Source organism: Hibiscus syriacus, unplaced genomic scaffold (genome assembly GCF_006381635.1).
Source record: "Hibiscus syriacus cultivar Baekdansim isolate YM2019G1 unplaced genomic scaffold, ASM638163v2 tig00111834_pilon, whole genome shotgun sequence".
NCBI classification, from domain to species: domain Eukaryota; kingdom Viridiplantae; phylum Streptophyta; class Magnoliopsida; order Malvales; family Malvaceae; genus Hibiscus; species Hibiscus syriacus.
The window spans coordinates 902,235-1,025,537 of NW_024063192.1; the positions used below are offsets into that span (position 1 = coordinate 902,235).

General features: G+C 35.4%; 17 protein-coding genes, 2 long non-coding RNA genes and 6 pseudogenes across 24 annotated transcripts; 13 read left to right on the forward strand and 12 right to left on the reverse strand.

Annotated features, from left to right (window-relative positions):
* Positions 1 to 4,818: 4,818 nt before the first annotated feature.
* LOC120171556 (UPF0496 protein At4g34320-like) lies at positions 4,819 to 13,310 on the forward strand. Its single transcript, XM_039179239.1, has 2 exons — positions 4,819 to 5,047; positions 12,283 to 13,310. Exons 1-2 carry the CDS (start codon positions 4,819 to 4,821, stop codon positions 13,269 to 13,271), a joined length of 1,218 nt encoding a protein of 405 aa, XP_039035170.1. The 3' UTR covers positions 13,272 to 13,310.
* Positions 13,311 to 20,436: 7,126 nt separating this feature from the next.
* Positions 20,437 to 22,396, forward strand: LOC120171478 (cytochrome c biogenesis protein CCS1, chloroplastic-like). Of its 2 annotated transcripts, XR_005520876.1 has the most exons (5): positions 20,437 to 20,495; positions 20,585 to 20,857; positions 21,314 to 21,579; positions 21,794 to 22,095; positions 22,221 to 22,396. XR_005520876.1 is itself a non-coding variant. In XM_039179185.1 (4 exons), exons 1-4 carry the CDS (start codon positions 20,478 to 20,480, stop codon positions 21,993 to 21,995), a joined length of 759 nt encoding a protein of 252 aa, XP_039035116.1. In that variant the 5' UTR covers positions 20,437 to 20,477; the 3' UTR covers positions 21,996 to 22,097. The 2 variants fall into 2 exon arrangements, 1 of the variants encoding a protein (XP_039035116.1); XM_039179185.1 differs by lacking the exon at positions 22,221 to 22,396 and having other exon boundaries at positions 21,794 to 22,097.
* Positions 22,397 to 25,163: 2,767 nt separating this feature from the next.
* On the forward strand, positions 25,164 to 25,687 carry LOC120171638. The gene is made up of 3 exons (XR_005520887.1): positions 25,164 to 25,266; positions 25,360 to 25,441; positions 25,569 to 25,687. It is a non-coding gene; the product is annotated as an uncharacterized LOC120171638 (long non-coding RNA).
* A 36-nt stretch (positions 25,688 to 25,723) lies between these two features.
* LOC120171637 lies at positions 25,724 to 26,349 on the forward strand. Its single transcript, XR_005520886.1, has 2 exons — positions 25,724 to 25,799; positions 26,196 to 26,349. It is a non-coding gene; the product is annotated as an uncharacterized LOC120171637 (long non-coding RNA).
* Positions 26,350 to 27,242: 893 nt separating this feature from the next.
* On the forward strand, positions 27,243 to 31,223 carry LOC120171634. The gene is made up of 5 exons (XM_039179315.1): positions 27,243 to 27,446; positions 28,124 to 28,428; positions 28,888 to 30,271; positions 30,350 to 30,909; positions 30,997 to 31,223. The coding sequence occupies exons 1-5, from the start codon at positions 27,260 to 27,262 to the stop codon at positions 31,069 to 31,071; spliced, it is 2,511 nt and encodes an 836-aa protein (XP_039035246.1). The 5' UTR covers positions 27,243 to 27,259; the 3' UTR covers positions 31,072 to 31,223.
* A 190-nt stretch (positions 31,224 to 31,413) lies between these two features.
* On the reverse strand, positions 31,414 to 34,840 carry LOC120171635 (inositol-tetrakisphosphate 1-kinase 2-like). 2 transcript variants are annotated; one of them, XM_039179316.1, is made up of 10 exons: positions 34,402 to 34,840; positions 33,898 to 33,979; positions 33,701 to 33,733; positions 32,943 to 33,063; positions 32,768 to 32,860; positions 32,414 to 32,533; positions 32,141 to 32,317; positions 32,007 to 32,062; positions 31,836 to 31,920; positions 31,414 to 31,735 (listed from the first exon to the last, which is right to left on the reverse strand). In XM_039179316.1, exons 1-10 carry the CDS (start codon positions 34,530 to 34,532, stop codon positions 31,647 to 31,649), a joined length of 987 nt encoding a protein of 328 aa, XP_039035247.1. In that variant the 5' UTR covers positions 34,533 to 34,840; the 3' UTR covers positions 31,414 to 31,646. The 2 variants fall into 2 exon arrangements, with proteins under 2 accessions (XP_039035247.1, XP_039035248.1); XM_039179317.1 differs by lacking the exon at positions 33,701 to 33,733 and having other exon boundaries at positions 31,416 to 31,735; positions 34,402 to 34,834.
* An 8,880-nt stretch (positions 34,841 to 43,720) lies between these two features.
* On the forward strand, positions 43,721 to 45,752 carry LOC120171630. The gene is made up of 4 exons (XM_039179311.1): positions 43,721 to 44,026; positions 44,289 to 44,512; positions 45,347 to 45,454; positions 45,607 to 45,752. The coding sequence occupies exons 1-4, from the start codon at positions 43,840 to 43,842 to the stop codon at positions 45,727 to 45,729; spliced, it is 642 nt and encodes a 213-aa protein (XP_039035242.1). The 5' UTR covers positions 43,721 to 43,839; the 3' UTR covers positions 45,730 to 45,752.
* Positions 45,753 to 46,173: 421 nt separating this feature from the next.
* On the reverse strand, positions 46,174 to 50,573 carry LOC120171557 (tubulin alpha-4 chain-like). Its single transcript, XM_039179240.1, has 4 exons — positions 50,566 to 50,573; positions 47,179 to 47,252; positions 46,729 to 47,099; positions 46,174 to 46,641 (listed from the first exon to the last, which is right to left on the reverse strand). The coding sequence occupies exons 1-4, from the start codon at positions 50,571 to 50,573 to the stop codon at positions 46,327 to 46,329; spliced, it is 768 nt and encodes a 255-aa protein (XP_039035171.1). The 3' UTR covers positions 46,174 to 46,326.
* LOC120171410 (uncharacterized protein At4g06744-like) lies at positions 50,501 to 51,969 on the reverse strand. The gene has a single exon (XM_039179114.1). It carries the CDS (start codon positions 51,964 to 51,966, stop codon positions 50,620 to 50,622), a length of 1,347 nt encoding a protein of 448 aa, XP_039035045.1. The 5' UTR covers positions 51,967 to 51,969; the 3' UTR covers positions 50,501 to 50,619.
* Positions 51,970 to 56,040: 4,071 nt separating this feature from the next.
* LOC120171487 (uncharacterized protein At4g06744-like) lies at positions 56,041 to 57,886 on the reverse strand. The gene has a single exon (XM_039179197.1). The coding sequence runs from the start codon at positions 57,856 to 57,858 to the stop codon at positions 56,206 to 56,208; it is 1,653 nt and encodes a 550-aa protein (XP_039035128.1). The 5' UTR covers positions 57,859 to 57,886; the 3' UTR covers positions 56,041 to 56,205.
* Positions 57,887 to 60,365: 2,479 nt separating this feature from the next.
* LOC120171657 lies at positions 60,366 to 62,574 on the forward strand (annotated as a pseudogene).
* A 1,030-nt stretch (positions 62,575 to 63,604) lies between these two features.
* Positions 63,605 to 68,044, forward strand: LOC120171656 (phosphatidylinositol 3,4,5-trisphosphate 3-phosphatase and protein-tyrosine-phosphatase PTEN2A-like). Its single transcript, XM_039179339.1, has 13 exons — positions 63,605 to 63,669; positions 63,973 to 64,466; positions 64,588 to 64,689; positions 64,772 to 64,828; positions 65,395 to 65,460; positions 65,983 to 66,159; positions 66,269 to 66,355; positions 66,452 to 66,516; positions 66,590 to 66,666; positions 66,786 to 66,832; positions 66,950 to 67,080; positions 67,176 to 67,245; positions 67,380 to 68,044. The coding sequence occupies exons 2-13, from the start codon at positions 64,074 to 64,076 to the stop codon at positions 67,887 to 67,889; spliced, it is 1,782 nt and encodes a 593-aa protein (XP_039035270.1). The 5' UTR covers positions 63,605 to 63,669; positions 63,973 to 64,073; the 3' UTR covers positions 67,890 to 68,044.
* A 441-nt stretch (positions 68,045 to 68,485) lies between these two features.
* Positions 68,486 to 69,368, reverse strand: LOC120171658 (stress enhanced protein 1, chloroplastic-like). The gene is made up of 4 exons (XM_039179341.1): positions 69,258 to 69,368; positions 69,082 to 69,183; positions 68,786 to 68,964; positions 68,486 to 68,705 (listed from the first exon to the last, which is right to left on the reverse strand). Exons 1-4 carry the CDS (start codon positions 69,301 to 69,303, stop codon positions 68,601 to 68,603), a joined length of 432 nt encoding a protein of 143 aa, XP_039035272.1. The 5' UTR covers positions 69,304 to 69,368; the 3' UTR covers positions 68,486 to 68,600.
* A 1,349-nt stretch (positions 69,369 to 70,717) lies between these two features.
* On the forward strand, positions 70,718 to 73,024 carry LOC120171558 (annotated as a pseudogene).
* Positions 73,025 to 73,470: 446 nt separating this feature from the next.
* On the forward strand, positions 73,471 to 75,740 carry LOC120171515 (annotated as a pseudogene).
* A 350-nt stretch (positions 75,741 to 76,090) lies between these two features.
* On the reverse strand, positions 76,091 to 77,469 carry LOC120171559 (reticulon-like protein B10). Its single transcript, XM_039179241.1, has 6 exons — positions 77,448 to 77,469; positions 77,073 to 77,232; positions 76,731 to 76,865; positions 76,569 to 76,665; positions 76,324 to 76,492; positions 76,091 to 76,191 (listed from the first exon to the last, which is right to left on the reverse strand). The coding sequence occupies exons 1-5, from the start codon at positions 77,467 to 77,469 to the stop codon at positions 76,325 to 76,327; spliced, it is 582 nt and encodes a 193-aa protein (XP_039035172.1). The 3' UTR covers positions 76,091 to 76,191; position 76,324.
* Positions 77,470 to 79,343: 1,874 nt separating this feature from the next.
* Positions 79,344 to 80,227, forward strand: LOC120171516 (transcription factor MYB73-like). The gene has a single exon (XM_039179218.1). The coding sequence runs from the start codon at positions 79,382 to 79,384 to the stop codon at positions 80,102 to 80,104; it is 723 nt and encodes a 240-aa protein (XP_039035149.1). The 5' UTR covers positions 79,344 to 79,381; the 3' UTR covers positions 80,105 to 80,227.
* Positions 80,228 to 82,754: 2,527 nt separating this feature from the next.
* Positions 82,755 to 84,362, reverse strand: LOC120171514 (annotated as a pseudogene).
* Positions 84,363 to 91,923: 7,561 nt separating this feature from the next.
* LOC120171520 lies at positions 91,924 to 94,403 on the forward strand. 4 transcript variants are annotated; one of them, XR_005520879.1, is made up of 4 exons: positions 91,924 to 92,138; positions 92,663 to 92,823; positions 93,102 to 93,172; positions 94,300 to 94,403. XR_005520879.1 is itself a non-coding variant. In XM_039179222.1 (4 exons), the coding sequence occupies exons 1-3, from the start codon at positions 91,984 to 91,986 to the stop codon at positions 93,122 to 93,124; spliced, it is 297 nt and encodes a 98-aa protein (XP_039035153.1). In that variant the 5' UTR covers positions 91,925 to 91,983; the 3' UTR covers positions 93,125 to 93,172; positions 94,300 to 94,403. The 4 variants fall into 4 exon arrangements, 3 of the variants coding, with proteins under 3 accessions (XP_039035153.1, XP_039035152.1, XP_039035154.1); XM_039179222.1 differs by having other exon boundaries at positions 91,925 to 92,138; positions 92,663 to 92,781; XM_039179221.1 differs by lacking the exon at positions 93,102 to 93,172 and having other exon boundaries at positions 91,925 to 92,138.
* A 3,384-nt stretch (positions 94,404 to 97,787) lies between these two features.
* LOC120171517 (thioredoxin domain-containing protein 9 homolog) lies at positions 97,788 to 99,266 on the reverse strand. The gene is made up of 4 exons (XM_039179219.1): positions 99,180 to 99,266; positions 98,817 to 99,092; positions 98,334 to 98,492; positions 97,788 to 98,229 (listed from the first exon to the last, which is right to left on the reverse strand). The coding sequence occupies exons 1-4, from the start codon at positions 99,198 to 99,200 to the stop codon at positions 98,056 to 98,058; spliced, it is 630 nt and encodes a 209-aa protein (XP_039035150.1). The 5' UTR covers positions 99,201 to 99,266; the 3' UTR covers positions 97,788 to 98,055.
* A 956-nt stretch (positions 99,267 to 100,222) lies between these two features.
* Positions 100,223 to 100,950, reverse strand: LOC120171522 (annotated as a pseudogene).
* A 1,302-nt stretch (positions 100,951 to 102,252) lies between these two features.
* LOC120171513 lies at positions 102,253 to 110,285 on the reverse strand. Its single transcript, XM_039179216.1, has 10 exons — positions 110,175 to 110,285; positions 109,805 to 109,871; positions 108,297 to 108,550; positions 106,045 to 106,633; positions 104,905 to 105,564; positions 104,267 to 104,707; positions 103,394 to 103,588; positions 103,162 to 103,218; positions 102,610 to 102,672; positions 102,253 to 102,524 (listed from the first exon to the last, which is right to left on the reverse strand). The coding sequence occupies exons 1-10, from the start codon at positions 110,204 to 110,206 to the stop codon at positions 102,441 to 102,443; spliced, it is 2,442 nt and encodes an 813-aa protein (XP_039035147.1). The 5' UTR covers positions 110,207 to 110,285; the 3' UTR covers positions 102,253 to 102,440.
* A 6,116-nt stretch (positions 110,286 to 116,401) lies between these two features.
* LOC120171519 (NAD-dependent deacetylase sir2A-like) lies at positions 116,402 to 118,174 on the reverse strand. The gene is made up of 4 exons (XM_039179220.1): positions 118,100 to 118,174; positions 117,791 to 117,932; positions 116,816 to 116,941; positions 116,402 to 116,717 (listed from the first exon to the last, which is right to left on the reverse strand). The coding sequence occupies exons 2-4, from the start codon at positions 117,898 to 117,900 to the stop codon at positions 116,534 to 116,536; spliced, it is 420 nt and encodes a 139-aa protein (XP_039035151.1). The 5' UTR covers positions 117,901 to 117,932; positions 118,100 to 118,174; the 3' UTR covers positions 116,402 to 116,533.
* Positions 118,175 to 119,055: 881 nt separating this feature from the next.
* LOC120171523 (40S ribosomal protein S29-like) lies at positions 119,056 to 119,701 on the forward strand. Its single transcript, XM_039179224.1, has 3 exons — positions 119,056 to 119,172; positions 119,320 to 119,419; positions 119,515 to 119,701. Exons 1-3 carry the CDS (start codon positions 119,111 to 119,113, stop codon positions 119,521 to 119,523), a joined length of 171 nt encoding a protein of 56 aa, XP_039035155.1. The 5' UTR covers positions 119,056 to 119,110; the 3' UTR covers positions 119,524 to 119,701.
* A 2,005-nt stretch (positions 119,702 to 121,706) lies between these two features.
* On the reverse strand, positions 121,707 to 122,410 carry LOC120171518 (annotated as a pseudogene).
* Positions 122,411 to 123,303: the final 893 nt, after the last annotated feature.

Sequence of the window (123,303 nt, forward strand, 5' to 3'; positions counted from 1 at the left end):
CTCTTTATCATTCTCTTTCTAGGATCCTGCATCATCAGCTTCTTCTTCCCTCTAGGAGTTCAAATCTTCTTATTTCTTCCAGGATCTTGAACTTACCTTCTTTGGGTCTGGTTGTTCAACAATTATACCACTTCGGAGGGTGATGGCGCTAACATTCTCTATTGGATTCGGTTCAGTTTGTGATGGTAGCCTCCTTTGTGACTCTAATCTCCCCACGGCTTGAGTTAATTTGCTTATCTATTTGTCCATCTCAGTTCGAGTCTAGAATTTTTCCTGGGATAGTGCTAACCTCTCGACAATCGATTCTAATGATGACTTCTACGGTTGTTGCGGTGGTGGAGGTCTCGCTTGATAGCCTTGATTCGGTCTCGGGTTCTGGGCATAACTGAAGTTTGGATGATCCCTCCATCCTGGTTTGTATGTATTTTCGTAAGGATTATAAGCTATTTGGGGAGATCACGGGAAATTCCCGACTGCGTTGACTTGAGCTGCTGCGTCATCTTGAATCAGTGAACAACCGTCTGTTTGATAATCAGGTAATGTACATATTCCACATAATCGGTTTTGTCATGTCTTTCTTGCAACAAGAGAGTTTACGACTTCAGTTAACTTGTCAATTTTATTTTCTAAATAAGATGAACTTATCTCATGAACCCTTCGAGAAGGTTCATTGTTTGTGCGAAATTGTTGGGAATTTGTGGCCATCGTAGATATTAAGTCCCTAGCTTCTGTAGGAGTCATATTCACCAAGGCTCCACCGCTGGCTGCATCGATCATCTTCATTTCCAGTGGAGATAGTCCTTCGTAAAAGTATTAAAGGAGTGTTTGTTCGGTTAACCAATGTTGCGGGCAACTAGAACATAACTTCTTAAACCGCTCCCAGTAGTCGTAAAGTGACTCTCCATCAAGCTGTTTGATTCTGAGTATTCTTCTTCGTAGTTCACTTACTTTTGCCGCAGAGAGAAACCTGTCAAGAAAAAGACGAGTCATTTGAGCTCATGTAATAATAGAATTAGGAGGACTATAAAATAACCATTCCTTAGCCGAACCAGCTAAGGAAAAAGGAAAAGCTCTAAGTTTGATTTGGTCATCGGTTACTCCCTGTGGTGTCATGCTGGAGCATACCATGTGAAATTCCTTGAGATGTTTGTGTGGATCCTCGTTTGGCAATCCACGGAATGTAGGGAGGAGATGAATAAGGTCGGTTTTCAACTGGTATGGAGTTTCGCCTTGGGGAAAATCAATGCACATAGGTCCTTGTTCAGTGGGTGCCGCGGCTAACTCCCGAATAGTAGGTTCGGCCATCGGAATTGTATTAACTGAATTTGATTCTTCTTCTGGATTCGTTTGTTGTCTCATTCTTTCCGGAAGTGTCTGTGCGTGGAGTCTCCTAGCTTTAGCTTCAATCTCCGGGTTGTACTCCACTAATGTGCCCGGATTAGTCTTGGTCATAAATCAGAAACAAACAAAAATTAGTAACTTTGGCGAAGTCCCCGGCAAAGGCGCCAATTTGACAACTGTCGTTTCGATGTCAAAATATTTTCCTTCTTCTCGGATAATAAATAAAGGAAAATTCGTAGCGTTAGAAGTAGGTCGAATCCACAGGGACTTGGAAAATTCTTAATTTATGTTTGATTGGTCTATGTCAGACGTGAAAGATAGTAAAATGGGGGGGGTTTGGTAGAATGAGATTTAAGTAGTAATAAAAATGATTAAATAAATAAAATCAATTAAAGTAAAAAAATAAGAGAATAAAGGTTGTAAATAAATACGGTAAAAATAACCTCAAGCCTTGCTTTGACTCAATTTCCTTTAGATCATCGAATAAGATTTTCTCTTCGGGATTCACGTCGGTTACTTTTTCTACGAAGGCTATCTCCGTGACTCTATCTTGTATACCGAATACCCAAGACAATCTTTGATTCCGGCTTCGGGAATTGATTCTATCAACATCTATTGTCGTAGACCAATTATTGTTTAAGTTCGTAGCGACCGACTCGGATTGTTGCTTCTATAACCGTCAATTCCGATCTCAAATCCCTCTTGGCAAAGATATATCGCCAAGTGTGTTCCCAGGAAGTCGAATTGCTTTCTATAAGTCAAATCTTCCTCCCACACATTTAATCGCAACAACCTCTTGACCAAAGCCAATCTTTGATTTTAAAAACTGTTTTGATTTTGAAAAAGAATAAGCACAGAGATTGAGAGAGATTTCCGAAGATATTAGGGACCTGTTTCAATTCTCCCGTCGGAATTGAGTCATCGCGACAGCTCTCGGCTTATGAAAAGTTTAGCTAAGCATGACAAAAGTCATACTTAGCATATTAAAAACAAGTTTGAAAATAAAGAAAAATAAAAGAACTTGAAAAGGAAAAAGACAAAACTTTTATAAAAACTAGAGAGAAAAGAAGAATGTATTCTGAATAATGAGTTTAGGCTTATCCCAAGTGGGTATTTATAGCCTCTCAAAGTCTAAAGGATAAACAAAGAAAATAATTAAATAATACAAAAGATAATTTTTTTTAAAATTTAAATTCAAACTTAAACTAGTCTCCTAATGCCATTCTACTCGTTAATCTTCCAGAAGGCGTGCAGATGAAGTCTTCTAGAAACCGCCGCTGACTGGACCTTCTAGAAACTGTCATGTCAAATCGCGTAGTGCCCATGTCTCCAGCCGTGACCAAATAATAAAAAAATGCAGAATTCGCCCGTTTTATCACTAATTCTGGAAAGTAAGGACCTGCACGAAAATATACATAACACAACTAAATCAGCAACAATAACTCCACAAAATCGAAGAAATAACGAACAAAGATTAACGATTCTGAACACTCATTAATATGACATGGCATGCTCAGCTGATATAGTTTAAAAAATCATTAGGTATATTTCCTCGTTCGAAAATCTCCACACTTCATCTACTTTATCTAGAAGAATAATTATAACAAATTCACTCTTATTTTCATGTTCCGATTGAACCTTTTTCATTTTTGTTATTCTCAATAGAGGTTTTATTAAACATATGTGATATGTGGATCATTTGGCACCACTAAACAAAAATATTTATATTATATATATATATATATATATATTTGGCTTTTTTATATGCAATACATATATTATTTAAAAAATCCATAAATCAAAGAATATTAATCATTTAAACATATTAAATCTCATATATACTTATACAATGTATTAAAAATATTGTTACCTAAACTAAAATCAATAAATCATATATATTTAGTGTTAAAAGGTAAATATTTTTTAGGGTAAACTACACATTTAGTATTTAAATTATCAATTTTGGTCCATTTTTGTACCTAAACTTTTATTTTTTTCAAAATCATACATAACATTTTGTTTTAGTTTCATTTTAATACCTTGACGTTAAAAACTTAATGAATTTAGTATCTAAACTATCATTTTTGGCTCGTTTTAGTACCTAAACTTTTATTTTTCCCAAAAATTTAGCATTAAGTTTTAAACGAGGGTACTAAAATGAAATAAAAATCAAACTTTAGATATAATTTTGAAAAAAAATAAAAAATTTAGATATTAAAATAGACTGAAACTGATAGTTTAGGTATTAAATTCGTAATTTACCCTAATTGTTGTTGATGACATTTATCCATCATCAACCCGTCACCAACAATAAAGAAAATCATACTCGTCCAACCGTCGATTCGGACAAACTTAGACAACACACCTTTAACTTCCACTACGAATGAATTGTCAATTGCAATTTCCATGGAGAAGAAAATTGTGGTTCATATGTTAGAAAACTTGGTTTTTTTTATAAGAATGATTTTAGATATATCATATTTATATATAGAATACACGTGGTGTTATAATGCATGTCCCAAAAGATGTGGAGACTCTTATAACTTTTAATAACTGAAGAGTTCAATAAAATAACACTCTATAGTTAAAGGATTATTTTATAATTTTTAATAGCCGATGAACTTAATAAAATATTACCCTATAATCGGAATGATTTATGCACTTAACCCTTAAGTTAAAATTTACTAATAGATTAATTTAGGTCTCTTGGTAAAGAAGGAAGTGAAGCGACAAATAAAAGTAAGTAGTGGTAATTTGACCCCAAAAATCAAAGGTTTAACCACCTTCTGTTAACAAAATTCTGAGAAATGTCACCTTCAAGCTTGGAGCACAAGATTCAGTCAGTCGGCACTCGCAAGATTTCTCCGATATTAGGGACATAAATAACGGTCCGTTATCGAATTAGAATTCATTATATAATGATATTATATGATCATGATACCTATAATTAATATAATAACATTTGTTATTTCACTATCGTGATAAACACAACATAAATAAAAACACGAATCATAGTTTAAATCCAACAAACCACGCCATAGATTGACTTTTAACCATGCCAAAGCTCTCTTATTTTCTTCGGGAACTATACCTTTTGCGCGTTAAAAACTGTAAAGAGAAAACATTGCTTCTAGCGATTTCCATGTCCCCAGTTTTCGTTTTTCTCATGCGTGCAAGCTATTCTCTCAGTTGCCTCTTAACGGTTTAAGAATCGTCATTCATCAATCCATTCACCATATAATCCCATCACCCATTGCTTTCTTCTTCTCCAACACAAATCTTCTTTGTTTTCTGTTTAGGGTTTCTAGGGTTTTCTCCTTTTCTGGTTTTTTTTTTCGCTGAAAAAACGTTGAAAATTCTGTTCGAAAATCCTTTTCTTCTTCTTCTGGGTTTGTCTAGTTTGGATAAGTAGAGACCTAGTTCCGATCTAGAAGTTAAAGCAGCGTTTTTTTTTGTCATAAAAGACCCGACAAAGCTATGGGAAACCATACGAGCAAGAAAACAATTGAAACAATATCGTCATCGGCTACCAATGTTAGCAGTAGCTTGCATGGCACGACCGAATTAACTTCCTATGAAGCTACTTGCAGATTATACACGGAGCTGCGAACGTTAGACACGAACGTCCGAGCTCGAACGGATCATGTCATCGACGTACTCGCGGGCGTCGAGATCCGAGCACTTTCGTTCGATTCACTTCTAGAGGGTAAATTATGCATTTACTACTTGAATTATCAATTTTGATCATATTTATTATTCAAAGTTTTAATTTTTTAAAATCATATACAACATTTAGTTTTTGTTTCATTTTAGCATCTCGCCGTTAAAAACTTAACGACAATGCATTTTTATAGGTAAATTACATCATTCATCACTCAACTATCTTCGCACTTCTATTTTGGTATTAAAGTTTAAAATTTTCAATTTAACTACTCAACTTTCAAATTGCTATAATTTTAATCACTCTAATTTATTTTTTCAATAATTTATGTGACATGATATTTTTTTATTATTTTATTAATATAAAATTAAAAATTAAAATAAATTTTAAAGTTAGAGTGATTAAATTAGGAGTAATTAGAAAGTTAAGTAATTAAATTTAAAAAACTAAACTTTAGAAACCAAAATAAGAGTGAGAATATAGTTGAGTGATGAATGATGCAATTTACCCATAAAGAATGTGGCACGCATGCAAATCACACGTTAAGTTTTTAACGGCGGGTACTAAAATGAAAAAAAAATTTAACGTTAGGTATGATTTTGAAAAAAAATAAAAGTTTAGGTACTAAAACAAACAAAAACTGATAGTTTAGGTACTTCATATATAGTTTATCGTTTTATATTTGTTTTTTCTATTTGTTCGACCCTTGTTTCCGACCCGAAATTAAGTTCCAAGATAACAATGGACATGATAGGAGACTAGGAGTAGTCCTTTGCCACCACTATTTTGGAGTGTCTCCAGCTTTATAGGGCACCGACCCTAAGCTTTGGGGAGGGGGGGGGGGACCCCATATGTGCATGTGCAATTTCAGGTTTGGCTCAATAGGGTGGATACTTTTCCAAAACCTTACCTTTCTCACCATTCAATATTCGCTTTGTACTTCTACCATAGATTAAAGAATGATAAAGCATTTTTAGTCTCTATAGATTCGATGAACCAATAAAATGATTAGTACGTAATAGTTGAAAAAGTTAGGTAAATTACATGTTTAGTACTTAAATTATCAGTTTTGATCCGTTTTAGTACCTGAACTTTTAGGTTTTTTTTAAAACCGTACCTAAAGTTTAGTTTTTATTTCATTTTAGCACGCCGCTATTAAAAACTTTAGCTTTTGTTTCATTTTAATACCCCATTAAAAATTTAACGTTAATTTTTGAAAAGATTGAAAGTTAAGCTACTAAAACGGACCAAAACCGATAATTTTGATATTGAATGCGTAGTTTATCCAAGAAGTGATTAACTTGAATTTAAAATCAACAAGTCTAACGAGACGAGACATTAGAATTCTTAAACAAGGTTTAGAATTTGACTCTTGACGTTATGAACATAACAAAATGAATTGAAAAATTCATCCTTATAATAAATTTATATAATACACGATCCAGATTCAATAGTTTGAATACCGATAGTTATACCCAAACAAAATATGGATTTAGTTAAATAATGTGATGTTAATTTGAAATATGACATGGCATGCTCAGCTGATATAGTTTAAAAAATCATTAGGTATATTTCCTCGTTCGAAAATCTCCACATTTCATCTACTTTATCTAGAAGTATAATTATAACAAATTCACTCCTATTTTCATGTTCCGATTGAACCTTTTTCATTTTTGTTATTCTCAATAGAGTTTTTATTAAACATATGTGATATGTGGATCATTTGGCACCACTAAACAAAAATATTTATATTATATATATATATATATATTTGGCTTTTTTTATATGCAATACATATATTATTTAAAAAATTCATAAATCAAAGAATATTAATCATTTAACATATTAAATCTCATATCTTCTTATAAAATGTATTAAAAATATTGTTACCTAAACTAAAATCAATAAATCATATATATTTAGTGTTAAAAAATAAATATTTTTAGGGTAAACTACACATTTAGTATTTAAATTATCAATTTTGGTCCATTTCTGTACCTAAACTTTTCTTTTTTTTTCAAAATCATACATAACGTTTAGTTTTAGTTTTAGTCAGTCGGCACTCTCAAGATTTCTCCGATATTAGGGACATAAATAACGGTCCGTTATCGAATTAGAATTCATTATATAATGATATTATATGATCATGATACCTATAATTAATATAATAACATTTGTTATTTCACTATCGTGATAAACACAACATAAATAAAAACACGAATCATAGTTTAAATCCAACAAACCACGTCATAGATTGACTTTTAACCATGCCAAAGCTCTCTTATTTTCTTCGGGAACTATACCTTTTGCGCGTGAAAAATTGTAAAGAGAAAACATTGCTTCTAGCGATTTCCATGTCCCCAGTTTTCGTTTTTCTCATGCGTGCAAGCTATTCTCTCAGTTGCCTATAAATGGTTTAAGATTCTTCATTCATCAATCCATTCACCATATATTCCCATCACTCATTGCTTTCTTCTTCTCCAACACAAATCTTCTTTGTTTTCTGTTTAGGGTTTCTAGGGTTTCTGGTTTTTTTTTCTGGGTTTGTCTAGTTTGGTTAAGTAGAGACCTAGTTCCGATCTAGAAGCTAAAGCAGTGTTTATTTTGTCATAAAAGACCCGACAAAGCTATGGGAAATCATACGAGCAAGAAGACAATTGAAACATCTTCATCGGCTATCAATGTTAGCAGTAGCTTGCATGGCACGACCGAATTAACTTCCTATGAAGCTACTGGCAGATTAGACACGGAGCCACGTGTTGACGAAAACGGGTAAAGAAAACGAAAGAACACGAGAATTTTACGAGGTTCGGCAATGTGCTTACGTCCTCGGTGCCTAGGCGGCGCTAGAATTTTATTCAATGATATTTAGGTCTAGGTTACATCTCTATTTATAATAGAAAACCCTGATACATAATTACAAAATTAACCCTGTACCGTACCGCGGGGGCGCAGCCCCCGCACCCCCAACCCACATAATTCGTAACCCCACAACGAGACTTTTTATGAGCCATACATAACAAATCTCCACCTTGGCGAATATCATGCCCCTTGGAAACTTTAATGTGGGTTGGGTTACCTTGCTTCTTTAACAACTCGAAACATTCAACAAGTCCAAGCAATGCTTGAACTTGTCTGTCGTAACTGGCTTGGTGAACATATCAGCGGCATTCTCATCAGTATGTACTTTCTGAAACAAAACCTCTCCAGATGCAACCAACTCTCTGATCTTGTGGAACCTTACATCAATATGTTTAGTTCTAGCACGATACACCTGATTCTTAGCCAAGTGAATAGCACTTTGATTATCACAAAGCAACTGAACTCCACCTTGTTGAACACCCAACTCCTTCACTAAACCAGTAAGCCATAAAGCTTCTTTTGCAGCTTCAGCCGCTGCCATGTATTCAGCTTCAGTTGTAGATAGTGCCACGACAGATTGAACAGTAGACTTCCAGCAAATAGGCCCTCCACCAAGAGTAAACACATACCCTGTCGTAGATCTTCTATTATCCAAGTCACCTGCATAATCTGAATCCACATATCCTACAACCAAAGGATTATCCCGCTGACTCCCAAAAACAATTCCATGTCCCACAGTACCCTTTAAGTACCGAAAGATCCACTTGACTGCATCCCAATGTTGCTTACCAGGTTTAGACATGTACTTACAAACTTGACTAACAACATGAGCTAAATCAGGACGAGTACATACCATCGCATACATCAAGCAGCCAACAGCATTAGAATACAGAACCTTTGCCATATTTTCAGCTTCCTTATCTGTCTTAGGGCACTGTTCTGATGAGAGCTTAAAGTGATTCGCCAATGGAGTGCTAACTGGTTTCGCGCTGCTCATCGCAAACCTTTCTAGCATTTTCTCAACATAACCCCGTTGAGATAGCCGCAGTTTCCTTGAGTCTCTGTCCCTGTAAATTTCCATTCCAAGAATTTTCTTTGCAGCACCTAAATCTTTCATATCAAATTCCTGACTCAATAAAGTTTTCAAACCGATAACATCATCTATGTTCTTCGCAGCAATCAACATATCATCAACATACAGTAATAGAAAAATAAAAGAACCATCATCAAGGCTCTTAACATAGACACAACAATCATACTCACATCGGTTGTAGCCAATCTTGATCATATAGGAGTCAAACCGTTTATACCACTGTCTCGGAGACTGTTTTAACCCGTACAAAGATTTATTCAATCTGCAAACTAAATGCTCGTTTCCAGGTTGAGTGAAACCTTCAAGTTGCCGCATGTAGATCTGCTCCTCTAAATCACCATGCAAAAAAGCAGTTTTAACATCCATCTGCTCTAAATGCAAATCCCAACTAGCCACCAATGCAAGTACTGCTCGGATTGAAGTGTGCCTGACCACAGGAGAAAAGATTTCATCATAATCAACTCCTTTCTGCTGTGAAAAACCCTTCGCTACCAAACGAGCCTTGAACTTCTCCCCCTTTTTCTGTTACTGCTGGTTTCTTCTTATACACCCATTTGCAACCAATCGGCTTCTTACCCTCAGGAAGGGGAACTAACTCCCATGTGCGATTGTGATTCAAAGACTCCATCTCCTCAACCATGGCTGCCATCCACTTGTCGTTTTCCTGACTAGTAACGGCATCATGAAAAGTAACTGGATCATCACTGCTAACAGTAAGTGCAAAAGATACCAAGTCTTCAAAACCCAATCTGTTCGGAGGCTTTATATTCGTCCGTCTCACCCTGTCTCTGGCGAGACTATAATCCTGCAAATCATCCGTAGTGGAACCACCAGAAGTCGGTTGAGAAGTTTCTGGTTTCTCAACTGGAAACTGCTCGAAATCTACCACTGTCGTGTCTTGCTTCTGCTGCAACATAGACTGTTCATCAAAAACGACATCTCTACTAATCACAACTTTCTTCGCAACTGGATCCCAGAACTTGAATCCTTTGACACCTTTCTTGTAACCCAGAAAAATGCACTCCTTCGATTTTGCATCAAGTTTGGATCTCTCATCAGCAGGTACATGCACATAAGCAGGACAACCAAAAATCCGTAAGTTATCAAAACTAACATCATGACCAGTCCATACCTCTTCTGCAACTTTCCCAGCCAGCGATGCCCTTGGCGATCTGTTGATAAGGTAACACGCCATGTTAACAGCCTCAGCCCAGAAGTGTTTGGGAAGCCCCGCATTCAACCGCAAACATCTGGCTATTTCATTCAACGACCTGTTCATTCGTTCCGCAACACCATTCTGTTGTGGTGTCTTGCGCACTGTAAAATGCCTCTGAATCCCATGCTCCTTACAGAATTGTAGGAACTGTGAATCTGTGTACTCCATACCATTGTCAGACCGCAAACACTTGATTTTTCGTCCTGTTTGGTTTTCTACCTCAGCTTTCCACAGCTTGAACTTCTCAAAAACTTCAGATTTCTGTTTCAAAAAATACACCCAAACTTTCCGTGAAAAATCATCAATAAAAGTAACATAGTACCTAGATCCACCCAAAGACGATGTCGTGGAAGGCCCCCATACATCAGAATGCACATAATCAAGAATCCCTTGAGTTGTGTGCTTCGCAGTCTTGAAACGGACTTTAGTCTGTTTACCAAGAACACAATACTTGCAAAAATCGAGCTTACAGCTTTTGACACCATGCAACAAGTTTCTCTTGTGTAATTCTGCCATACCACGTTCACTAAGATGAGCAAGACGCATATGCCACAATTTTGTCGTATCATCACAGGACTCAACAGAGTGAACTCCACCTGCAACGGTACTCCCTAACAATCTGTAGATATTCCCTGCAGTCATCTTGCCTTTCATCACAGTCAATGCTCCTTTAACAATCCGAATGGTTTCCCTATCCTCGTCAGCCTTAGGGATAAAACCATTCTTGTGCAAAGTGCCCAAGGAAATCAAATTCTTCTTCAAGTCTGGGATATGTCGAACACCACTCAACGTCCGAACGGAGCCATCGTGCATCTTAATTCTGACATCACCAATACCAACAATATTGCAACATCGATCATCACCCAAATAAACCGAACCAGAATTAACCGGCCTGTATGTCGAAAACCATTCCCTATTTGGCGTGATGTGATAAGAACATCCAGAATCAAGAATCCAAGCATCCGTCAATTGTGTCGTTGAAATAGAAAGCATATCACCCTCACTGCAATCAGAAGTATCATCCTCGAACACGTTCACAGACTTGGATGAGCCATCACGCTTCTCATCCGTCTGCTTTTTCAACTTCGGACAGTCTCGCTTCATATGTCCCGCCTCCTTGCACTTGTAACAGTGAATCGTCTTCTTATCCCTGGATTTGGATCTGGAATTCCGCTTCCCGGACCCTGCCTTCTCTGGCTTCCGTCCACGATCTCGATTACCCTTGACATATAAGCTATCGGCTTGAGAGCTTTCCCCTGCATTCTGCTTCCGCTGGTTGTGAGCCAACAAGGCTGCAGTAATCTCCTCAACGTTGATAGTCTCTTTCCCATATGTAAGAGTAGTCACCATGTGTTCGTAAGAGGAAGGCAACGAACACAACAGAATCATCGCTCTGTCTTCATCCTCAATTTTCACATCAAGCCGAGCCAGATCAGAAACGATTTGATTGAAGACATTCACGTGTTGCGCCAAATCGTGATCGTCCTGCATCTTCAGCCCATACAGCCGCTGCTTCAGATACAGTTTTGTCGTTAAGGATTTGGACATAAACTGACTTTCCAACTTCCTCCAAATTTCGTCTGGAGACGATAGATGCATGACGTGATACATGACCTCGTCCGCCAAGCATAATCGTATGGTTCCTGCCGCTCGCTGCTGCAATTCTTCCCAATCTTCCTCATCCATCGACGCCGGCTTTGTAGGTCGCAAAGCCTTCAAGATCCCTTGCTGCGCCAATAGATCCTTCACCCTCGTTTGCCATAATCCGAAGTTACCCTGACCATCGAATTTCGCGACTTCGAATTTTGCTCCTGACCTCTGATACCAATTGTTGACGAAAACGGGTAAAGAAAACGAAAGAACACGAGAATTTTACGAGGTTCGGCAATGTGCTTACGTCCTCGGTGCCTAGGCGGCGCTAGAATTTTATTCAATGATATTTAGGTCTAGGTTACATCTCTATTTATAATAGAAAACCCTGGTACATAATTACAAAATTAACCCTGTACCGTACCGCGGGGGCTACGCCCCCGCACCCCCAACCCACATAATTCGTAACCCCACAACGAGACTTTTTATGAGCCATACATAACACCACGAACGTCCGAGCTCGAACGGATCATGTCATCGACGTACTCGCAGTCAGCGACGAGATCCGATCACTTTCGTTCGATTCGCATCTAGAGGTGACCGAATGCCTTTTGGAAATGAACCAAGAGGTCATCCGAGTTATCTTGGAATGCAAGAAAGACATATGGAAGAGCCTCGGATTGTTCGAGCTTGTCGAGGAATACTTTGAGAACAGCTTGAAGACACTCGATTTTTGTTCGTCGTTGGAGAAGTGTTTAAAACGCGCTCGCGATAGCCGGTTGCTTATCCTCGTCGCATTGCAACAATTCTACGAGGAAAACGAAACTGGCTGTCGTGACGATGAAGTTAAGTACGCTAGGACATTGGAAGAGTTAAAGAATTTCAAGGCGACCGGTGATCCGTTCACCGAGGAATTCTTTCGAGTATTTCAATCCGTTTATGGACAACAAATAACAATGTTTGAGAAATTACAGCTTCGGAAGAACAAGCTCAATAAGAAGCTTAAGTACATTCATGCATGGAGGAAGGTATCTAGTTTGATATTTGTCGCCACATTCGCCGTGGTTTTGATCTGTTCGATCGTGGCTGCAGCCATTGCTGCTCCACCGGTTGCAGCTATTATGGCAGCTGCAACCTCGATCCCGTTAGGTTCGATGGGGAAATGGATCGATTCCCTATGGAAAAACTACGAAAATGCTTTGAAAGGACAAAGAGATGTGATTAGCTCGATGCAAGTAGGAACTTATGTGGCCATTAAAGACTTGGATAACATTAGGGTTCTCGTCGATCGGCTCGAGATCGAGATCGAATCTATGTTGAAAATCGCGGATTTCGCGATACAAGAAGAAACTGTTAAAATCGGGGTGGACGAAATCAAGAAGAAACTGGAGAATTTTATGAAGAACGTGGAGGATTTGGGGCAACAAGCTGATATTTGTAGCCGAGACATTAGGAGAGCGAGGACTGTGGTACTTCAAAGGATCATAAAACGTCCCAACAACTCATAAAATTTCACTCAACCCTTCATTTCGATGCCGATAAGGTTGTCAAAAAATGACGAACGCCAACGATGACGATAATGAAAACGATTTTACTGATTGATTTCCAACGTTTCTGGTCTCATACGTGTTTGTTTTAGGTTAATGTTTTCTTTAAGACAACAATTTTATTTTGGTCATATATGATGTTTTCTTATTTATTTAGGAATTGTTCTTTTCTTCCATATAATTATTATAGCTTCACACTTTTATTATTGGTTTTGCTACACAATCGGGAATATGTTTCCGATAATTTGTCTAATAGAGTACACATAGATAATATACAAATTATCGGGTAAATACCATTAAAAAATTATCGTTTTAATAAGTATTTTTATTTAAAATAATCATTCTATCACTTTTGATTGTTAAATTTATTTTCTTTTGATAGTTTAAAGACTAAATTTAGCTCTTCATTAGGGCTAAATTAAAAAAAGAATAAATATTGAGGTTTTAATATGTTATTGTACATATTTCAATAGAGTAAAACACAAATGGTCATCGACTATAGTATGTTGCTTTGTTGAGTTTTTCGACTATTAACAATTACAAAATAGTCCACCAACTATGGGGCGGTGCTTTGTTGAATCCTCGATTGTTAAAAATTATAAAATCGTCACTAAATTATTCATATTTCAAATTTTTCATTTTCCGTTAAAAATGTATGATTGTCTGAGCTGAACGTTAACCTGCTGATTGGGATATGATAAAATCTGATCCCAGAATTTCAAGCGACTATACAACTCAAATGGTTATGGGATCAAATTTTATCATATCCAAATCAACAGGTTAAGATCTAGTTTATACAACCATACATTTTTAACGAAAAATGACGAGTTTAAAAAATATAAATAATCAAGTGACCATTTTATATCTTTTAATAATCGAGGGATTCAACAAAGCAACGTCCTATAGTGTTGAATTATTTTGTAGCTTTTGATAGTCGGAGAACTAAAGAAATAAACATCCTATAGTTGGGTGACTAGTTTTGTACTTTACCCAAAATTATAAAACATACCGCTTAGGATAAGCAAGCAGCGACGATCGTTATTACACGACCAAAAGGAAAAAACATATTTTAACTAACACATCCTATAAAAAAACAGACACTATCGTTCCCAAAAGTTCTTCAATGGAAACTCTGTTAAACCCATCAAAAACCCCAATACTCTTTGTACCCAAAACCCATCTCTTTAAACCTTATCTTCTCTATTCTACCTTTAATCCTCGACCCAATGTTTCCTTCAACAGGAGACCACTCACAGTCACCATAATTTGCAAAGTGAAAACCACTCCAGGTGGGAAGAACAACAATGCATCCAAGAAGATTATGTTGTCGGATTCTCCTCCGGAACTGAGCAATGAAGAAGACAAAACGAAGCCCAAGACTGGTGGCAAAGCTTGGAGGGTTATTACAAAGTTGCCCAAAAGAGTTTTGGCTGTTTTGTCGAACTTGTTAGATTTGTCTAGAAATTAAGTTGATAAGTTGGAAATTTCATCTTGGTTGGTGGCCAAACTTTGAACATATGAATTTCATATTTGGTGGATAACTTGTACACATTGAAAAATTCTTTGGTAGGTGGCCAAACTTTAAACATATTGTTCTTAAAACTCAACTATAAATAGGCCTAAGTATTTCCATTAGAAATCATCCCAAAAACAAGTTCTCTCTTCCTCTTGTATTCTTTATTCTCCCACTTTGGGAATTCTAAAGAATTCCATTTGTTGTAATATTGGCGATATAGTGAAGTTATCATCCGATGTGGTGCCCGAGGAGTAGACGACATTCTCATCGAAACTCGTAAATTTGGTGTGTTTTTTCCTTTATTGTTTTTATTCGGTTCTTTTCCATTGTGTTTCAATATTCAATAGTTTGACAGGTTTATTCGCTGTGGAACCTTTGGTGGTTTTAATCTTGACATTTTACGTCAATTTTAAAACTACGTTCGTGTGGGAAATAACCCGTTTTCCCCAACAATTGGTATCAGAGCTTCGGTTGAGGTTATCCTGGTGGTTCCGTTGCTGAAAAGATACAGTTCATGATATTTAATATTATTCGTTAGAATTAAAATGCCAAAATACGAATCAGTTGAGACATCAAGCTCTTCATCTGGACCGGTGAGGAGGGTGATGTCAAATGCAAATTTTTCGGTGGAGTTGTTTCGATGGATCCGGTCATTTTGGCATGTGGCAAGGCGAGGTGTTAGATGCTTTATTCCAACAAGGTCTAGACATCGCCATTGAGGAAGAAAAACCTGAATATATGGAGGAGAAAGAATGGGGAACAATCAATCGTTTGGCGTGCAGCACGATTTGATCTTGTCTTTCCAGGGAGCAGAAGTATGGCTACAAGAACGAGACTTCTGCAAGTAAGATGTGGAAAGCTTTGGAGGAAAAATTCCTGAAGAAAAGCTCTCAGAATCGTCTCCACATGAAGAAAATATTGTTCAGATTTGATTATCAACCAGGCACCAGTATGAATGAACACATCACTGCGTTCAATGAGCTAGTGGAAGACTTATTGGGCATGGATGAAACCTTCAAAGATGAAGATTTGGCTTTGATGTTTTTGTCATCTCTTCCAGATGAATTTGAGCACCTTAAGACAACGTTACGTCATGGTAAGGATAATGTTACCCTTAAAGATGTAACTGTTGCTTTGTATAGTTATGAACTCAGGAAGAAAACCAAGAAGGAGAGCAAGTACGAAGCAGCGGAGGCCATGGTGGCAAGAGTTCACTCGAAAAATCAAAAGCCAAAGTGGAGATGGAGATCAAAGTCGAAGTCGAGACTGGGAAAAGATGAATGTGCCTTTTGTCATGAGAAAGGCCATTGGAAGAAAGATTGTCCGAAGCTGAAGAAGAAAGGAAAATATGCTCCAGATACATGTGTTGCAGAGCATGATGCACATGACTCTGACATATCATTGGTTGCTTCATCAACAACATTCTATTCCGATGAGTGGATATTAGATTCGGGTTGCATCTATTATATGTCCCCTAATCGGGAGTGGTTCTCCGATTTAGTGGAACTAAATGCAGGAGTTGTTTAAATGGGCAATGACAATGCTTGTAAAACTGTTGGGATATGTTCAATTCGATTGAAGAATCAAGATGGATCAACCAGGGTTCTGACGGATGTCCGATACGTGCCCAGTTTGAAGAAAAATCTCATCTCGTTGGGAGCCTTGGAATCCAAAGGCAGTAGTCACTATGAGAGATGGAGTTTTAAAAGTCACATATGGCACACTTGTGATTATGAAGGGCATCAGGAAAAATAATTTGTATTACTACCAAGGTAGTACAATTATTGGAGCAGTTGCAGCAGCTTCCGGAGGTGATGATTTGGACGCAACCCAGTTGTGGCATATGCGGTTGGGACACGCTGGAGAGAAATCCTTGCAAATTCTGGCAAAAAAATGATTGTTGAAAGGTGCAAAGGCTTGCAAATTGAACTTTTGCGAGCATTGTGTTTTGGGAAAGCAGAAGAAAGTGAAGTTTGGCACCACTATACATAATATAAAAGGTATTGTAGATTATATTCACTCAGATGTATGGGGTCCTTCAAAGACATCGTCTTTGGGAGGAAACCATTATTTTGTAACTTTTGTAGATGACTTTTCTAGAAGAGTTTGGGTGTATCCGATGAAGTCTAAAGATGAAGTGCTTCAAATTTTCTTGAAATGGAAAAATATGATCGAGAACTAGACTGGTAGCAAGATCAAACGTCTTAGGACGGACAATGGAGGGGAATATAAAAGTGACCCATTCTTTGACGTTTGCCATAAGTATAGTATTGCTCGACACTTCACTGTTAGGCATACACCACAACAGAATGGTGTGGTAGAGCGTATGAATCGAATACTATTGGAGAAAGTTTGATGTATGTTGTCTAATACTGGGTTAGGCAAGGGATTTTGGGCTGAGGCTGTGACATATGCTGGCCATCTCATCAATCGTCTGTCGTCATCAGCGATAGGAGGAAAAACACCATTGGAGGTATGGTCTGGAAAACCTGCTACTGATTATGATTCCTTACATGTATTTGGATCCACTGCTTATTATCATGTGAAGGAATCCAAGCTTGATCCGAGAGCAAAGAAGGCTCTCTTTATGGGAATCACCCATTGAGTGAAGGGATTCCGCCTTTGGTGTTTAGACACCAAGAAGATAATTTGTAGCAGAGATGTTACCTTTGATGAATCTGCCCTAGTAAAGAAGGTAACAAGTGAAGCTGAGCATACTACAAAACAGGTGGAGTTTCAGCAGACGATGATCCCAGAAGTTGATGCAGCTGATTCTTCAACTTTAATAGAAGAATCAGAAGATGAAGAGGTTCAAACCCAAGAACCATTGGAGACACCAAAACCACTTGCAGTTACAAGGCCAAGGAGAGAAATTCGTAGACCTGCTCGATTTGTTGATATGGTGGCCTATTCTCTTACAGTTGTTGATGATGATATCCCTATCACTTACCAAGAAGCAATACAAATCTTGGAAAGTGATAAGTGGAAAAGTGCCATGGATAAAGAAATTCAATCTCTCCAAAAGAACAACACTTGGAAACTGACACAATTACCGAAAGGTAAAAGAGCCATTGGATGCAAGTGGGTATTTGTAAAGAAAGATGGATCTCATAGCAAGAAAGATGTTCGCTACAAGACACGGTTAGTAGATAAAGGTTACGCTCAAAATGAGGGAATCGACTATAATGAAATATTTTCCCCTGTTGTGAAGCATTCCTCCATTAGAATATTGTTGGCCTTGATAGCACAGTTGAATTTGGAGCTAGCTGAACTTGATGTAAAGACGGCTTTCTTGCACGGTGATTTAGATGAGGATATCTATATGACTCAGCCAGAAGGATACAAAGATGGTGGTTGTGAGAAATGGGTTTGTAAGGTGAACAAATCACTATATGGATTGAAGCAATCTCCGAGGCAGTGGTACAAGCGATTTGATAGCTTTATGAGGAGGCAAAAGTATACTAGAAGCAAATATGATCATTGTGTGTATTTGCAAAAGCTCAAAGATGGATCTTTCATTTATCTTCTCTTGTACGTTGACGATATGTTGATCACTTCGAAGAGTCAAAAGGAGATAGACAAATTAAAGGCTCAATTAAATCAAGAGTTTGAGATGAAAGATGTAGGTGAGGCCAAGAAGATTCTTGGTATGGAGATAAGCAGAGATAGACAGAGAGGGAAGCTTTGTTTAATACAGAAGCAGTATCTGAGAAAGGTATTACAATGTTTGGGCATGAATGAAAATACCAAACATGTAAGTATCCTATTGGCTTCTCATTTGAAACTTAGTTCTCAATTATCTCCTAAAACTAACGAAGAACGAGTATATATGGCAAAATTTCCATATGCTAATGCAGTTGGGAGCTTGATGTATGCAATGGTGTGTACGCGTCCTGACATTTCACAAGCAGTTGGAGTTGTGAGCAGGTACATGCATGATCCTGAAGAAGGTCATTGGCAAGCTGTGAAATGGATTCTACGGTATCTCCAACAAACAGTGGATGTTGGTTTAGTTTTTGAACATGATGAAACACTTTGTCAGTGTGTGGTTGGATATGCTGATTCCGATTATGTTGGTGATTTGGATAAGCGTCGATCAATGACTGGTATTTGTTTACTCTTGCTAAAGCCCCAGTAAGTTGGAAGTCTACATTGCAATCTACGGTGGCCTTGTCTACTACAGAGGCAGAATACATGGCAGTTTCAGAGGGCTGTAAAGGAAGCAATTTGGCTTAACGGGTTGATGGAAGACTTGGGAGTTGTTCAAAGTCACATTAGTCTCTATTGTGACAGTCAGAGCGCTATTCATTTAGCGAAAAATCAAGTCTATCATTCAAGGACTAAGCATATCGACGTGAGGTATCACTTTGTGCGGGAGCTCTTTGAAGAAGGAAAGATTCTACTTCAGAAAATTGCGACATCAGAAAATTGCGACATCAGAAAATCCTGCAGATATGATGACCAAGGTGGTAACAGTAATCAAGTTCAATCATTGTTTGAACTTGATTAACATCCTGAAAATATGAACACCTTCGGGTGTGTGGCGGTTGTGAGCGCAATTAGGGGCACTATAAATTTGGAGAGTTGAAGAAGTTGAGTAGGCTTGGTAATTTCAAGCCAAGGTGGAGATTTGTTAGATTTGTCTAGAAATTAAGTTGACAAGTTGAAAATTTCATCTTGGTTGGTGGTCAAATTTTGAACATGTGAATTTCATATTTGATGGCTAACTTGTACACATTGGAAAATTCTTTGGTAGGTCCAAACTTTGAACATATTTTTCTTAAAACTCAACTATAAATAGGCCTAAGTATTTCCATTAGAAATCATCCCAAAAACAAGTTCTCTCTTCCTCTTGTAATATTGGCGATATAGTGAAGTTATCATCCGGTGTGGTGCCCGAGAAGTAAACGATATTCTCGTCGAACCTCGTAAATTTGGTGTGTTCTCTCCTTTATTGTTTTTATTCGATTCTTTTCTATTGTGTTTCAATATTCAATAATTTGACAGATTTATCCGCTGTGCAACCTTTGGTGGTTTTAATCTTGACATTTTAGGTCAATTTTAAAACTACGTTCGTGTGAGAAATAACTCGTTTTCCCCAACAGAACTTGCCTTTGGCCATTGGAGAAATTTTCACCGTTGCCGTCCTTATGGCTCTCGGTAAAAGAAAAGTTGTGATTTTGATGCCATAAATCTTTTTAAAGCTAATAAATTGGTGTTGATCGGCTGTTTTGGTACTGTAATTCTTGTTTAGGTACTGCAATTGATCAAGGGGAAGCCCCGGAATACTATTTCCAAAAGTACCCTGACGAGAATCCAATTTTAGGGTTCTTCACTTGGAGATGGGTTCTCGCCCTTGGATTTGATCACATGTTTTCATCTCCAATCTTCCTTGGAACTTTGGTTCTTCTTGGTACATCATTAATGGACTGTATTTACACAACACAGATCTCTCTTGTTAAAGTTGCAAGAAGGTTTGATGTTTTTTTAGTGACTTCTTGTCTTGTTCTTGAATGTGTTGGAAATGTTTAATACTTTGGGAAATCATATTTTTTGCAGATGGAGCTTTCTGCAATTGGCTGATGGTATCCGAAAACAGGAATTCTCGGATACGCTTCCTCGAGCATCGGTTAAAGATTTGGCCTATTCTCATGGGAGCTGGATACGAGGTTTATGTTTCCTTCAATAATCATTGCAGAAATCTAATTGCAGGAATCTGAATTGTGTTGCCACTATGTACATTGTTTGATCAATGCAGGTTTTCTTGAAAGGACCGTCGTTGTATGCTTTTAAGGGGCTGGCCGGTCGATTTGCGCCGATCGGAGTACATTTAGCAATGCTGCTGATAATGGCTGGTGCAACTCTTAGTGCAACCGGGAGCTTCCGAGGGTCTGTCACCGTTCCGCAGGGACTGAATTTCGTTATGGGAGATGTACTCGGTCCGATGGGGTTTCTTTCCACCCCTACCAATGCTTTCAATACCGAAGTTCATGTGAACAGATTCTACATGGACTACTACGATAGCGGAGAGGTAAAATGTTCATTTTCTTTGCTGTTTGAAGATGCATAAAGTAGAGCCTTTTCATTTTGAAAGGCAATATAGTTTCATTTCGTTAGTAGAAGAGAAAGTAGACAGGCTCTTCATTGAGATACGCAAACATCAAACCCGAACCCGCTATACTAGAACTCGACTACCTTCAACTTCCCCGAAGCAGACCCCAGCTTGACGTATTTAAGGCACAACAGAAAGTTTGTTGCCACAGAACACGAAACATATTAAAGTTGAGATTTAGAAGCGTCTGAATCTTGCATAAATACAAAGCATGTAATCCGAACTAGCTTAAGATTATCGTTATGCCTTCTGCTTTTGGAATTTTTCCTGTTAGTTAATAGCTTCCTAGCATTTTTCCCGCTTAACTATGCTTAATTTTATTCATTGTTACTTTATTTAACGATCTATTCTTTTAATTTGTGTCCATTGTTGCAGGTTTCACAGTTTCATACCGACCTATCACTGCTCGATATCAACGGGAAGGAAGTAATGAGGAAAACACTTAGTGTAAATGACCCCTTAAGGTACGGTGGAATCACCATATACCAGACAGATTGGAGTTTTTCGGCACTGCAGATACTTAAGGACGATGAAGGACCATTCAATTTGGCAATGGCACCTCTAACGGTCAATGGCGACAAGAAGCTTTTCGGGACCTTTCTACCCGTAGGGGACACCGATTCTCCTAACGTCAAGGGAATGTACGTATAAATCTTTTTCAGCTTCGTCTTCATACTCGCAAACTTGTTATATGAAAAGCTCCTTTCTGATACTTTCAAGTTCTACTTTACTGAGTTAAACAAATCAAAGCCCGAAGGCATTTGATTATGCTTTTATGGTCAATGGCTGCATTTCTTCCCCTTTTCTGCTATTCTTTTTCCTGATCTGTGCTCTTTTGATCAACTGGAACTTCAGATCGATGCTCGCTCGTGATCTGCAGTCTATTGTCCTATACGATAAACAAGGGAAATTTGCCGGAGTGCGACGACCTAACTCTAAGCTTCCTATAGAGATCGACGGAACAAAAATCGTCATCGTCGATGCAATTGGCAGTAGTGGTCTTATTTTATCCATGTATATGTGTATTACATCTTCTGAAATTTTCATCTTCTACTGAATCTTATTTTATTCAGACTGATCCAGGGGTCCCTACAGTGTATGCTGGTTTTGGTGCTCTAATGCTCACAACTTGCATCAGTTACTTATCTCATGCACAGGTGAAGAAATATGAAAAACATACATGTATATGTGTGTGTGTGTGTGTGTATTACCATTGATCTAAATATGATCGGAATCATCATGTGTTTATGTATTCAGTATCTTTCTTCTTTGTGCATATAAGATATGGGTATTGCAAGATGGGACAACAATAATAGTTGGGGGAAAGACGAATCGAGCCAAGGCCGAATTTCCAGACGAGATGAACCGTTTGCTCGATCAGATTCCTGAGATAGTCGAGTCTTCCATTTCCAAGCAACCTGATAGCATCGGTGGCTAATTTTTGAGGTATTGGATGGGCAACAATGAGCATTCATCCTTGCTACAGTTTTGATGTTTCGGGTAAAATCAAGATATTGTTCCATTTCGATTTCATAAAATCCAGTGAGATGTTATGTGCCCTAGCCATGGACAACACCAAATTCACAACTCGTGCAGCCAGTGTGAGCAAAAACTGAATGAAATGTATATTTTACAAAGAATCCAATACCATTCTTTTACACTTATGTTTTCTAACATGTTCTCTGTTCATAACAAACGTCATACGTTATTATTGGTTTAACATGTACCAATTTATATATATATATATACACACACCAATCCTATTCAGCAATTATATGCCAAATATATTCAGCAACTACATTTACAGAAGTTTGATACACTATTGTTGTCCCAAGTAAGGATACGAGACTGTGACCTTACATAGACCCCTAAATATCGATTACATGCTATCAGATTATACGAGGCCCCATCGTGGGGTGATGCACACCTGTGTGAACCCTATACCGATGCTACTTGCAAGGCTTCTTCGCGTTTTATGTCGATCACCTTGATTAGGGCGTCTTCCACAACCTGGTTAATACAGATATCGACAATATATATTATTATTTCGCAGTTTGCATGATATAAGCACCTTGATCAATAAATAGCATGATATATACTACCTTATCTGGTGTGGAGGCACCAGATGTAACGCCAATTTCTATCTCGACCAGCACTCCGTGCTGGACATCACGACATTCACATAATTAGACCAAGAAATAGAAATGAAAATACCTTTTTCTAGGCTTAAAAACGTCCAAGTTAATTAAGAACTGATTCCTTTGCATTCGAACTTACTTTCAATTCGTGAGCTATTCTGTTTCCTGGACCTATTCTCTGCTCACTGTCGATCCAATATGAAGGGATCCCACGGTCCTCCTAAATTTCCTGAAGGTGTGATGTGTTGCTTGAATTCCACCCACCAGCCACTAACATGAGATCCAGATCTTCTTCAACCAACTTATACATTGCATCTTGTCACTCCTAAAAAATGGATAACACAAAAATCGGTATGCAATCAGTCGAGGCGCAAGGACTACTAGCTAATGGTGTAAATTCTTCCATAAGAAAACATCACAATACATGATAACCAAACTATCACAAAACATTCAACTTACCTGTGTTGCATCACTAATTGTGTTAAAGCTTAAGATGCAGTTGCGATTGTCTCCTCGTGAGCATATTTACCATGAGTGATGGAAGTGTAGTCCCCTCTCTTGTGCTTATCTGCTACATTCCATACCTACATAGAAATAACATTTCAATGTCGAAATATTCATACAAGTGTCGAATGCAAGTATGAACTCGAGATACGAGTCCGGATAACATAGATCACCATGAATTAGTTGTGATGACAGCAAACCAGTTTTGGCAGAAGGTGTCTTAGTTACCCAAGGACAAGTTGTATCAACAATTTGAACATTTTTGTCATTCAAAACCACCATCTTATAGACAAGTTCCGCCGATGACAGCAAACTAGTGTACTATCTGTTCGTGAGCTCGAGAGTTTCCTCCTTGTGCCCGAAACCTTTCCGATTATAATTCTGGCTCTTCGTCAGGCTCCGCCGGAAAGACTTCGCGTCGAAGTTATCCTGCTCCGCGGCAACAGGAGGCGAATCGCCGGAGCATCTGACGGAGAAAGGCTTCCGGTAAGGAATAGCTACGGATCTTCCGGCAAAGCTATCGGAACCTGTACGGATGTAGATACCACATAGTTGCAGGGTAAATAAAGTTCCAAAATCTCACATTTTTGCTGGCAATTTCAAGCTCATGCTTGTGCAATTTTGGTAAGATTTGGACAATGAATGTGTAGCTGTTTGAATTGAATCATAGGTAAGCAATGCAGATTAGAGAACAGGATCTATGATTACATATGTGAACAATTAAGTGTATAGAATGTTTTCTGCTGTCTTTTTTATCGAAAAATGGCGGATTCGAGTAGAATTGTGTGCCGATAAAGCGATTTATGCAGTGATGAACTTAAGTAGTTCTCGGATATAAGCTTGTTCGTTATGATTGATTCGTAGTTGGTAAATCAGATATGGTTATGCTCATCCCCCTAACATGTAATCGTTTCCCTATGGTCGTTGTCGAATGTTTTTATCACTAGGAACAACGAAAAGCAGCTCGGAGGTAGCTGGAACGATCTCGAACAAAGCGGATTCAAAAGATGAGGATCTTGCTTTCGTCGCTGGTGCAACTGGCAGGGTAGGCTCTCGAACAGTCAGGTTAAACACTCTCTGTCGGCTTCACTTGAAATTTGAACGACCGGATGTGCGGTTTCTAAAATGTGCGTAGCTCATGACTCTTCAGGGAGCTTTTGAAACTCTGTTTCTGAGTTAGAGCTGGAGTTAGGAGTGCTCAGAGAGCTGAAAGTCTTGTGCAGGTTTCTGTTCTACGTACTTGTTTAAGTATTAATCTTTTATTGTCTCGATTTCTAAGTTATACTTATATTGAAGAGAAACTTGTATGCAGAGTGTCAAGCAGATGAAGCTCGATGCCGAGGGAACTACACGTTAGGAAAAGAGAGCCTAGGAACATCGGTTTCTTCGTACACTAAGATTTATTATTTAAACCATATAGGACAGTATTATAGCAAAATTCTAGAACATTGCAATTCGATAATAATGCTCTCATGGCTAGTAACAGATAATCTTTGTTCTTTAGACCAGCTTTAGAAAAGCCTGAAATTGTGGAAGTTGACTTAGAGAAACAAGATAGGATCGTACCAGCCATAGGCAATGCAGCAGTGGTCATATGCAGCATCTGTGCCAGTGAGAAGGAAGTTTTCGATATTACTGGGCCATACCGCATCGACTACCAGGCCACAAAGAATCTTATCGATGCAGGTAAACAAACTGGAGAACCGCTAGCATATCTGCGAGTTTGCATCTATTCTTGATATTAAGCTGAATCTTCTTCTTTTTCCCCTGGCGGAGCAGCAAATGTGGCAAAGGTTAACCACTTTATTTTGGTTTCATCTTTGGGAACAAATAAAGTTGGATTTCCTGCAGCTATTCTCAAGTGAGTCCCTTCTTTTAAGGTTTACTTGCATAAAAGATTGCCCTTATATATGCTTTATTTGAAATAGATTGGTGCCAAGATTTAGTGTTTTAATTTGTCCTTTTATCATTTTTTGTTCGAGTTTAAGTTTTTTTTTTTTGGGGGGGGGGGGGTCCTCGTCTGGAAGAGGAAAGCAGAAGAAGCGCTCATCGCAAGTGGTCTTCCCTACACCGTAAGCACATCTAGAAATACCTGCAAATTTAGTAGATCACAAGAAGTAGAGAGGAATGATATTGATATCTAGAAATACCAGCAACCCCCACGGAGGAGCTGTTAAAGAAAAAGCTTCGGAAACGAGGCCTCTCTCTCCCTATGCTACGTAAGCCAATCTATTTAATAGTAGGTGAGTTATCGCCTTCATATCAAGTACGTTAAAGATAAGAGCTGATTTGATTTTAATAGCTATGACGACATGAAGTTACCTAGCTCTCCTAGTCCAACACCAAGTGGGCTGAAAGAAGTGAGTTCCAGTGCCTCTGCACCAGTAGAAAATATCTCAACTCCCGCTGGAGGGAGCAGTGCGAAGACAGCTGTGGCTACTGGCACCAGTGACAAGGATTCATCCAAGCCGACCTATCTCTCACCCAATTATGCGTAAGCTTGCTACTGTATTTGGGGGTTTCCCTTTGGCTGATTCTCCTTATCGAAGCAGTCAACTTCAAAATCACCATTTCTTCTCTTCATCCCATTCATGGTAGTGCTCCAACAATTTCAGGTATGATGATCTTAAGCCCCCTTCATCACCATCTCCCAGAGCACCGGCAACTGCACCAACAGAAGGTGAGTCCCAAGGTGCTACATTGTCAGGAAACAGCACGCCTCAACCTCCGGTAACAGATAAACCAAGTGATGAACAGCATGATACCGATGTTCCGAAAACATAGTAGAGCGTTACTTCCTCTTTCCGATTCGAATATATTTTATATAAGGATGTATCCAGTTAGATATTTTCCTTTTTCAAACACATTTTCTTCAGGTAGCTTAAAAACCGAAAAAACAAGTATACATGCACTTGCATTGCATGATGCGCGCTGCTTCCTATTTCTGATTTTCGTTCTCTATTCGAGAAAGAAGATCGGAGTCTGGATGCTGGGACTTGAGAAGATCTGTAGAGTATAGAAACTGTATGAAGTGGTGATGTTGCATCTTTGATCGGGGAATTCTGTGTTGGAAGAGAGAAAAATCTCACTTAACCGGAAAGAACAAAGCATTGCAGTCTCAAACTACTCGAGCGTATATGAACGTCTAGACCCGGTATCATCCGAGAAGAACGAACAAGCCAGACCTGTATACATGTTCGATCATCTAACTTGTGGTGTCATTTGAGGGATATCTATTCTAATACTCTCAACTATTTGACAATGAATGTTCAATTACTTTGTTGCAAGTGACGGTTCTTAAACAGGTGATCTCTAAGAATAACAATCATTTCTTTGATTCGTGTATCATCGTATAAAATTATTAATTACACATCGTTGGAGTCCCACATTAATATATACATGGTTGGTGTAATGGATTTGTTTTTTTTAAATAATTTTCTCATTATGTGAATAATTAAAGGTAAAAACTTTTATTTTAAAAACATAAATAACTCAGAATTTCTTTTTATTATTTTAACTTTTGTTAAATTTAAATAAAAAGTCAAGAGTAAAGGTGGGGTCCAGTTCAACGACTCTATCCCCAACGGTCAAAATCCCAAAGTCTTTTCTTTTAAACATAGAAACTAGCCGTTACTTTTTTTCCTTTGTAAAGACCCCCAAAACCTCGTTCACTTTAACAATGGCATCACCGGCCAAGATTTCTTCTTCTTCTTCTCCGTCATCGTGTAAAATGAACTCTCATCTGAAAAAATCCGAACTCAACGATCCTACAAGAAGGAGTTTCAGTGGAAACCCTTTTGCGAAGCCGTCCGTTATCACGAATCGCAGAGCATTTAACCCGACCACTCCGGCTAATAGTCCTTCAGGTTCCGTTTTCTTTTCTGGTTTCTTGCTTTCTTTCTTGAGTTTTCTTTGAAGTAATTATCTGTGTTTGTTAGTGTTCTAAACATTTCGGGTATGAAATAAAAATAAATCGATGCGTTAGTTGGCTGTTTATGTTTGGGTTTTGCAGGAATTCAAGTTTGGCTATGAATTTTTGTTAGAAGTATTAATCGTCAGCTACGAGAATCAGTAAAGAATAAATTTTTGTTGCAAACAAGAAAAAAATTATAAATCGTAGGGCCAAAGCTAAAAACTTTTTGTTAAAAGGGTTTAGATTGAATTTGAGAGGGGCTAGATATGTAATTTTTCCATTTAACCAAGGTGTTGAAAAGACTTGCCTTGAGTTGTTAACTTTTAAAAGGGGCTAAAATGACAATTTTCCATTTTAAATTTTGATTTTGGGAGGGTTACAAGGACTTAAAAGTTTTATGATTTTGGGAGGGATTGAGGATGTAGTTTCACCCATCTAACCAAAGGGCCCCTGCATGTTTGGAAAATACACATTTGAAGTTTGAACCATGATAGTTGATTCAAATTGAACTGAGTTCTAATAGGAAGAGTCATAGTTAGAGCAGTTGCAATGGAGATTTTCCTGGAAAAGAAACAGTGCTAGTTATGGTTCTGACGTACTGATGCTATGTTTGTTTTTATCAACTTCCAGATTTTCCTCGAAGACATTCCACTAGCCGAGAAAGTGTAGCTTCTTTACCTGATCATGGCAAGGAGAACACTCAAGGCTCGAATCCGAAACCGACCAGCCTCAAATCACCTGCTCTTTCCAAGTGTAAGAAGAATTTCATGTCGCCAACGATCTCAGCAGCTTCGAAGATCAACACATCACCAAGAAAGCAAATCTTGGTAGAGAGAAATGAGTCAGTTCGATCTTCTGTTTCATTGTCCAATGTGAAAGGCCTAATCATGGAAGATAACGAGTCAACACCAGAGATCGCTTTGCAGCAGAAAAAGGCATCATTCTCCGATGTTAAAAGCGTCATCATGGAAGATACCAAGTCGAAACGGGAGATTGGTCCTAACCAGAAGAAGGTATCGTTCTCTGATGTTGAAAGCATAATCATTGAAGGCACTGAATTAACCCAAGAGATCAGTTTGAACCAGAAAGTCTCATTCTCTGATGTTAAGAGTGTCATGATGGTAGATACCGAGTCAAAACCGGAGATTGGTCCGAAACAGAAGAAGGTTTCGTTCTCTGATGTTGAAAGCATAATCATTGAAGGCACTGAATCAACCCCAGAGATCAGTTTGAACCAGAAGGTCTCATTCTCCGATGTTAAGAGTGTCATGATGGAAGATACCGAGTCAAAACCGGAGATTGGTCCGAACCAGAAGAAGTTTTCGTTCTCTGATGTTGAAAGCATAATCATTGAAGGCACTGAATCAATCCCAGACATTAGTTTGAACCAGAAGGTCTCATTCTCCGATGTTAAAAGTGTCATCATGGACGATACCGATTCGAAACCGGAGATTGGTTCCAACCAGAAGATGGTTACGTTCTCCGATGTTGAAAGGACTGAATCAACCCCAGAGGTTAGTTTGAATCAGAAGGTGACATTTGCTTTCAACGATTCAACTCTACCGTACTTGACTCATGATTCACAAATTAGTCATCATGAAAACGAGGAACCTTTGAAAGGCGATGAAGATCTCGATTATAAGGAGACTGAGAATGATTCTGATCTGGTACCGGAGACCGTTACAGAAGAAAAGGATTCAGTTAATGTGGATCCACTGATGGTTCCTTATGACCCTAAAACCAACTACCTTTCTCCGAGGCCTCAGTTTCTTCGTTATAGACCGAATCCTCGAATTGGGCTTCTTCGGGAAAGAGAAGGCATGCAGCTCGATGAACTCTTTGCGTCTGAAAGCTATTCAGACAATGATGTTACTGCAGAAACACCAACCGAAGGTTCGCCAAGAGACTCAGAGGATGTTTCTTCAGAAGAAACAATGGAAGAAGAACACGACGAGGAGAAGCTTCATGTATCCGAACCAAACCCGAGTTTGAATGATAAAAGAATGTCTAAGCCACGTTTTCCCACCAGATCGAAGTACATTACTTTGCTTCTGTTTCTGAGTTTTGTTTGCTTTTCAGTTCTAGTGGTTAATTCTCCAGCCTTTACTCATGGAATAGAAGAAATAAGCAACTATCAGGTCCCGCAAGAAGTTTCAGAATATGCGAAAGCGTACTTCGGTCGATTCACTCGGAATCTGCAGCACAGGTCAGCTAGCTTATTGTCTTATGTTTCAGAAATCGTTTCCGGTTCAAGAGAAATGCACAAACTGGATCCTATTCAGTATGCTAATTTGAGTCGGTTGATGGAGGATCATATGGTTGAGAGGCAACTAATGTTCGACTCCGGTTCAACGGAGCCGATATGGGAGAGAGATGCTGGAACCGAACTACTGGATGACAAGCATTATCAAGAGATTGAAGCAGATGAGGTAGTAGATGAAGATGATGATGAACAAGAAGACCAAGAGAGTGAAGCTTCTGAAAACTCGGAACTAGTATCGGAACAACCTGATGCAGTGCATCAAGGGATTGAGGATGAAGTTATTGAATCGGATCATTTAGAGGTAGAGGAAAGCAAAGAAGCTGAATTTGCAGGTTGGCAGGAAGCTGAACATCAGAGCAATGTTGAGACTAAAAACCAGCAATGCATAATCTCGCCGCAGGCTACTGAAATTCAACATGATATACCCGAAACTAGGGACCCTGACGGTGGCTTGAACAACATCGTTGAAACATTGTTCCCTGAAGAAGTGAAGTCTGAGGATCTCAAAACTGAAGATCCCAAAGTTGGCTATAACAACATTGGTGAAACGTTGTTCCCCGAAGAAGTGAAGTATGAGGATCACAAAAACGAAGATTCCACCGACAACTCTCAAAGTTCTGAAGCTGTAGATATAGTTAATGGGCAGGAAGAACAATCAATTAATAATGTGACGGGTCTTGCTTTACTGTTGTGTCTATTACTACTAGCTTCAGCTTTCATCTACGCAAAGAGAGAAAAGCCCTCCAGGCCAAATGTTTCTATGCCGTGCCAGAAATCCGAATGCAGTCCAGTTTCGGTTGACTCAAAGGATACGATCACCGAAAAAGTATCCTCCAAGAATTGGCAGACAGAAGTAGACATGGCTGATGAGTCGTGCCCCTCTGAAATGATGAGTAGCTACGCAAAGAGCTCATCATATTACAGCAACAGACTCAAGGAATCGAATGAGCCATGCCCATCAGAAATGAATAGCTCTGAGAGGACCTCTTCATCTTACAGCAACAAAGGAGGCAAGGAATCAAATCAATATCAGAGCCAAGAAAGGAAAGCTAGGAAGACCTACAGGAGAGAATCTCTTGCTTCATCGGATTACTCGACGGGTTCACCTTCCTATGGCAGTTTTACCACGTATGAGAAGAAAACTAGCAAGCATGTAAGTACATCATAGCTATCTTTGTTAACTTGTCCAAAAATGAGATTCTGTTTCTTACACTTTCTGGTTATATTTTTCGTTTTGAAGGGGGGAAGAGATGATGAGATAGTTACTCCAGTCCGACGTTCAAGCAGAATCCGAAATCAGGTTACATCTCCATGATGATGATTGGCAAATTATATCTTGTGTTTGTAACGGTTTCACTGCTGTGCAATTCTAGTGTGAATGTTTCACTGTCATTAGATGCTAACATAGATTAGAGGTTAATCGTCCTGTGAACAAATCTCATTCTTTTTTAATAGAAGAGTTTATGATGGTGCAAAGTTGATTCGTAATGTCTCAAAACTACTAAAACAAGCTCGTATCGGAACTTTCTTAAAGGGATCACATCGAAAGCTTTCACTAATTCGGGTTTACGATAGAATTTGTCATAGATAAAGAAATGTACATAGCACTTGGATTGTCCATAAAAAGAAACCTGTAATCCAATCATTTCATATGATTCAGCAGCTTGTGGAAGAGAACTGATTTGTTGTGTAATTTGCTTTATATCAAAAAATCTAATGGCAACTAAAAGCACCCATACATACACATTAGTGACTTGAGCAAAGGGCAATCGTACCAGTCAGTATCTATGGAGGTCAAAAACTATTTTCGGTTTTTTGTCAGTTCTTCATACTCCGAGCCACACTTCGAGTCGATACTTCTTGTATGATAAATGTATCCTTCGATACTTGTTAACAAAGCTTCTTCCTGTACTTGCTCTTCATGAAAGTCAGTAGAAAATCCGTGAAAATGGCCTCATAATCTGGTATTTTGCCGTACCCTGAAAGAGCACGAAAAGAAAAGTGATTAAAGTCGTAATGCATCACATTAACCGTCGCAAAACCAGCCAAAAGCTGCAAAAATATCCTCCATCTACTTACCAGGAAAGTAATTAATGTCAATTACATAAAAGATGTCTCTTGTCCCATGCTCCCTGATCATATCTATATTGAACAATCGAAGACCCTGTAAAAGTACAATTAAATACATGCACTGATTAAAATCATACAACTCCGTCTGCCTAGCTTGATATCGTGAAGTAAACAACTTGCCAGCCGATGACGGAGCTCCTTTGAAAGTCTCTCCAGCAAAGGCAGTGGAGGAAGTTCTGCAACAAGAATGAAATTTGAATTCGAGCTCCACATATGGAAATCGTATACATGCATATCATATACTAGTCACATACCAGCAATGTCAGGGTCCAAATCCGCATCATCAGCAGAAGCAGCAGCCGATGAAACCCTCGGAAAAGGAAAAATACCGGGAACATCTGCAAGCTGACATTTGGTGACGTTGGGAAGAGAGTACCTCCTTACGACCTTAATGGCATCCCCGACATTGTAGATTTTAAAAAGAATACCGCCTGTGATGAGAGAAACACAGATTATATCCGAATAACTAGTAAAAGTATGGCTACAGAGAAAACGGTGAGGTTCACAAATCCACTGTGACAGTATACCATGGTTCACAAACTCTTGTAGAACAAATGGAGGCTCGAGTTTAGACAGAGAGGACCAATCATACAAAAGAAACAGCTCGTGGGACTTGGCACTTCCATCCACTAGTAGCGGTTTAGCAACTGAAATGATGAAATAAAACATGTATACAATCAACAGAACATACAATTAGAAATAATTCCCTCTGTAGTTCATGTGTTAAGTTCATTAGTATCCATGAATATACAGCTGTTCTTATCTAACAACGTAGCGGTTGAGAGCAGATTTCGTAATACTTAAGGGGAAATGGTGTCTGAACTTTAAAACCAGATATAGAGGTTAACCACCAATACCAAATACATAGAAACAGAAGATACCTAAGGGTAACTTCAGGCCAGCTTTAGCTGCTTCATCGGGGATGGATAGCTGATCTTTCATGATAACCATTTGTCTCGGAACACAAACTCTGCCTACAACAACAAACAGCCATGGTTATCAAGCAATCATGTTTCCCACAACTGCTATAGTTTGATGTAGTGATACCGCAATTACCGTCGAATTCTGACAAGTTTAAATCAACCACATTCTGGAGCATTGAGTGGCGATTGTATACATGTTGTATTGCATCTGGAGGATCAATAACAGCTACTTCTGGATGTGTTTGTCCGTAATCCTTCAAGAATAAAATATATATCATAAAAACTCGGCCATTTTTACAGCATGCCATAACTCCGAAAACTTTTCCTGTTTTTCAGCAGTTTCATGTGAATGGCTCCGTCGAACTGTTGGATAAAAATTAACCGATTTCCTCCAAACAGAACCGAAATCACCGGCTCCAAGACATGCATCAAGTGTCAAGAAGGATGATATTCGTAAAACATATCTACCAGCATCACCATTAGAAATGCAAGGCAAAAGGACTCAGAAAGCAAAACAACCACTTTATTTTATTCTTAGAACATGAATCCGAAATTGGCAAAGGCAAGTTCTACACTTTCGATAAAATGCGGTGTTTGATTAGCTTGGTGTACCGAGCAACATGAACTAAATGAATGTGTTCACTAGAAATCAAGGATGAACAACCCGAAAGCTTCTTAAAATCTCAAAACTTCAAGAAACGAAGCAATTGTTGTGAGCAAGAATTATGCATACTATCAGAATAAAAAGGTTTAAGATTAAGGGAATTTGTTGTTGAACAAAAACGTGGCCGATGAATGTCTGGCATCAATTCACAGCAACAGTGGTAACTCAAATACAGCACTGCGTATCCAATTCCTTGTCCAATGTAAAACGAATAAATGGAGACGAACCTCAACAATATCGATCCACTCCTTCCCAGACAGCTGGAAGAAGCATAAAATCCATCAGTCATTTACTAGGTTTGAGATAAACAAAAGACACAGAATATTAACCTATAATCTGGCTACAAAACCAGAATCATTGCTGATAGGAAAACCTATAAAACTACTTCAACCTTTTCATACAGATAGTTGGAAGTTGCACTAACCTTGTGTAAAATAATGTCAAAGGGACCCTGATCCGACAGTGGCCGGTTCACATCAATGGCGACAAACGATATCCCCCTTTTGCTGCACCAACCACAAAGATATTCTAATCAAGGTTCTTGAATGTCAATGCAGAAATAACCAATTCAGAACGTTCCTTACTACTGAAATTAATAAAAGTCATCCATGTGAGACTCTCGACCTCATTCGACATCTATACTCCTAATTAAGAATCAAAGAAAATCTGGGACTAGTTTGATCTTGGTCTGGTTTTTCAAGTATCAAAGATACAAGAAAAGCTCAATTTATAAATTATGCATACATGTTCACACAAAGGGATACAATAACATATATACACTACAGAGACAACTACAGCCAAATGCAATACTAAACCAGACATGTTAAAGCCATTTTCTACATCAATATGCATAAAAACAAAGTCATAAACTCAACATACATACATACATACATATATGGAAAGTGATGTGGATATTCGAGTAATATACCAAGCCAAGCGCTCAAACTCTGGTTGCAAGAAACTCTTTTTCTTCTTTAATGTCAAAGCATACCCAACAACAAGTTTCTGCTCTTCTTCTTCCTCACCTTCTGCACCAAATTGTTCCCCCTTTAACCTCATCTCTACTCTCTTTTCTTCTTTCTTTTTTTGGTTTCTGGGTTCTTCTTCCCTTTGACAACCTCTTTATCTGGGGATTGCTCTCCAAGAAATGACACAATCTCTGCAACTAAATGTTTATATTTCTCTCTGAAATGGAGGTTTCAGAACCAAGAACTCAAGGAAACAAATTTGGGTAATGGATTATTGAAGAAAAAAATCAGTTTTTTTTTAGCAGAATCAAAGATAAGGAAAGATTGGATTTTGGGGGGGAAAGAATTGAACTTTGAGTATAAAATACTGAGAGAAACAAAACTATGGTACTAGGATTGGTGCACAAGCATTGCTCTTTGTTGATTATATATATGGAAAGAGGACCTATGAGCAGCAGGGGAAGGTTTGGAAAGTAAAATATTCCCATTTTACCCCTACCATCCCCATAACTCGTGGGAAATTTCCAACCATGTTGCAGTCCGGCTTAATTAATCATCACAGATCAACACTAATTATTCCCCAGTTCTTATACATTTTATGCTTCTTCCATTGACAAAAAATAAGATACCATATGCATTACGTATGAAAAATTACTATTAGCATCTATACTATTAAATAGCGGTCTGTTATCGAAATGACAATTATTATATAACAATAAAGATATTATTTGAAATTGTTATTGTACAATCACGATAGTCGTAATAACATCCACTATTATACAATCACGATAAATATAACACGGTTAAAAATCACCACAATTATAATTTAAATCTCTGACCTATTTCATTCTTTTTGTTCCCCATCAACTATTTTTAAATCGGGTATTAAGTTTGGAATTTCAGACAACTCGAAAGTATTCATTCTTTCAAAGTGGAGGCACAAAGAACAACCGCAGAATCCTGTTCTGTACACTAATATTATATATATATATATCGTGTTCATCTTCAAAGTTCAAGTATATTTAATTTGAAGCAAGTACAAGACATTATACGTTCTTAAATAGCTTTCTATCATTTAACATTCAACGTTCACACCTTTTATATTTCTGGTGATCGAACTCGGGACCTCGACGAATAACAACAACTCCTTTACACCGAGATCGTTTGGTTCATGACTAATAACGATTAATTACAGAAGAAAGACTGGTATTTATTTAGACCATTAATGCATGCAAAAGTGACGGGAAATCTTTGACTTATGGCTATGAAAATGACATGCTAGTGGATAGTAACATGGAAGGCTAAATTGGGTGGGAAAAGAATGTCATGTGACACAGGAATTCAATGCCATTTAAACTTAATTACTATGGAATATGCTTTTCATATATATCTGCAGAGAATATGCTTAGTGCTGGAGTTTGGCCAAATTAAATGAAATTCAAATTTAACTCTGATTTATCTATACACACACTGCACGTAATACAAAAAATATATATTTATATAAAATTTTTGGGTAAATTACACGTTTAGTACCTAAACTATCGGTTTTGGTCCGTTTTAGTACCTAAACTTTTAATTTTTTTTCAAAACCATACCTAACATTTAGCTTTTGTTTCATTTTAGTACTCGTCGTTAAAAACTCAACGTGTTTAGTACCTAAACTATAAGTTTTGATCCGTTTTATTACCTAAACTTTCAATTTTTTCAAAATCATACCTAACGTTTAGCTTTTGTTTCAGTTTAGTACTCATCGTTTAAATTTCGAACAAGGTACTAAAATAAAACAAAAACTAAAGCTTTTAACGGCGAGGCACTTAGATGAAACAAAAACTAAATTTTAGGTATCGTTTTGAAAAATTAAAAATTTAAGTACTAAAACAAACTAAAATTGATAGTTTATATACTAAATACGTAATTTACCCTATTCTTATAACAAATTACCTTTTCTCCTTTTTCTTTTTTCACCGTCCTTCAAAAGAGACCAATTCTATTTGAGTTCTACCCTTCTTAAGTGTAAAAATTCAGAAGATTTTGCTTTAACTTTAATAACAACATTCATTATAAGGATATATCGATTAAGATAAAATCGCTTCTAAGACAACAATTCGTCACGACATAATACATAATGTAAAAAATTAATTCAATAATGAACACCATTAGTATTTTTGTCAAAATTTGATCGATACACAAATTAATCTTATCGAATATAAAAGTCAATAATTATGAACTCAGTATGGAACCTGGTGACACATAAAATTTTGATAATACACACTAAACGTATTAGTTATGGATTAAGTTTTTTTTAAACATAAAAAGCAATAGGATTTAGTTTTAATTTTTTGAAGTAAATAGATTGAATTTCAGACTTTGTCAAACTGCAAGGACCTAAGATTTTATTGGAACTTGTGGGATTCAATTAAGAATGTGTTGTTTATTTCGTGGACCACGTAAAAATCTCTACCTAATTTTTAAATTATTATAATATAATATAATATGGATAATATCACATGCCATTGAAACTGCAAAGATGGATGAGATAATTTAATTACGATTTTTTAATTCCCAATATAATCTAACATTAGAATTATTTCTCCATTTAAGGTGAAATGTATAGTACGAACGTAAAGTCGTCAGGTGTTTCACGAGTCTTCAAGCTAAATATGAAGACTCAACGGCTGTATAGCATCTTCATACAAATGAAGAATACCCTTCGACTATATGACGTCTTTAAGCAAATAGAGAATACCCATGAGTAAACGACGTCTTCATAAGAATAAAAAATTTTATTTAACGAAATAATATGATAAATATCTTATATGAAAAAATTACGAGAAAACCCATTAAAACTAGTTAAATCACAGTTTACGTAATTATGATTAAATGACTGGACGAGGGCAGACAGTATCTAATAACAACTTTTTATGTCTTAACCTATAAAATAAAGCAACAAAAGTAATAAGGAGGATCCTATTCTTATCCAAAGCCATCAACTCTCGACAAATTGTATTTTTTAGATTAAATTATAATATTATAAAATATAAAACTTTAGGTGGGGTAATAAATGATGGGGTAAATTACAAATTTGGCAATTAAACTTTACGCTCTCTCCCATTTCAGTCACTATACTATAAATCTTTTCAATTTCTTCATTGAACTTAATATATTGAGTTTTTTATCGCTCGGCCGTTAAATAGTTAGCGTCGTTAAAATGGACAGTTATATAGAGACAAAATGACGTTGTTTTGGTGAAATTTTTATTTTTAAAAAAAATAATATTATTTTTAACGTCGTTAACTATTTAACAGTGGAATGATCAAAACAGGAGAGAGAGTAAAGTTAAGTGAATAAAAAAACTCAATATATTTAGTTTAGTGAGGAAATTAAAAACTTTTAAAGTTCAGTGAGCAAAACAGGAGAGAGAGTAAAGTTCAATGATGAAATTTGTAATTTACTCTAAATGATAATATACTTTTGAAAAAAAATATTTTTAATTATAAAAATAATATTATCTGATAAATGATCCTAATTTTGTCGGCCACACCATTTTTTTATATAAAAAAAATTGAATATAATTATTCTGAAAAATGATCCAAAACCACACGGTTTTGCTGAAATACTTTTGAAATTTGAAATTTGAAATTTAATTACTCTAAATAGAAATTAAAAAATAAGTATAAAATATAGCAAAGAAATAAATATATGAATATATTATAAGTGATGGAATCATTCATGAAACATGTGCCTAAAATAAATTATTTTTTTGTCGGCCACACGGTTTTTTTTAAATATATAATAAAATTTAAAATATAAAGTAATTTTAAAATTTTTGAGGTAACTATCCCACCCATCCCTCGTTTCATCTTTGTTTTTACCAAAGAAGTGCACATTTTTCATATTTCACATTTTTATCATTTCATATATATATATATATATATATATATATATATATGCAAGAGTTAAGATTCATGCACATATTATAAAATTTTAATTTTATATTGATTTAAAATAATTGGATTAAATGAATTTAATGCTTATGATTAAAGCTATTAAGTTAAAGATAATTATTTTTTGTGAAGTTCTCATTTCCTAGTTTTAGCCTTAATCATCCATTCTAATTTATCCAACAAATATGTAAAATAAAAAAAAATAACATTGGGTTAATAGATCCTATCTTTGTTTGTATATACAAAATTATAGTTATTTGCATTGGGTCGAGGTCCTCTAAAGCGATCTGAATTTGCTCTATTGTTGAAGCGGAATTGTGGGGTATTCATGAAGGATTTTCTCATACTTGGAATCTTGGGGAGAGGCAAGTAATGGTGGAAACGGATTATTTGGAGGTTGTCTGAATGCTGCAGGAAAGATCTAAAAGAGCTTTGATCATCATGCTTATAGATTGTGTTAAGGGGCTGTTATATCGGGATAGGAATGTGGTTTTGAAGCATATTCACCAGGCCGCAAACAAGGTCGTTGATACGTTAGCGAAGTTAGCTACAACGAGGGGTGAAGTCCACATGGTTTTCAACACTCCGCCAATGGAAGTCGTCAACTTGGTGCAACAGGAAGTTGCTGAATGTGTCTTGGCAACAGAGTTTTAATTTGTGTAACTTCTTCATCTTTATTTCATCAAAAAAATATTATTATTTTTATTAAGCTAAGGTGATTATAAAGTAATATTTGTTCTAAATACTCTCAACCATTTGACCGTTATAAGATATTGTTGATATGATCCGATGGTGTTGAAGAGAACACAAACACAAAGAGTACAAATACATGTATCACATGCATCCCAAAATTTGGTATAGATATGAAAACTCGATATATCCTAAAACGCTCTTCTAACATCCTATAAAATCATCTCTGTATCATGAACCCAAAATGTTGTAGAGATCTCAAGAATGATTACATCTCTCCAAAATAATAATCTCACGTAACCCTAAAGGTTAAGACATAATCTCTATCTATAGAGTTAAACTCTCGATCACCAAGAATTCTTATTCCATAATAATTCTTGCCTAAAATAAATATTTACATTATTTTTTTGGTTTCCCTCCCGGTTCTAAGGTTTGTCTTGACTAATCTGGATCAATTTGCATTGTACATCTGGATTTGGTGTGTGAGTCTCCTAGCAGGGATTTTCTGCATATAACGACTCGAGCTTGAGAATTTGCTTAAGCGATATTAAGTTGTTTATCGCTTGAATCAACCCATGTTAATAAATGTTTACTTTATTAAATAAAGTCAATTATAAAAAAATATCCACCACTAAAATTATAATAAAATTCAATTTAATTATCAATTATATAATTTAATTCAAAATATAAGAAAATTCTTTTATTGTTGATAGGACAAGATGATGTTAAAGCTCAATATCTCAATACCCATCGACCTTCATAAAATATTGTTCGTTTCGAAAATGAAAATTGACTTCATGTATGTCAAACCCATTCAATAACTTGGGGGGGGGGGGGGCCTCTTATAGATTCCCCTCCTTATTGATATGACCTTCACAAGAACAAAAGGGAAACTTACTGTGGAAACATGAGAGGCTACTTGTTTTGGTGATCTCTCGGATGATTCATTTCCGATTGTGCTCATTCATATTCCACTTCAAGTGATTTTTTTTGTTGCACTTTCGTTTTTAAGGTTTTGCGTTGACTAATATTTATGAATCGACTCGGGTCGTATGCATGATTTTAGTAAGTGAGTCTTCCAATAGATATTTTCTGTATATACAATAACTCGAACTCAAAATTTATTTGAGCGATATCAAATTATTTACTACTTGAACCAACGAGAACCCCATTGGTCGAGTGAAGTCATTTGCTTCAACAAAGGCATATCAATCTCTTGACTCTGTCACCAGGCTCCAAGTTAATTACTTTTCTCTTTCCCTACGCTCGTGGCTGAAAAAAGACAATTCACCATTGCACGTTTTGGCTGCATTTAGATTTCTTACACTAAGTAGTCGTTTCGTTCGTGGAAGGTAAGATTAACTTCGAGAATGAAGTTACCGCAATGTTACATTAATTAACATATGATTGGGAATACCTTGTTTGAAACTTTTGGCAATAATGTAAGTTTCAGGGTTTGGTTAAAGGAATTTAGGATATAAAAAATGTATGTTTTATCGAATTATCTGAGATATATTTTCTTTTTCAACAAATTTAATTCTTAATATTAAATATAATTTTCTATTATTTATAATTTTAATATTTTTAATAAAATTTATACACAAATAGTTTAATACATATTTTTTTATTTTTAATTATTTATTTCTTTAAAAATATTAAAACATATTTACACCAATGTATTATGTGTTTATTTTTTAGGTACTAAAATATTGAGAGAAGTGCATACTTACACATGTGTAAGTATGTGTTTATTTTTAAGTTGGGAGATGTACATACTTACACTGATGTAAGTATATATTAATTACTACACTTTTTAATTTATGCTACATGTATGAATTGTATAATAAAATATCATATCAAATTATATGATAAAATTAATAGAGAATATTAAAAAAATATATGAAAATCATTTATGAAAATTAATCCTAAATAATTCATGTAATAAACATATAAAAATAAAATTAGAATCGAACATGCACGTAAAAATAATCAAAATAAAATAAAAAAATTGATATATCTTTATTTTACTTTTTATTTTATATGCATCATATTATTTTATAATAAACATTAAAAAATTCATAAACCATTAAAAATAAATAAAATAGATTTATATTTGTGTAATTATATACAAAAGGAAAGATCATTTTGAAATTATTATATTATTCAGGGGTATTATTGTTTAAAGGGGATGTAATTGTGTAATACCTAAGAACAGTGGGAATGAGATTACTAGAATGCAAGGTAAAAAAGCATTGTAAGTAATGTTTCATTACCTCCCGGTGTGAATGCTTTTTGAACAAAACGTGGGCATATAATTCCATAAAAGATTATTCCATTTGGTAATAATAAAAATTAAAATTAGCTGACCCTATTCCCATATGTAATGGGATAAGGTGGAGGTAGGGTAGTAGGCTGACTCCAACGCCAGGTTGAGAGCAACTTCCGTGGAAGATCTCCGTTATGAATTGCCCTCAGTGGGACTCGATCCCACGATCACAAGATTAAGAGCCTTGTGCCACGACCACAAGATTAAGACCTCCATTTGGTAATAATCTTTTCCTTAATTCAAACGCCCCTAATGGAATTGACAAGTTATGTAACTTAGAAGGGATCATTTTGTAGGGTAAACTTCATGTATAGTTAGGGGTGATTAAATTCGGATATCCGTATTTCTAGGTATTTGAAATACATGGTACTTGTGATATCCGAATACTAAGATATCGATCTATGACCCGACCCCTAAAGTTTGAGTATTTGTAAGTCGGGTACCAGGTACCAATCATTCCTCCTTGCTTTTTAAAGTGGGGACAATGTTGACATTTTCTTGGAATTATAGTCGTCGGCGAACCAATAATTTAGATAGTTAAGAAAAATAAAGGGAAAATTGCATCTAACGTCACTTAATTGTTAGTTAATGTTGCAAATAGGTCATATGATTTTTAAAGTTATAAAATAGTCGTTTAATTAATCTATGTCACGAACATATCATTGGATCGTTAAATATCACGTGACTTACCGACGTTGAGTGTTTTATTCATTTAAAATATTAGATTTCATAGAGTTACAATCAAGTCACTCGATTAAATTATTGTAACAGTCAAGCCATCTAATTAATTTATTGTAACAATCATGTTAATTTTCACCACGTTGACCAACATCAATCATCGTATACATTAGCTAATGAACGCCAAATTTCACGGTAAGTTTCAGCTTGATCTCCTAGTTCAATTCATCAAATTAAATTCTAAAGAATCTCTTTAGAATCTTATTATTAATTGAATAATATCAGATGCAATCTATCCAATAAGAAAATGGATAATAAAACATTTCCTTAACGGAGCCTTCTAATGTGCAATGTTTGTGAGAATTGATTGGTTAAGTGACTTATTTATAACATTTAAACTTAAATGGTCTACTTGTAATATTGTTAACAACGGAACGACTTATAATGTAATTTTAACCCAAAATAAAAATACAAGGTCTATACCGCACAAATGAATAAATGTAACGAAGTTAAAAAAATGGTATTTTTAAAAAAGTTATAATTCTATTAAAATATTATTATAAATAATTTTATTCTTTAAAATTTATATAATTTATTAATTTGTTCCTAATACAAAACTATTTAATGCTATTTTTTTTATTAATTTTTGTATTTTAAAAATTCATCAATTTAATCTTTATTCTCCTAAATTATTTGTTATTCTCTCATAAATATTATATTAGTTTCATGCTATTTTTGGGGTATGATAACTTCTTGTTACTTTATGGTTGAAATCTTAAACCTTAAACCCTAAATTGATAACTTTTTTAAATATAAATGAATAACTTTATTAAATTATTTCTATATGTGACTTAAGGGGGACTACAAATGTTATTATAGATAGTCAACGTTTCAATTTTAACGATATAATGACCTATTTATAATATATTTTAATTGAGTGATCTATGTGTAACATTTAGAAAAATTTTGACATGTTTATTACCAAATACATAATCGAGTGACTTGTAATATATTTTACGCTTATATTAAACTTCTAGACGGTGAAAGAAGAAATGGGTAAGTTGATAGCTACGGCTTACGAAGCTCAACCGGCTTCCTCGCCTATGTAGGATGTTGGAAAAAAAAATTTTCATAGAGTTTTATCTAAATTATTTCTTGAACTGAGGTATTTGTTATAGTGATCTCATTAATCTTTAAGTGTTCCATAAATCGTCAAATGCTTCTTGCGACAATGTCTCTTCTATTGTAGCAACTCTCTCTCTTCCCTCGCTATTACAGTTTTATAGGTTGTCGTGTGCTCCTGAAGACTTATAGATATAGTCATGTGCTTTTGAAAACCTATAGAAGTCATTGTAATAATTACACTACTTAAGTAAATAATTATTCGACTGCGTTATGCAAAGATTTTTTTTTTCATTACATTATTTAAACACTTTTACCAGCCCAAACGGTACCGCACAACTCTCAGCGTAGATTTGCAACAAAAAGCACTTTCATTCTAACTTACACGCTAAAGGATACACTGCTAAACGACCACCACATCCTCGCCGCCACTTGCAAAGTTGAAACTCACTTTGCTTCCTCAATAATTTACAAAAAAAAAAAAAAAAAAAATTATTTTCCTTTCTTGTACTCAACTGTTAGCTTAAAAGAAATCATCTAAAATTCGTAATTTCTTGAAAAATTGGAAGTTGTTTCTATTCATAATTAGTTATTTAAAGCTTTAATGCAGAGAAACTAAGGAGAAAATATCGAATAAAATGGCTTCTCTGCAGATATCGAACCCTGTGTTTTCTTCCATTTCAATTTCCCAGTCAATTTTTCTCGGAAATTCTGATTCCAGGAAGAGAATTCTCAACTTTCAGAGATGTAGAAACCTCAGGTCCCTCCACAGCCAAAGATCTAGAATCTGTTGCGCCACTGAAGAAAGTGACAACAAAAGCAATGGTATGTTCTTTCAGTTTCCAAAGTTCTTATCTTTTTATTTACCCATTTAATCGTATCTTTTTTATGTTATTTTGATTTCAATGATTCTGAAACTAACCCAATATAAGTCCTTCAAAAACAAGTTCAAAAGCACTGAATAGTGAATAGATGAATCATTTATATGTAGTTTTCGAGTTTGCTATTTGATTGAGTTACTGTTAATTGGGTGCTTGTTAATTTCTATTAGGGTTTATGGATTGGGTATTTCTTTGTTTCTGAGTAGGTGAAGAACCGACTGAGTCACTGTTTATGAAGGAGTTGAAGAGGAGGGGGATGACACCCAATTCATTGCTGGAGGACACCAAAAAGCCCAGATTGGATGAGGAGATGAAAGTAGGGGAAGAAGGGGGAAGCCTCTCGAAAAGGAATGCCGTGTCGACCAAGTTCGACAAAAGCTTATCTAATCAGAGGGAGCGATCGATGGAATTGAACAGCGAAGGCCTCGAGGTTGATAGATTTTGCTCTATTGATTTCAAACCTAAAGCACAATCTTTCTTAAAAGATTATGTTAATGGCCTTTTTCTTTTGTGTGCGCTAATACGGTTCATCTCGCATATGAAAACTTATCACTGCATTAGCTGGTTATACATAGTTGCACTTTGCACCTTAATGTGCAGTATGAATTGTAATGTTAGTTTCTAAATATGAACAAGCTAGATTTAGAGTGTTACCTAGGGTTGTTTCTTTGCGTAAATTTTGAAGGAATACAAGAAACAAGTTTACCGTACGTTGTGCCCTACTTTTACCTGATATTTACGACTATCTTGCTTATGTTGACTGCAAAACTTCAGCACAACCATTCTACGAAGATTTCGTTAATTGCCTTTTCTTTCGTTAGTTGTAGATGATTGTACTTTATAAACTTACGTGTCGTATGAATTGTAATGGTAGCTTCATAATCCGAATGATCTAGATTTAGGGTATTGCCTTGGATATGTTTCCTTGTGTGAATTTTGAAAGAGAACGAGAAAGTGCTCATACCTTTTTTCGGTGGTGTTATTAAACATTTGAAGAACTGACACGATCATTCTCTCTATGTTTGTACTTTCTGCTGCGATGAACCCGTCATTGACTCGATCTTTGTCATTTGATATTAATTTGTTCGTATAAAACTAACTCTTCCGTCATGGCACGATCAATAGCTGTAGTTTGTTTCTGTTTCTGTATCTCAACTGTAAGGAATTGATGTGTTTATTCATTTTCTGTTACTTATGATTCGTGAACTTATAAATGCAAGCACATGCGAGATGAAAATTGAAGTTCATGTGTTTTGTTGTTCAGGGGCTAATTCCGCGGGCTAAACTGTTACTAACGCTCGGAGGAACTTTCTTCCTCAGCTTTTGGCCTTTGATTCTCGCAACCATAGCGTTCTTTTCCGCTCTCTACATAGTAAGCTTCTCCTTCTTCCACTCTTCGATTTTAACTATAGGAGAGATGCACTTATAACGAAAACTCGCTGTTTTGCGGATGTTTTTCGTTATCACCTTTAACTATCACCATAGTTCTTCATAGTCATTAGGAATTTGTTTACTCTTGGGCAGTATTTCGGACCATCTTTCATTCACGACGGAAGTACGACCCCTGTTGCACCGCCGCAATACATAGACCCGTATACGCTTCTGGAAGATGAAAGGATATCTCAAACATCCCCTAATGTAAATTGAAGTAGAACAAGTGTTCCACCATAGGAGAATAATTTCATTCCATCTCCTGTAATTATGTCTTTGTAAATACCATATATCAGTTGGATTTTCAGTTTCAGCCGACAGAAATGCATAAAAATGCAACCTATTGCATTCCATATTTTCGTTCAACAGAGTAAAACAACAGCATAGGTATTATATGAGCTTCGAAGAATCGAAGTTAACTCAATACTCGCAAACACATATGACAATAGAACTAGTCGTTGTGTCGAACCTACTTGTTTAGTACTCATCATTGTCTTCATCACCCTCGGCCGACTCAGCACCAACTTCCTCATAATCCTTTTCCAGTGCAGCGAGATCCTCGTGAGCCTCCGAGAATTCGCCTTCCTCCATGCCCTCACCCACGTACCAGTGAACAAAGGCACGCTTGGCGTACATGAGGTCAAACTTGTGGTCGATGCAAGAGAACACCTTGGCAACACTGGTCGAATTGGAAATCATGCAAACAGCTCTCTGGACCTTAGCAAGATCACCACCAGGAACAACGGTGGGAGGCTGGTAGTTGACGCCGCACTTGAATCCGGTGGGGCACCAGTCCACAAACTGAATGGTGCGCTAGGTCTTGATGATGGCAAAGGCAGCGTTGACGTCTTTGGGCATGACATCACCACGGCACATCAAACAGCAAGCCATGTACTTACCATGACAAGGGTCGCACTTGGCCGTCATAGAAGAGGGTTCAAAAGCACTGTTGGTGATTTCAGCAACTGATAGTTGTTCATGGTAAGCCTTCTCGGCAGAGATGACTGGAGCATAAGACGAAAGCATGAAGTGGATTCTTGGGTAGGGGACCAAGTTGGTCTGGAACTCGGTTACATCGACGTTCAATGCACCATTGAACCTTAGTGAAACAGTCAAAGAGGAGATCACCTAAGTCACAAAGGAAATATATGCTAAGCCAAACCATCAACACAAATACGACATGAGCACAGAAAAGAGCAGAGGATTTTACCATACCTGAGAGACAAAATGGTTAAAATTGGTGTAAGTGGGTCGCTCGATGTCGAGAGAGCGCCTGCAAATGTCGTAGATGGCCTCATTGTCAAGAAGAACAGATACATCGGTGTGCTCCAAAAGAGAGTGAGTCGAGAGAACACTGTTGTAGGGCTCAACAACAGAAGTAGAGACTTGAGGAGATGGGTAGACAGCGAAACCCAGCTTGGATTTCCTGCCGTAATCAACGGACAGACTCTCCAGAAGGAGAGAACCAAGACCAGAACCAGTGCCTCCACCAAGAGCATTGAAAACAAGGAACCCTTGGAGACCAGTGCAGTTATCAGCAAGCTTTCTGATACGGTCTAAGCACAAGTCGACGATCTCCTTGCCAACTGAAACAAGTAAAACATAAATTGTTAGTTTCTGTAAAATAAATTAACTGATTGATGGAATCAGGTTTAAAGAATTTACTGGTGTAGTGGTCACGAGCAAAGTTGTTGGCAGCATCTTCCTTGCTGCTAATGAGAGCTGGAGGTAAGTCGGTCCTGACTTAATAAATAACAGTGGACGTTTTTGTTTCAAACTATTGGGTGTTACTTTGCTGATATCGACTATTAAAAGTTATAAAATGATCATTTAACTATTCAAATGTTTTAAACTCGATATTTTTATTAAAAAATGATGGTTATCTGTGCTGGACGTTAACTTACTGACTGAAATATGATATAATATAATCTTAGAATCTTAAATAACTATATGATTCAAACGGTTTTAGGATCAAATTTTTTCATATTCAATTTAGGAGTGAGCCAAACTCAACTCGAAAAATCGATTTTTTTTAGTTTTGAGTTATTCGAGTCAATTCGAATTATTAATTCAATTTTCGAGTTCGAGTCGAGTTGAATTTTTTTGAATTTTTTAGTCACTCGAAAAACTGAAAATTTGTCTAAGTATTTTGACAGTTTTACAATTTAGTCCTGATTTTATTAGTTCTTTAATTTCTCCTTCATTTTAAGTCTATTTTTATCAAATTTAAACCACATGCTACTAATCCATCATAAAATGCATATGTACTTTCAATTTTTCTTTTTTATATCAAATTTTTATTTTTCAATTTAGTCCCTCAATTTTTAATAATTTCTTTATTTTTTTAATTCATCATTTATTTTAATTCCTTTTTTTACCAAATTTGAACCACATGCTCATATACCACAATAAAATACCTATGTAACTTTAATTTTTTTTATTAAAAATGTACTCTTTTTTGGTCCCTTAACTTTGCGTTTTACTAAATTTGGTCTTTTGACTATAATTGTTTGCAAATTTTTTCTTCCCATCAATTTCTTGACTCCTTTTTACTCTCACCAATATTTTACTATCATAATACTTTCTTTAAAATATACTATTATAAATATATTTTATAATTTTAGATTGTATTTGATATATTAAATAACATTAAAATGTGGAAAGAATATATATTTGGTTAAAGAAAGGAGAAAAATTGAAATAAATCCTTGCCATAATACTATAAATAATCATAATAAAATTAGTATAAAAACTCGAATAACTCAATTGGAATTTCTTAAACTCGACTCGACTAAAAAAAATTCATGTCAAGTTCGAGTTGAAAAATACAACTCGTCAACTCGAATAACTCAAAAAAATTTATTTGACTCGACTCGATCGAATGATCACCCCTAATTCAATCAATATGTTAACATCCAGTTTAGGCGTCCATCAATTTTTAACGAAAAGGAAAAAAGTTTGGAATATATGAATAGTCAGATGACTATTTTGTAACTTTTAATAATCGATAAGCTTAATAAAATATTATTCTATAGTCGAAGGATATTTTATAACTTTTTATTATAAGGAGACTCAACAAAAAAATACTCTATAATAGAGGGATCATTTATATACTTTACCCTTTAAACTATGTGTAAAAGTATTCAATATTTAGATTTTTGTGTCGTTTATGATTATACATGTGAGATGTTTAAGTAACTACTGTGATTAATTGTTTTATTTAATTGAATATAATTATGGTACTCCAATTATATTATTTAGTTATTTTTATTTTGTGAATAAAATAAATCGGGTTAAAAATATTTTTATTGTAATATATCTTATAATATTGAGTGACTTCATGGTAAAAGAAAATATTATTCTCCTTATAAAATCGAGGTTCAATTAATTGTATTTATAGGGTGAATATACAATTTTAATAGATTGATTAAAATATTAAATAGAGGCTATCTCGTAATTATCTATACTAATAAAAATATTTAAACTCTAAATACGTTGATTATAACCAATGATGATACATTTAAGTGGTAAGTAGCTTAATTCACTTAAGTATATATCAAGTTCGAGTTTTTGTATATGCATAAAATATCCAATAAAACATATACCCATTAAAATTAAGTACAATAAGATCAATATGAATTAGGGTTGTAAATGAGACGAGACAGATCGTGAGCAATTCGAGATCGACTCGATCAAGGCTCGATAAATACTTGGATCGAATGGACTCGACTTGAGCTCGAGCTCGACTCGAGTTTTTACGAGCCGAAACGAGCTACTTGATATTCGACTCGAAAAGCTCGTGAGCAGCTCGAAAATATAATTATTAAGATTTATTTTTTTAAAAATAAGTTATTAATAATATTAACATTTATGTATTGATTTTTTTAAAAATACAGTAAGATTTTCATGTATTTAAGGTTCAGGTTCGAGTTTGAGGCTTCAATCGAGAATTTGTTTTTCATTTCGAGCCTTTTCGAGCTGCTCACGAGCTTCAGTTCAGGATTTCGAGTTCGAGTCGAGTTTGAAAATTTTAAACTCGCGAGTTTTGGATTCGAGTTTAACTCTATTTTAGAGTTTTCAAATTAAATCGAGCTAAGCAATATTCGAGCTCGACTCAACTGGTTTATACCCCTAATCTAAATAGGTCAAGATAAAACCCCGAGTAACCAGGAGAGTGAAAAAAAAAACTTAAATTAATAAGTTAGCAAAGAAAAAAGTTGTGATATCTTAGGTTGGTCGGTATTTGACCGGTCAACGAAAGGCAAGCGTGATGTAATTTTTTGCTCTTTCGTCTATCCACCACTAATACATTCTCGGTTAATTAATTTGTATGATATATAGTGATGACTGATGAATCCACTTAAGTTAGTAGAGTAATTTTATACATTACCAACAACAAATTGATTTAGTGAGACGAGACATTAGATCTCTTAAGCAATGTCAGAGGTACAGATCCTAACCGTTTGTGAATAGAGTAAATTGGGTTTGGAGGATCGCCCTCGTTCTGCAATATCCGATCTAAATTAATCGGTCAATAGATCAGATACCCGTAATTAATTCAACGAAAATAGTTTTATACGTTTTCAAATATAATTCTTATTTAATTAATATAACTTTACTCATTGTTGATAGAGTTTTTTGAATAAATTTAATATCTTTAATATATATTTTATTAATATATGCATTTAGTAATGAGAAGATATTTAATGTGAAAAATTATTTTAGTTTTATATACTTTTAGGATCACTAGATAAGAGAAATTAAAGGCTGATATTAACTTTAGAAAATGAAAGATATTCACCGGATGAGGGAAAATCAAATGTTGAGATTCACTCGTTTTTTTAAGTGAATATTTCTCATTTCCTACTGTTAATCTCATCCTTTAATTAAATATCCCTGTATATGAATGTTTGATTTCGAAAGGATGATAACGATGGATAATATAAAAACAGGCAACGAGAGTGCTTCCAAGTTCCAATAGCCAAAATCATAACAGTCTTACATGGATGGTGGCTTATTCAAAGGACCATAACTACAATCGCGTACACTTACATCCACATTTGTCTTAACTTTTCTACAATCCAACTTTGATAATAACGTGCGTTGTTAGATCAAGGCAATTATGATCTCTAAATATAAACCCTGTTGAAAAGATAAAAAAACAAAACCCTTAAAACTTGTGTCTCGAAAGAGTTTTGTAAGTAACCGGGGTTTCTTGGTCTTGGTCATCGTCTTCGTTTTGGTCCCTTCCAAATGATGATGGTGCCATGCAGCATCATCTCTACAAGGAATGATTTTATACGACGAAGGGTACGGACACAACTTAATGTACTTCAAGTAGAACTCTGCACATTCATGCAACGACTTCTGGTCGGGAAAACCGGGGATGCAGTTCTGTCTCACGTCAAGAACACCACTTTTTATCAGCTTTCTGCAAATCGGACCGACTTTGGTGAAAAAATTGTCCGACAGCGACAAGTTCACCAAGTTCGTGAGCGAACACAGTTCCTCCGGCACTTCCCAGTACAGTAGATTGTTGGCGAAGTTGAGCAGCTCGATCTTCTCCAAGCACGACAAGGAGCAGGGCAGTGGACCGGTTAACAGGTTTCTCTCGACGTCGAACACTTTGAGTTCTTTCAAAAAACCTAGTTCGTAAGGGAGACAGCCTGATAACTTGTTGCTCAGTAGTAGAATCTCGATTAATGTCGAGTTAAGGTTGCCGATGCTTCGCGGGATCGGTCCGGTTAAGTGGTTGTTCGCCAACGTGAGGTAAAGAACCGGCGTAGAACCGAAGTTCTCCGGCAGTTTGGCTGTGAATTCGTTGTTGTTGATGAAGAGTACTTCGAGTGGTTGGTTGAAAATCTCCGGTGGAATCTCCCCGGCGAAGGAGTTAAAACGGATGTCTAGAAACGATAAGTCTTTTACGCTGAAGACCGTCGTCGGAAACGTGCCGGAGAAGGCATTGTTGCTTATGTCCAGCTCGTAGAAATATCGGAGCTTTGAGACATCCGGTACGGAGCCTGAGAAATTGTTTGAGTTCGCATGGAAGATGGCGAGGTCGGGGAGGTTGTCGATGAAGCCTAGGAGTGTAGCGGCTGCTAAGTGAAACCCGTTGAAGTCAATGCCGGCGACGGCGACTGCGGATACATTGTCCGGCGGGTTGTCACAGTAAAAGCCCGTGTAGCTGCATATGTCCGACCCGACCCAATTCGCCGTTATGTTAAGTGGATCCTCGGTGATCGTTTTCTTGAATGCTTGGATTACCGGGTAAACAACGGCGAGTCTCTGGTCTTCAAAGACCAACCGTGGCATCGAGACACCCGATGGCGGTGCCGGTGGCCCTATCGGGCTGATATCGGTACCATTCTGCATACTACTAAGAGAAGAAATGAAAGTAAAGAAAGAAAATGCAAGGGTAAGTGAACACTTTGTTGAAGAAAGTAAAATTTCCATCTATTGAAGGGAGATGAAAGATTAAAGGAAAACATGTTGCACTTGACATTATATAATGTTTTTAATTCGAGTCGGATCGAAATCAATATCGAATTTTATCATTATAATATTATATCGATCATAAATTTATTTCGATTCGATTCGATTCATTATCTCTCTAAATATTAGTGTGGTTGTTGGGTATCATAGTGGTGGTGGGACTTTGGGTAATGCTTCATTATTATGTTATGTGGTTCATTCGTTTTGGTAGGTGAAAATTTGGTTTATGTCTCATAATTTTTTTTCTTCTCTAAATTTATTTGAAGTTAGGGTTTAAGGTCGTTATGTGTTATCATTTTGATTTGCATTTTGTGTTCCTATTGAAAAAATTAAATGATTTAATTTGATTAATTAAATAATGATTATCGATAAATTTTGGATTGAATTTACGATAAACTTTTGTAAAGGAAAAGCAATGGGAACCTACTCACCCCAAATGGTGCAGTTAAATTATAAAACTTAGTGGCACATTTGCATCGAAATAAAATGAAAAACTTGAAAATTCCATAAGATTTGCTCCACGATAGTGATAGGCCACCTTATAATAAGGACTCGTTGGCATAGTGTAGGTTTAAATTATTGGGACTAGGACTGTGAGATGGAACGGATCGCGAGTTACTCGGTCAAAGCTCGATAAATACTCTATTCGGTCAAAGCTCAATAAATACTCTATTCGGTCAAAGCTCGATAAATACTCGAATGGATTCGACTCGAGTTCTTAACGAGCCGAAACGAACTACTTGATACTTAACTCAAAAAGCTCATGAGCAGCTAAAAAATATAATATATTAAGATTTTATTTTTTTAAAAACAAAATATTAATAATATTAACAATTATGTTTTAATTTTTTATAAATGTAATATATGGTTTTCATGTATCTAGGGTCCAGTCTTTAGTTTGAGTTTGATGCTTAATCGAGTTAATTTTAAGTTTTTTTTTCTTTTCGAGCTTTTACGAGCTTCAATTCATTATTTCGAGTTCAAGTTGAGCTTGAAAATTTTAGGCTTATGAGTTTTCGAGTCGAGCTCAACAATGCTCGATCTCAAATCGGCTCATTTGCAGCCCTAATTGGGACTTAATATTGATAACTCGATATAAAATTTGAACCTGATGGATTTTGACTCGATTCTATAGATTTTTTTTTAAAAAAAAAATCAAGTTCAGGTTATAATTCTTTTAAAATAAGATTAATTAAAGAGTTAGGTTCGTACTTAAGGTAAAAAACTCATGATCCAAACCAGAGATAATAATATATTTATCTTTTATATATTTTGGGATAGTTGTTATAATATCTCCGTTCTACCCTTAGAGACAATTAGTTGAAATGGTTATTTACTGTTTATTTTCCACAAATGACTAGGGGATTAAACAAACACGTCCTTGATCCCAATCCGAAACCATTGTTAGCACTGAGGGAGAAGTGATGAGGTGCAAAAATGTATGTGTGCAAAAGTGGTGATCCGTTCACCATTAAAGGGGGAAATTAGTGCGCCAATAACTAGTGGGAACTAGGGATGGCAAAAAAAAAATCGAATTCATCGGGGAAAATTGAAAACTGAATTAAATGGGTTGGGTTCGGGAATGATAAACGGGGACGGGGATAGAGAAAAACCGAATGTTTTAAACAGGGACGGGTTTGGTAATCCCCGCCACGATTACCCGAATACCCGGCCCGATAATTATTATATATATATATATAATATTAATAAATTAAATTTAAATTAAAAATATATATACAATATTTGTATATTTAATTTAAATATATATACCCGGCCCGATACCCGTTTAAAAACCGTTTATGCTAAATGGGGATACCCGTTTCCCTGCGGTTTTCCTCGATTACCCGATGAGGATCCCCATTTAAATCTTCGCGTTTTTTAAGCAGGGACGGGCACGAGTTTTTTAAACGGGGACGGGGACCAATCCTCGGCCCGAAACCGCCCCGTTGCTATCCTTAATGGGAACACAGCTTAAGCTCAGGGATAACAGAGGAGTATAATTTCGTGAATTTTGTATCGTACTTGTTCAAATTATAGTGGAGATATATATAAATTTAGTGGGTAGTAGGTGGATGTGAATATAAAAAAATCATATCTGTCGTGGGTAGTGGGTAGGTAATGAATTTGAGATCTTACTCACACTGTATCTCACGCCTGGTAATTATCTACCATATAAATTTTAGACCATTATGAATTTAGATATAATTTTAGAAACTATTCTATAAATCTTAATATTTTATAGGGCATGACTTGTAATTTAACCAAATGATATGATATAAAACTCAATTAATTATTGATTTATTTTATTATGCTTCTTCGTGGATTTGTTTGTTTTATTATTTATAAAATATGTGAGGTTACTGTCAAATGGATATGAACGGATATAAATGAGTATGAGATAAGTGGTAGATATTCAGTTAAATAGTGAGTGTAGGTATGAATTTGAAAATATACGGGGATGATGAGAGAGTATAGATTAAAAGGAAAAGGAGATGAAGGAAAGAGTTGAATACAAAGGGGGAATTCAACAGCAACATAAATGGCGTGCTCACTTTTAAATAGCTAGCTCCAATTTGACCTTTGGAGGCTCATTTTAGGGAGGGTTAAAATGTTCGAATTTGACGAATTTTGATTTTACTTAATCTTATAGAGAAATTTTTTTTGAAATTTTGGAGTTTGGGGTAGGACGGGATGGGTTATATAATAAAAATATTCGGGATTGGGTGGGGTCAGGTTTAAGGTGATAAATATCGACTCGATCTACCCGGTTAATTTATATATATATTAATAATTTATATTATTAAAATATATTATTTAATTATTAAAAATAAAAAATAATCTAAAATATATTAATTTAAATGTTTAAATATAATAAATAATTATAAATATTTATTAGAAAATATATAATTTCAATTATTTTAAAATATTAATATATTCAGATCAGATAGGATCATGATCATGATTTTAGTATAAAAATTGGGACATATTCGAATAAAACAAGATCAAATTTTAAATATATATTTTCGAGACGGCCAAAAACTCGCCTCGCCGTATGCCCATCCCTCATTTATCACAATATGTGACTTTAACTATTAGTTCTCTCTTTATCCACCCATTTCTCCATTCCTTTATATATATACGGTGAAAATATTCGATCCAGCTCAAAAGTAATAAATAATTTATTTTTATATATTTAAGAATATATATTATAATATTATTTCTTTATATTTTTATTAGGTCTCTAATCTACTTAATAAAAGTAAAAATTATATATATATATAGAGAGAGAGAGGGGGGTTAGATCGGGTAGAATGAGACTTTTTTACTCAAAAAAGTCGGGTTTTAAATTAAATGAATCTTCTTTAAGTTTAGATTGAATGAAATGACAGATAGATAAATGTCATATTCGGGTTAAATTCAGGTGGGCCAAAACCCCGATCCTACATAATCCATCATCATAAAGCAAAGTTTTCCATGTGCTTGGTGTCATTTACTTGCAATGGCATGCCGGCATGGAATCGGTTTTCCGGTGGTGACTGTCGGCAGTTAGCAATGAGCTTAGAGAACGGACTTGAATCTAACGAGTTTTGATTCTATCGCGTCAGATATTTAAAGAAAAATTGAATCCGGGTTGAATCGGGTCGGGTGTTTTTGAGATTATGTTCGGATCAAATCGGCTTCTAATTTAAGTTGAAAAATATTCGACCTACTAAAAAAATTATAATTTTACCTTCTATACGCAGAGATAAATTGCAATAAGATCTTTATATATTATTATTTTTAATCAAATCTCTAAATAATAATTTTTATAAATATATTATTTCAGGTAGGATCAGATTCATATTTTTATCTCAAAATGACGGATCGAGTGGAGGGTGTATACTTTTCGGATCGAATTCGAATCAGACGGAGGACATATAATTTTTAAGTCATGTCAGATTGATCAAAAACTTAACCCAACTCGATCCCTTAAATGGGACCCATCTTTTAGCACTAATCAGCAATCGACCAGGATGGAAATAAAGGGCGTTGGTGTTGAGTTCATAAAGTAATGCCATAGATTTCATAACGACTTAGTGCCGTAACCGACAACTTCACCAATATTGGATCACGACGAATTCTTACAAATTACAAACCATGATTCCTTAACTGAATCAATAAACATATAAACAACCATAGAAGATAGAACCCACTATTGATTTACAGCCGGTGTGGGATAAGTGTGCTATAAGTTCTCGGAGATGTGGAAGGAGAAGAATCCATTGATTCTAGCCCGGATTTCACCGTCGAACTCGAATTATAATCACCACCCTTTATGCATGGAACCCACTTGAACGAATCCTTCCGACCGCAATACGATTTTCTCGAGAAAAAAGCGGCGCAATCGGCTTTTGATCTTTGATCCGGCAAGTCCAAGATGCAGTTTTTTCGAACATCGAGTATGTTCTTCAATATCAAGTGCCTACAAGCAGGGCCAACCTGTGTGAAGTAGTTGTTCGACAATGACAAATTTTGAAGCCTTTGGAGTTTACAAACGATTTCGGGCACTTCCCCATAGAACTCGTTGCTAGCCAAGTTGAGTAGCTCGATGCTTTTCAAGCACCCGAACGAGTGCGGGATCGGTCCGGTAAGCCTATTCGTGCCGACATCGAACACGGTGGCTCGACTTAGGTTACCGATCTCGTATGGCAAACATCCTGTAAGCTGATTGTTGAGGAAAAGCACTTCGAGTAAGTTGGAAGCTCTACCGATGCTCGTCGGGATCAGACCGGTGAACTTGTTGTTCGCGAATGTGAGGTATAAAACCGGCGTGTCGCCGAGATTTTCGGGTAGTTTTTGTTGGAAGTTGTTGTTGTTGATGAAGAGTACATCGAGGTCTAGATCGAACACTTGTTGTGGTACCGTGCCTTGCAAGGCATTGAACCTTAGGTCCAAGAAGGTCAAGTTTTTGGCTTGAAGGACTTCAGTGGGGAAATCACCGGACAAGTGGTTGTTGCTGAGATCGAGCTCGTATAAGTATTTGATCTTGGAGACGCCGAGAGGGACAGTGCCGGTGAAGTTGTTGGAGTTGGCGTGGAAGATGGCTAAGTCGTGTAACTCATCGATGAAGTCGTCGAGGGGAAGGGAACCGTTGAGACCCGAGAATCCGGCGCCGTTGAAGTCGACAGCTGCGACGGCTTTTTCGTTCACGTCGGGACGATTCTCGCAATAGAAGCCTTCATATTTGCAGACGTCGGTGCCTCGCCATGTGTCTGTGTATTTCCTGCTATTGGAGTCGGCTCGGATTTTTTTCCGGAACTTTCGGATCACGCCGTAGGATTTTGCGAGTCGCTCGTTTTCGAAGCAGCCACTCTTCGCGCGGTACTTATTACATGGTGGTGGTGGTGACGGTGTTGGTGGGGGAGGCGGCGGCGGCGGCGGAGGTGGTGGTGTACATTTCGGTACAGGTGGGGGAGGAGGTGGAGGTGGTGGTGTACATTTTGGTTTAGGAGGCGGTGGTGGTGGAGGAGGAGGAGGAGGCGGTGGTGGTGGAGGAGGAGGAGGAGGAGGTGGTGGTGGTGGCGGAGGCGGCGGAGGTGGTGGGGGAAGTTGACATTTTGGAACAGGAGGGGGAGGAGGTAGAGGTGGTGGTGTACATTTTGGTTGAGGAGGCGGTGGAGGATAGCCGTAATTGTAAGGAGAAGGAGGAGGAGCTTCCCAATCACCAACGCCACCGGCGGCAATGATTGTTTCCAAGGTTTTCCTGCTTGTTCCAATCAATGGATCATCATAGCTAGCAACCTGGTGAACCAAAAATTGAAGAAAAATGATTGAAAACAATAAAATTGCATCATATAAAGAAAGTGTCGGCATTCTTTTTTCTTCTCTCTTTTCCTTCACGAGATTATCAAGAAATGGTGTTTAAAAAGCAGAAAGGAGTAGCCATGACTGAGAAAAGTCAAGCTCGAAGATGTTACCCCATGGCCCATGTAAAAGAACAACATGGTAAACTACGACTGTCATCTAAATTTGTAGGCTAAATTACTCATTTAGTACTTAAACTATCAGTTTTAGTACCTAAACTTTCATTTTTCTAAAATCACATCTAAAGTTTAATTTTTATTTCATTTTAGTACCCTGTTCAAGATTTAACGTTTGAAAAAAATTGAAAATTTAGGTACTAAAGCGGACCAAAACCGATAGTTTAAATACTAAATGCATAATTTATATTAAATTTTTAGATTTTCATGAATTTTATCTCTAAATTTTAAAATGTTTTACTGTATTTTAATTTTAATGTAAATATTGTCTAGTTCAATAGTTAATGACGTGATGATATGATCATTTTTCTCATGAGTTTTAATTTGTGTAATGATTTTGTTATTAAACTTTAAAGCTTTTCATTTTTTGGACACTGAATTTTAGTTTATATATCGTTTTGGTCCTTACAAACAATTGTCATCTCCTTCAACTGTTATTGTTACTCAAACACTAATTGGCATCAATAATTATATCGATTAAATCGATATCAAAACATTCATATTTCATTTCTATTTCTTGTCCTCATATTGTTTCTTTATTAAACTCACTCAGAATTGATGAAAATTCATCTAAGAGTCCAACATTCTAATACTTTGATCTCATAAAAAAATTGTCCGGTGAGACTAATTTTGATATATGTTGTTCGTCTTCATGAAGGAATGTTTCTCGCTATTCGAAACTTCGAACAAATACCCAATCTCCCATGAAGCCCCGAGATCCTAAAAATAATAATAATTTATTTAATTTCGTGAGTTTTTAAATTTATTTTGAGAAAAATCTTAAACTCACAAAGTAATAACGACAACAAAAAGAGTTCATCAATATTTAAAATAGCTGCAAAAGACATTAAAGAATGATAGTTTATAACGACAATTTCTTAGCTTCCGTATATGTTAACATCAAATTATCACATCGTCCGGTTGTTAATAAATTAACAATTCAATGCTATACTTGATGTTTAAATAAATAATAATAATAATAATATAATTGAATTAATTTGAAATTTGATGATGAAATATATAATAAACCTAAAATCCAGGGGTATTTGGACTGGTTTGCCCAAACAAAACAAGGACAAGGCAAATTTGGAGAGCAATAAATTGGCTTATCTGTCTGCTGGCAAAGTTAGATATGCCAAATTGATTGCACGAAGCCGCAAGCATACAATGTGGGCCTATCTAGGCCTACTAGGCCCTCAAGAAAGGGTAAATAACTTATTTACTCATTCACTTATTATTTAGTTTCTATTTTGGTCATCCAACTATTATTTATTTTAAATCATACTTAATTCTATATTTTGATTTTGTTTTGGCCACTCTAAAAAATAACAATGATCTTAACGTGTCATCATAAGATAATGACATGCAAGGATTGAAAAATAATTAAAAAATGTCATCTGAACATCATTATTAATTTTTTAACGACAAACAACCAAAATAGAACAAAAAATGTAAGGTTAGGTATGATTTAAAAAAATAATAATTGAGTGACCAAAAAATAAATTATTTAATAGGTGGGCAACCAAATACATAGTTTATCCTACATGAAAAATATGTATGAATTATGTTAAAAATTATATTGGTCCAATCAATATTTTTTCTAGATTTAAACCATATATATATATATATATGTGTGTGTGTGTGTGTGTTATTTTATTTTTAAATTCAAAATATATGAAAATTATTTTAGATAAATGTTTATCATATTTATATTGGTTCAACCTATAATTTTTTTATAAATTCTCCATTGCATATAAGCGAACCATCCAAATTATATATAATAAATATATATATAAATATAACTTTTTTTAGTACTAAATTGAATATTTAATTTAATTTGATAAGAAATTCCTTATATAATTTTCACATAGATATTATTCAGTATATGATTTTTCTATTAATTTAGGTGATTATAAATGGTAGTGTTTGCTCTAGAGACTCCCGATAATTTAATAATGAAAGCTCAAAAACCCTGCAGTTGTTGGTGTTCGAATCCACGACCTCTAGAAACAACAATCATTCCTTTAACTATTAAAGTAACTTTGTTCGTGCTATTTAGTAGACCAGCAGTGTTCAAAAATGATAAACAACATGATTTATGGGTTAATTTTATCTGCATTTTTTTAATTAATTTAAGTGCTTATAAGTGATAGTAAAAAAATCCACGAACGTCTCTCCTATGTGTACCTCTAAATATAGGGTAGGGTCTCCTCCTCTCATAATCGAACCATAACAGATACAATCACCAGATTTTCAGTTCCATATCCTATTTCAATGAAGTTTTTTCTCCTATAAATACCCATCTCTCCTCCCTATCTCATTCATCTCCCCCTCAACACAAAATCCCAGTGACAATCATGTCTCTCCTCAAGAACCCTTTCCATGTTTCGATGTTCCTTTCGATGTTTTTCGTCGTTTTTATTGTACTATCATCGGCTATGGACATGTCGATCATCGACTACGATCTCAACCATGGTGTGCTACACCAGGCGACGACCGAGGCTCAAGTGCTGAGGATGTACGAGACTTGGTTGGTGAAACATGGCAAGAATTACAATGACTTGGGGGAGAAAGAAAAGCGGTTCGAGGTGTTTAAGGATAATATGAGGTTCATCATGGAACATAACTCGGTTAACCGAACGTATAAGGTTGGTCTCAATAGGTTTGCTGACTTGACCAATGAGGAATACCGAGCTATGTATTTAGGTATCAAGGTGGACCCGAAGACTCAATCGAATAGACTTGCCGGCAAGGCGAAGAGCAATCGGTATGCATTTCAGGTTGGTGATGATTTGCCCCAATTGGTTGATTGGAGGGAGAAAGGTGCCGTCGGGGCTGTCAAGGATCAAGGCCAATGTGGTAAAGTCTTTTTTCGTTTTTGTGCCGCATGTTTTCATTATTAACATACATTAATTCGATGTTTATATGTTCCTGTTAATGGGAAATATTTAAACTATGACCCGAATTTTAAATTATTTACTTCAATATGAGTTCTTAAAGTATCGATATTGTATTGATTTTGAATGTAGGGAGTTGCTGGGCATTCTCAACCGTGGCTGCAGTGGAAGGGATAAACAAGATTGTAACTGGTGACCACATCTCCTTATCAGAGCAGGAGCTTGTGGATTGTGATAATTTGTATAACCAGGGATGCAATGGTGGTCTCATGGACCATGCTTTTGAGTTTATTATTAATAATGGTGGTATCGACACCGAAGAGGATTACCCTTACCGTGCTATTGATAACACATGTGATGCAAATAGGGTTAGTAGGAGCTTCGATTTCTTCGATTTTTCAATTTCATATGAAAACTTTCATGAGGAATGGTGTTGAGTGTTGTAAACTATTTTCTTATCTTCGCAGAAAAATGCTCATGTTGTTTCCATTGATGGATATGAAGATGTCCCCGAAAACGATGAGAATTCTTTGAAGAAGGCTGTTGCAAATCAACCTGTTAGTGTTGCCATTGAAGCCGGAGGCAGGGCTTTTCAGCTCTACCAATCGGTAAATACCAAACAATTGAATCTTTTAGCAAATATTTTCTGGTTTTTGAAGGCCTCGTTTGGATTCCGCTGGACCGCATTGCAACGTTGTTGTTCCGGTGCATTGTGAAGTCCAAATGGTGTCAAATTCGTCAAGTACATATAGCCTTGTGTAGGAAAATAGTTTCCGTTGCAATGATTAAATTTTTCGTCATGTATATAAACATTGTGTTGGTATGCAGGGTATATTTACCGGTCATTGCGGAACAAGCTTAGACCACGGGGTTGTCGTTGTAGGATATGGCACCGAAGGTGTTGTAGATTATTGGATAGTGAGGAATTCTTGGGGTCCTAACTGGGGAGAGAATGGATACATAAAGATGGAGCGCAACGTCGCAGGCACCTCTACCGGCAAGTGCGGCATTGCAATGATGGCCTCGTATCCCATCAAGAGAGGGATGAACCCGCCTAAACCTTCCCCGTATCCGCCTTCTCCCATAAGGCCTCCAACCACTTGTGATGCATACTACTCATGCCCTCAAGGAACCACTTGTTGCTGCTTATTTGAGTATGCTAATCAATGCTATGGCTGGGGATGTTGTCCCATGGAATCCGCGACATGCTGCGACGATCACTATAGCTGTTGCCCACAAAGTATCCCGTATGCGACCTTGCAGCCGAAACTTGTCGTCTGGTAATTATGATATGCGTCGGAATTTTACTGCTTCCATTACTATGTTCAAACTCCAAACTTTATGTGTAAATTCATAATGCTGTTTTATGATGCAGAGCAAGAATAGTCTATTGGGAGTAAAGTTGTTGAAGCGAAGTCCGGCTACGAGCACTGGGCAATAAACTGCGGCGGTGCTTGAGAAAGCAATGGATTCCTTCGCCCTGGGTCATGGAGAAGAAGTCAACAAAGTTTGCAGAGGATGAAAATTTTATTTTTTTACTGATTAATGACCAAATATATTTAATATTTGCTTATACTAAGCATATACAATGCCTTCAAATATATGATATTTGATGTACATTTCCTATAACTTTTAAACATTTTCTTTCATCATTTCATGTTCTTTATCCATTGGTTTGCAGTTTGAGGACCAGTTTAAATCTTGGTCATAGTTTGAGAGCTTCAGATGGCAATAACCCTTTTTGCAATATTTATATTATCTTCATGCATTGACTTCACTGTACAAGGTGTTATTATCCTACGATTGGTTTAGTCAACCAAAATTGTGTGAACCGTCCACAACAGTATTTCTCACCGTTCGGTTACGATCTTCAATCACAGTTTCTGCTATATCAGCGGTATAATATGTTATCAAACTATTGATCTTTAAACTTTTGAATATTTTAATTTTATCATCAAACTATAATCTCATTTTAAATTAGTCCTTAAATGTTTAAACATTCCAATTTAATCCTTAAATTATGATCATCATTTTAAATTGGTACTCAAATTTTTAAATCTTCCAATTTTATCCTCAAATTCATCCAAATACGTGATTAGTTTCAACTATAGTTTAACCTAAATTTTATTTTTTAAAACATATAATAATATAACTTGGCCTAACGATTTTATTGACTAGTTATGTGATTAATATATACATATAGTTTGTGATGAAATTGCAACAACAACAACAACAAAACCCTGATTCCCATATGCAATAGGGTAAGGGAGAGGTAGGGTAGTAGGCTGACCCAACGCCAGGTTGAGAGCAGCTTCTGTGGAAGACCTCCGGCAGTCAGAAAATTAAAAATAAAGATAAGATGCAAATGCGTGTATAAATAAATAAATAAATACATAGAATGAAGCTAATTGTTTGTGACGAAATTGAAATGTTCAAAAAGTTTGGGGACTAATTTAGAATGAAGCTAATTGTTTGGGATGAAATTGAAATGTTCAAGAGTTTAATGACTAATTTAGAATGACAACCATAGTTTAAGAATTAAATTGGAGTATTTAAAAGTTTATGAACTAATTTAGAATAAAGACTATAATTTGAGGGCATGTCGTGCAATTAACTCAATAAGTCCTTAAGCTCTCAGATTTTTATTTTTCCCATCCGTCGTCGTGTTAGAATTTAGATCTCGAAACCCTAATTTATTTGAGCTTTTATTTCTGCAATTCCCTGCTTAACCGTACATCCCATGCAAGGTAAGACCATTGACACAAATCTTAATCTTTTCAATCAAATCTTTTGAATGCGATCGATGATTTCATTTCAGTGTTTGGTTTTCAACTGTTCGAGTTTTCGAAGGTTGATTTTTGCTATTTTATTGGGGAATTCTTATAACATATGGTAATTCATATGATTGCTTTTGGGCATTAGGTCAAATCAATATGGTATTTAGCAATTCATGAATTTTGTTTACTTAGGGCACGAAGTACAAGAAATCCATGTTTCTGTTAGCGTTTTATTAATTTTTATTAGTTGAACCTTATAAAGTATGATTGCAGTTGTAATTCCGAGGACTAAATAAACTGGCGTCTCATATGCTGGTCTTTGATGTTTGAATACTTGAACTTCAATCATTGTCGAGGCCTCTAGGAACGGTAGAATGGCTGATGTACCTGCTGACTCGCCAACTCCTGCTGCGACAGATTCAGGACCGGACAATTCTTCTACTACTACGCAGGAATCACCATCAAAGCTGTCATCATGGACTAGAAATTTAAAAACTCCTCAGCCTTTTGCTTCTGCTCAAGAGGATTCACCAACAACAGGGAATGCTGGACAGTCAGCTTTTTCGCGGTTTACTAGTGGGTTTGGATTGCGCTCACCTTCAAAATCTCCCACTGCGGATGATAACTCTGATGGAGCTTCAACGCCAACCCAATCTGGTTTTTTTGGAACAATTAAAAAAGGCATAGTCGACTCATCTAAAAATGCTGTTAAAGCTGTGCAGGTTAAGGCTCGGCATGTTGTTTCACAAAACAAACGAAGATACCAGGTGGGGCTTACACTTTTTTCCTGAGTACAGAGATGTGCCTCCAACCTGTTTTGAAATTTTGATTTTTTTTTCCTATGACAATCTCAATACATGTAAACTTACATTTGCACCATTCCTTCAGGAGGGAGGATTTGACTTAGATATGACATATATCACTGAGAACATAATTGCAATGGGGTTCCCTGCTGGTGACATGAGCTCTGGGTTTTTTGGATATGTTGAGGTAGCTAAACTAATCAATTTTTTACTTTTGGATTTGTTCATCCTCTTTTATTTAGACTAAGAATTCTATAATTCTGATGCAGGGGTTCTATCGAAATCACTTGGAAGAAGTGATGCAGTTTTTTGAAACACATCACAAGGTAATGACAGGTCTGTTGATCCAAATCTGCATCTTTTTCTTCCTCCTTTTTTTCACACTGGTTTTCTCCACCATGCAGCTGTATGTGTTTTTATTTTATAGTTCCTTACGTCATAGGTTGAGAAAAACAAGTTCGACAAAGCAACTCATTTAGATACTGCTTTACGGAGTTTACTGTTTTGGTGGAGAGAGATTATTGTTGCCTCTTCTTTTAATATGTTTTCAGCTCTTTGAAAATGATAAGTGGCTTAGCTTTTAGTCTGCTCTGTGCTATGCATGCTTTGGCACTTGTCTATATTTACTTTGTTAAATAGCAACTTCACCAGTCTTATATCATGCTCCTGAGCTATACCTTTTTCCGGTTACATCCACCTTTCATTCAATATGAATCTTGTCTTTTGGTGTTTTTGGAGATGTTAAAATCATTGTCACCTACTATTTGGTTGATTTACACTAAAAAAGGTTTGGGTTTGAAGGGGCTGTTTTGTTATTAGTTCATATGTATTTGTGTATGTTCCATTATTGCCATTCATTGTATGATCCGAAAATCTATTTACTCCAATGCAGGACAAGTACAAAGTATATAATCTTTGCTCTGAGAGGCTGTATGATGCTTCATTGTTTGAAGGAAAGGTATGTTGTGGTTTGTTGGGGTAACTCACTAAATGTTTATTTCCACCTGCGCTTTTCTCTATTGTTGTTAGCTGTGGCTGTGTGCCATATGCCTTTCATATAGCTTTTATAAAAGATATTCTCCGAGGTCTCTTAAGCCATTAACCATACCATGCTATGTTAGCTTTTGAAAATGTTTTTTTGACTTCCATTTGGCTGGACCTGTGGAGCAAATCAGAAAAATCAGCCACTAATTTCTTCTTAAACCATTTGGCAATTGAATCCATTAGGAGTTGATGAGCAAGAGTCATTTTTTTTGAAGTTAAGCAAGAGTGTTTCACTCAATGATGAAAATCAGTTGTTGGCAGAAGATAACTCTAAAGAAGAGTCAGTTCCTCCTAATCTTTGATAAATCTTTACGACCATTTGTTTTCCCACTCGTGAATGCATAACAGTAAATGCAGCCTGTTAAAACTTATTTTAAAGTGATCTATGTGAAATAAAATTATACATTTTATAATTCATATCTAACTTTTTCTTCAGGTGGCTAGTTTCCCATTTGACGACCATAATTGCCCTCCAATTCGATTGATAATATCCTTTTGTCAAAGTGCTTACTCTTGGCTGAAGGAGGATTTTGAGAATGTTGTGGTCGTGCACTGTAAAGCTGGGATGGCAAGGACAGGGTTGATGATCTCCAGCCTTCTTCTATACTTGAAGGTTCGACCCAATGAACATGCTCTTGAAGAAATGCGAGTGTATTCAATATAGCTACACATTTTTTGGCCACAGTGGTTGGTTCTTTCTATAACTTGTTATCTCTTTGCAGTTCTTCCCCACTGCTGAAGAGTCAATGGACTACTACAACCAGAAAAGATGTGTGGATGGAAAGGGACTCGTTTTGCCAAGTCAAATTGTGAGCAATTGATTTCTAGTGATTTTCCGAGTTTGGTTTTTGGAAGTTGCTTATATCATATCTGATTGCCATATATTTTGCTTTTATGTTCTCTAGAGATACGTCAAGTACTTTGAACGCATCTTAACATACTTCAATGGTGAAGACCAGCCAGGGCGCAGGTATTCTTCTGGCAATGCAATTTTTATATTTTATCTTTAGTTTTATACTAGTGCTGACATTATGTTTATACAGGTGCATTCTTAGAGGATTCCGGCTTCTTCGTTGTCCTTATTGGATCAGGCCTTCCATTACAGTGTCTGATCATAATGGTATAGCATATTTTTGTTTGATTGATGATTGGTGCTTCCTGTAGTAATTGCTTTGTCCTAAAACTTCTTGTGTCTTCGCCTGCATAATCATCATGAACTTCAATACTCTCTCTCTGCAGGTGAACTCTTCTCCACAAAGAAGCATCCGCGTACCAAGGATCTCTCTGTAAGTTTGGCTTTATTTAATTAGTATGAATGTATGATCACCATCTATGTTTTTAGAAAATGCCATTTGCATCTCTGGAGCTTATACCAATTTGAAGTTTTGTGCATGTAATTACAGCTGGAAGATATTTGGTTTAGTGCACCAAAAAAAGGAGTTATGGTATTTGCTTTGCCTGGGGAACCTGGTCTGACCGAGCTGGTTGGAGACTTTAAAATTCATTTTCATGATCGCCAAGGAGATTTTTACTGGTCTGTAGTTAGTCCCCTCTCCGTTAAAATTAGTTTGTTGACTCGAATTTATTAACTAATTTTGTTGTGATTCTGTCTTTTTGATTTATTATCAGTTGGTTAAACACAACAATGATAGAAAACAGAATAATTCTGAATACCAGTGATGTTGATGGGTTTGACAAGGTAAAACATGAAAAATGTTAGGATGAGATGATTTTATTTATGATGTTCTGCCAAAATGACTTGAGATCTTCATTTTTTTCAATGTCCGGTTGAAATAGTGTCTTCTCTGATCGTATCTCCTGTTATATGTGCAGAGGAAATTACCTTCCCCTGGTTTCCAGGTCGAGGTTGTGTTAGTAGATTACACTGACCATGTCCCCTCGAAGCCTCCAACCGAAATCGCTACAAATAAGCCAGATGAAAGCTCAGGCACCAGTGGTTCACCCACTGATGGAGGTGCAGCAGCCCCATCAAGCAGCGATAAAGACCCAGGAAATAACGACAAAGATGATGGGTTCTCGTATGGTGAGGCAGAAGACTCTGGACCGCCAATGAACAGGCGCCTAAAACCAGCTGCTCCCTCAGCCACCACCAAATCAGAAACGACTGCCAATGCAGCAGATCAAGTTGCAGGTTTGGTGCATTCCACTGAACAAGTTTCTTTAGGAAGTGCAAACACTGAAACACACACCAGTAGTAACCCGAGAAAAGACGCTGCCACTGCAGGTACCGCGGTTTCTGGCACGGAAAGTGAATTCAAGGCAATGGCTGCGGATGCATCTGTTTTCAGTTTCGGAGATGAAGACGACTATGAAAGTGAGTAATTCTCCAACCCAATTCATTATATATGTATCATTACGCTCTGGTTCTAGCTTACAGTCGTTAACTGTTGTATATCACAAAATGCAGCCATGGCTGGCTGTTACAATTACCATTGCTTTAAAATTTAGATTTTCAATGGCATGGGGGATTTCATTTATGTATTTATTTATTTTTTATTAAACTAATGTGATTACAAAGTAGTATCTGTTCTAAATACTCTCAACCATTTGACAATAAATATTCAATTACCTTTGATACAGTACAACTGCTGTTGTTCGAACTCATAACCTCTAAGAACAACAATAATTCTTTTAATTATATTATTCTTTTTCTATGTCATATATAATTATTTTTAATTTTCAAATTCTTATGCTAAAACTTAATGCACGTTCCATAAAGATAAATAGACTAACTAAATATTAACTTTGAGATTAATCCATCAAGTGGTCGATAGAAGTGGAGATATTATTTTTTTAGAAGTGAACAATTATGTTCATAATGTGTACATTATCATTGGATCACAATCAATGGATATTCAAGTACCCTTTCTTTTTGGGGTTTACAACGCCTTCTCATCAATGCAACTCATACTAAATGCGAAATGAAAATTGGTGAACTTTAGATCTCATTGCAACATGATCATGTTCAAAATGAACCAACAGTGTATTTAAACAGAGGACTATATAATCGACGGCTAAAATTACAAGAAAGAATCAACTTTTAGAGGCGGATTGAAAAATGAAAATAGCAGTCAAAACACCAACCAACGCAGTCACTGCCAAGGCCACCGTGGGTAAAGGTGTTGTGAGGCCAAAATTCTGCAGAGGACCAAGACGTGAACATGTTAAAAGATGGTACTTTAAACACGAATTAGAAACAAAAACGGCACGATGGGTACCTCCAAAAGTCCCTTGCCGGTGGATATTTCAACGGTAATGGCCACTGCAAAACCAACCATGGCGAGCCTGCCTAGCCATACATCCAAGCTGCTGCCTTTCTGGGTGCTTTGCTCACATTTGATGGAGAAAGGTGTTGATTTGCACGCAGGCTTTCTTTGGTGAAATGGTCCCCTTATCACTGCAAGCAAAAAGTAACCGTTTTATCCACCAAACAGTGCATAAAATGGTGGAGAACAGGGACTAAAAATGACCAAATCCATGAAGATTAGGACTAGAAAAACTCAGAACTGCTTACAAAGAGGGGAACCAGTGGCAAAAATGGAGCCCGTTGGTGGAATTCTGGAAATGGGTAAGCGAGAAATTTTGTGGGTTGTTGGCGAGCTGATAGGGCAGCCATCTGCAACACAAGAAATTGGAACAAGGAGTTATTAGTAAAGCAAATATCAAAGAGACAACGATTGAGGATGGTACCATGAACGGAAAGAGAGAGAGAAGCTGAGATTTGAGCTAAGGCCATGTTTTAGAAGAACGCTTTGAGGTTTTGAGTTGGGGGAGAGAATGGTACACACGAACCCCGCCCCAGCCCTAATCTAATCTTTGTGGAACACTTATTGGGCAATTGAAAGAGGACCAGACATATTTGAGATAGGGAAGGTGACCACGTGTCATGTTTCGATATTATTTCAGTTTTTAAAAGGTTAAATAAAAAATAAATGTTAAAATTATATTTTCTTCTATGAATTAATGCCTTAATTAATTATTTTAATCATTCATATGCCTTACGTTTACAATCATTATCATTTAAAGTGTCTCGATTTTAATGATAGTTAAAAAATTTCGTCAAGTGACATATATCATTAATTTTAAAAATTTATTTTTTTAAAAAACTTAAAAATATTTTATTTATGAAACAACCTCATTTTTTAAAATATATTAAAAAACTCAAAATCCCTAAATTTCTTATTCTAATCCACTTTACTCTAACCGTTAGTCATCTCCGACCACCTATTCGTCGATGATCAATAACTCATACATCGTCGATCACCTACTGACTGATTACAATCCTTGTTATCATCTCAAAATCGAAAATTCTCAAATTCCTACATTCTAATCCAGAATCTTTAAATTCTCAAATACTCAATCTCTTATATTCCTTTGGTCGACCGTGGTAATCTTTTGACCGTTTAGCCGAGTGTGGTAGCCAATCTTTTGACTATTTGATCGACCATTTGACCTTTGGCTCTTTAGTCATGGAAAACTGAAAAAGCAAGCAAGTTAGGGGTGCAGGGATTCTCTTTTTTTAATGATATTTTATTTTTTTTTAAAACAAAAAATTTTAAAATTTTAAGATTATAACACGTGTCACTTAACAAGTAGTTTTTACTGAGCTTATTTAACTTCATAATGCAGGATATTACTCTCGCATTGCTTCTTGGAATAGGATATGTTGGCATTATCTTTGAAGAGCCTCTAACCTTAACAAAAGTGGAGTAGGATTGCTGATAGCGGTAGTACGATTGTACGAAGCATCGGGGTAAGAATGATACTCCGATATCTGATATCGTACTGTGCTTCTCTGTTGTGTCTCGTCTTCTTGTTGCATTATGACCTAGTTTACATTAGCATTATGAATTTGATGATATTGACAATCTTATCATTGACAGTTTGCCTACGAAACTAGTTGAAAGTTCAGTATCACATTGAAGCATGACACCCACCGGCCGAGAAATTCGTATGATAGGTTCAAACAATCGATGTGAACGACACCTATATAGAAGATAGATTCAGAAGAATCTCTAATTTGCTTGCTTACGCGTCATGGCCTAAACACAATTCATCTGCTTATGATAGTGTGGAGTCTCAGATGAAATTTTGTGTTTGCTTTCTCTGTTTTGAATATAGATCAAAGATTATTTCTATTTCTTGTATCGATGTCTTTATCTGTAGTATCTTCTTTTAAGATAACCATGATTTCTTTGTCGTGGAAACCAGTTCCATCTTCGTCCTTCGGAATACCGCAGGTATGTTATGCGATAGAGTCTTCTAGGAGTCGCCATCGTGATAGCAGCAAATGTCATTGGTGCTTGGTATACTACCATACTATGGATACATGGTCAAATATTTACATTCCAGACCATTTGATATATTTGAGTTATACTTCTCTAGCCTAGAAGCAGCATGTCTTCTTTGGGAGTCGGCGAATTACCTCAACGGTCATATTCCTAATGTCGAACTGATTGCAAGTGCAATAGGAGTTGCGTCGGCATTTATTGACGACGTCCCACTCGTCGCAGCAACAACGGGAATGTATGATCTTAGCTTGTTCCCCCAGGATTCATAGTTTTGGCAACTTGTTGCATGCTGTGCTGGTACCGGCGGATCCATGCTACATAAGTCAACTTCATTTAGTATTTCTGCAAGGTAATTTCCACACTTGGTTAAGGAAAACAAGAAATGAAAAAGACGATCGGTTTGCGTTAAAGATTTGTTTTTTTATAGGTGAGCGGTTTCGCTTTTGTCGGTTATGTCATCGGTATCTCTGACTATTTAGCAATCAATAACCTTTACGTCTCCTTACCCTTAACCTTAGCTCAGGTTCCTTGACAGTCGAAGTCGTCTCGTGTATCGTTCTCCAACATTACCACCATTCTTATCCGAGACGTAAAGACGGTGAATAAAATGGTTTCAGCTCCGTTAGAACCTGCAAGGAAGCGAAGCAGCGACCTCGAAGGACCGAGCCCATGTACCTTTGGTGCTCGTTCTATGGCACCAGAACGATCAGCCGGAGCATAAAGATAATGAGCATTAGCTGCACGGCAAAGTCGGATTTTTTTTTATCATTCATGAACTTAATCAACCTAATAATAAATTCAAAAACATTTATTTAATTATCATATCAATGTTGGATGTAATTGTTAAGTGTATAAAAGTGCTATATTTTCTATCTTTTTCCTCTAATTATTGTTAGATTCAGGTTTATTCTATTTGCATTGTTGGTGTTTCATGCATAATTCCATAATATTACATCATCACTAAGTTGGTTGTGTACTTTGTGTAGGATAACATTGAATGGATAAGCACCACAAAACAAGGGGATAAAACCTAAAAGTTCGGACTTTCATGTAGATATTTTGAAGGAATTGGAGTGGGAGCATAAGAGTAAGCACAAAGGGAAGATGCATGCTTGTGGGCACGATGTTCATGTGACGATGCTGCTAGGAGCAGCCAAGTTACTTCAGCGCGGGCGACATGATTTGAAGGGAACGGTTAAGCTTGCTTTTCAACTCGGGGAAGAGTCTCATGCCGGTGCTTATCATATGATAAAAGCCGGTGCAGTCGATAATGTCCGGGCCATATTCGGCATACATGTTTCACCGAAATTGCCCACAGGAACTTTCGGGTCCAGACCTGGCCCTATACTTGCTGGCTCAGCCAGGTTTCAAGTGGAAATCCAAGGGAAATCAGGGCATGCTGCTCAGCCTCATACGATTAGAGATCCGGTACTCGCTGCATCGTTCGCAATCCTTGCCCTGCAACAGCTAATTTCTCGAGAGACGAATCCTCTCAACCCCAATGTAACAAAAGCTCTCTCGACATTCATTTATTTTTCATTCACAATACTCGAAGCCAATATCCAATGAGTATTCGTTTTCACCGAACCACAGGTTGTCTCGATAGGGTTCTTTCAAGCCGGTCATGCCGCAAATGTCATCCCCGAAATAGTAACTTTCGGAGGCTCATTTCGGAGCATTACCAATGAAGGCTTGTCTTACCTGCAACAGAGGATCAAAGAGGTCAATATTGTGTTTTTAACTACAAATTTGAACTACTAGTGTTGATCTTTATGAACTTCCAGGTGATAGAGGCTCAAGCGACAGTACATCTATGTACCGTGACCATAGACTTCTTCGAGGGAAAAATGAGACCTTATCCCGTAACCCTCAACTATGAATCGATGAACAAACATGCGAAAAAGGTCGGAGAATCTATGGTTGGAAAATCTAATGTAGTATCGATTCCGATGACGATCGCAGCAGAAGATTTCGGCTTCTAAGCAAACAAGATGGCGGCTGCCTTCTTTGCGATCGGGACGAAAAATGGAACACAAAAACCAAGTTACAGACTGCACTCGCCGTACTTGATTATCGACGAGGATGTTCTTCCCATCGGAGCAGCCTTCCATGCTGCAGTAGCCATATCTTACTTGGATAATCACGGTGTTTCTAAAGCTCAATAAGTTACTATTCTTTGGACGAGGATTCATAGAAGTGTACAAGACGGACCAAAATTATCACCTAATAATTCCCGAACATAAAATTATAAAATAAAGTGTCATTGTATCATATATTTTTAAGATATGATTATCATTTTAAATTTATCTTTAAATTTTTTACGGTTTCAATTTCATTCACACATTATAAATCTTATTTTATATTGATCCCAAACTATAAGTATTAATAAAATCTTTATAAAATTGACACAAGGATTAATGTGAACCGAAAAAACACATTTAGGGAAAAGAAACTCAGGGACTAATATGGGAAAAATAGCGAAACTCAGGGACTAATAGGGGGAAATAGCGAAACTCAGAGACTAATATGGGAAAAGTAGCTAAAATCAGGGACTGAGTCTTTAACCCTATTGAATTTATATCCATCGATTTAAACAAAACAACACTGGTACTCCACGACCGTGTCTCCGGTAAACACCATCTGATCATCATGCAAATGCTATTGGTGCCGGCAACTCGATCCGGCTTCTCTGTGGCGGCAGCGGCGAGTCCCTTTCCTCCCCCTCACCGTCACCGGCCACCGCTCACTTCTCCTCCTCCAAATCTTCTCACTTCGCTCGAAACCACGAAACTGAAGCAATCATTCTCCCCGCTTGCTTCCTGGAATCATCTCGGTGTTAAAAGATCTAAGCTTTTTTTTAGCAGAGTGTCTTCTTCCTCGGTCTCTTCACCTAGTTTTACCTCCTCTAATGATGATACTGACAAGGCAAAACTCTCCCAGGTACTCCCTCCTCTCTTTATCTTAATTTCAGACTTACCCTTTTTCAACCGATTCAAAAACTTTATGGGTTTGATTTATTTGTTGCTGAAGTTTCAACTTTATCGAATTGGGTTTCTGCTCTTTGGTTTAGCTTGGTCAATTTTTTCAGAAATTATCTTCTGGGTAGTTAATAAATCTTGAAAAAGCAAAAGAGCAACCAGAAATCCGCATTGTTCTTGTAGTCAGTAGCATAAAAAACCAGTAAACAGATATAAACATCAGGACTAATAGCATTCTGTGGGTTAATTTTGGATTTTTTTTGTGGGGTTTTGGTATTTATGAACTGTAAATGAAGGGGTTTGTTATCATTTTAATTCTGTTTGTGTTGAGGATTTGTTAGGATAAGATTTTGAGTTGGAATGGTGCAGGTTGCGAAGAGGTTAGAGACGACATCGAGGTACTTTAAGCGATTGGGGAATTTAGGGTTTTGGGGGCAGCTAGTTTGCACTGTGGTGTCAGCAGTGATACTTTCGTTCTCGGTTGTAGTTACTGGGAAAATTACATCGCCTGCTACTTTTATGCTACCGCCGGTGGAATTATAGCTGCGTTCATATCGGTTTTTTGGTCATTTGGTTATATTCGGCTTTCTGAGAAACTCAAGAGGACTGCTAATGATCCTTCAAAGGTATTGTGAGTTGAACTTGTGTTAACAGTTTAAAGTATCTGAATCATTATTTATAGTGATCCTTCAAAGGTATTGTGAATTGAAGTTACATGTTTAAATTGTACCTTGTTCTTAATGTATTTTTGGCATGTACCTGATTGAATTTTGACTATATATTCAGCTATGCATTTAATGTAATTGATGGTCATTTTAAATCCCAGCGTATTGAGAGTTGAAGATGAGAAATCCATTTTAATATATTCCACGAATGAAACTAATTGTACCTTATTTCCTTCATCGAATTAGAATTGTAGACTTAGTGATCCATTTGAGTTTGATCTAGATTACGCTCACCTATCATGTGTAGCATTGTTCAGGAGTTTGAAGGATTACTTTATGGTTAGGCATGTGGCCAAATTCGGGGCTTATTTTGATCTTTGATAATTACTTGTTGCCTCATTCAACTTCCGCTAAAAACTTTTCCCTCGAGTTTCAGGCTCCTCCACGAGCCGATGTTGTGAAAAGCTTGAAAAATGGTATAGTGCTGAATCTTTTGGGAATGGGTGCTGCTATTCTTGGCATGCAAGCAACAGTGGGCTTACTAGTTGCAAAGGCCCTTACCACTTCAACAACTCCTTATTACCAAGGAATTGCTCCCGGCTCTAGTCCGGTTCTTGCCTTGGATGTATTCTTGGTGCAGGTACTTAATTTACTTTGGTCTATTGCATTTAACTGTTGGCCCCAAAAAAAAAACAGAGCATTTAACTGAATGAGATCCATGTTTTTGAATTTGAGGGTTTAGTAGAAGAAAATAATAGAAATCGTAAAGCTGCCTTAAGTTTACTTGCTAGTGATGTGTCGTTTTGCATGTAAAGAGAGAGACTGGCCAGCTAGATTGATAGCAGCTAAATCATTAGAGTTGTCTCGATACACGAACGAATGAAAATCAAAGTTTGCTTTTCGTCATGCTTTATTTTACTAAAATGTAGGAACATTTATGCTTATTGATCAAGCACAAACTTGTAATGGGGAATAACCTTGGTTAGTGCATGGCCTTACACGTATCTTGTTCGTGCAGGCATCGGCCAACACTATCCTTTCACATTTTCTGGGGCTGGTGTTCTCGCTCGAACTGTTGCGGTCGGTGACGTTGCCTAATATAGAGACTATTCCAATTCCCAAGATTGCGTAAGTTCTGCCCTTTATTATGAATTGAAGCTCTTATGCTGGAACATGATTTTGTGGCCAGAACTGTTGAAACGTAGAATAGATGAATTTGAATTTACATCTGATGGGTGTTTCAAAAGCCATCCTTTGCATTTTTTTTTTAAATAAATGCATCTACCGATACGATATGGGGCAGCATACACAAGTTCTCATTATATCCGAAGTCGAACAAAGTGACCGTATATGATGGTAAATCTCTTCCGGTTTGGTTTTCTTTAATCCACAAAATTTGGACTCGATATTCGATTTATGGGATATCGAACTGTTTATAACTTGACCAGAATGGACATCAATAACATAAGGTTTTATTACCATATACTAAGATAACTTTCCTACAAAGTAAAACAAGACCCATTGGAGAACTTTGTTTACACCCAATTAAACATTTAGAATACATCAAGAAGTATACATCTCCCGGGTGAATAAATTATCAAGGTTAGTTCAACCCCTAAAGATCAATAACTCTAACACTGTCCGAAAACCGAATCTTGTGCCCTCCAGTAACTCATAACCATCGAATACCCTGTAAAAAAATACACGTGCTTTAGGGCAACAGAGGCAGTAAGGAACCAACAAGTGAATCCTAGCATTGCTTTGGAAGGGCTGCAACAATGGAGATGTAAGCAAAAGAACATAGAGAAGGAAGAAAATTTACCCTATTGCATCTTCTTTTCCTTGTTTGAGGGCAAAGGGATCTTCCTTAATACCAATTCATCAATTTTCCTATATTGCGTTTGAATGATTCTGTGTGTTGCACGGAGCTTCTCGTCGTTGAAGTGCTGGTACTTATCGTATACCCGCCAGAACCAATAGACTAAGAAGAACTACAAAACATCTCTAACAAAATAAGCACGGATGAAAAGGAATCATCTGGTGATAGAAATATAGGGTCTCATAAACACACGGATATTGACAAGTGAGGAATTTGCAGAGGCTACCGATGTATGACACCAACCACAAGCCAACGGCAACCTGCACAGTGGATACATTAACAAACTCCGGCAAGTTGAGAATCGACAAAACATGCACTAATAGAAAGGCAAAGTTCAACCTTAAGAAAAAAATTTCAAGCCTCTACCGACTGCAATATCATGTGCAATAGATAACGTATGATTGATCCATAGGTGTAAATCATCAGCAACCATTCCAACAGTCTGCTCAGAGATCTCTAAATTGGGAAGGGGCTGCAAAGGTCGACATTATAAAGCAAACAACATGTTAGTTCATCAACTACTTGTGGTTTGAGTCTTCAGTCGACACTTATTCCGAGTTCGATCATCGGACAACTCCGACTCCTACCCTTCATCGGAAAGAAGAAAGAAATCCCAACCAAGAATGCAGTTGAATGCATAGAAAGTTACCAGAACAAGGAGAATGAGGAAGGTTAACAATGGGGGGAAACTGTTGAGGAGGGAAGCAGATTTGGCCCAGAGGAAGAGAATAACAAGGAGGAGCAACAGTACATTGGCCACGAAAGGCAATAAATTATAACCAGCTCTTTCGGAAAGGTACCACATCATCGTCCACGAAGCCAGCAGCGTCCACGAAGGCAGCAGCAACAAAGCTCGGCGTCACGAGTTTCTCCACAACAGGACATCGGCAACTACAAACAACAGTGCATAAATAAAAATCAAATGCTTTCCTGAATTATATATATATATTAAATAGTTGTATGTGTTGGTAGTTTCGACGATAGTGTTTTTTTAGTGGCGACAGTTTTCTCGTATAGTGTTAGTGCTGCCCAAACGACAATGCCCTTCAGTGGCGACACCTTCTAACGATAATGCTCTTTTACCGACATTTCTTGATGATTGAACTTTTTTGGGGGTAAATCTAGGTAGGATACAGTATTGGGTATATGCAATTTTCTTGTTGTAAAACTAATATTTGAATTTATTTATCATTCTTTGAAAAATTTTGAATCAATTAAATTATTATATTTATATTTAAATATGTTTATGTTTGTTATAATTAGATATCGTCGAGAATGATTTTGACTAGATAAAAAAATAAGATTTATATCATGTTATACTTTTTCAAAATAAGATATATTATTTACAGATGATGATATAATCTGAACTTGACGGATTTTGATATAATCGGATCTGATACAATATACTTTTTTTTTAAAAAATTATATTGATCATATGTTTTTCGTATGCCTAATACTGTAAAATTCGAAAATTATTTTTAAAAAAATCAATTACAAGAAAACAAACATACGATAAATGAGTTGGGAAGTTGTCAAATAAGTATTTTTAAATGCGAATTATTTTCTAATGAATATTAAGATTACGATAATTATGAAATTAAATATATTTGAATAAAGGCTTAATCGTAAAATAAGTATTCAAACTATAACGCTTTTCATAAATATGTATCTAAACTATTTTTTGAATGATCCTGGTGTCTAACGGTACAAACGTTATCACTTTATGTGTCCATACCTTAAACGTCGTTAATTTCCCCTGTTAAGTGGTACGTGTCACATTCTAGTAATTTTAAAAATTGAAATTTGAAATTATATTAAAAAACACAAAATTTTAAAAATAACCACAAAACCTTGAAAACATTTATTTAAATCCCTAAACCATGTTGGTCGTCGTCATTTATCGTCGACGAAACTCCCCGACCTCCCTCCCCGAAGATCAATACCTTATGAAATCGCAACCAATCATGATGATCGATGACCAATCGACGTTTTGTACCTCGCGAACCCTATGATAAAATTTTCGATCCCACTCGATTCCGACGGCTAACGACGACAAATGACTAAGAGGATGACAGAGAGTATGTCAACAACAGTAGTCATGGACAGAAAGGACAACGACGGTGGGTTAGGGATTTTTATGGATTTTAGTTTTCTTTTGTAATTTAAGGGAAATTAGAGTTTTCTTATAATATAATAACATTTTTATTTTTTATTAAATAAATAAATTTCAAAATTAAAAAAATATGACATGTGCCACTTAACGAAAAAAACTAACCACTATTACAATCCAAACACTTAAAGTGTTAACGTTTATAACGTTATATCTATTACTCATTCCGAAAAAATATTTTAGGTCCATGTTCTTGAAAAATCGATATAGTTTAAACTTTGATTAACGTTAAATTTGATGGTTTAGGTTAATGGGGTGGGGTTCGGTGGCTGGAAAGCCGTTAACATATCTTCTCCGGTGGCAGGTTTACAGGCTGGAATTTGAGAAGCTGTTAATCAATTTCTCTTTGGCTGTGTTTGTCCACGTCACCGATATTTTATTTCTGAGCACATCACCCGAAACCGAACAAAACGACAAAATCTAATTTGTCGGAGATATTATTTTAAAGTGCCACGTAATGGTTTCCAGGCTGGCGGAGTCAAAACTTATCCTCAATTTCTCACAATTTTCTCATTCTTTCCTTTTCCGTAACCTCCATTAACTGTACGATTCAAATAAGGAAAACTACGACGTCAAATCCCTAAACTACCCTAATTTATTGGATTCTCCCAGAATTCAGTGGCCGCCTACGTGGCAAGAGTAGACGTTATACAGCTGTATGGGTCCTGACCGGTTACTGGTCAATACCGGTCCATTTTAACGTTTATTATCTGTATTTGTTAACCGGCTCAATCAAATTATCCCCTATATAAGCCTCATTCGAGCTAAAATCCGAACCTCCAAACCGAAAGGAAAAAAAAAACTGAAATCACCGGTTTATCTGTCAAACCGATGGATCAGGACGTTGATCGTGTGAAGGGTCCATGGAGACCGGAGGAGGACGAGGCATTGCGGAGGCTGGTTCAGCGCTACGGTCCGAGGAACTGGTCGTCGATATCGTGTTCGATCCCCGGTCGATCAGGGAAATCGTGCAGGCTGCGGTGGTGCAACCAGTTGTCGCCGGAAGTCGAGCACCGTTCATTCACAGCGGAGGAAGAGGAGATAATCATCAGAGCGCACGCCGAGTTCGGCAACAAGTGGGCCACTATCGCCAGGCTTCTCAACGGTCGTACAGACAACACGGTGAAGAACCATTGGAACTCGAGCTTGAAACGGACGACGGCCGAAGACGGAGATTCGGCTCACGAATCGGAGATGCAGCCGGGTAAATGTCTGAGATCCGTTAGTGTTAACAGTAACCCGGCGAGTCCTTCGGTTTCTGACGTCAGTGATTTGGCATTGAGCAGGGCCGAGTCGAATCATCAACAACACGCTCGTGTCGTTTCGACTACGCTGACACTCGGACGTTCTTGGAACGACGAGTTGGTTGAGTCGAACAAAGATAACTCGCGTACGGATAAAGAGCTGGACTTACTAGCCGGAAAGCGTCGTGATAGCGGGACAAATACGGCGGCTTTTGGACTTGAATTAATGGCCGTAATGCAGCAGATGATTAGGAAAGAAGTGAGAAATTGCATGGCAGAGTTTGGGTTCCGGAGTGAATGTTTGGATTAAAGGAAAGATTAATTGATTTTCGAGGCAGGAAAAACCAGAAATCTGAGAAAGAAAACGCCAGTAAAAATATAATCCCTTCGATTTTTTTCCCTACACAAACCAGCACAATAATTTTGGAGGATGTACCGAGGAAAAACGGAATCAATCAATCAACAACAAAAACAGAAAATAAATTTTGATCGTTTTTGTTTCAGAAATATTTGAGTATTGATGTTTCTGATATTTGTACCCCAAATTATAAAATTTTTTTTCGAAATAATCTCCTATAATTAAAAGACTATTTTATAACCTTTAAGTATGAAGATTTAACAAAGCAACATTTTACGATTAATAACAAATTTTATTTAAGTTTTTCGACTATTAAAAGTTAAGAAATGATCATTTGATTATAGATTATTACTTTATTGAGTCTCTCGACTATTAGAAGTTACAAAATGATCACCAGACTATTTATTATATTCCAAACTTGTCATTTTTCGTTAAAAAATAACGATATTCTGAGCTGAACATTAACTTCTTAACTGTGATATAATAAAATTTAATCCCAAAATCTCAAACGATTATCATTTCTCAGTCATCATCATGTTAACATATGGCTTAAACAATCATTAATTTTTTAACTGAAAGGGATGAGTCTTAAATATAATGTATAATCGAGTGATCATTTTGTAACTTTTAATAACTGGGGACTCAACAAGACAATATTCCATAACAAAAATATCATTTTATAAATTTTAATAGTCGAAAAACTTAATAAATAAACCCCTTATAATCGGAAGACAATTTACATTCTTTATCCTAAATATTTAAAATTCTATTAAAACAATCTCGAGAAAATATATTTTGAAGTGTTGAATGGAAGTCATTTTCGTCATTTAAGGAATGGAAGAGCTTCAGAGTGGACCACTGGTCTAGATCCGTACCAAAAGGACGTGTTTAAAGATTTCTTTTTACAAACAAGAAACGAAAAATGAACAAGGATTGAAGAATTCTATCCAAACCCACAACACGTTCAAAACGCTAACAAATAAAATCGAGATAAAATTACACGTTTAATATCTAAATAATTAATTTTAGTCTGTTATAGTATTTAAATTTTTATTTTTTTTAAATCATTCCTAACGTTTAACTTTTATTTTATTTTAGTACATCGTCATAAAAACTTAACGACATTTTATTTTTTATGAATAAATTATATTATTCACCACTCAACTATCTTCTAACTCCTATTTTGATACTAAAATTTTAGTCTTAATTCGACTACTTAACTTTCAAATTGTTTCCATTTTAATCACTCTAATTTATTTTATTAGTACGGTCCAAATTACCTCAATGATTAAAAGAATGGTTGATATTCTTAGAGGTCTCGGGTTCGAGCACAAGTAATTGCAGCTAAGGTGATTGAATATTAATTATCAAATAGTTGAGAGTATTTAGAACAAATACTACTTTGTAATTACATTAGCTTAATAAAAAAATTATTTTATTAATAATTTTTGTGATATGACACTTTTATTTAGGATGAAAAACGAGTCATTCGGTTTAAATTAGGTCATTTCGGGGTTCAATTTTATTCGGGTATATAGTAAGTCGAGTCAAGTCAGTCATTTTGGGTTTCGATTTTATTCAAGTATATAGTAAGTCGGGTCAGTTTGGGTATCAGATCGGATCAAATCAGATCGGTTTATTTTTGGATAAGTTCAATATCCAATCAATTATTTTCGATTTGGGTCAACTTTATATATTCAGGTCTATTCAAATTGAGTTGGGTATAAGTCAAATCAAGTATATATAGAATTATTGGTACATATTTTGTAAAAAATGTCGGGTTTGGATAAATTAAATTCAAATTGATTTCAATTCAGGTTGTTTTCGGTTTATGTTACTTTCGGTTTGATTAAATTCGCGTCAATTTTGGTTCGGTTTAGGTTACTTTTCGGTTTAGTTGAAATTCGGGTTGATTTCGATTTGATTCAGTTTTTTCAAGTTTATGATCAAATTTGGGCATCATATTTGGGTATATTTCGGGTCCCAATTTGAGTAAATCGATTCAAGTAATCAGGTTCGAGTCAAATTTACCATATCTACTTTTATTATTATTATAATATATAGTTGAAAAAAAAATGAATTGAAAATTTAGTGATTAAATTAAGAGTAATTTAAAAGTTAAATAATTCTTATAAAATACTAAACTTTAGTGATCAGAATAAGAAAAAAAATAGTTAACAATGATGCAATTTACCTGTAAAAAATGTGTCACATGCAATCACCGTTAAATTTTAATATGAGATATTAAAATAAAAATAAACATTAAGAATGAATTAAAATTTTTAAAAATATACTAAAATAAAATCAAAACTTATAGTTTAGGTTTGAATGCATAGTTTACCCTAAAATCAAAACATTGTTTTATACTTCCACTCATACCGACGAAGTTAGGTGTCAAAGTTTTCATCGTCACTAAAGAGTCGCTCGATACATACCCACCCACCTCATTTTGCTGGACAGTTCACCGGTTTCTGCCAAACTATAGTATTATTATAATTATCGGAATAATGACCGTAATAACATCTGTTGTGTTCGAACATTCATTATTCATTCAAACAACAAAAAGAGAGAACAGAGCAAATCTTTCTACTGATTTAGTTAATTTTTTCTATTGATCGATCTTGCTTCCTGCAACATCCACGACGAACCTATATCGAACATCGTTATTCTCCAGCCTCTCAATCGCAGTGTTTATGTAATCCATCTTCACCACTTCGATCATCGATGTCAAATCTCTCTCTTTGCAGAATCCCAGCATCTCTTCTGTTTCCTTCATGCTTCCAATGAAACTCCTGTGATCTCCTTCCTCCCTATTTTCGAAACCAAAAGAGGAAACGTTAAAATCGGAATCATTGGTGTTGGAAACAAAACTCGGAACGGAATTCTACTCACCGAGCATGAGCAGGGGGGTGAGGAACTGGAGAGGGGTTTGATGACACCGGTCAAGATCAATTTACCATCGAGTCTCAGCAGCGAAAGGTAGGGCTCGAGAGGGTGAAAAACCGGCACGGTGTCGATGATGTAGTCGAGTGATTCCGTTGCCTTTGCATACTTTCGGCGTCAGAGCTGACCAAGTACTCGTCGGCACCGAGATGCTCGAGTGCCTCGAGTTTTTTCTTATCGGATGAGCTTATGACGGTCACGTGTGTCCCATTGCTTTTGCTATCTTCACCCCCATGTGGCCTACTCCTCCGAGTCCTAATACTCCCCCCTTAACCCACTCGTGGTTAAACCGAAGTGGTTCAGCGGGCTGTAAACCGTGATCCGGCGCATAAGAGAGGCGCCGCCTGCTCCGGCGACATTCCGTCTGGAATTTTCACCACAAACCTAAAACAATAACAAAACTAATTCAGTCCAAGCCACTCCTACAATAGACACACATGATATATGTGACCTTCGAGATTACGTATCCTGGATCATCAGTAACAAATATGATTTTCAAGATTCAATCGTAACGTAACGTCGAGATCAGAGTTCGATATACTTTTGATCAACCATGGAACCGGCAAAGCCACCTTGAGTCGGATTCCCGTCGGTGTACACATCGTTGTATGACCAGATCTTCTTGGAACAGTATTGTTCACGGTCCGTGTTGCATGGCCTGCAATTCCTGCAACATCCGACAAGACAACCGACGCCGACGATTTCGCCCACGGCGACTTGGTCACATCTGATCCTACTTCCACCACCTCACCAACCACTTCATGCCTGTGAAAAAACCAAAAAGTTTGCAACATTCAACCAAACCCTAATTCACACTAGGAGGTAAATGACATAAACGTTCCATAAACATAATCTTGTTGGTTCAAATATGTTCAAACTCGATTCATTTAAATCCCTGCTTCCAATATAAATAAAAAAAAGAAAAAGTACCCAGGAACCATGGGTAATTCGACATGCCGAGATCGTTTTTGGTTTGATGGATATCAGAGTGACAGATCCCACAGCAGATAACCTTGATGAAAACATCTTCGGTCCGGTGTTTCTGCAAACATACGATGATGTTTCATCAAAATCATCAAATAAAAGAGCACAACCGAAACAGCAAACTAAGATTACCTAAGGGAGTAAGTGTAAGAGACAAGAAGCCTGATGGGTCTCTAGCTGCCCACCCTGTTTTTCTCGTTTCAAGGCAGTCCATTTCAGGTTTCCGATCAACATTGGTGAGAGATTAGTGGTTAGAATAGGTAGTTTAAAGAGAGAACTGTGCAAAAATCAAAATGATGCTTCACGGCTTCAACAAGAGATTGACATATCGGCAGTGTGTAGGGCCATAGTAGGTGGGTTGACACTGATAGCCGTGGTGGGTTGTATTCTAGTAGTTTAAACATGTGTACCCTTCATGAAACTCCTTTGTGATCGGTCCACGTCGAGATCCTAGATCATGAAATTAAATGATTTGAAAGGAGAAGATGGAAAAAATCTTGGGTTCTGTATATTTAGTATACTGATCATGTAATTCGATGCTAAGTAGGTGAATGGTTTTACGATGAAAATCGGCGACACATATAGCTTGTTAGCAGAACTGCGAGGAGTTCACCAAGGCTTAATTATAGTAAAAAACAAAAAACAGGGAATACCACATTTAATCGTAGAGCTCGATGCTACTAGGTAGTGGAGCTCTAAATGAGAACATGCTTGATGATCACCCAGTACTTGGTTAGGGATAAGAACGAGAAATGAATCCGACAGGTCTGACATGATTTTATTAGGTCAAGTCTTTAAAAAAAATCATATTCGGATCAAATTTTTAGTTGATGTGTTTGAGTTAAATTTAAGTTTAGGATAAAAATATTTGATCCAATCTGATAAAAAAATAATATAATTTTATCTTATATTTGAGATGATTATAATAATATCGCTTTTTATATTTTAATTTTTATTAGACCCCTATTTTTATTAAATGAAATTAATATTTTTTGTAAATATATTTGTTTTGGCTCTAGTCAGGTTGAGTTATAATTTTATTGAGTGAAATTACATTGTTGGTGGGAGGGCCATAATTTCAACTTTTTTTTTTTTGTTATTTTGTACTTTTGGCCGATAATCTATTTATTTGATTTTATTTAAAGATTAAAATATTTGATTTTCATGAATTTTAATTTGATTTGATATTATTTAGTGATTAATTTAGAGTTGACAACCAACTCTTTTGATTAAGTTAAGGTAATTATAAATTAATATATATTCTAAATACTCTTAATCATTTTACAATGAATGCTTAATCACCCTACTGTAGCGGCTGATGCTCGAACCCATGACCCTTATGAATAACAACGATTTCTTTAATCGCTGAGATAAGTTTACCGGTACGGATAATTCGTTTATATTTTTAATTTAATCGCTTAATCTCGATGTTATTTTGTTTTTTTATTACTCTATCGTTAATTAGTTAACCTGATTATAATATTTTATTTATCTTTTAAAAAATATAAAAGATTCTAAATTTTTCTTTTATATTTTTGAAAATACCTCTTAAATGTTTCTTATAAAAAATTAAAATAACTTTTTATATTCTCTTTGATATTTTAATGTTGGGGCACGAAACTAAAGAATGATGGGACGAACAATATATTCTGATTTCACGATGATCAGACAATGAGAATTGTAGATCTAAATTCATATAGAGTGATATAAGACAAATTTTAAAGAGTTTTAAGACCTTTGAAAAGATATTAAATGGAAAAATAAGATGGCCTCACATCTCTCTGTTGGTTTTATTTAACGCCCGTGTTAAAACCCCAAAACATGTAAAAGTTGGTTAAAATTAAATTTTAAAAAGTTTAATGATTAAAATAAGAATATTATCAAATTTGATTAGTAAAAACGTAATTTACCCATAGACGTAATTAATATAGGTTTCAGTTTTCAAAGTGGCATAATTTTCTTCCCATGGCCTGTCTTGCTGATAATAGTCAATGTTTTGTTTTTCAAACTTTCTTCTCAAAATTGGAAAATTAATTGTTAAACATCTTAAAAATAATAAAATTATATATTAATCCAATGGTAAAATTATAATTTGACCTCCTAAAAGTTTCACTTTTCAATTCTGCCCCTAATAGCGACCTTAATTTGTTAGGTAGATGGTATAATTTTACTTTTAATTATCTTTTATAAATCAATTTAATATCACTTAATTTTTTTAAAATAAATTTCAAAATTATAGCAAATTTTCAACATGAAAGAAATCGATAATTAATTGAAAGTGGGTTAGGTTATTTGGTTGATTATTTATGTCCTTAGAGTTTGAAACCGCCGGTTGCATTCTTCCGACGTTCTTCTTACTTTTGTACCCAATAAAACACCGAAATGTTTGACTAAATATTTCATTCCCAACCACACATGCTTTTGCATACCAAATATATTTAGAGGTGTTCGTCTAACCGAGTTAGATAGGTGTCTGATTAGGGATGGACACATAAATCAGGTCGGGTTAGATTTTTTTATCTATTCAAACTCAACCTAAATATTATATAACTTCGCCCCTTACTCAAATTTTGAAAGTAAAAATCTAATTCAACATGACTCCAATCGTGACATATATATTTTTTGTTTTTATTATATAAATTATATATAAAAAAATATAGAGAAAATGTGTTATTGCAATTTAAAAAACAATAATTATATTATAATACTCAAATTGTGTAAGATATTTTTATCCTAAATATGAACACGACCCAATTCGATTTTATCCTTACAAAAATTTGATTCAGGGCCCGTTTGGAATTAACTTTTAAAAAATAACTTTCAGTTTGGAATTAACTTTTGAAAAATAACTTTTAAAAGTGTTTTTAAAAGTACAATTTAAAATTTAATTATTTGTAATTGATGAGATAAAATGTCAAATATAGACATTATGTTGTAAATTAAAAATATATCATTTAAATTATATTTACATTTATATATGAATCACATCAATTTTAACTATAATAAATTCAAAAAATATAATTATAATAAAAATATATTTTATATAACTCACTATTAATATTTTAATATACAAATATTTGAATTTTATTTATTTTTAAATAATTAAATTAAATTGTTAAAACTAATAAATTATTTTTAAGGATGCTAGTATTAAATTATTAAAATAAAATAATATAAATACATAATTGAGTAGAGCCTATTGTGCCCATCCCGAAATTTGAATTTTTTCGACTATGACCTATTTTATTGATGGCATCCACCCTAAAATTTTAGTTATGCCTACTTCATTCAAAAATTTTATATCGTTAACAAATATGTGTCCATCCTAAAAAATATTTATAGATCTATCAGTGGAATCATTCATCCAATTTAACATATGTGAGCACTTGAATTCAAATTTTGCCAATATTTTTTTTCTTTAAATACCTTATTGTTCATTAGGTTATGTGCACACTTATTGAACACAAATAAAAAATTAAAATATATTTACATAACTCATCAAAATAAATATAGATAAATCTCATATCTTTTCCAATTTAGTCCAAACTATTTTAATAATTTTATGGATTACCAAAAGTACGTATTAATAATTTTATAAAAGAAGATGTGTTAATTATGTAAAGCAATTCTCTTATACACAGTCTAACAATGGTTTTTCCACAAACCAAATTAACCCGGCAGTTAAAGAAATGATTGTTATTCTTAGAGATTTTGGATAAAAGTACCAACGAACTACAACATTGGTGACTGAGCTTTTATCGTTAAATAATTGAAAGTATTTAAAACATATAATATTTTATTATCATATTAATTTAATAAAAAAAAATAGTTTTGATTTAGTCGGTGGATGGAGTTAAAGGGCTACCCACCACATATCTTATGGTCAACTTTTGACATCAATACTATACATAAAATATAAATTTAGTCTTTGCATTGTAATTTAGTTAATTTTAAAATTTCATTCCTAACTCAAACAATGCATGGATAATATGATTAAATTATAAAGATGTAAAATGATTAAATTATAAAGATAAGAATTAAATATATAATTTATGCTTAATATAATAACTAATAAAATAATTCGACTTAATAAATTTAACGTATTATTTAGATCTCGATTTGAAGTTTTAAATGGTTAAAAAAATAAGTGTATGAAATTTGCCTAAAAAATGTTTTAGTGTCTATTTTTTTTTTGCTAAAAATATGTACCTAATGTTTCTAAAGTTATACATTTAGGTGTCATCCGTTAAAAATCATCGTTAATTGATCATTAAGTGACACGTGTAACATTATGATAATTTCGAGAATTTATTTTTTAAAAAAAATTATTTATATATATATAAGGAACAATGCCCCCACGTACTCCCTCTCCCCTTCCCCCCGCCTCTGCAATAGGTCGCCTGTCGGCGACCATCATCGCCACTGTTATCGGCACTGACATCAACCTTCGATCAAAACCCCCAGTGACCTTTCGTAAGCTGCCACCGTTTGTTATGGAGAAGCATTCGAAGTTTCATCGGATTTTAAGCTACCGTCGCTATTTTTCGTTGATATCGACCGATCCCGACGTCCATATGCCACATCATCACCACCATCCAATTCCGCTTAAAACCCATCCTCGTCGTCGCACCGTCGGTGCTCCTCCAGTGTTCCACCATGGTAACGGGTTGAAATGATATATTTTAGTTTTTTTGAGTTTTTTATAATTTCATTAAAAGTTTGGGGTTCTTTTGTAAAGTTTTTTTTTATTTTTCATTAAAAATAATATTTTCATTATTAAAAAATAAAAAATATAACGGTGGACACTTAAAAATGTAATTGAGAAAATTTTAGACACCAATTTTTAACGAAAAATTCTTTAGACGCCGAATCATTTTTCGAAGTAAAGTTCAACCACTTATTTTTTTTATTAATAATTTTTAAAATTTTTAAAATATATAACAATAAATATGTCATATATTATGAGTTTAGAGAGAGAGATAGATTTCTTTTAATTTGCTTTGATGCTGATGAGAAAGGAATGAAAACCGAATAAAATATCAAACCATATATTAATAATGTTACATTAATTTGTTTGATAAAAAGATCATTTACATTACATACAGATTAAATGTATATACATTATCTTGAAGCAATCGAAATATATATATATATATATATATATAATGTGTGTATACAGATCGGGATTAGGCATGCGCAATGTGCACGATGGAATAGGGCCCCGGAATAGTAAGGGTCCAAAAAATTCACAATGAGGTTATTGGTATTACCTTAGATGATTAAACTATCAAAATAGAGTCCAAAAAGCTATGTTCGAAGGAAGTTATGAGAAATACCAATAATTAGTACTATGCTACAGCTGTAAAGTTTATCTCATTTTTTTTGGGTCAACTCATTTTACGATAAAGGATATCTTTTTAATAATTTGCATAGGGCCTCCAACGTCCTAGTCCCGACCCTATATATATATATATATATAATAACCCACACCCCACTTTGATGGTGCTTAGACCTTGGTGTGCATGCACGAACATACTGCACTGATTACCTAGTATATTCTCCTTAGCTCCTCAACTGAACCTTGTAATGTTATGTGCTTGTAATGGTAAAAAAAAATGTTTAAGACGATGGCGACGGCATCCATCAATGGCCAGGTCCACGCCGGCTGGGACCGGAATAAGCTCTACTTATACTAAAACCCTCAGAATACGAATTCGAAGAAGGAGATGAAGACGGAAGACCCTGATAGTGTTTTAAGAACCTTGAGCCTTCAGCATGCAAAGAGTTTGAGAGCAATAGAAACAAGATGAAGATGGTGAGGATATTGAGAATTTGGACAAGATGGGCATAACCCATTGTTTACTTCTAGTTTTTGCTTAGGCCTGTGGATGTGATTCGAAATTTTAGATGCATGGGGTTATATATACATACGTAGTAGAGATTCGACATTTGTGGATCGTGAGTCGAAAATTTGGAAAATTAGGGTTTTGAAAACGTAAACCCCACGGTTTTGACTTGGTGAGATTAAATATGAACAAAAGGAATGAATTCAAAAGATTTGTGGTTGGTGAGCGTACCTTTATTGGTTTTACGTGTAATTATGAATTTCCTATCTCTACTTCGTAAAAAAATTGTTATATTAAAATTTGTTTTTAATATTTATCAGAATATTACTTTATTCTCATGTCATTATTTAAAGGCAAAAAGATATCATATGTTTCTCTCCTCTAAAAAAATAATGTGGTCATCGTATTATTATTTTTTTCTTAATGTAACCCTTCAACTTAGAAAATAACTCAATTTAGCATTTTGACCAATATTTTTTTTTGTTACAGTGCTAACGTGGTAGTTCATAATGTTGACATGGCGGTCCATAGTGCTTATATGTATATCTACGGTGGTTGATGACATGACAGATAAGCTAATTTGGTAACTCAAACATAGCATATGGACTGTCATATCAGCACAATAAACTACCACTTCGGTATTATGAACTGTCACATTAGTATCATAATGACCAACATTAGAAAATGTTGATCAAAGGGCCACTGAGTTTGTTTTATGAGTTGGAGGGTCACTTTGAGAGAAAAAAAGAATACAATAGACGCATTGATTTTTTTTCAAAAGTATCGGATCTTCTTATGCCTTTTTTTGTTTTATTTAAACTGTTTTAGTTCTTAATGTTCTATTTTTTTTAATTGAAATTAACTTTTTTTATAGAAGTCATTAATTAATTAATTAATTAATGATTAATACTTATCATTGATTGTGGTACATTTAATTATACTAAAGTGATGACATGGTATTGTTATTTGTACTTAAATGTTGACAAGACATTTTTAAGCATACTTAAGTGTTATGTGGTACTATCATTTATGTGTAAGTGCTGTTATGATATGTATCATGTGTGCTTAAACAATGATGTGATGTCGCATGTGCTTAAGTACTCACGTGGTATTAATGTAGGTCGTTCATTTAAAAATTTAAAATTGACACATGTTTTTAGATTTTTTATATATTTTTTATCGAAAATATATTTTGTCCACTCTAAAATTTTATAAGTTTAATGTCGTTCCTCAAATTAAAATCATGTGTCCGTCCTTGATTTTGTATAAGGCTGAGTGAAGTCTTTTCAATGGAATTTTGAAGTCAACATGATTTATAAGATACTCTTTCGGCTTTGAGAGTGAAGGGTTGCAAATGGTAAACAACTTTGTGGCTCATAATTAATTGTTATATTTATAACAAAAAATTATAATTCAAAGTTCATTGCAGTGTTTTTTTAATTGTTATCTCATTTTCCAGGTTTTGTCGTAATTAATCCAGATCAACGTGCGTCGTACATTTGACTTTGTTAAATGAATCTTTCAGCGATGATTTTATACATATACAAGAGCTCGAATTCAAGATTTACTTAAGTGATATCAATTTGCTTACCATCTAACCAAGTTGAGTATATGTTTAATTGCTCCAATTTTCATTTATACTCTTATTAAGAATAGAATAATATTTTTTTTTATAAATCGGAGATAAATATAAGGTAATATCTGTTTAAATATTACTTTTAACCATTTGGCATTGAATGCTCGTTCCCTTGATATTCCTAGTGTTGAACTCGATGCATCAAGGAATAACAACAATTTTTTATCACCGAGGTCAGTCGGTTCGTGCAAGAAATTAAATATTTTATATTTTATTAAAATTACCTTTATTTTATTATAAATTTTAGGGTGGATAAGTTTGAAGCAATTGAAAGGCCCAATAAGAGTTGTAAATGGATCAGCTTTGTTAAACTGGGAAAAGTAAGCAAAACCCATTTCCACCCTTAAACCCTAACCGGAGCCTTTACTCGACTACTACTACGTTCAGCTTCTCCATCGGACGCTACAGTTTTCACTGTGAAAATGGCTTGGCGCAGTACAGGATCCTTCTCCCGCTCCGTCATCTCCGCCGCAAGGGCTCCTTCGCTCCGCTCCCCTCCGCCGCTGCCCCGTCTCCGTCCCCCGACTTCCTCTGCTCCCCGCCTCCAGTCCCGCCGCCTCTCTTATGCTCCAATCAGGTCATTGCTCTGAACACCTCTTTTGACTCCCCATCGGTTGAAAAAAAGAGAGAAGAAAACAGGAGTTTGCTCATTTTTCAGTCAACATCGTTTTCATATTTTGCTGTAACTGATTAGAAATGAGTGTTAGTGGAGATTTATTAGCTGCGAAGTCCAATTCATGCCGCGTTTATTGTCTTGTTAAAATGGTTTCTTAAATTTCAAAGGCCATATAAATCAGTGGAACTTGTTGGCAATATTGTTTTATATGAAAAAAATGAAGCTTGATTGTGGTTTTCTTATGTTTGTTTCAGAAATTTAGGAGAATTGGGATGTTTCCAATCGTTCTTGCCTCTGAATAGCATGGTCAAAATTGTTTTATTTGAAAAAAAATGAAGCTTGATTATGGTTTTCTTATGTTTGTTTCAGAAATTTAGGAGAATTGGGATGTTTTCCAATCATTCTAGCCTCTGAATAGCATGGTCAAAATTGATTTATTTGAAAAAAATGAAGCTTGATTATGGTTTTCTTTTTGTTTTTTTCAGAAATTTTGGAGAATTGGGATGTTTCCAGTCATTCTTGCCTCTGAATAGCATGATTCCCACAGCTTGTCTCACATCACACCTGACTGTTAACGTGCGGGCTTGTTGCGAGCTGTCTCACGGTACCTTCTGCCGAACTTGTCAGGATCGCTAGTATTCTCTTTGTGAGTCTTACTATTTCTTGGGTACATGAAAACGAAAAGCGGAGCTTTTCCCGATTGTTGTTATTCACTTCTCTTGAGACTTGAATAACTTCAAATTTGCAAAAAAAAATCACAATTGCGTTTATATTGCTGTTAATGGGACAAGGAAAAAGAATTGGGTTTCCTTATAATTGCTTTATGTTTGTCTTGTTAAACTCACCTAAACAGGCGTAAATTAGGTGAATTTGTTAGTTCTTTAAATTCAGTTAATTAAAAGGAAACGGGATTGGTTTATATAGGGAGGAATGGAAAAGATGGCTGATGCACGTCGACTTTCAATCGGCCAAAGGATGGAGAATTGTACGACTTTGTAGGTTCATATTTTTCTTACTATTGTTTCACCTTTTATCATGAAAAATGTACTTACTAAGCATATTCATGCCGAGTAACTTGAAAACTAAAGGACTTGGATATATAAACTAAGAAACAAAGGATTTTATTGTTCTTTTGCTCGACATATTTTAACCTTTTTCCTCTTTCTTCTCTGAAGAAACTAGCTCTTTAGTATGTTGGTCACTCAGTGCTGCCATTGTCGTAGGCTATATGAGAAAATAAATTGATCTAAAGACCTAGTACTTCCTTGTTAAATAAGTCGCTACGAAATGCTAATTCCTAACTTTGATCCTGGAATGCATGCGCTGTAATCTACATATGATCCTATGCCTTTTAATAAGTAAAGAAACTGTACTCGGTTTTTAATTGATGTTTTCTTGCTTCTCAGTACTAGATGTTTTTAGTTTTTACTATTACATCATACTTTTTCCTTTTGTTAAACTATAATAAAAAATTGTGTCTTTACTTATATTACTCAAATTCAGGCATTGGGTATTAGATATGGGTAATATCTAGCACGGCTACACTCAATTGTCTCTACATTTTTTTGTATATATTTAGAGGATCATACCCCACTACCATGTTTGAATATGTGTCAGACATAGGATGTTGGAAGCAAATACTTCGGGGAAAAATGAAGGGTCGTAGTAACATAGATCTTTACTTGTTTACTTTAGCTGTTCGCCTGTTCCAAATATTTGGTCCTTAGTGTGCAGTGAACATTCATGCCGGTGATGTAGTACATTGTAGTTAACTCGACATCATGTTATGTTACGTAGTGTCAAATATTGGTATGAATTATGCTGTTCATTGGGAATGCTTGCACTCTTTGAATGCTCTGTGCCCGACGATTTTTCTATAATTAGAACATTCATTTTTGAGGTCATCGCTTAAATCTTTTTGTTTCTTTCCTATACTGTCTGTGCCCGACAATTTGTGGTGTATCGCTTTTTCATACAAGTAAAACAGATTCCAATGGCATTCATTGATTGAAATTGAATAACAAATGTTGAATAACAAATGAATTTGATACAACTTGAAGCTTGCTGTGGTTTGACAGCTTATCCGAAACGATGAGGATAACTTCTTGTGTTTCCATTGCAGGTACTTGAAAGGCCATGGATGAGCACAGCAGAATGAGGGTGTATGAGATTAGTTTGTCACTTTGGGAATCAGAGGCTAGGTCTTCTGAGTAAACAGATTATCAAATAAAAAGACATGTTTTGTTTTACGATACCACCGAGGAAGAAACCCGTAATTCTCTTAACGATCTCCGTGTTCGGGACATTAGTCTTGCTCCGATTGATCAGTTCCTTTTGGTTTGTGATTTAGTTCGTCATGTGATGCCTGATGCATGGTATTGACAGCTTAGAATATCTTTCAAGTTGGAAACTCAAAAATTAATAACAATGAGTACACCATATATCAATCATCTTCTCCACATTCCATTTTTTCTTTCGGATATGGCGTTTTCGTAAGCACTTTTGACAGCGATTTCCTGATTAGCTGATGGATGGTTGAAGCTCCATCTAACCTTCATAAATAAGAGAAGGCTTAATTGTAAAATAAGTGATAAAAATTATACTACTTTTTTCAAGTAGGTGTTCAAACTCTTTTTCGATCGTTCTACTTTAGGTGCTCAGATCATTGAATTTCACTGTTATTTAAGTGGTATATGTCACGTTCTAGTTATTTTAAAAATTTTATTTAAAATAAAAAAATAAAAATTGTATGGTTAAAAAAAACTTCAAAATTTTGAAAAACTAAAAAAAAATTTTGAAAACTTAAATTTCAATCTCTAATCATGATGGCCATCGTCGTTTGACGTCGATCGAACATTCACCAGAACCTTTACCCTATGACAAGCCAAACTCGACGATAATGTCGCATCTTTGACGAAGGAAACGACAAAATCGTGTCTCCAACGATGCACACGATGGCAGGGAAGATGACAGCTGACAAGGGCGACGTTAACGATGGCAACCTTGGCCAGTAAGGCAGGTTAAGGTTAGGGATTTGTTTTTTTTGTAATTTTAGAAAAAAATTATCGTCATGCTTAGACGACTATCGTTTTTTAACGAAAATGGACGAGTTTGGAACCTAATGAATAGTCGAGTGATCATTTTGTAACTTTTAATAGTCGAGTGACTCAACAAAACAATACTCTATATTCGAAGGATCATTTTATAACCTTTAATAATCGATGCACTTAATAAAACAATACTCTAAAATCAAAATATCACTCTATCCTCGTAAGTATTGATTATTTTGGCCTCCCGCCAATAATAATGCTTCTAAAACGAAAATGACTTTTAGGGGGCGTTTGGTTCAGGGTATCTCATATTACTGGGGGAATGAAATGTCATTCCCCCGTTTGGTTGGCAAACATTTCCAGACCCCAGTAATAAGTTATTACGAACAGTGGTATTTTGGGGGTATATTACCGGGAATGTGATTACCCATTTCCTTAGGTATTGTTACATTCCCTGCGTTTTGGACTAAAATGCCCTTATTTTTTTTTCAAAAATATCTTTCTTCTCTCGTTGAATAAAAAAAATTCTATGAAAGTTAAATTACAAATTTATCCTTAAACTATTTTAGATTTACAAAAAAAATCCATAATTAGAATTTTATATGAAATTCAAGGGTTAAAATAAAATTTTACCCTTTCATTAAACCTATTTATCTTTTCAATTTTGTAAAAATATATATATATATATAAATTTTATGAATTTAAAATTTTTTAAAAATATATATAAATTAATTATAGTAATATTATAGTGGAATTCAACTTGTTACAAAACAAATATATAATAAAGATAATTTGGTAAAATATAAATTCAAATAATCTTTTATTACTTTAACCAATTACTGTAATCTTACATTTCTGCTAAACGAATCAAACACAAAATACAACATTCTCAGTAATCTTATTCCCACCGGTAATCTTATTCCCGCCGATAATCTTACATTCCGTAAACCAAACGCACCATTAATTTAAGATTTTAAAATCAAGAGTTCAAGTTGAAGGTGTCTGATTTCAAAATTAATAGTAAGATGGAAAAGTATTCGCATAAAGGATTATTATTCTTAAAAAATTTGGGTTTAAATAATTGTGTTTATAAGTATAATATATATTATCTTATAATTATTCTAGACTATTAAAAAAACATATATATTTATTACACGTGCAATTCAGATATGATGCATTAGATAAAAGAAATGAAATTTAAGAGACGTATTCTTTTTGTTGCCCTTCCGATTCTAGGGTTTTGCTTTTGCATTGAATAATTCTGACTGATCTGTGTCGCACACCTGGTCTTATTGAGTGAGTCTCCCTACGGAGATTTCCTGCATACAGAAAAACTTGAACTCGAGACTTGCTTAAACGATATTAAATTGTTTACCACTCGAACAAACTCTATGATAAAAAAAGTATTTTTTTTAATATATCGTAATCAAGTTATTCATGTCATAATTACACACATATTTAAAATTTAAGCTATGCAAGACTTGAGCTAAAGTTGATAACTAGATTCGCATTAAAACATGATTGATTGATATAATAATAATTATACTTTGAGAATTAAACCATATTATACTTTTATAGTAATTTAAAATCTTAATCATAATTTGAAGATATACGAAGCAATTAAATCAAATAAAATTTAACGAATTAATTAAATGATAGATTTAAGATTTAGAATTTAGGGTTTAATTTTTTCTCGATAATATCATTGTCTTTCTAATAATATTTTATCTTCAAAGTTCGAATTAATAGTCTAAATATATAGTCCATCATCCTGTCTTTGCCTGAAAAACATACTTATTTCAAATCAAATTTTGATTATTGGATGAAATTAAAATGCCAAAAAAATATATGGAGCTCAATTTGTCTTTAAATCAAACATAAAATAATTATGGTTTATAATAACTATCAACTAAACGCATTAAGGGTCTTACAATGTGTGCCCATTAAAGATAAGTATTGCGCTCTAGTAAGGACAAACTGAGATTCCTCATTGTTGTCATATTGTAAACTAAATAAAATTATGTACCTATAAAAAATAGCGTAAACTACGTGTTTAATATTTAAATTATTAATTTTAGTATCTAAATTTTTAATTTTTCCTAAAAATTATACCCAACATTTAATTTTTATTTTATTTTAACACCCCGTCGTTAAAAACTTAATTTATTTAGTACCTAAACTATCAATTTTAATCCCTTTTAGTACCAAAACTTTCAATTTTTTTAAAATTTAACATTAAATTTTGAACGGGTACTAAAATGAACAAAATCTAAAGTTTTTAACCATGAGTAGTAAAATGAAACAAAAATTAAACTTTACGTACTAAAACGAACCAAAAATAAATAGTTTGAGTACTAAATACGTAATTTACCCTAAATAAAAATATAATTTCGTATGTTGAGCTTTGCAAAATTTGATGGTGCTCAACTACATATTTAATCCTATCTTTTATTAGAAGTTTTAATGGAATATTGTTGGTGTAATTATGAATCTCATCCCTCTATTTTATGAAAACTGAATTTGTAACAATTTGAGCTTTGCAGTTTTAAGAAAATGCATATACAATCAAGAAGCAGTTGATCATTCGGCTCATATCCCTCTGCTGAGATATTCGACTCCGATTCGCGAATCGGAATGTATAAACAGAAACAAGAACTGAAGCAAAATTAGATCGAGCATATGTCGAAATGACTGAACTGTTTCATACAAGAAATGTTACTCTCTTCATTTGCTTTTAATGCTTAAAGATGGAATGATGATGCTGATGTATCCTATTGATTTCCATTGAAGCATATATAGAAAGCTTACATGTCGACACAAACCCATAGTTACTCCGAATCAGATGAGTCCGGGTTATAGCTTTGTCGGACACTCCTTTTGGTCTGTGCTCCGGCCTTCGATGACGATTCACCTTCGGAGAAGATGACTTGCGCTTTAGCCAATCTGTCTTCCAAATCTTCAGTGGAAAACTCATCCGTTCCTCCAAGCTCATCAAATCCCACCTGCAAAAGAAACACATCAGCTGTCAGCCCCAGCAGAAACAAGATGATCGAATTCGGATGTTACATTTTATATCTTTGATGTCGGAAACAAGCATTAACAATACCACATAATCATCCACTTTGGCATTTTTTATAAGGGCGAGTGTAGGAAGAACAACAATGTTGAGCCTCTCGGCCAAGAACGGGCTTTTCTCGGCATGGATTTTCACGAACCGAGTCTCGATATGTTGCTTTGCCAATGCACTCAAGTGCTTGTCCATCACCTGCAATTCAAGTCCAATGAGATGAATTGATTTGCCTTAAAACTTGACTAAGGTTTAACTAAGAATTTCATCTCTAATTTACAGAAACTGAAAAGTTAATCTCTCTACTTTAACTTGTCAGCAGTTTAATGATATATATGCACCAAATTAACAAAAATCAGTAGCCCAGTAATTTATATGCAACAGATTAGCAAAATCCATGGTTCAAGTTCAGGTGTTTTACAACAATTGGACTAATTTCTCAATTCTCATACACTTTGAGGACCGAATTCATAACTAGAACTTTGAATGATTACGAAAGAAGAAAAAGAAGAAACGCAGTACCTTGCAGGGCCAGTTTTCGCGGTAGAAGTGGCAAACGACTCGCTCACTAGCTTTAACGATTGAAAAGAAGTCCTTTTCAGCCGGAATCTCAGAGTATTCACCGTGGCCTAAACCGATCCAACGGCTCCGCTTCTCCGCCATCTTCTTCATCTGCTGCAACCTCCGCTCTCTGATAGCCTCCAGATCGTCGTCGTCGAGTCGATCCAACGCCGAAATCTCTTCGTCGATCTTGTCCTCCACCGCCTTCGCCACTGTCAGTACCTGCTTCTCCAGGATCTGGACAACAATGCAAAAAAATTAGAAGACAAAATCAAAGATCCACAGTTTGCAAAGGAAAGCTTACGGATTTGAATTGAAGTTTACCTCTTCAATCTTTGAATCCATTGATGGAATTTCAAAATTCGAAATTGAATTTGGGAAGAGGACCTTGAGTGAGTGATGGGGATATTTGTTTCGCTTTGATTTCTGAATATATTAGCAAAAGCGACGCCGCTTGTGTTTGGAAATTTAAAAAAAAAAAGGAGTTAAGAGTAAATTACGCGTTTAGCACCTAAACTATCAGTTTTAATCTATTTTAGCACCTAAACTTTCAGTTTTTTTCAAAACCATATTTAAAGTTTAGTTTTTTTTTCATTTTAGTATCTAGCCGTTAAAAACTTTAGTTTTTGTTTCATTTTAGTACCCCATTCAAAATTTAACATTATTTTTTAAGGAAAAAAATGCAAGTTTAGTCACTAAAACAGACCAAAACTGATAGTTTAAGTACTAAATGCATTAAACTTTTAACAGTGAGGTAGTAAAATAAAATGAAAATAAAATGAAAACTAAACGTTAGGTATGGTTTTGAAAAAATTGAAAGTCTATGTACTAAAACGAATCGAAATTAATAGTTTAAGTACTAAATACATATCCCATCCAAAAGTTAATTGCACTAGACATTCACATACTATTCCTGTATAATGGTCCAAATTAGAGGACATTATTTAATAGGTAACTAATTATTAAAAGTTATAAAATGAAATCTCAATTATAGGTTATTGCTTTGTTAAATCTTTCAACTCTTAAAAGTCATAAAATGGTCATCCAATTATTCGTATGAGTTTGTTTGTTTTTTTCTGTTAAAAAATCGATGACCGTCTGAGCTGAACATTGACTTCCAACTCAAATCACTATCAATTTTTTAATTAAAAATGACGAGTTTAGAGTATATAAATAGCTGATGACTGTTTTATAACTTTTAATAGTTGAAGGATTCAATAAAATAATATCTTGTAATTATAAAGTTAATTTCTTATATAAACTTAAATATAAATGAAGTTCAATTATGCACCTGATTATTCTGAATATAAATACAAAGTAATAATGTAGTTGATAATAATGAAGATATAGAATAATACCGCTACAAATATAAATAACAAAGACGCAATGATTATTTCCGTTTACATCCATGTACACATGCACACGTCTCATGGTGCAAGCAAGCAAACAACGAACGTGAAATTGAAGAGACGAAAAATGTTTGGTTCTTCTTTAAGTTTTCAAGGGCACTTGGGCTTGCCCTTGTTGTTGAGCTTGTCCCTATAGCAAGGGCACTGGTATTTGTTCCCATAAGTCCTAGATGGAACACGGTTGCACTCCTGGCAGCATATCCCACAGTCTTGAAACACCGATCCCACACCGCCGCCTTAATGCACCTCGCCCTGCACTTCCCCTCGCACGAGGCTGCTTCCAAACACCAATCATTAAACCATGCACCAGAAACCAGCGTTAAAAAAAAAGGCAAGAAAGAAGAAAATGGGTGTTATTATTATTATTAGCTTACGCGATCGAGGCTGTGCCATGGCAGCTTCCAGGACCGAGCAACTTAGAAGAAGAGAGCCGACCAGCAAAGTTGCAAACAAGATCTTCATTTTTGGTTTCGAATTGTTGTTGTCATGCGGTTTGAGATAATTTGTTCGAGTGTTGTAGATTTCTAAAGCAAGCAAGGGAGTGTATGTAACAGCCGGAGGTTTTATGGCGGATATCGAGGAGGATAGAGCGGTGGGTTTCGGCTTTAAGCACTTTTCACGCCGTGGGATTTAGAGCTTGCTGGCTGCCCTGCATCCTTTATCTCTCTGGGGTTTTTGTCCATTTGCGCTTCAACCCTAGGTTCTGTTAACTGTATTGCTGATGATTAGAGATGCACATAGCCGGATTTAAATCCGATCCGGATCGGATAAAAATCGATCCGGTTTTTTCACTAAGCCAAAAAACCGATTTATAAAAAAATCGGTTCGGATCATAACCGGTTTGGAGGGTCGGATGATGTAACCGGTGTAACCGGTTTCGGTTTGAAAAAAATCGGTTTTTTTAAAAAACCGTTTTTAATCCGGTAAAAAATCCAGTCATCTAATTTTTTAAACCTCAGATCGGATTTTTAAACCCCAGACCGGATTTTTTTCCAGATAAAAAACCAGTTTTTTATCCGGTTTTTTCAAACCGGTTTTTAATCCGGTAAAAAATCCGTTCGTCCAATTTTTTCCCAAACCGGTTATACTATCCGGTTTTAAAATATCCGATCCGGTTTAAAAAAACCGATTTTTCCCAAATCCGATTTCGAATATTTTTTGCGTAAAATCGAATATTCGGATTTTTTGTACACCTCTACCGATGATCATCAGGAAGTCCGGCACGTTCATGAAATTACACGTTACATAATTAATGATCGGCATGGATTCGACTTATAGATTTTGATTCGATCCGGTTGTCTCGGATTTTAGTTAGATCTTTATTTTATTTAATAAAAATTTAATCATATATACATATCCGATCTGATTCAATATCTATTTTAAAAATCGTATCAAATTTCGAGTCGGATAAATTTTTTTAAAATCCAGGTGAGATTGGTTTCATGTTTGGGCAAAAACTCAGCCAAGCCCAACCTATACCCCATCCCTATACATGATGGTTCCAATTTATTTACTATTAAAATTCATTTGGTTTCTGAAAAACCAAACTTGTATCAATTAGATTCATGCAAAATTTAAAGGGAAAAAACTATTTTAAGTTATTTTCTCTAATTATATATAAATATTTATTTTTATATTATACAAATTAACTATAAAATAAATAAATAAAATTAGAATTCGGTTCAAATGATTACCATTTTTTCTTGGGAGTTAAGAACCAAGCCGAATCAAATTTAATAAAATAAAACCGAACACTTTGAATAGAGGCTAAACCAGTAATGTTAGATTTGAATCCAGTTTATAGACAATGAAAATGATTAATCTCGAAAGAGTTGCATTTTCAAGAACAGGTTCCAAAGTACCAAGTTTAATTACTCAGATTATATATATAATATTAGATTATTATTCCATACATCAACAGTTAAGCTGTTTAACTTCACAAACGAAATTAAAAAATTGCCTCATATTAAGAACACAAGGCAATTCTTAATTCCGTTTGTGGAGTTAAAAGAGCTTCGATCGCCGATATATTCGATAATGATCCTTGTATATAGATTTTACGATGCTTCTCAGTTTAACATACACTATGTTCTAACCTGTATAAACTGTGATTGCTCAACTTACAGTTTGATAAGGTAGCATGATAGATAATGCGAGCTTTTGAATGTTGAATAAATTAACCTCCCATGCTATTGAATAGGAAAGTGCTCCCACCAGGAGATGATTCCTTGTTACACACTGAAGAAGCCAGCAAATTGACCTGAAAAGAAGGGTTTTCGCCGTCACTTTCAATATCGAGACACCCGGCTATATAAAGGAAAACAGCCATGCGAGATATGACATACCTTGACTATTTCGGATTTCGAGCTTGGTCGAGTATAGGCCGCTAAGATGCTCATGTTGAAAGCCTGGGAGCAATAACATTTGAAATTGATAATGGCAAGTGTATTATTATATACGAGCTTGAATGGAAATGCCAAGTGTGAAGAAGCACCAAAACAATAATTCACTCATAAGATATAACGACATCATGGTCAAACCAGCTAAAAATTGATTTGATTCGGATGTTCGTTGTTACTCTAAGAAACTTCCTCGAAAAAAGACTGCTCTTTTATGTGTTCGGTTTGACCCGGTATATAAATGATTCGAAAGGCAATAGGTAAAGCAAGGAAAAGACAGTAACCAAAATCTTGTTCACTGCAGAAGAGGGCATGCTTCTACTAGACATGTAATTCATATAACCATAAGAAACAAACAACAGCGTATTTAACGAAAATTTAAAACAAAAAGTAAGTCACGCCGGAAAAAGAGTATCGACTAAATTTTTTCAAAATGTCAACATGCTGCTTCGTACATAATAGAGGTGGTAAATACCACCAGAAAAATGTTTAACTCACCCTAAAGGGATCCCCCCTCAATGACTGCACAAACATTGAACTCCCCGGAGCTTTTCCCTGCATGAAATATATGCATGAATATCCCTCGCTTTTTGGTATATGCACAAACACTAAAATTTCTGAACCTTACAAATTTTGGTCAATGTTGGGCAAGTGTCTGCACTTATCTATATTTCATAAATTAGAGAACATTGATGTTGGGCAAAATATGTGCAAATTTAAAGACACATACCTCCAAGGAAATATCCCTCAGACGTCTCCCAGTTTGGGCACAGCAAACTCGGACAACGTGTTCATCACAGCTCCCACTTATGATATAGTCCTTACCATTCAGGTAGTAGGACCGAGTGTAATTTAGGGAGCTGCCAGTAGTGGGTATATTAAAATCCAGGTGAAGGCGTCCATCAGCAGCTAGAAGCTGTGTGACCTGTCAATGTCAACATGTTAAAATCATACTAACATGTACTTCAATAAGAAAATCAAAGTAAAGGCTTCATTTAAAAGACATACTTATAAAAGGAGTAAATGCTAACAAATTACAATTAAAATGCAATGCAAAATTTAAATATAGAAAGAAGAAGAGAGCCAAAATGAACCAAGCGGCCTAAGTGCAAATAATAAGAAAAGGCACATTTCAATTGAGTTTTGCAAGTCTTGGCCAATGAGTTTCAACTTCGATAGAAAGGGAAACTAATGGATACTCGTGGTAGTACAGTATGGAGGCATTTCCACAACCACGAGAGTCATTACCCAAATTATGACCCTGTCAAAGTGGTAGTTTGTAAGAACTGTCACTAACTTTGCAGCAGCGGCTGCTTAATTTGAATCCAGCCTCTTGCACAGGTAAGATACAACTCTAAAATGAAATATGAGTGAAAAACAAAAATGATTATCATAAGAAAACCACAAGCTCTATTCACGGAAAATCTTTCCCGAAAGCAGTAAAATCGTAGAAAGAATTTCTAGCAAAATTTATTCTCACGAAACATTGATTTTCTTAAGTAAAGATTTTAAGGACCATGTTTACTATTAATAGACCAAGTATGAAATTCAAAGTCCGAATACATGGAAATTTTTCACCAGACTCTCAAACTAACAAAGTTACCTCATTGTCAACAGCTGAGACGAGAAGACAGTGATCATCTGGTGAGAAGCAGACCATCACATTTCCTTTAGAGCTTGAAGCTGTGTAGCAAGGCCTACTCGGGTTCTGTCTCAAGTCCCACATTTTAACATCCCGATCAAATGATGAAGTGGCAAAAACTGTCGGAGAATGGTTCGAAAACTTGACTACATTAATGTGTTCTTGGTGCATATTGGTGAACACTTGTAACCGTATTCCACTGTTGATATCATACAGAGCCACGTTTTTTGAGTACCCACTTGCAAGAAAGAGTTCATCCGTAGAGTTAACATGAACAGATGTTAATTGGTCAAACTCATCAAAGGTGACAGAACCATAACCAGCATGCATGATGTTGGATGTTGATGGGAAATGCTGAATATCATACAGCTTCAGCGAGCCATTATCTGAACCAGCTATCAGCTGAATGGAAAAGGTAAAAGATCAGATAGCTCAATAAATTGTTAAGATCTCTAAAAGCGGTAAGTGTGAATTTTCTACTAAAACAATAAAATTCATAAAAGGAAAAGAAAATAAAGTTATATAGGGAAATGCATCTATGAAGTTAGAGAGCACTAGAATTTAACCTATCTTAGGAGTGCGTCATGGTATTTACTCACCCTCGAGGGATACTTCTTGAGCCAACAGAGCCCCAACACACTATTCATTGCTCCAAGTGAAGGAATGTAACTAACAATTTTCTGCTTTTCATGGTTGACAATAACGACTTCACCATCCAAAGTTCCAAACACCATTAGGCCGGAGTTAGTTGGATGATACTCAAACTGCCTTGGACGAAAGCTCCTGTTTTCATCTCCCAAACCGCTGCTTGTGATAGACAGTGAATGCAGACATGGCCAAGCTGAAGAACCCATTTTTGCAGCACAAAGAGATCGGGTATAAAAATATGGTGACTTCCCAGCAGGATCTAATGGCATTTGCTTTCGTATTCGTAGGTTAGAGTGCTTTGCTCTAGTTTCACGCTTCTGCAATATACTAACGACATTTTCTTTATCGTATCTTCTATAAGGAAGGGATTCAAAATGTTTAAAATAAGTCCTATTAGCCATTTCTCTGTCAATATTTCTGATAGGTAAGTTATCCAAAACTTTCAACTGGGGTATTGAAGCTATCATGTACTCCCTATAATGTTTCTCACAGCATATTGGTGAAGCATGTTCAGAAATGTACTTGAATGAAGCATCTGCAACATGCCCTGAGGAGGAGGCACCCTCAGAAGACTCTACTCCATTTTGATTTGACAATGCAGAAGAAGAAACCTGTCAAACAAATCAGAATGATATTAAACAAGACAAGTATAATTCATGGCTCCACCTCCGGAGAACAACTCTAATAGTCAGTGATTCAATTAGGAAATAGGAATTTAGACTGAACACCATAACTAAATCCTAACATGGTATTCACAAACATTCCCCAATCTAAACATTTTGTTGAACACCACAAATAAATCCTAACACATTCTCATTCTTTTCCAATCTATAAAATAAATAAATTACCACCTAATACTAAGACAGATTATGAGAAATGAGAAGAAAATACTAATAAGAATAACTACTAACGTTAAAATAACTTCAAATTTTGAATAATTTAACTAGCATATCAAGAATTATCTGTCCGACACAAAATTATATCTCCTTGATATTAAAGAAGAAGCTAATAACTTCTCCTTTTAGCACCTTAATACCCCCAAAATCAGCAAAATATATCAAGGAACTGGTGATTAGAGGCTATAGATTCACCTCAGTCAGTAGATTACTTTCTCTGTTCCACCCAGGAGGTGCATTGGATGATGCGTACATGTGAGAATTCTCTAGGTGAATAGAAAAGTCTATTTCACTATCATCTGAAGACTCCTCATTTGTGCTTTGAAAATTCTGATTCATACTGAATGGAAGCAAATTTCTTATTGCATTTTCAGTCACGACATCAAGATCTATAAGTATATCAAGACTAACAGGTGGCATCCCAGGGAAAGAAACATTGTTTGGCTGACTGCTGGGTCCAGGTTGATCATCACCACTGGATGATCCAGAGGAGCCAACATCATTGCAGCATAACCAATTTTGAAACCTAAGCTCCACCAGCGAATGAAGTTTGGAAAGTGCGGCAATTGTAGTCCATAAGTTGGAAACTCTGGTCTCACACATTGAGAGACACATCAGATTCGGCATGCAAGAAAAACAATCCTCACGGAAGCTACTGAGAGTAGTGCTATAGTCAAGGTTAAGGGAGTGCAACCACATAAATTCACCCACCAAGTTGAGCTTCCGAAAATGCGAAGACCTCAAGTTTAGAACTTGGCATTGTAGACCTCGCTGAGAAAGATCCCTGGTCGTATAACTCAAATTAGTTCAAAAAAAATCAGACATAAAATAAAACCATTTAGTCAACTTCACAAAGTTTACCGATAGAGCTAAAGCAACTATCTTAACATGCATAATCAACTTACAAAACTTACAAAACGAAAACATAAGCAAAATAGAGAGAGAAGGAGAACCTAAATTTAACATAATATTTGGAGCAAAAGAAATCACCATTTTCAAGAACATTCTCAGAATTACACAACTTGGGTTTGTATAGCAAATTTACATATCAAACAGATTCATTGGAGAGAGGGGGTGAGGGGAATATAGGAAGAGAAAAAGAACCAAATCTTTCAAAAGCCAAATTGAAAAAATGATATCCCCATCTAAGTCAATCCAAATATTATCTAAACAACAAGTGATATCCCCATCTAAGCCGATCCAAGTATAACTAAACGACAAGTGAAAAACCCATCTAAGACAATCCATATATAACTAAACGACAAGTGATGTACCCAGCTGAACTTGTCCAAATATAACTAAACAACACGTGATATCCCCTTCTAAGCCGATCCAAATATAACTAAGCGACAAGTGATAGCCACTTTTAGCTAAAGGAAAGCTATATGGTCAAGATCTATAGGGATTTTTATTTTCTTCGACAATGTAGACTTCTTTTTTCGCAAAGATCAGTTGCATGCTTCTTCCAAAAGCATTTGTAATATACAGTGAGATCAGGTCCAGAGGAAGTAAATTTATCTTGAAGATGCAAAGTAAACCAGAAAAGCACAATCATCAAAATTATTGAATGAAAATATGCTAAATATTTACTCAATCTTACTCTTAACTAGCATTAAAAGGTTATAGATTCTTTAAAAAATAGAAATCAGATTAAATCCATGTGTACTTTTTCTAGTCGCACTGATTTAGGATTTCATCCTAATATCTTCAGGCAACTGCATAAATGCAAAGAGTATTTATTACTACATTGTGAAACGCTGCAAGCTGAAAATCTGGAGGGAACTACCAAGAGAGGAAACTCATCTAACTCTTCAGAAACTGTTGTTTCAACATATTACATGATATATAGATAACATTAACTCATGACTATAGAACTCACTGGTGTTTCTTATATTTCAATGGAGAGTTTATTGATTGTCAATCTCCCTTTATGTTGATTATCAACTTCACTTCTTGATTTTTATCATACAGTGCAAGTACAATGACCCCCTCCCCTACCCTAGTTGAATTTTAAACTTACCATAAATACCTTAAGATTCATATGAACCTACACCCTCTGTCCCTGCTAGACAGTTGTTATTAGAAAAATGTCAAATGAATATATCACCTTCAAAATATTGTACCAAGAAATAAACGAAGGAACTAAGTTATAAGAACTCATAGAACAAAATTAAAAAATGAGAATCATAACCTCATCTCTTTTCTACCACCACCTTCTTACAATTTGAACACAAATCCAATTATTGCATGCCAATGCTAACACCACAAGATTCTTTTTAAAAAGAAAACATTAATATTGAAACATTCAAAATAAAATAAAAGGTGAATAACAAAAATAAAATGAAGGGAGTGGTCTTCCGTGGGACATGTATAAATTCTGACACGTTTAAACAAGTAGAGAATCAGATACTTTACTACATGCTAAAGCATAATTAACACTGTTATACCGCAAGAAGTCCTTCCCAAATGATAAATCCTGGAGATCAACTATTCGAAGTTTCTGACCAATAGATCGCATCAGTAACAAAGCATATTCTCCATTCAATGCACAAGATGATTCATTGAGCACATCAACTGCTTCAATCTCAGATTCACTGATTCTCGTAGTCACTTCAAGGAGAGGGTGAAAATCAATATCCTTCACATGGTCCAATAAAACCTCCATTATACATACCTCATGATGGGATCTTTTAACATCAGCCTGAAAAGTTCAATAAAAAAAGATATTTATCATATTTAACTTGCACGACCATCAGAAAAAGAATTATAAACAGGCACCAAAAAAAGAAGAAACATAATGTTTCTTCAGCGCAAGAAATCCAAGGAGAGAAGAAAATACGGTTAATGCTTATCATATTTAACCACAGAAATCAATCTCTCTTCATCACATTTGATAAAGAAGAAGGATGCAGTCCTTCGGCCAGAGCTTTAGACATGATATTAGGTTAAAAACATTCAAATGAGACTTTATATAACAGCTTGCCTTCTTCTACCACTAAGATTTGTGCATTAGTACCAAAGGGTGCCAAACCCCGTGCCAGCATAATAGGCACACCTAAAGGCTACAACCAAAAACAATCTGGACTACATTATTCAGATATCAATATTACATTTCTTATCTTATTAACCAAGAACCAGGATGCAAATAATCAGAGTTAAAGTTCTAGGGGGCTTTAGATATTTGCTAATATATGATTATATTTGAGAATTAAAAAATATTTGGGCATTTTCTTCAAAGTCTTGAATTTCTAGAGTATTCATTGCTCATGCAACATCACTAACCATGCTTAGCCGTAACAAACCAGTTTCTGTTTCACTAGTTCACGTGTAAGCCACAGAACCAGCTAAACAACTTTTTCACTTCACCAAATCATCCATCATAAGAATTCACCAAGAAGCATCACTCCATGCATGATCATAGATGAATTAAGCATAAACAACATGCCTGGGCTTTTAGATGGATGATTATCTACACAGTGTACAATCAAACATTTCATAACAAGACTGAACCCCAAAAAACCAACTCCTAGAACATCTTGATCACACAATGTATAATAATCGGAATTATTCCTAACTTACCAACTACCATCTAAAATAGGTCTGAACAAAGAACTTGAAAACATTAAGCATGATGCCAAAAAAAAAAAATCTTGCTCTCGCAGCAGTATAACTAAATGCACCACACTCGCGAGATAACACAGCTGTAAAGAATATTCAATTATCCGTCTCATATTCAACGTTACAATTGAAATACACTGATAGCACGACTGAATGATCAGAAAAATCACAAGCCTGGAAAGCCAATTTGAGGTTCCTAATCTAATGATCAGAAGCTCCGACCGCATTCGTCTAATTTCTCAACACTCAAGAGTTCATTTCAAAGCATTGGGAAACATACAGAATACATGTTGCGATACTAAAATTCAATAATAACTTATCGGGAGTCGGGACAAACCTTAAAGAGAGAAGATAAAAATCCAGAGTTCGGTGCGACACCGTACCTCCTGCATGATTCAATGTATCTGCAACCAAACTCATCAGCATAATTTCCATTTTTAAAAATTAACTTCCATATGTCAACTCAATGGAGAAGTAGTTCAGAAGGCAATAGAATTAGGAAAATAAATTAAACAAGTAATCAATAACTAAGGTTGCATGTTGACATTTCATCATTTCGAGCAAGAAATTCTAGGTTTTCACGCAAAAGATTAAAATCTAGCAAAAGAAACAGTCGGTAAACGAGGCGATAAAAGTGTAATCCGTCGAATAAGGAAGTAGATTAAAGATTTTCTAAAAATTGATCGAAAGGAACAACAGAAACTTACATTGCTCCCAAGGCTGGGATTTTGGTGACCATAGCGATTCAACTCTTCAAAACTTTAAGATTTCCAGAGAAAGAAGAAGAAGAACAAAGAAAGAAGCGAGAAAAAAACAGTTAATCCATTTTTCAAGGATTTGTTGAATAATTGTATTTGGCTGCTTTCATTTTACACAGCTAATATTGCAGGGAATCAGAAGGGCGATCTTGGAAAACCACATGAATTTTGCAGAATGACGGAATCTGATGGGCAATATCGGAAAATAACATATGGAAACACGTTTACTAATTGGAAAAATCTAAGCGACAAATTTAGATTAAGTAATGATAGAAAATAAATGTAATTGAAAATTTGACGAAAAAATTAATATTTTCGTTTGAATTTTAAATTAGATTATCGTATGGTTAAATGGTTGTCCCTTGTTCTCGTATGTAATGGGTAAAGGGAGGTAAGATAGTAGGCTGCTCCCAACACTAGGTTGAAAGCAGCTTCCGTAAGAGACCTCCAAATTATGAAATACTCTCCATGGGGCTCGATCTCACGACCTCAAAGTTAAGAATCTTATGCTCTACCAACTGAACTGGATGATCATTTTTATTAATTAAATATAATATCAAAATTAACCCTCAATGTTTATTAAAAAATCATTTTGTCTCTTATTCTATTTTTAAAATATTTTAGTCTTCAATGTTTTATTTTAGAAAAAAATATCAACATTTGATAGAAAAATTACTTCATCTCTTAATCCATTTTAAAAGACATTTTAACAATCAACGTTTCATTTTAGGTTAAAAAATTATTATTTTAGAACATTATTTTTGTGATAATTAATAGTTTTAATGTATAGAAAAAAAATTATTATCTCAAAGTGAAACGTTGTGATTAAAATGCTCTAAAAAGTTAAAAAAAAAAATCAAAATGACTATTTTAACGGTAGAGCGAAAGCGGTTTCACTGATATTTTTGGAAATGTACGATTCTGGCCTCGTCCCAGATGCGATCTCTTATAACACCTTCGTCGCAAGTTATGCAGCCGATTCCATGTTCGCGGAGGCCATCGATGTTGTCCGATTCATGATTAGGCACTGCTGTAAACCAAACCAGAATACATACAACTCCATGGTCGATGGATGGATATTGTAAACTTAGTCGTCGGGATGAGGCGAGGACGTTTATCGGCAGCCTTCCGAAGCTAGATCTGCATGTTTCCAAGGACGAGGAAATTAGATTATCGGACAGTATCATGGAAAAAAACGGATGCCATTGTAGCGTGGAGGAATTTCATTGCAAAACAGTCGATTAAACAAACGAAGCACAAAAATTAACTTACTTTGAAAGACAAAGCAAGTTAAGGCGGCCAACACGGAAGTTGCAAAACGTTTTAAGAACAGTAAATGATAATAAAAAAAGAAGCACTAATACAAGCTCTTATAAAGAAGTTGTGTTTATTCTATATCTTCGAATGGGTCATAGTTCTTGTAACACTCTAAATCAGTACGACATACAGTCGATCGATAAAAATGTCACATGGAACTACCGGAGTGGCTAACCAAAATTTTCTTTTAAATTTTTCCGTTTTAAAAATGTATGAGTAGTAACCACTCATGCTAAAATAAATCAACTACAATTTAAATAAAATAGTTTACATTAGGATCTCCCAAAATAATATTTAAATCATACAGACCATAGTTTAAAACGAGTTACGACTCATATAAAAATATACAAATCGGGGTTTACAATTATACATGCCCTCTAAAGATGAACTCGAGACGTTCTCTACATTATTTGGGTCTGGATCACTACTGTCAAAAAGTCCTCGAACTGTTCCTCGACTAACATGCGTAAGGAAACAAATTCAAAACACTGAGCTAATTAGCCCAGTGTCACACTAACAACTAAGTCATACTAAAAGTGTTCATGTCATGCTCAAGCTAATTTATAACTGCAATAGTGAGTATATTCGTATACCGCACTCTCTACTCTATGGTAGACAACATGGTGCGGTTGAGGGTTCTGCATCTTGGAGCTCACACACTCCTCTAGTTAACCGAGGCTGGTTGCCCGGAATCTCTGCATCGGTTAACCCTCTCGACTAGCCCACTCATTGAGTGTCGGACCTTGCGCCCAAGCTAGTTAGCTTTAAATGCCTCGTATACTACCTAATGATATAGCCGGACTGAATCTATACTTTCGAAAATGCTAGCATTTTCTAAAAGAACTCAGGTGTCCTGATCGTTTCCCTAACATCATCCAAGGTTATTTTTATGTCATCCTAATTGATATTGTTTCTAAGTGTAATATTAATGATTATCATTAATATTCTCACTTGTAGTCTTATTTGATGATAAAAAGAAGTGTTGGGGTACCTCAAGTCTAATTCTCTTAAAAACTGACATTTTTGCCCAAAACAGATTGAAAGTATCGATACTAGCCCAAGGGTATCGATACTCCTGCAAAAATTTCGATACTTTATATAAGTATTGATAGTTTTAAACATTTTGTTCTGCCCAAATTCGAAACTTTCTAGTAGTTTTGAAACTACAACCCAAAGTTTCGATACTCTTGCCCAGAAACTCAAGAATTTGCCCAAAACGAAGAACAAGTATCGATACTATCCCTATAGTACTAATAATCTACCTGCATAAGTTATAAAACAAGTACGAAACACTCTATTTTTCAATTCCAAAGACCTTAGTGAGGTCCCCAAACATGCTTAAAGTTTTATTTGATCAACAAGGGTCATAATAGAGGCTTTAAACACATATATAACTCTAAAACAAGAATTTCACCATGAAAATGCTTATCATGCTCAACTCAAACATTTAAACTATCTTGAACTTCTAATGACTCACTAAGAGTATAGACGAATTGTAAAGGTGTTACCTTGCTCCTTGGATGGTTAGAAACTTTCTCAACTCACTCAAGATTCAACTTTTCTTATCCTTTAGCTTTTGAGCTTTTTCCTAGCTCCTTTACTAAACAAAATGAGAAAATGGATTACCAATCGATCTAGGGATTGAATAACATCTAAATAAACTCTCTATAACTCAAAACTTAGCTAGAATCCATAGATTCCCACAAATATCTCAAGACCCATTCTTGGTTCTATGCATAAAAACTAATGAAATGGAACTTAAAACAAAGTTTGGAGGATGAAGATTGACATTCTCACCTTAGTTTCACCACACTAGACTTAAAATGCTTGAACTCTCACTTGGAATGAAAAAGGGATGAAATAAATTATAGAAGAATGAAGAAGAGCATTTGGTGAAAAGATAAGGGGGAGTGGTTCACGTAAAAACATAATATATGAGAGGGGTTTCATCTATCAAAATTAAACATGGGTAAAATACACTTTTAGTCCCCCAAATTTTTAATTTACACCACACCCATAACCAACCACCAAAACTCTTGGGCCCTAACTCAAGCCCAAAAATAATAAACTTGGTCCACTAATTTATAAGGTCCTTTAGGCTCATCTTTGGGTCTCGGATTGATCCGAACTATTAACCCGAATTTCGAGGTATTACAGTTCACCTTCTTTCTTCGATGTTGAAATATATGTGAGCTCAGTTGTTGTGACCTTGCTTCTGCAAACTGCAATGAGAGAAGTTTGTAAGTTCATGTAAAGATGAAGGATGCTAAAGAAGTTTCAGAGAAGAAGAGAAAAGGAACCATTAATATAAAAGGTGAGAGAGTATAGCAAATGTAAAAAAATGAAGAAGCTTACATCTTCAATCCCTCATTCCCTTCCTCGATAAAAATAATCAAAAACAAAAAATGAAGGATGAAATTTGCATTATGACCAGTTTAGTTAAATCTAGACTCGTAACTAAAAAGGATCACCGATCATCAGTTGTTGCACCAGTGAGTTCTGCAACGCTCTTCTTCATGGTGGTGGTTGCATGGTGAGTGAAGAAGAAAGAGAGAGAAGAAAAACGTCAGTCAAATATATTGGAGAGTTAAATATGTGATAAAAATGTTCCAGGTCACCAATTTAACGTCACACGTCATTATTTTGTTACCTCAGTAACGGTTGTTAACGGAGAGTGACAGATTTGTTACAAATCGATAATGTTAGTGACCAATTTATTATTTTTGAAACTTCAATGGAGAAAATGAAAACTTACTCAAACGTTAGTGACCATTGGTGTAGTTTACCCAAAAAAATTTATCTAAAAGGAATGTTTCACATCTTTGCACATTGGGTTTCCTGTTTTGATGTTTCCTAATACCCTATAAGATGTTCCAGTTCAAATACACTTTAAGCCCTATTAATTTTGAAATTAACGAAGTTAATTCCTGACCTCTCAACTTTTCTAGTTTAATTTTTTAAGTCCCTTTCAAGTTTGGAATTATACAAATTAAACCTTAACCCCTATTCATTTAAGTTCTAAATTTTACTCTCTCCTATTCCACTCACTATACTAAAATGAAACAAAAACTAAAGTTTTGAACAACAAGATACTAAAATGAAACAAACATTAAACTTTAGGTATGCTTTTGATAAAATGGAAGGCTTAGGTACTAAAACAAACCAAAACTGATAGTTTAAATATTAAACGCATAATTTACCGTAAAACTTAAATCCACTTTGACTCACACGAATTAAACAATCTTAGTGATTAAGGGATGATTGCTATTATTAAATATTCCAAATTCGAACACGTGTAGAGGTGTTTAGGCGTTCATTGTTAAATAGTTGAAAATATTTCAAATAGATAGTTAAATAGCAGTACGCTACTGCAATAGCACTCATTATATAGCGGTAGCAATGTCTCGATATCGTTATTGCATGTCTATGACATCCACAATCACTGGAATAACGCTCCTTATATCCATAATCGCATTTAACACATCGCAACCAAAAATGCTACTACAATAGTCATTTTAATCTCTGACAAATACTATCCTATAAACACTCTAACTCTATCCCTACTTGACACTCCCAAATCTATAGATGGCAATTTAATTCGTAACCAACTGTTTCGACCCGATCCGATAAACTTGGATTTTAAAAAAAAAAATTAGGTTGAAGCCAAGTCAGGTCAAATTGTTAAAAGGGAAGAGGTCGGATCAGGTCGGGTTTGAATAGAAGGTGAAAAACTCTGACCTGACCCCACTTAGAGATAATAATGTCATTTTTCTAAAAAAATATTATTTTTAATGAAATCCTTATTTTATATCGAATCGTGTCGTATTAGGTCGGGTCAAATTTATATTCTAAGAATTTGGATTGGATCAAAATTGGGTGAAGGATATATATTTTTTGGATCGAACCAAGTCGGATGAAGGATATATAAAGCTCACGTCAGATTCAAATAGAGAATATATTTTTTAGGTCGGGTCGGATTGGAAAAAAAAACCCGACTCGTTGCCATCCCTACCTAAATCCACCAATTTGTTTGTGCTTTTCCCTTCCAGGCAATTCCTAATCTATATCGTTTTGCCCAAATTGTAATACTTTATTCGCATCTACTTCATCCGGCGGATAATGGTGGCCGAAAGCAATGCAAGGTGTGTATGCAAACATTCATGGGTACCACAACCGAAGTGAAATGCCAGGAGCACGCCGAGAAAAAGCATCCGAAATCCAATATTTACGCTTGCTTCCCTCATCTTACGAAATAAGGAATCGAGAGAACCGGGACAACGGTTCGTTGCAGACTTGCAGTGCATGATGCATCTATCTGTGTTGTATCTCTTGGTACTCTGTAATTTAAGCTTCTTTAATTCTTTTTCACAAGCCTGTAAAAGAAACAAAACAAGAACTCAACTGGATGATATCACTCGTGCAATCTTAATGCTGTTTCGAAATCATGGGACGTCCACTGAATGTATTTGCAGTTTTAGCTGCCTCTCTTGTTTGTCTGCTATAGCTTGCATTAGTTGCATTAGCTTCTAACTTCGAATTTTGAACTACAAGTCCGATGAATTTACCAAAATAGCATTCTTCGACTGAAATCGAGGAAAGAATCGGATGACTGGGCGCGATTTTTACACTCTTGAACTTACCAAGTACGCCTTTCATCTTGTTCGTGCAGTGAAACTTGTCTACCTATATAGCCTGCTAAAATAAAAATGAACCTGGCATCTTGAACTTGAAGATCTGGTCTAAATGAATAGAGGTTTTTCCTTTTGTGTGAGCGCAATTAGTTTAAACGTAAAAACAACAAAACTAATAGATGCATCGAGATCGAAACCATTCATAAGGACTACAATATCATAACAGCTGGTCTATGATCAATCCGCATATAACGAAATATATGATTAAATTCACCTAGAAAAGTACTCAATTTTAACAACTGATGATATGAAACCTTTGATTCAATCCAGACTAGCCTATCTGTGAAAACCATACCAGATTCAACTGCTTGATGGCATATCCCTGGCCGGTGGTTTATCTTCCGTCCTAGAAGATTCAACAGACTGTAAAGGAGGGGCTTCATCGAATTTCAGTATGTAAGCTGTCTCATGAACAGGTCGCAGCTGCTGAATCGAATGAACATCGAGATACGAATCGCAAGCGAAACACCAAACTGAAAGGTCACTGATTTCACACAACCAAGAAAAAAAAAGTTACCCAAGAAAAGCCTCACCCCTAGTTTCACAAGGAACTCAAAAAGGAAGGCAATTATAACTACATACCTATAGCTGAGTGCTACACAATGGGTCGTTTGCTTATAATGCTCGAGCATATGCTTATTCACGAAACGGCTACAAAGCACAACTTTGCAGGACAAGCATAACCAATTCTCACTTGGGTGCTGGCACCTTGTTATGCATAAAACACTTTCTAAGATTAAGAAAAGGAATTCTATATAATCTTAACCCAACAATCTCCATTAAAGAAACATAAAATCCGAACCAGAAAGATGTTTTAGTAGCTCATTTGCTTAAAGCACTGATAGTCTATCGATGAACTAGAAGATCAATCAAGGTACAACCAAAAAAGCCAATGAAATAGCTGCAAATACTTAAAAGTCTACTAACACATGTTGGTTAAAAATAAGTGCGAGCATTCGATCGAGTCAAGTCAAAAAATTTCAAATTAATCAAAATGACGAGTCCTATTTTATAACTCGAACTTCAAGTCGGGATGTTCGAATTTCTGTTTAAATTTAATTGTAAATATTTATAATGTTATGGTAGTAATTGATTCCAAGTTAAATGGTTTTCTATAATCATATACTATATACATATATATTTCTCAATGTTTTTTTCCACATGTGAGATACATATATCATGCAAAATAAATGTGCTTCAAAACCAATTTACTAATTACTTAAAACTTGGAGTTATTCAAGTCTTATTTTATAAATAAAACTTTATTTGAACTTTTTTTCTAAGTATATTTTATAAAATTACTAGTTGAGTCAAATAGAACCAAGTTTTTTTTAGCATGAATAGAGTAAAAAAATTCAATTGTTTTAAATTGAGTCGAGTTCTCCCAAACAAAAGTGTTGGGCTGGGAGAGCTTTGCAGAGTTCAATCCAACTCGACTTTGAATATATTCGAGGCACATATGCTTCTAGACAAACTATAGTTGTCTATATACCCAATTTTTTATTAATACTATCAATACAATCAATCAAACAGGGGATGAAAAGGGGTTAAAATAACCTGTTGCAAGGAGTGCTAGGGATTGGGATGTGAGCGAGATCGGAGGATAAAGAAGCCAAGTGATCACAGTGCGTTTTAGGTTCCACCCATCCTGATTCGGCGCCGTTCATTAGGTCATAATCGTCTTCTTCGAGTGTATTTCCTGAAAAACGCAGATGAATTAAGACGGTTTTGAAATTGGAAGAAACTAGTGGGAAAATAAACACTCAATATCTTTTAGTATAATAGATTGTCAAGTTATGAAAGGGCAAATGGGTGCATAGATATTTCCAACTGAATCTGTATATCTAGAGATTAATCAGTGATTACCAGGTGAGAAGATGAAGAGCCCGCTTGGTCCGTCATGGAGACTGGCAGCAAAAAGAAAAGAGCCTTTGGGAACAACGTGTATATGTATCCTTAATAGTTTAGGACTTAAATCACATTGAACCCGAATTATGGCAACTTTGGCCCAATATAATAAGCAGACTAATTATTTAGCTTAGTACGACTTTAGATATTTTATTTGAGAAGTACGTATTTATTACAATAACTTAGAACTCGTCGAGAGGGCATGACGAGTTTTAATAAAATATATTTGGTAATTTACTCTTGTAGTAGATTAAATTTATCGCTTTCTCCCCTATCTTTTTTTCGTATCAATTTAACCCTCGAAATTATTCAATTGCAATATTTTATACCCTACTCCTAACGTAAAATCTTATATTATAAATCTTAAACCCTAAATCATAATTATTATCTCTAAACTCTAAACCTTAAACCCTAACCATGCTTTTATAATTTAAGGTTTTAAGTTGGTGGAAGAATACAAAATAATGCATTAAATAACTTTGATGGCTAAATTGATGCGAAAATATTATAGGGCAAAAATGATAAATTGTGTCTACTACAGGGGCAAAGATAACCCTTAAACCAATATATTTTTATTGGAAATTGTCACTCTGAAACGATAAAATCAAATAAAAATTATATTTTATTAGAACTCATCAAGTCAAAGTGATAAATTTAAATAAAAAATTATTTAGACAAATCATCATGAAGCGTGACGAGTTTGTCTTGCATATAATTTGTTATAGATCCAATTAATTTTGGAGATGACTTAATGAACTAATATTTCCATTTTACCACAAATTATAGTATCAGTTTTTTTTCATTTGGGCTACATGTCATATTAATTGGGCCTAAATAGGCTTTTACCCACAAATTAGGGTTTATACTTCCGCATATATATATATATATCCCGCGCTTTCTTACCAATCCAAACACCGCCGTGAAATCTAGGTTTCCAAGCTTTGGTGGAATAACGGCAGCCGATCAGTGATGGGTCACTCTAACGTCTGGAACTCTCACCCCAAAACTTACGGCCCTGGTTCTCGCGCCTGGTACCTTCTTCTTCTCCTCCGTTTCTTGATTGCTTTGAATGTCCAATGTGTTTGGTGTCACTCCACCGGCGAACAATCTGTTGCTTTTGTTTTGTTTTGATGATCGCTACGACTTTGGATTCTTTTGTTTCGTTTTGTTTTTGGTAGCCGTGTTTGTGGAAATCCCCATGCCATCGTCAGGAAATACGGTCTCATGTGTTGCAGGCAATGCTTCCGTAGCAATGCCAAGGAAATCGGATTCATCAAGGTACTCTTTTGATGTTTAATGTTTATTTAGTATTCTTCATAATTGTTCCTGCAAACTATTTCTTTACCTCTCGTTGTTTCTTGTCTTCTTTGCAGTACCGTTGAATTTTATTGGGGTGTAAAGGGAGGACTTTGAAGAACTTCAATATGTTTTTTCTTTGGAGGCGGGGAGTTAATTTAGTATGAACCTTAAAGTGATTGTTAAACTAAGAGTACTTTGTTGTCTCTCAATGAAGTAATCATAATGTTTCAATTCAGTAATTTACATATTGTTAAGTTTGCAAGTTTCTTGTGTTTGACATGCAATGATACTGTTGATAATTAGTATTTTGTGCGACTCTGGTGATAATTAGTTCTTTGTGCGTTCTTTAAATGGAATTAGATGTTGATTTGTGTATATATTCATTTAAAATCTTATAAAGTATATAGTTCTGAAGCCTTATGATTACATTTGGTCATGGTTATTTGCATGGTTCATGGTGAAGTTGCATTTTGATGCAATGCATCGACTCTTCTTCAATTTTGATATTGGGGAAAAAATGTTCGCATATCATGGTTTATAGTGTTAGCTCTTTGATTGGTATGGTCTATGGAGAGGCCACTTATTTATTGGCATTGCATCCGAATCCTCTTCCTTGATTTTGAAAACTGGAGAAACTATTACAGGTGATTAGTTAGTGTTGAAACTGTAGTCTCTTATGTAAGATGCTGATGCTTTGGGGCATTCGATTTGAGCTTGAATCATTGATGTTTTGATTATTTCTTATGCTAGAAAAATCAAGCTCACTAGGGTTGTCAGTTTGTCTTCCTTAAACACTAGGCTGTAAGATCTAGAATTTTATTTTGCCCGTTGGTCTTTGTATTGTTGTTTTGTATAAAGTTTGTGATGTTTGCATTGGCGCTTGGTGTAGAGTTAGCTTTTCGGGTTTATTTCCCTTGAACACTAGGCTATATGAGCCATGGAATGCGAACTATTATGCCGTGTCTTAAACAAGGGATTATTCTTTTGCCAGCGGAGCTATCTACTTCATCTGGGTTTCATAATTTGTATTTCTCCAATTTAAGTATCTTGTGCTCTTTGAAGATGTAATTTGTTAGCTGTGAATTTTACTATTGATTATATTTATTATTTGAATCTTCCTTCGTCTGTTCTCAAACTATTTGATAACGATTAGGGCTATAAATGAGATGAGATAGATCGCGAGCTTCTCGAGATCGACTCGGTCAATATTCGATAAATATTCGGATCAAATGGACTCGACTAGAGCTAGAGCTCAACTCGAGTTATTAACGAGCCGAAACGAGCTACTTGATACTCGATTCGAAAAGCTCGTGAGCAGTTCGAAAATATAATATATTAAGATATTATTTTAAAAAATAAATTATTAATAATATTAACATTTATGTGCTTATTTAAAAAATACAATAAGATTTTCATGTATTTAAGGTTCAAATTCGAATTTGAGGTTTTAATCGAGTTAAGTTTAATATTTTTTTTCTTTTTAAGCTTTTCGAATTGCTCACGAGTTTCAGTTCAGGATTTTGAGTTCAAATCGAGTTTGAAAATTTTAAGCTCGCGAGTTTTTCGAGTCGAATTTTAATTTAAACTTTTTGAGTCGAGTCGAGTTCAACAATATTAAAGCTCAGCTCGACTCGTTTACACCCCTAACTCTAACCCTTTAAAATATATATCATTTTTTATTAAGTGATGTTAGCACCTTATAAGCTCTTTTCATGGAGGTTAGCTCCATGATATATATATATATATATATATATATATAATACTGAATTGATTCCACTTATTATTAAAAAAATCAATTATTATAGTTATTATTTAAGTTATTCAAATTGTATTTTATTTTTTGAATTGAACTTAAATTTCTTCGAATCAAATTGAATTTATGAAATTATAAATAAAAACAAATTTAAATCGAATTTTTTAAATTTAATTAAAAAATTTAATTTTGAAATTAAGTTTTGCTCACCCTACCCGGCTACCCAATGAGATATGGGATGATGTCTGTTGGCTTGCGGTTTCAACTGTCAACAATTGGCGAAACATGGGGCTGGTTTTCCGTGTCTGTAAAGACGTACCACCGCCGTGACTGCCTCTCCTTGTCCGCCGCCTTCCGTCATCTCTCCTCCGTTCACGCGGCGTAATTTTTGTGTCAAAACAATACAAGTGAAAGAAAAAATCTTGAAGTAAATGAATTACCAGTTCAACAGCTGAATATATATATACACAAACAGAATGAATACACTCTAAAGATCAATGGAAGAAGAAGAAGAAATCATAGATAAAATTAATGGTGTGCCAAAGAATCAATCATGAAACGTGGTTTCTTCGTCGGCAATGGACTTTCAGCCTCTTGCTCTGTAAATCTTCCATTACCGTTTTCCACGCAGAACTCCGGTGAAGCCGGTAAGTTCAGGTCAAAGCCAAATTTAACACGATGGGTTTGGCTCGACGCGCCTCCTTACGACACCGTCACTCCGCTGAGACTAACGCTAACACTCTTGCTACCGCCGCTGCTGCTGCTGTTCTTGTTGTTGTGGCCGCCTTCGTAGTGGCAGCGTTTGTGGCCTCCCAATGCTTGGCCCGTAGGGAAAGTCTTGTGGCAGACGGAACACTTATGTTCTCTACCGTCGCCTCCGCCGCTGGTGGTGGTGGTGCTAGTGATTGATTGATTATTAGCAGCAGCTCCGTCGGAGAAGGGTTTGCGATGGCTGGCTTTGTGACCACCCAGAGCCTGGTAAGAAGGGAAACCCTTGTCGCAAACACTGCACGTATAAGACGACTTCAAACCCGGCGAAGAAGAAGTGACGCGAAGACAATCAGCGTCTCCGCTTCCGCCGTCGGAAGCAGCGTTTCCACGAGCTAGCATGATGAGGCAGAGAGCGAGGTACTCTTCTTCAGCCGTCAGTGGTGGTGGAGAAGACTCGTTATCGCGCTGCCTCTTCGAACTCTTCTTCAGAGAGCGTATTTATTGATGGCGAAAGGGGTACCGCCATGGGAGGAGAATTCAGAGCTTCAAGAGCCATAATAAGAAGTGATATAGGAATTTATCGTGGCTGATTCAACTTAGAGGAAAAGGATGCATGTATGTGGAGACTCAGGTTCTTTTGACAGATTATATATAGCCGGTTCCGAATCGAATCAATGCTACCCCGCCCGCTCTTCTTATCACTTTACTACTGGTATTTTACCCATTTTTTATTAAAAATTTGTAATTATCAAAATTTATTGGGTAAATTGCAGATTTAGTATCTAAACTATCAGTTTTAATACCTAAACTTTCAATTTTTTAAAATCATACATAAAGTTTAGTTTTTGTTTCATTTTAGTATCTCATTGTTAAAAATTTTAGTTTTTTGTTTCATGTTTAGTACCCAATTCAAAATTTAATGTTAAGCTTTGAATTTTTTTCAATTTTAGGTACTAAAATTGATATAGTTTAGGCACTAAAAGTATTAAATTTTTATCAATGGAATGCTAAAATGAAATAAAAACTAAACATTATCTAAGATTCTGAAATATTGAAAGTATAAGTATTAAAACGAACTAAAACTGATAATTTAAGTATTAAATATAAAATTTACCCAAATTTATTTTAGGGTTATACTCACATGTAATACTATTTCGTCCTTAAACTTGATGCTTGCAATTTCATTTTTATACATTTTTATGTTAGTTTTAGATTTTATAAACTTTTTTCCTAATTAAGTCACTATATTTATATCATCAAATATTTTCATCCATAATTTAAATTGAGAAAAAAAATTGATTGTGATTTTGATCCTTTTAAATCTCAAATTTTTGGATTTAGCCCCTAGTGTTTATTTTAACATAACTTGACCCATTTAACTTTTTTTTCTTTCTTCAAT

Coding starts and splice junctions, on each gene's coding strand:
- LOC120171556 (XM_039179239.1), top strand. CDS start 4,819: ATGGGAAACCATACGAGCAAGAAAACAATTGAAACAATATCGTCATCG. Junction 5,048..12,282: donor GTTCGATTCACTTCTAGAGG/GTAAATTATGCA, acceptor CGAACGTCCGAG/CTCGAACGGATCATGTCATC.
- LOC120171478 (XM_039179185.1), top strand. Junction 20,858..21,313: donor ACTACTACGATAGCGGAGAG/GTAAAATGTTCA, acceptor CCATTGTTGCAG/GTTTCACAGTTTCATACCGA. Junction 21,580..21,793: donor TCTCCTAACGTCAAGGGAAT/GTACGTATAAAT, acceptor CTGGAACTTCAG/ATCGATGCTCGCTCGTGATC.
- LOC120171634 (XM_039179315.1), top strand. CDS start 27,260: ATGGCATCACCGGCCAAGATTTCTTCTTCTTCTTCTCCGTCATCGTGT. Junction 30,272..30,349: donor TGAGGATCTCAAAACTGAAG/ATCCCAAAGTTG, acceptor ACAAAAACGAAG/ATTCCACCGACAACTCTCAA. Junction 30,910..30,996: donor AGAAGAAAACTAGCAAGCAT/GTAAGTACATCA, acceptor TTCGTTTTGAAG/GGGGGAAGAGATGATGAGAT.
- LOC120171635 (XM_039179316.1), bottom strand. CDS start 34,532: ATGAGGTTAAAGGGGGAACAATTTGGTGCAGAAGGTGAGGAAGAAGAA. Junction 33,980..34,401: donor GAGTTTGAGCGCTTGGCTTG/GTATATTACTCG, acceptor TGGTTGGTGCAG/CAAAAGGGGGATATCGTTTG. Junction 33,734..33,897: donor TTGACATTATTTTACACAAG/GTTAGTGCAACT, acceptor TGCTTCTTCCAG/CTGTCTGGGAAGGAGTGGAT.
- LOC120171630 (XM_039179311.1), top strand. CDS start 43,840: ATGGCTTCTCTGCAGATATCGAACCCTGTGTTTTCTTCCATTTCAATT. Junction 44,513..45,346: donor TGAACAGCGAAGGCCTCGAG/GTTGATAGATTT, acceptor TTTGTTGTTCAG/GGGCTAATTCCGCGGGCTAA. Junction 45,455..45,606: donor TCTTTTCCGCTCTCTACATA/GTAAGCTTCTCC, acceptor ACTCTTGGGCAG/TATTTCGGACCATCTTTCAT.
- LOC120171557 (XM_039179240.1), bottom strand. Junction 47,100..47,178: donor TGCTCGTGACCACTACACCA/GTAAATTCTTTA, acceptor TACTTGTTTCAG/TTGGCAAGGAGATCGTCGAC. Junction 46,642..46,728: donor TTAACCATTTTGTCTCTCAG/GTATGGTAAAAT, acceptor TTTGTGACTTAG/GTGATCTCCTCTTTGACTGT.
- LOC120171410 (XM_039179114.1), bottom strand. CDS start 51,966: ATGGAAATTTTACTTTCTTCAACAAAGTGTTCACTTACCCTTGCATTT.
- LOC120171487 (XM_039179197.1), bottom strand. CDS start 57,858: ATGCCGACACTTTCTTTATATGATGCAATTTTATTGTTTTCAATCATT.
- LOC120171656 (XM_039179339.1), top strand. CDS start 64,074: ATGGCTGATGTACCTGCTGACTCGCCAACTCCTGCTGCGACAGATTCA. Junction 66,356..66,451: donor TCGTTTTGCCAAGTCAAATT/GTGAGCAATTGA, acceptor TATGTTCTCTAG/AGATACGTCAAGTACTTTGA. Junction 66,667..66,785: donor TACAGTGTCTGATCATAATG/GTATAGCATATT, acceptor CTCTCTCTGCAG/GTGAACTCTTCTCCACAAAG.
- LOC120171658 (XM_039179341.1), bottom strand. CDS start 69,303: ATGGCCTTAGCTCAAATCTCAGCTTCTCTCTCTCTTTCCGTTCATG. Junction 68,965..69,081: donor TGCCACTGGTTCCCCTCTTT/GTAAGCAGTTCT, acceptor TTTTGCTTGCAG/TGATAAGGGGACCATTTCAC. Junction 68,706..68,785: donor CCGGCAAGGGACTTTTGGAG/GTACCCATCGTG, acceptor GGTCCTCTGCAG/AATTTTGGCCTCACAACACC.
- LOC120171559 (XM_039179241.1), bottom strand. CDS start 77,469: ATGTCGGTAAAAGAGCATTATC. Junction 76,866..77,072: donor AAATCTGCTTCCCTCCTCAA/CAGTTTCCCCCC, acceptor TGCTTTATAATG/TCGACCTTTGCAGCCCCTTC. Junction 76,666..76,730: donor GTCGGTAGAGGCTTGAAATT/TTTTTCTTAAGG, acceptor CAACTTGCCGGA/GTTTGTTAATGTATCCACTG.
- LOC120171516 (XM_039179218.1), top strand. CDS start 79,382: ATGGATCAGGACGTTGATCGTGTGAAGGGTCCATGGAGACCGGAGGAG.
- LOC120171520 (XM_039179221.1), top strand. CDS start 91,984: ATGGCTTGGCGCAGTACAGGATCCTTCTCCCGCTCCGTCATCTCCGCC. Junction 92,139..92,662: donor CTCTCTTATGCTCCAATCAG/GTCATTGCTCTG, acceptor TGTTTTTTTCAG/AAATTTTGGAGAATTGGGAT.
- LOC120171517 (XM_039179219.1), bottom strand. CDS start 99,200: ATGGATTCAAAGATTGAAGAG. Junction 98,493..98,816: donor GCGAAAACTGGCCCTGCAAG/GTACTGCGTTTC, acceptor CTTGAATTGCAG/GTGATGGACAAGCACTTGAG. Junction 98,230..98,333: donor CCAAAGTGGATGATTATGTG/GTATTGTTAATG, acceptor TTTCTTTTGCAG/GTGGGATTTGATGAGCTTGG.
- LOC120171513 (XM_039179216.1), bottom strand. CDS start 110,206: ATGGTCACCAAAATCCCAGCCTTGGGAGCAAT. Junction 103,589..104,266: donor TCTCAGCTGTTGACAATGAG/GTAACTTTGTTA, acceptor TGACATTGACAG/GTCACACAGCTTCTAGCTGC. Junction 102,525..102,609: donor CGAAATCCGAAATAGTCAAG/GTATGTCATATC, acceptor CCTTCTTTTCAG/GTCAATTTGCTGGCTTCTTC.
- LOC120171519 (XM_039179220.1), bottom strand. CDS start 117,900: ATGAACGGCGCCGAATCAGGATGGGTGGAACCTAAAACGCACTGTGAT. Junction 116,942..117,790: donor CCTAGCACTCCTTGCAACAG/GTTATTTTAACC, acceptor ATGCATAACAAG/GTGCCAGCACCCAAGTGAGA. Junction 116,718..116,815: donor TGTGTAGCACTCAGCTATAG/GTATGTAGTTAT, acceptor GTGTGAAATCAG/TGACCTTTCAGTTTGGTGTT.
- LOC120171523 (XM_039179224.1), top strand. CDS start 119,111: ATGGGTCACTCTAACGTCTGGAACTCTCACCCCAAAACTTACGGCCCT. Junction 119,173..119,319: donor GGCCCTGGTTCTCGCGCCTG/GTACCTTCTTCT, acceptor TGTTTTTGGTAG/CCGTGTTTGTGGAAATCCCC.